The sequence below is a fragment of the Crinia signifera genome, chromosome 2 (assembly GCF_055691185.1).
Source record: "Crinia signifera chromosome 2, ASM5569118v1, whole genome shotgun sequence".
Lineage (NCBI taxonomy): Eukaryota > Metazoa > Chordata > Amphibia > Anura > Myobatrachidae > Crinia > Crinia signifera.
Window position 1 is genome coordinate 350,700,703 of NC_139218.1, and position 142,613 is coordinate 350,843,315.

At 45.1% G+C, this 142,613-nt stretch overlaps 4 protein-coding genes and 1 long non-coding RNA gene across 10 annotated transcripts in view; 3 read left to right on the top strand and 2 right to left on the bottom strand.

Moving 5' to 3' along the window:
• Positions 1 to 4,804: 4,804 nt before the first annotated feature.
• LOC146057917 (uncharacterized) lies at positions 4,805 to 31,373 on the bottom strand. The gene is made up of 5 exons (XR_014469799.1): positions 30,603 to 31,373; positions 28,869 to 28,941; positions 15,786 to 15,860; positions 6,476 to 6,515; positions 4,805 to 4,907 (listed from the first exon to the last, which is right to left on the bottom strand). It is a non-coding gene; the product is annotated as an uncharacterized LOC146057917 (long non-coding RNA).
• A 4,139-nt stretch (positions 31,374 to 35,512) lies between these two features.
• Positions 35,513 to 47,371, bottom strand: NHLRC3 (NHL repeat containing 3). 2 transcript variants are annotated; one of them, XM_083169753.1, is made up of 8 exons: positions 47,257 to 47,371; positions 46,524 to 46,787; positions 44,728 to 44,868; positions 43,427 to 43,580; positions 41,835 to 42,032; positions 40,845 to 40,936; positions 39,510 to 39,622; positions 35,513 to 35,999 (listed from the first exon to the last, which is right to left on the bottom strand). In XM_083169753.1, the coding sequence occupies exons 2-8, from the start codon at positions 46,719 to 46,721 to the stop codon at positions 35,774 to 35,776; spliced, it is 1,122 nt and encodes a 373-aa protein (XP_083025879.1). In that variant the 5' UTR covers positions 46,722 to 46,787; positions 47,257 to 47,371; the 3' UTR covers positions 35,513 to 35,773. The 2 variants fall into 2 exon arrangements, with proteins under 2 accessions (XP_083025879.1, XP_083025880.1); XM_083169754.1 differs by having other exon boundaries at positions 46,524 to 46,763; positions 47,257 to 47,334.
• A 209-nt stretch (positions 47,372 to 47,580) lies between these two features.
• PROSER1 (proline and serine rich 1) lies at positions 47,581 to 90,802 on the top strand. 4 transcript variants are annotated; one of them, XM_083169748.1, is made up of 15 exons: positions 47,581 to 47,913; positions 51,579 to 51,853; positions 52,559 to 52,624; positions 54,165 to 54,233; positions 55,648 to 55,742; positions 67,403 to 67,496; positions 69,469 to 69,579; positions 70,222 to 70,302; positions 72,755 to 72,833; positions 76,391 to 76,534; positions 79,618 to 79,716; positions 79,816 to 79,860; positions 81,842 to 83,468; positions 87,532 to 87,670; positions 88,307 to 90,802. In XM_083169748.1, the coding sequence occupies exons 2-15, from the start codon at positions 51,809 to 51,811 to the stop codon at positions 88,427 to 88,429; spliced, it is 2,817 nt and encodes a 938-aa protein (XP_083025874.1). In that variant the 5' UTR covers positions 47,581 to 47,913; positions 51,579 to 51,808; the 3' UTR covers positions 88,430 to 90,802. The 4 variants fall into 4 exon arrangements, with proteins under 4 accessions (XP_083025874.1, XP_083025875.1, XP_083025876.1 ...); XM_083169749.1 differs by lacking the exon at positions 79,618 to 79,716 and having other exon boundaries at positions 47,582 to 47,913; positions 88,307 to 90,801; XM_083169750.1 differs by lacking the exon at positions 76,391 to 76,534 and having other exon boundaries at positions 47,582 to 47,913; positions 88,307 to 90,800.
• Positions 90,803 to 101,913: 11,111 nt separating this feature from the next.
• Positions 101,914 to 121,180, top strand: LOC146057921 (stomatin-like). The gene is made up of 8 exons (XM_083169758.1): positions 101,914 to 102,063; positions 110,451 to 110,515; positions 111,476 to 111,579; positions 114,442 to 114,514; positions 115,013 to 115,095; positions 116,360 to 116,563; positions 119,157 to 119,291; positions 120,344 to 121,180. Exons 2-8 carry the CDS (start codon positions 110,458 to 110,460, stop codon positions 120,530 to 120,532), a joined length of 846 nt encoding a protein of 281 aa, XP_083025884.1. The 5' UTR covers positions 101,914 to 102,063; positions 110,451 to 110,457; the 3' UTR covers positions 120,533 to 121,180.
• Positions 121,181 to 131,403: 10,223 nt separating this feature from the next.
• Positions 131,404 to 142,613, top strand: part of LOC146057920 (stomatin-like) — a 45,529-nt gene continuing 34,319 nt past the window's right edge. For both annotated transcript variants that reach the window (XM_083169755.1, XM_083169756.1), the window contains exon 1: positions 131,404 to 131,703. The gene's annotated coding sequence lies outside the window, so the exon portion shown is untranslated. The remainder of the gene's footprint in view (positions 131,704 to 142,613) is intronic.

Sequence of the window (142,613 nt, forward strand, 5' to 3'; positions counted from 1 at the left end):
GAGAGTCAGTGGGTAGGTATCAAATATAGTGTTTTTAATGAATAAAAGGTGCGTTTAACAGAAATGGTAATAATAATAAATATAATGCACAATGTTATTGCTGTTATAGGAGTTATCCCGTATATAGTATAACTGCCGAGAGCCCCTTTGAGGGAACCAGGGTATCAACGGATCCCTTTTGACCATAAGCCCAACTGATCTTATGTCTCTCTGCAGGTTCTGTCCTGATCTTCCAGGGCTGCTGTGGATGCGTGAGGGGGATAAGCAGGGAGCGGCGTCCCGCTAGCCTGCTTCTTACCCTGTCAGCGTCGGGGAGCAGCGTCTCCGGGGTACCCCACAGGACTGCATAACTAAGGGAGGAGGCAAGAACGGGCTCCTCATCGGGAAGTCCTCACGCCCGCACCACAAGTCCCCCAAAGGACAGACCTCAAGTGCCTGTGCACAGAAGATCCGTCACACAGCTCCCCGACGCTGACAGGGTAAGAAACAGGCTAGCGGGACGCCGCTCCCTGCTTATCCCCCTCACGCATACACATTCCCACCTCCACAGCAGCCCCGGAAGATCAGGACAGAACCTGCAGAGAGACATAAGATCAGTTGGGCTTATGGTCAAAAGGGATCCGTTGATACCCTGGTTCCCTCAAGGGGGCTCTCGGCAGTTATACTATAAATGGGCTAACTCCTATAACAGCAATAACATTGTGCATGATATTTATTATTATTACCATTTCTGTTAAACGCACCTTTTATTCATTAAAAACACTATATTTGATACCTACCCACTGACTCTCCCACCTTTGTATAGAAGGGTCATTAGTATCTACATACATCAGGTGAGCGCATGACAACACCCCTTTTTTGTATCTAGTGCACTTGTATGAGCTTGGACCACTCAAGTCAAGCAGCTCCCGCCTACATAGTGGAATTAGCGCCACACCCCAAACCCTTCTTTTTTTCTAAAAACTACATGTGATGTGATCTATATTACGTGCAGCACATAATATCTTGAGATGCAAGATTCGATCCAACGAATTGGGTGACACATCAAGTGGCACATGCCATTGGCCATTTTGCCAATCCCTTCAAGGAACAAGAATAAGATCCAATAGCTTTGATGCCTCATGTATATAGTTGTGGCTATGGATGACACAATTTTCTTCACAATTTTATAAGCATTCATGAAATAACTAGGAGTACAAAGACAAGAGGTAGAGAAGGAGGAGGGGGGAGGAGGAGTATTACGGTAGGAACGACAGCTGTGTTTGTTGTTTCATTCAGATCAAAAGCTAAAATCAAAATGATTTCAAAAACATTGGATTCTTTCAGTTTTCCACCAATATACTATCAAAAGAAACTGCATTCTTATGGAACTGAATAAAGGGTGTAGAATTAACCATTAAAGTAATTAGTAAAGAGGATTTTTCGCAATCATCATTAAATCCCTTTCTCTATATCCATCTGGGGAACACAATGGGGTGCAGAGAGCCCTGATCCGAGAGCAAGATCATTCATTACACTGAATTGCTTATTGGCAGCCCATTCCACCATGCAATCTACCTCAGTGTAAAAGTAACAAGGTCGTAGTTTATGATGGGACGGATAACTCTTTATCCAGCACCTTCAATGCCTCTTTAATGAGATTGGAAAGATCTAAAGATGACTGGAAAGCAATGCCTTTCTTGCGTGCACATGTGTCAAATGGACACACAGCCTCCACTTGGCAATCCACATCGAATAATCCAGAGACTAAAGCTGGGTACACATCTATACAATCCCTATTTCTTGCAACCGTTCGGCCGACCGTACTCCCGTCGGACCGTCCACAAACAACAGCCGATCACGCGTGTACACACCTGTACAATTTTACTTGCGACGTCCGATGTACACCCGTCCAAACAATCGCAATAAAAAGATTGTACCACCGTACACACTGTCTCGATTTGGGCTATTGACACGTCACATGTGACCAAAATTATCATAATGGGCTGGGTTAGGGCATAATTATAGCAAACACTTTAGTCACCCTTTTACCTATTAAAAAACAAAACGGCGTGGGGTCCCCCCCCCACAGCTGTAACTAGCACCAGGCTGAAAGAGCCAGGCTTTTATTAAAAAAATCAGGAAACCCGACAAATAGGGCTTCGCTGATTTTTTTAAAACCAGCCCCAGGCTCCAGGTCCGGGGCTGGTTCCCAAAATACGGGGGACAAAATGACTAGGGGTCCCCCGTATTTTAAGAACCAGCCCCAGGTCAAACCAGCCAGAAGAACGGCCCGACAATTGTATATATGTGTACCCAGCTTTACAGCAGCAATGAGATCTTGCATGCCATCACTGGGGAAGGATACTCACCCTCTGGAAAGATGCCAGTCTCCATGAGTTTACCGTCTTCTTCTTCTGAATTTGAAACTTCCAACATAGGGTTTGTCTGTCATAACTAAAGATTCTCTAAAAAGTATTCCAAACTGACACCATACACTCCACAGCAAGGAGCCATGGAGGATCAGACACTGATAAGTGAGTGGCATGACCAGGAACAGGCGCATTGGAACTGCACATTGAGGAAACCAGCTCAGCAGCTGCCCTAGCCTGATCCTGTCACACAAGGCTAGGACCAACCGGCTGAGAGCCTGCACCCACCCAAGACCTTGTCTGAAAGTCTGTGCACAACCCTCCACACATCCGAAGTTATGCATTATAACTACAGTTATAGTAGGGCAGTACGGACGGTGTAATGGTTAGCATTACTGCCTCACAGCGCTGAGGTCATGGGTTCAATTCCCACCATGGCCCTAACTGTGCGGAGTTTGTATATTCTCCCCGTACTTGCGTGGGTTTACTCCGGGTACTCCGGTTTCCTCCCACAATCCAAAAATATACGGGTAGGCTAATTGGCTCCCAACAAAATTAACCCTAGAATGTCTGTGTGTGCGTGTACATGTGGTAGGGAATATAGATTGTAAGCTCCACTGGGGCAGGGACTGATGTGAATGTTCAAATATCCTCTGTAAAGCGCTGCGGAATCTGTGTGCGCTATATAAGAAACTGCTAATAATAATAATAATTATTACACTGGACACAAGTGAGAAAAAAAACGCCATAGTTCCATTTTCTGCTTTACCCGTCATATTCCCCACACATCTTCACTATGTATAGCAGATGCAAAAAACATAAATGGAAACACACACAGGTCACTGAGAACACAGCCTCCTCCCACAATGTAAAAGTACAGCAGATGGCAACAACAGATAATAAATTATTCAAATATTTGGTCTTCCCAGTAGGCTAAGATCTGTAGCAGAGAGGAACAGAGCTTCTTGCACCAGTAGGAAAGCACAGCCAGTATTTGATATTATGCGAGTACAGTAATTATATTTGTCAGGCACTTTTCAGTAGGGAGGCCAATCCCGGGCCATTTTTTCAATCCCGGGAATCGGGATTGAAAAACTGTCATTCCCGGGATTGGCCTCCTGATATGCCCAATGATTAATAAATTACCTCTAACCATAGAGGAAATGTGCGGTAGCATGCGGCAGATGAGGCGAAGTGACACGGCGGGTCGGGGAGGGTAACACTGTGTTTGGGCAGACACGGTGGCGTGGCAATCAGTGTGTGGCTGCGCAATGTAATGTGATCGTTAACATCACGCTGTGCAGCCACACAACCTTGTTGCCAGGTAGCGTGATGTTAGAGGTCACGCTGCACAACCACACAGTGTTCACACACCGCCGCTTCTACCCGGACTCTAAGTTACCCGCCTCCTCCCCGGGCCGCTCAGCGCTACACGGGAGAAGGGATCAAATGCCCATGCGCATTTCGATCCCGTAATCTCGGGATTGGAGCCTCCAATCCCAGGATTCAAATCCCAGCCAAAAATGCCCTAAATCCCGGGATCCCACCGATCTCGTGATTGGCATCCCTACTTTTCAGGTTGCCAGGTTATTAGTGCCCAAAATGGTATGCAAATTCCAATAGTGGTACATCACTGGATTATTTCCTAGAGCCTACTGTAACATTTAGCTGGTACATTGCTCCCAACAATATATTGAGATACCCAGAGGAGCTTATTGGACTCACTAAATACTCACCACCCAGTATAACAGTCCTTTGCATATACAGTATATATGATCTAAAGATCAATTTTAAATTTGAGTGTATGATTTAAATAGATCACTCTAGCCAAAGGTTGAACTTGATGGACGCACGTCTTTATTCAGCCTTAGGGGGGGTATTCAATGTCAGGGGCTTATGAAAAGTTTTTCTGTACTTCATGGTTTCTGTACTGTATTACATTAATTCTATCTGTTAAGTGCCTTGAGTCCTATCGGAGAAAGAGAGCAATAATATATATATATATATATATATATATATATATATATATATATATATATATATATATATATATATATATATATATATATATATATATATATATATAGCTGGTTGTTTATCACTCTCCATTTGATCTCTTTTTTAGCTTGATACATCTGGCCCTCATAAATCAAGATCAAAACCAGTTATCATATACATTCCATAAATTGTTAGGTAGATCTGATCGGTTGCTATTGGCAACTTCCCCACTTTTCCATTATTTTTACTGCTTGATATACCAATCTCCAGGCTTCTAAGCTTTATTTAAAATCGAGGGATCCCCTTAATGTTGGTAAAACCGATATTCCGAATACTAATTCCCTACAAACTAAAAACATTAATAAGAGATACAAAGCGGTGTGTGTCAGCGATGCCGCTAGTACCTAGTGACTTATTATTTCTGCTCCCAATTAAGTGACCAATATTGGCGGTAATTACAAGATTTAATACTTTTATTTAATTATTATTGTTATGATAGCACTGCATGAGAAAACTTTCATCTTTGTCCAAAGAATATCTGCCAGCCTTCATTCAAATCTAGAAGAAAAGAACTTGGATCAGTAACTTGCTGGTAAAACAAAGCCAGCATCATAGGAATGAACACACTGTGTATTTACAGATTACATTTACAATGACTTATCTACATGTTATAAAAGTACTGTACAGTGTATCACTTGGTTACATCCTGTATAAAACGCTTAGTGCAAATAATCTGTGTTTGAACGGTTTACCAGTTTCTGTGATTGTGATCGGCAGTGTAAATGAGATATTGACAATGGTTCTGGATATAAAAGGTGTGACAGATTAACTGTTTTTAATCATGAGACTGGAGTTCAGACTGATCACCGACGCTCACATTTGTTATATAAATTCAAATTTGTAAAAAAAATAAAAATAATTATATTTCCCATATAAGGTAAACATTACAGGTAATTATAATGAATACAAATGTTTGCTTAACAATTGTCACACCAATTTTGACAAATTCACTTGGAGCACACGGGGTTAAGATATAACTGTGATAGTGGAAAAAACTATTTCCTTACACCCTAGGAACTTCCCATCTAATCTTTATTAAAGCGATGTGGCGCCTCAAGTCTGATAACAGAGAATAATAGCAAATGTAAACACAATGAGAAATCCCTCATATATGTACTTTATGTGTGTGTGAATGAATGGATGAATGGAAAATTTCAGATTATTTATAAAAGAAAATTGTGTTTTGATATAGGGCATAGGTTCCCAAACGCGGTCCTCAAGGCACCCCAATGGTCCAGGTATTAAGTATATCCATGCTTGGCCACAGGTGACTTAATTAGTATCTCAGTCAGTCTGATTTAACCATCTGTGCTGAGCCATGGATATACCTAAAACCTGGACCGTTGGGGTGCCTTGAGGACCACGTTTGGGAACCATTGATATAGGGGTTTATTCTGATCCACTCGGAAAGGCACAATCACTGTAATGGACAAAACCATGTGCACTGCAGGGGGGCTGATGTAACATGTGCAGGGAGACAGATTTGGGTGGGGTTTTACTTCAATCTGATATCTATATTGCAGTGTCAAAATAAAGCAGCCAGTATTTACCCTGCACAGAAACAATAAAACACCCAAATCTAACTCTCTCTGCACATGTTACATCAGCCTCACCTGCAGTGCACATGGTCTTGTCCATTGAGTGATTGTGTCTTTCCGAGTGAATCAGAATAACACCCATAGTGCATACACTCCCTGAAAAGCTGGGAGGCTCCCTAAATGTGGGTGGCACTCCTGGTGACCCAGAAAAGTTGGCAAGTCTCCCTCACGGAAGAAAAGTGGGAGGGCTGGTGATGCAATTTGTGCTGTATGGCATCACCGTAATCCCGCCAACACTTGACAATGCCGGTAATGTGGGCATGGTAAAGTGGGGGCAGTGCCGTGACGAAGCAATTGCATCTCCATGCCCCTATGTTGTGCAGCCCGGCTGCTCCTACCTACAAACTAATAGCCATTAAGTCAGTCAAATATAGCAGCTCCTTTAAGCAAAAGCAATAAACCAATCAGGTGCCATTAGGATGAGCTCATCTGAATTTCGCCAGAATATTGTAATAAGACAGAACTAACCTTTCAGTTGATTATTGTTTTTTACAACAGATTCCAGTGTCTACAACAGAAATACAGAAACACTTTATTAGGATAAAGATTTGAAATGATCAAAGAACATACATAGCGATACTAGCGATGGGAACATGTGTCCCGCTCCCTGAGAAACAGGGACAAGCAAAAATACACGTGAGAAGTTCTGCAAATCCAAGATAGGCACTTGGTAATGCTAGCAGAGCTTATTACAGATGCCGGCTTCACAATGCACCATACAGAGACAGAATTCCCAGCCAGCATTACTGCAAACGCACAATCCATTCCATCTACTGAATATGCAGAAATATAGAGGGGCCTTGTGCAATTCAATCCCTGTAGCGAGGTGAGCTATGAAAAGCAACAGTGCCTGTAGCATTCAGTGTTTTACATGTACATATCTGCACAACAAACTGCAGATCTGTCCAAAGTACACAAGAAAGCAAAAGTTAAGTGTTTTCCACAAGACAAAAATCAACTACACTCATTTAGGGCCAGGTGCACTAAGCTTCAAAAGTGATAAAATGGAGAGTGATAACCAACCAATCCGCTCCTTTTTCAAACACAGTCTCTGACTATTGAGGGGTGGGCTAGGACCCAAAATGATCTCCGGCATCTGAGGGGGGCTGAGGGTGTCGCTGCAGTCGGTGCCACTGCCTTTTTTTTTAATAGGGTGCAGGGGGAGCAGCAGGCCCTACCGACAGCTCGGGCAACGTAGCAGCTGCACCCCCGGTAGTTACACCACTGAACCTAACCCTCCTCCCTGCAGCCTAAACCTAACCCCCTCCCTCCCTGCAGTCTAAACCTAACACCCCCCCTCCCTGCAGCCTATACCTAACCCCCTCCCTCCCTGCAGCCTAAACCTAACCCCTCCCACCCTGCAGCCTAAACCTAACCCCTGCACCTTAACCTAACCCCCCCTCCCTGCAGCCTAAACCTAACCCCCTCCCTCCAGCCTAAACCTAACCCCTGCACCTTAACCTAACCCCCCCTCCCTGCAGCCTAAACCTAACCCCCTCCCTCCCTGCAGCCTAAACCTAACCCCTGCACCTTAACCTAAGCCCCCCCCCTCCCTGCAGCCTAAACCTAACACCCTCCCTCCCTCCTTGCAGCCTAAACCTAACCCCTGCACCTTAACCTAACTCCCCCCCCTCCCTGCAGCCTAAACATAACCCTCCTCCCCAAAGCCTAACCTGAAGTCCCCCTAGTGCCTAAATCTAACACCCCCCAATCCACGACCTGGCATTATTATTATTATAATTTTATTTATAAGGTGCCACAAGTGTTTCGCAGCGCCGTACAAAGGAACAATACAGGGAGACAAAACTTGGCATAACATTGAATAAATAACAAAAATACATTACAAATAAAGAGCGCCACAGATCAATACACATTACAGCTTGGATATAAGTAGTGAGGACTCAATCAACATACAACTAGAGGCTTAAGGCCAATGATGGAGATGAGTATGCGGACAAAGATGGTCACTAAGTGTTGGAGTATAGGAGAGCTGTGAGTGAAATGTGAAGAGAAGTGGGCTTTGACAACAGTATGGAAGAGGGCCCTACTCGGAGGAGCTTACAATCTAGTAGGAAGGGGAGACAGACAGATTACAAGAGGTGCAAGCGAGTGGGTGGTGGTTAGATAGCAGGATGTAAGCAGGCAAGGGGTCGGAGAACCAGCTAGTTTATGCAGTGGAAGGGTATGCTTTGATGAATAGGTGAGTTTTCAGTGCACGTTTGAAGCTTTGCCAGGTCGGGGAGAGTCTAATGGAGCGAGGGAGTGCGTTCCACTGAAGGGGTGCAGCACGGGCAAAGTCCTGTACTCTAGCATGGGAAGCAGTGATCAGGGTGGAGGAGAGACGAAAGTCGTCAGCCGTCCGTAGAGGGCGGGAGGGTGTATGAATGAAGATGAGGTTAGAGATATATGGAGCAATGGAATTAGAGATGGCCCTGTATGTGAGTGTGAGGTGTTTGAAGAGGATTCTGTAGGGGAATGGGAGCCAGTGCAGATTTTGTTGAAGGGGAGTGGCAGAATTAGAGCGGCGGAAGAGGAAGATAAGCCTGGCTGCAGCATTGAGGACAGATTGGAGAGGAGTCAGTTGGGATCGAGCGAGGCCGGTGAGGAGAACATTGCAGTAGTCAAGCCGTGAGATGACCAATGAGTGGATGATCAGCTTAGTTGCACTCTGTGAGAGAAAGGGCCTGATGCGAGCAATGTTGCGTAACTGGAACCGGCAAGAATGGGCCAGGGCTTGGATGTGGGGTGCAAAGGAGAGGGAGGAGTCAAGAGTGACACCCAGGCAGCAGAGTTGGGGAACGGGGGAGATGATGGTGTTGTTAACAGTGATAGAGATATTAGTAGGGGGCATAGCTCTGGGTGGGGGAAAGATAATAAGCAGGGCTGTGGAGTTGGAGTCGAGGAGTCGGAGCAAAATTCGAGTACCTGGGGTCGGAGTCGGCAAACAATGCACCGACTCCAACTCTGAAAATTATAATTAATGACTTCTCTACTGTAAGAATAAAGACCAATGCATGCAGTGCCTCACGTAACCGCAAAACGAACACGTTAAGTGACCGTGAAAAAGCATGCTTTTCATGTGCTTCACTATATGGCACACAACGCACAATTCGGAGCACTAATACTTATAAATGTATTCTCCCTTGTAGTTTAAAACTTATATCAAACGTTCAATAAAGGTTTTCAATACCTCGAAAAATTAATTCAACCAAGCTCTCCCACCATACGCACAAAATCTTTTTACGCAGATGAAGATCTTGTTTCATGCACGGGGTCGTTTGTTTACCTTGGCTAAGCCATTCCTTACACTAGTTCATATTGATGTACAGGCACCATTTTCCGTCGCCAGTAACGATTCGGTAAAGAAATCGTTCCTTGTGTCCGTGAATTGAATGGTGACGGGCAAGCAAACCAGCGGACAAACATTGTGTTTGTCCTTTGCTTAAACTGTTCAATACAGTAGACTGTTGGCTTCCCAGCCTCTAGTTTCTGTAGTAATAATATGTATGTTGCCTTTCTTTCCTTCAAGGAATGTATCAAATACATTCGCATATTAATACAGAGGAGTCGGGGTCAGACGTACGAGGAGTCGGAGTCGGACCATTTATCTACCGACTCCACAGCCCTGAATAATAAGTTTGGTTTTGTCCATTTTCAGCTTCAGAAATCGCTCAGACATCCAGGTGGAAATGGCAGAGAGGCAGTTGGAAACTTGAGAGAAAACATTATCATGTGGCCTTACACTGGGCTATTAGGCCCAAAAATTTGTTATTGTGCATGGGATGGGTTTGGGAGTGTGATTCCCTCTTTGTTGGTATGGCTGGTCTGCTCCAGGTTGACACACCCTAACACTTTATTAACATTTATGTTTTTCCCTATCACATTGTATGAATTATTTTAACCACACCTTCATCTCCTTACATAGCACTTATGTGCTTCTTATTTAACACCTACTAATTTTCATTTGTGTGCTGCCCTGGAGTAGTCAGCCTGTGCCGGCATATTGGGGGCCCACACCCCAGACCCATACCCAGTGTTAGGGACCCCCAGTAACAGAGATGCCTTGACGTACGGCCTGGGGGCTTAGCCCTATATCTGCAGATATATGCAACCAAGATCTCTGTATTATCTGATTATTATATGTATATTTCTCATTCAGTGTGCAATTGGGATACAAACTGTTTTTTTTCCTAACCAGATTTACCCCTCCCTGTTGGCACCTGAATGACATTACCTCTGATTGAGCAGCTTGCCAATAAAAGTGTTGTGCAGAAAACAGTGGGGGACAGATCAGGAGAGGAGAGGTAGATTTGGGTGTCATCCGCATAGAGGTGATATTGGAAGCCAAAGGAGTTAATGAGTGCACCCAGAGAGGAGGTGTACAGGGAGAACAGAAGTGGGCCAAGGACAGAACCCTGAGGGACCCCGACAGGAAGGATGGAAGGTGGTGAGGTGGAGCCAGAGGCAGAGACTGAGAAGGAACAGTTGAAGAGGTAAGAGGAAAACCAGTTGAAGACCGTGCCAGAGAGGCATTAACACGTCTGCATACTTACTGATCTGGATGCAGCTGTCAGTATTTCGGCATCAGCATCGTGACTCCAGGCAGTCGGGATGCTGGCATTGGTATACTGAACACCGAGATGTTGGCTGTGTCCCTTTATTTCTCATTTTATAACACACTACAAAGTAATACTTTGTGTTTCTTGCTGTTGGCATTGAGACATCGAACAGTAATAGGCAGCATTCTACAGATTTTTCATAAAACTTAGAAAGTGATATAGAATCGATTTTTCTAGTTTTTGTAGCCTACTGTAGATAGAAATTTGTCTCATTCCTCCTAATCTTAGCACATATAAGTTACAGATGCATTGGGCACAGACAACAGATGACAACGCAGTGATGTCACAGAGTCCAGGACTGAGGCTTGGAACACAATGAGGATGACACGTCTGCCATTTAGCCTGTGTATGGACTGATGTTTTATTTTTCAAACACTGGGGCAGATGTATTAAGCCCGGTGAAGAGATAAAAGTTAAGATAGAGTAGAAGGTAATAACACACCAACCAATCAGCTATGTTTGAAAAATAAGTTAGGAGTTGATTGGCTGGCGCATCATCACCTTCCACTTTATCTCTTCACCACTCTTAATACATCTGCCCCATTGCCTGTAAAATAGCAGCCAAGAGCTGTCTGGTACTCTCCCTCTCTCCACGGCCTAGTAAATAAACCCACACTTGTGCCCTTCTCAACTGGGCAAAGGTTTGTTGGATGGACCATTTTAATTACCCTTTTTTCACACCCTTTGTGTGTTGAATTTAGAAAAGTCCCTGCTTAGTGAGTTGCTGCAAAGAACTGTCAACATTTTCAGACCACACAGCAGGGAGCGTTCACCAACATTTTCCAGAGCACAATGGTGATGCATTGTAAATGGCAGGTGGACATTTTGGCCACATAACTCCGAAACAAAGTCAGCAACATTTTGTTGCAAATCCATGGACCAAGACCTTTAATATAGTCGATGATGTGCCCTGCACAGACAATGGCATCATAGAAATGTGCCACTCATAAATGTCGTCCTTTTGCTATTAATATATAGATGGTCACAATGCTATTGTACAGCTAGCTTTGTTTACAGAGGTGTTAACAATAGGACTATTTACAGCTTGCTCAGCACAGATACAAGGAGGGAATTCAGTTAAACGCTGCCACTACGACAAAGCACAGAATAGGATATTGTGTTCATTCCCCTCCACACATCATACCACTGCCTCTATGACATTCAGTCTGCCCTCACTACTTTCTCATCCCCTGTATTATACCGTCCTGCTGTGATCATTCCAATCATGTCAGTGGCTTCAACTTGTCAGATACCACATGCTTGGAAACACATGGGGACCTAGTCAGAAACACATAATTACCACAGGTCACAAGTCTTAAAATGAAACTAGATGGTGGGCTTAGAAAACCAGGCCAGGAGCCCCCCTGAGCTACAATACCACTGTGATAACTGCTGACTGTGGAACGCTAATCCGCCAAGTATGAGGCGAAAGAGGGGATTGGACGCCGATAACATGCCAGGGAAGGTCTAGCAGTGTTAATAAATACAAAGGTGACCCCTTTTCATTGCACTGGGGTCACCATTTACACCCCAGTGACACACCATAAACAAGATAAAACCCCAAATTACAGTTTTCAGATTTTATATTTTATAAAAACAATGAATTATTCACAGGTGGCAAAAACTGAACCTCCCACAGAAGATAAAAAATGTCTTAAAGTCTTATTTTGTGCAAAATAAACAATTTTTCTACTTAGCGTAGATTGGAAATAAAAGCAACATGGAATATTTTACATTCTGATTGAGCGTATATGGCAGAGGTACTGTTTAGAGTAGGAATTTGGAGAACTTGCGCCCTCTTGTGGTCAATGAACATACGAACCACTTTAGAACCACTTTTTAAACAATGTATTTCAAGAACACATGGAAATGATTTTGGACAAATTGTGCCTCACTTACAGACAGGAGCTTGTTGAGGATAGCCCTAGAGCAGTGGTTCCCAACCCTGGTCCTCAAGTACCCCCAACAGTGCATGTTTTGCAGGTCTCCACACAGAATAACAAATGACATAATTAGCTACACCTGTGGATCTTTTCAAATGTGAGTGAATAATTAATGCACCTGCTGGGTGACCTGGAAAATGTGCACTGTTGGGGGTACTTGAGGACCAGGGTTGGGAACCACTGCCCTAGATGATGGACCCCGACTCCTGCATTAACCTAGAACAGTTGTCTTCAACTCCAGTCTTTTATTACCACCAACAGGTATGGATCATTAGAGACAGCAAGTAGGTCGACAAGCTTTAGGGCGACACCACTAGGTCGACATGACTGAAGGTCGACATGGTCATTAGGTCGACACAAGCATTAGGTCGACAGTCAAATGGTCGACATGGGGTATTTCACAGTGACACACAGTGGACACTGAAACGTAGCACATGCTTCGTCCATGGTGCTTCGATACGCTCGGCACACTATTTTCTTTCTCCCACCATGCCCTAGTGGATGGTAGGGCATGAAATACCGGCTGTTGGCTCAAAAAAAAAAAAAAAAAACCTGTTGACATTTTGACTTTCGACCTAATGCTTGTGTCGACCTAGTGACCGTATCCCACCACCAACAGGGCATGTTTTGTGGTTTCTAGAAACCTACATGCATGGGTAAATCTATTTTTCTGGGTCAGTAATTATTTCACAGAGGTTTGAGGTTGAGAACCACGGCTCTAGTATTCCAATATAATTAATGAGCAACCAGCGTCCAACCCCACGCCCCTCACTGAAACAGCAACCGGCGGCCAACTCCAAGCCCCTCACTGAAACAGCAACCGGCGGCCAACTCCACGCCCCTCACTGAAACAGCAACCGGCGGCCAACTCCAAGCCCCTCACTGAAACAGCAACCGGCGGCCAACTCCAAGCCCCTCACTGAAACAGCAACCGGCGGCCAACTCCACGCCCCTCACTGAAACAGCAACCGGCGGCCAACTCCAAGCCCCTCACTGAAACAGCAACCGGCGGCCAACTCCAAGCCCCTCACTGAAACAGCAACCGGTGACCAACTCCACGCCCCTTACTGAAACAGCAACAGGAAACGTTCAGGCTATGCACTGACCACATAGAAATGTAATAGGGATGTGAAAAGTGATACATCCATCTGGAGCTATGGGAGGGGGGTTTCTGAAGAAGCCAGTAGAAATCTACAACCTGCAAAGTTTATGTAAGATGGAAGCTTTAATGTAAGAAGAGGAGGCCATTATATCAAAGGTGAAAATTATTTCAAGTGTATTTTATATGATCCATTCTACCATGAATAAAATGCATACAGATGCAAGAAATGATAAAAGTTACAAATGTAATGTGGAATTTCTCGCTCACCTGGATGCACATTATATTAGGTTTCTTCATTATACCTTTTCCACTGCTGCAATAACCTGGGTTATTGCCTGGTCTACCCAGGTCACAGCTTGATGTAAAAGTGTCCTTGAGATATGGGTGCCGGACGGGGTCCCGACAGTCATTTACCCGACGTTGGGATCCCGACTGTTAAAACACCGAAAGACGGGTTCCCGACGGCCACCGGCTATTCTCCCTCGTGGGAGTCCATGACTCCCATAGAGGGAGAATAGAATAGGTGGTGAGCGTAGCGAGCCACCGTGCCCACAGCATTGCGAGCCCACAAGGGGCTTTGTTGTGCTCGCCATGCTGTCCGAGTCCGGCCAGTCGGGATCCCGATGTCGGGCTAATGACTGTCAGGATCCCAACTGTCGGAACCCTATACCACACCTTTGAAATATAACCCAGTTTGAGTGACCTGGGAATGTGGCCCTGGTAGCTACCAGGGTCTGATGCATGTAACGGGGCAGTGTGAACAGCTCAACATGGGTTATCAGAGCCAACATATGCTTGAAAGCTGCTGATCCTGGCCTGGGTTGGCACCGTTTCCAGAAACCAGAATCAAGTAGTAGTAGTAGTTCGTTTATTTATAAGGCGCCACAAAGTGTCCGCAGCGCCGTACATAGCAAACAAATAACGGTACTTCTTTACTTTCACGGCGCCAGCATGGCGCCGCGCGTACTTCCGGGTTACGCTCGCCACTAATTAAGTTAAATAAACGGGGTTAACGCCATGCCAACATGGATAGTTCATACCCCCACTATCCATGTTGGCATGGAGTTGACTTTAATTAGCGTGGCGAGCGTAGCGAGCCACCGAGCCCGCAGCGTGGGCGAGCGAAGCGAGCCCCGCAAGGGGACTCTGACGCGCGGCGCCATGCTGGCGCCGTGAAAGTAAAGAAGTACCCAAATAACAAATTACAAGGTAACGTATAGGGTGTGATGATAAAATACAGCATAAATAGGGGTATAGCTGGTAGAACTAAGATCAGCATCAGTTCTGAACTAGGTGTCGAAATTGTCGAGGATGAAGTAGAGGAAGGGAAGAACAGGGCAGGAGCACTGGTGAGGTAAAGAGGTAGGGTGAGTACGTGAGGAAGGAGGGCCCTACTCATAAGAGTTAACAGACTAAAATGAGGTGGGTGTACGAACGAAAAACAATAGGATAAGTAGGAACTGACGGAAACGGATGGAGGGGTAGGGTAGGCAGGTTAGGAGGAGGAGGGATAGGCTAGTCGGAAGAAGTGGGTTTTGAGGGTGCGCGTGAAGGAGGTAAGGGAATCAGAAAGCAAGATGGGTGGCGGGAGGTTGTTCCAGTGCAGGGGGGCAGCTAGATGATTCCAATAGTCGGAATCCCAAATTAAATACCCACCAAACACTTATAGACATTGTAAGTATTGCAATTTACCTCTGTATATGAGAACAATTCACTTAGACGTAATTACAAAGAAACAGAGCTGGCACTGTAAGAGACCACTGCATTCACTGCAACCCTGCCAGTCTCTCCCCTTGCTTTGATTTGGTTGGCGTACCTCAGCCATATACCACTTGACGACCACGTGATGGGCGGGACTAAAGAGCAGATACTATAGTAATGCATAACAAGAAACTCTTTCTAATAAATTAATATAATTAGATATTGTACTTTATATAATAAAACCACTGCACAGAAGTAAACAGACCGTCACTATATTGAGATGCCAATGACAACAGCCCACAGAGCTTAGTGACTATACAGCACCGTAAATGCAAGACACAAAAAAACTCAAAATAAAAAAACCTCAAAATTAAATAAAGCAGAGTTTTTTTATTGTTAAAAATAAAAGTTACCTTCTGTAATGTGACAGCCATGTGGTTTAAGGCTTTGATGGATGAATGAAACTGCTTCAGTGTCTGAAGCTCCTGCTGTTGATATGAAATGGATGATGATGATGATTAAGGGAGAAATGCAAAATAACTTACAATGCCACCATTAAATATATCAAATATGGTCCGTCACAGCCAAATCCACCAAGTCATACTGATACGCCGACCTCCACTCCACTCCTTCCATCCTTATCAGACCCTGAACAGATAGAGGTGTCTCTGATCTGCACATGCTGAAGAAATCATCCGATGGCCGCTGATTTCTCCCCCGCACCGAAGGCTGCGGATGGATGATTATGCAAATCATCCATTCGCAGCCTTGTGGGGATCGCGGGTGAGAGGGCGGCCAGCATTGTGGGCGACGTTACACGCAATGCTGTGAATTTTGCAGCGTTGCATGTGAACCAGAATATGGTCCTTTATGCGAACGTTGCTATCAAGCCCTTTGCTGGTGTATATCAAATCACCTGAATGAGCAAATACTTTTTCCGTACCTTCAGGCGCTAAAAGACCACTTGGTGCATTTTTTTTATAAATCATTGTACGCACCATTGAACCTTACACTAGCCCTATGACAGGTGCAGGTTATCTGCGGCTATTAGGGAACTTTGGTGTTTTGCACCATGTTGTGTATCTTGATAAAGGTCACATGCTAGCCCAAATGTCACCATCGTTCTGAATATGTAAGGAGCAAACCTGCTGTCTTTGATGTGCCCATTTATTTTATACTAGTTTAACGCCTGTCAAAATGACGTCTTCTGCAATGTACAGGTTGAGTATCCCGTATCCAAAATGCTCGGGACCAGGAGAATTTTGGATAACGGATTATTCCGTATTTCGGAATATTTTAATATTTCAATGATGTATTTTGAAGTATCTTGCATTTATGCTGTATAAACACATAATATACACACAAATATATTTTATTACCACATAAAATACACACAAACATATTTTGAAACAAGGTTTCAAAACGTGAAACAAAATGTGTGTACTATCTCAGCACTGAATTTAAAAGCCAAGCAATCATTGTCTTGCACATATATAGTGCCAGTTACATATCATGTCCCCAGTGATGCTGTTACATATGTCCCCAGTGAGTTTTTAGCAAAAAAAAAATTTTTTTTTCACTTTCTGGAATGTCCGTATTTCGGAATAATTCGGATAACGGATATTCGGATACGGGATACTCGACCTGTACTTTCACTTTGAGCTGTGACAGTTTTTAGCACACAAACTCTCCATCACCACCCCCAGTCACTATTCGCTCCTACCTCCAAATCTGTCTTCACAACTACTGCTCTCCATATACAGCAAGTTTGGAACATATCAGTGTCCCTGCAAAAATTGCTTTTACTTTCTGTTATGACGTCTTTGGTCTGTCTAGTGGCCCCTAGTGGTCACTAGCGGTACTTCAACTCATAGTGGTAAGGAGTAGTTGGATTATATATAGATACACACAGCGGGCCAAATGTAATAGGGTGAGAGTTTCCTGGTAGTGAGAGATTTTGGGAGAGTTTTCCCCCTTTTTTTTAAAGCAGCAATCATTTACACTGCAAAATCAGGTGGATTTTGCGATGTAAATGATTGCTGCTTTAAAAAACTTGGGAAAACTCTCCCAAAATCTCTCACTTTCTGAAACTCTCACCCTATTACATTTGGCCCAGCATGTGTATATATTCATCCATATATATCAATCACATATATGTGCAGCCCTTTCTTTGTGTGTATGTGTTAATGGATTTCCCTACATAAATTCGGTGCACAAAAGCCTGCAGTTATTGGACCTTTTCATTTTTAAAAAATACACTGACACTCACCACTCACCACACCTGTACTTCAGTGCTCTCCCTCTCATACACATTTAAGAAACACATGCAGGTTCCTATATTAATGGCTTCAATTATTTTGTAAGCCAACAAACGGATCAGTCTTGGTGTTTTTGCACATTGATCACTTCATTCCTTGGGAGAAATTTACTTAGATGGGAATTCTACTTCACATGGGATGTTATTATTGGCAACCAATCAGAATCTTTTTATTTATTTAGCACCATGTAGAAGATGACATGATCTGATTGGTTGCCATTAGCAACATCCCAGGTGAAGCAGAATTCCCATCTTTTTTTTTTTTTAATAAAGTGTTTTTATTTCACAGGTCATAAATACAGAACAGAACATCAAATCAAGCAATGTGCATATGTAGAAGTCAATCAAGTCAAACATTATATGTCAAGATGTACATTATGTTTACATACAATATCGTCAAAGTGCACATGTATTTGAAATAAAATTTTAAAAAAATCAATTAATAAAGAGAAATGATATCACCGTCCTATTCTGACTGAGTAGCAATATTTTGATTTTTTTGAATTATACATTGAGAAAGAAAAAGAAATGAAAGAGAGAAAGAGAACATTAGTCATGCATTAATGTGCACAATAGGGGTTCCATTCCATTTAGGGTGGTATATCTATGCAAAATCTAGGTTGAACAGTTCTTACATGTATGTGAGCGGTGTGGCTACCAGTGTCTGCAATTGAAGTCATTGCCCAGCTTAGCAGCATCAGGAGTGTGAGGAGTGCGGAGACTCCAACCACCTACCCCAGATCTTGTCAAATTTAGGCAGGGTGCCCCGAGACATATAGACGTATCTTTCATGCTGTACAGTGGTGTTAACTAGAGCTCTCCATTCCACCATCGTGGGTCCCGAGCTAGTCATCCAATGCCTAGCTATGACGACTTTAGCTAGGGAGCACAAGTTGATCACATATTGTCCCTCCGTATTATTCAATGATGTATTTCCCTTACTTCCCAATATACACAACTTGGGCGTCAAGGTTTGCCCAGAAATCCCAGTTGATGTAATGATTGATTTAACCGCCACCCAAAAAGAGTTAACCAGGGGACAGTCCCAGAGGAGATGCCATAGATTCCCCTGTGAGAAATCACACTTTGGGCAGGCCGGGGAGGCCCGTCCACCGAATTTAACCATAGTACACGGTGTTAGGTATGTTCTGTGTAAAATAAATAGCTGGACTTGTTGGAATCTTGCGGAAACCGTGGCATGTCGTGGTGATGCCAGTGCCTCCTCCCACTCCTCCTCCTCAAAAGCGCCCACATCAACCTCCCATTTGGTTTTTAAGGTGGGAAGCGTATCCTTGTGTAGGAAGGATAATAGAAATGAATAGGCTAGAGAGATGGTTTTAACCTGCCCCAGGTTAGTCAGAAATATTTTTGCTGGGGAGGATAGTAGCACAGGGGGACTGTTGTTAAACTGAGTGTTTAGGGCGTGGCGCAACTGCAGGTACCTGAAGAAATACACCTGAGATAACCCATATTCCTCCTTTAGCTGTTGAAAAGATTTTAGCACAGTTGCCTCATATAGTTGTCCAATCGTCACCACTCCCCCAGATGACCACAGTCCCCTGCCCGACAAACAAGCAAGTTCAGGTAGCTTGGTGGAATGCCAGAGGGGAGCTCCAGGATCTATAGCCGTGTATCCCATCAAGGATTGGGCCTCCTGCCATATCTTAATGGCCTGGACCACCAGTGGGGGGGCCCCCCCAGGTATCTTTCCACCCAGGAGTAGTTGCGAGGGTGAGATGTTGGGACATATTTGATGCAAGAATGTGGTCGGGAGCGAACTCTGGTCAGTGTCCTGCAGCCAATGCCTAAGGTGCGAGAACTGGCCAGCGTAGTAGTATAGTCTGAATTGTGGTAAAGCCAAACCCCCATCTGCCCGTGGTCTAGTAAGGGTGCTGACGCTGATCCTGGGACGCTTATTCGCCCATATCAGTGAAGATAGCAAGCTGTTTAGATGCCTGAAGGAGGCCGGCACATACACCGGGGACTGATTTAAAACATATGTTATCTTGGGCTGTAAGACCATTTTTACTAAATTAACCCTACCGATGACATTTAGGGGCAATTTGGTCCACACCGACAATTTGTCCTTGACAATGGACAGCAGTGGATGTAGGTTCCTAGGGATAAAATCCTGACTGATATTAGTAATATTAATCCCCAGATATTTAAAGTGGGATACCCAGCTAAGTGGGAGAGGGGCGCCCAGGGTCAGCGGTGGGGGACCGCGCAGGGGCATTATGGAGGATTTAGACCAGTTCACAGTGAGACCAGAGAAGCCGCCAAACTCCTCCATCAGCTGCAGAGCAATCGGTACTGACAGCCTATAGTCTTTTAAAAAGAGAAGTAAGTCATCAGCATAAAGTGCCACTGTGTCCGTCCTCTGTCCCAGTTGGAGCCCAACAATGTCTCGGTGTGTCCTAAGAATGCAGGCAAGCGGTTCAATAGCTATAGCAAAAAGACCAGGGGAAAGGGGACACCCCTGTCTAGTACCCCTTCCCAAAGCAAAAGGAGGTGAGACATGACTATTGACAGAGACCCTGGCCATCGGGTGGAGGTACAGCAGCTGCACCCATTTTAAGTATTGTGGGCCGAAGCCCATACGTCTCATTACCTGCCATAGATAAGGCCATTCGACTGAGTCGAAGGCCTTATTGGCGTCAAACAATACAATAGCAGAGTACGTTTCCTCCATATGGGTGGCCTGGATATGTGTAAACAGCCGTCTTAAATTTATACTGGTAGACATACCTGGCATGAAGCCAGTTTGGTCCGGGTGAATAATGGACAATATCACATTATTCAGCCGAATAGCCAGGACCTTCACCAAAATCTTGACGTCAGTGGTAATTAGGGAGATAGGTCTGTATGAGTCAGGGTGCTCAGGGTCTTTCCCGGGCTTGGGTATAACCACTATAATGGCCTCGGACATGGAATCCGGTAGGACATTAAGGTCAAAGAGGTCGTTAAATAGATTCAATAACTTAGGGGCGAACAAGTCCAGGTGTGTCCTGTACAACTCCACTGGAACCCCATCCATGCCCGGAGCCTTCCCTCCGGGGAAGGACCGGATCGCAGTCTCTATCTCAGTAATTGTGATAGGTGCCTCGAGGGAGGATCTAGCTTCCTCGGACATTACGGGTAAGTCAATGCGGTCTAGGTAGTCAGCAAGTTCCCCCTGTGAACATCTTAGGCGTGAGCGGTATAGCTCCTGGTAAAAGGTAAGAAACACATCCGCTATTTCCCTGGAGGATGTCCTCAATACCCCGTCAGTACCAAATATCTGGGCCACAGAATTAGTGGGGCGGTCCAAGTGTACCAGATGAGCCAGAAGGCTGCCTGTCTTGTCCGCATTCATGTATAGTTTATGGGATTTAAATAACAGACTGCGGGCGTTGCGCTCCTCCAGGTGAGAAACCCAGGCAGTTTGTGCTAGCTCCCACCTTACCCTGGACTCCTCCGAGCCATCCTCCAGGTGCGTGATCTCTGTGTGCCGACACTCATCCTCCAATTCCATACCCCTAGCTTTGTGTGTTCGTTTAATAGAGGCAATTTTAGATATGAGAGTACCCCTCAGATAGGCCTTGAATGCTTCCCACACTACCGGGGCAGGGGCTGTACCTATGTTAATATCGAAGTACCCATCCCACAGAGTCTGGAGGTCCGAGGAATCTCCAAGTTGTAATAACCAGGAGGGATGTAGTTTCCAGAAGGACTGTCCCCTCTGGCACTCCATCTCCACCGTCAGCAGCAGAGGAGAGTGGTCCGAGACACCCCTTGCTTTGTAACAGATGGTTTGGAGTCTAGGCAATATTGAGGGAGTGACCAGGGCTAGATCAATACGCGAGAAGGAGTGGTGAGTCTTAGAGAAGCAGGAGTATTGAGTTACAGCGGGGTGTTTCAGTCGCCAGGCATCCCTTAAACCAATCGACTCCACGTAATTTGCAAAACCTGTGGGGCGGTCGTCAGTAGGGACGGAACCAGGGGGCCACCATCTGTCCAGCCGTTGGTTCATTAGTTTATTAAAGTCCCCAAGGCATAGAACTGGTGTGTCAGGGGATTGGGCCACATAAGTAGCCGCTTGTTTTAAGACATCGTAGTTGAAGGGGGGGGGGGGGGATATAGAGCGCCAGTATAAAGAGGGGCTGGGAGTATAATTTGCAGTGGAGAAAGACGTATCTACCCAGTGGGTCTGTCTTAACATCTAGCAATACAAATTGTACCGATTTATTAATTAGAAACATAGAAACATAGAAACATAGAATTCGACGGCAGATAAGAACCATTTGGCCCATCTAGTCTGCCCCTTTTTTACCCTTCAGGTAAACTCAACCCTTTTTAATCCTTATTTCTTTGTAAGGATATTCATATGCCTATCCCAAGCATGTTTAAATTGTTCTACTGTCTTAGCCTCTACCACCTCTGATGGGAGGCTATTCCACTTATCCACTACCCTTTCTGTGAAGTAATTCTTTCTAACATTTCCCCTGAACCTACCTCCCTCCAGTTTCAGTGCATGTCCTCGTGTTTTATTACTTGTTTTCCTTTGAAGAGAATTTCCCACCTGTACTATGTTAAAACCCTTGATATATTTGAAGATTTCTATCATGTCCCCCCTTTCCCTTCTCTGCTCCAAACTATACATGTTAAGATCTTTTAGTCTATCCAGGTAAGTTTTGTGATGTAGGCCATGAACCATTTTAGTTGCCCTTCTTTGTACACTCTCCAATGTATTTATATCCTTCTGAAGATATGGCCTCCAGAACTGGACACAGTATTCCAGATGAGGTCGTACCAATGACCTATAAAGTGGCATTATTACGTCTTTTTTTCTGCTACTGATTCCTCTCCCTATGCAACCAAGCATCTGACTAGCCTTCCTCATTGCTTTGTTACATTGCCTCCCTGCCTTTAAGTCACTTGAAATAGTGACTCCTAGATCTCTTTCCTCCTCAGTAGTTTCCATTATAGTACCCTTGATACTATATTGAGCCTTTGGGTTTTTGAGTCCCAAGTGCATAATTTTGCATTTTTTAGCATTAAACTGTAGTTGCCATTCTCTTGACCAATTCTCAAGTTTACTTAGATCATCAGTCATTTGATTTACCCCTCCTGGTGTGTCTACTCTGTTGCATATCTTTGTATCATCTGCAAAAAGGCATACTTTCCCTTCAATACCATTTGCAATGTCACTGACAAAGATATTAAAGAGCACTGGTCCAAGTACAGATCCCTGGGGTACTCCACTGGTAACATGTCCCTCCATAGAATGCACTCCATTTACGACAACTGTCTGTTTCCTATCCTGCAACCAGGTTCTTATCCATTTAATTGTTTTATAATCCAATCCCACACTTTCAAGTTTATTTAGCAGCCTGCGATGTGGGACAGTGTCAAATGCCTTACTAAAGTCTAGATATGCCACATCTACAGCCCCCCCTTCATCTAGTATTTTGGTCACGGAGTCAAAAAAGTCAATGAGACTTGTTTGGCATGATCTCCCTGCAGTAAAACCATGCTGTTTTGGATCCTGTAAGTTGTTTAATTTAAGATATTCCACTATTTTTTCTTTTAATAGTGTTTCCATTATTTTCCCTACTACTGATGTAAGGCTCACTGGTCTGTAGTTACTTGCTTCTTCTTTGCTTCCGCTTTTGTGCAGTGGAACTACATTTGCTTTTCTCCAGTCCTCTGGAACTGCACCTGTATCTAGTGACTGGTTGAATAAATCTGTTAATGGCGCTACCAACACATCTTTTAGTTTTTTTAGTATCCTTGGATGCACTCCGTCTGGCCCCATTGATTTATCCACTTTCAGTCTTGAAAGTTCTGTTAGGACTTTCTCCCTAGTAAATGTACCTCCATCTACCTTATTTTTATAAATGTCCTTGCAACTTAACTGTGGTCCCTTCCCTTCTCCTTCTATAGTGAATACAGAGCAAAAGTAATTATTTAGCTGATCTGCAATTGCCTTGTCTCCCTCCACCAAATTCTCAGTGTCTGTCCGCAGTCTTATTATTCCTCCATTTGATTTTCTCCTTTCATTTATATACTTAAAAAAAGTTTTGTTTCCTTTATCTACCGACTGAGCCATTTTCTCCTCAGCTTGTGCCTTGGCACGCCTGATCACTTTCTTAGCCTCTTTGCGTCTGGCAAGATACACTTCTTTGTCATTATTATTTTGAGTCTGCTTGTATGTCCTAAAGGCCATCTTTTTTGCTTTTACACTAGTTGATACCTCTTTTGTAAACCACACTGGCTTCCTTTTCCTGGTACTTTTCTTAACCCTTTTGATACAAAGGTCCGTTGCCTTTAGTATTGCACTTTTTAATTTTCTCCACCTCTCCTGCACTCCTTTCAAGTTCGTCCAATCCGCTAATGAGTCGCTTAAACATCTCCCCATTTTTGCAAAGTCAGCCTTCCTAAAATCCAACACCTTAGTTTTTGTGTGACTGGAGTTGGACCCTGACTTGATACTAAACCATACTGCTTGATGATCACTGGATCCCAGGTTCTCACCCACATATATGTCTGATATCCTGTCACCATTTGTGAGTATTAAATCTAATATTGAGTCTTTGCGAGTAGGCTCCCTCACCAATTGCTTGAGAGAGGCTCCCTGTAGGGAATTTAGAAATTTGCCACTTGTAGATGATCTTGCAAAAGACTCCTCCCAATTCACATCAGGTAGATTAAAGTCTCCCATGATTATGACTTCTCCCTTTAAAGCCATTTTAGTGACATCAAGCAATAGGCTCCTGTCCAAATCCTGCCCCTGGCCTGGTGGCCTATAGATGACCCCAGTACGAATAATGTCCTTCTCCCCCATTTCTATGGTCACCCAAAGGGCCTCAGTTTTTTCTTCAATATTTTGTATTAAAGTAGCATTTATGTTTTTCTTTACATACATTGCTACCCCTCCTCCGATTCTTCCCATTCTGTCCTTCCTAAATAAATTGTATCCTGGTATAGCTACGTCCCAGCCATGGTTCTCATTCCACCATGTCTCTGTGATAGCCACAATGTCTAGGTCATCCCTTGTCATTATTGCTATTAGATCAGGAATTTTGTCTCCTAGGCTTCTAGCATTTGCACACATAGTTTTAAACATTTTGCCTGTGCATCTGTTATTCCTAGCCATGTTCATACAGTACAAAAATTGAAATCTAAAGTTGAAATTACCTGTTTGATGATGTTGTTCAATGTCTGTTTTTATTTTTTTACTGTTCAGAAAAGCTGCAGGTCACTAATTCTAAGAATATAGTGAGTCTGTTCAGGTCAGGCTACACCTGAACACTAATGGCCAAATGGTCAAAGGAGATAATTTGCACTGTGTTTGAGTAGACATCAGGCAGAATGCAACACTAAACTATGCTTCACTGAACAACTTCACCAAACAAGTAATAACAATTACAAACAATTCATTAAATCAGAACTTTTCAAATCATACAAGAGTTTGCATAACACAGAAATAAAGAGAGCATATTGGAGATGAATTACATACTCTTGAGGTATCAATGCAGTCCATGTGTGTTTTTGTTGATTTGTAGTAGTTTGCCTTCAGTTTTCCTTCGGTGTAACGCAGGTATAACGCTCGTAGTTATGACTCTGTTTTCCTACTTTAAAACGGTCCACTTCAATACAGGGCCACAGCTAAACTATGGCCACAGCCTATCCGGCCACAGCCGTATGCAATGAGAACTAATATACTCTAACAATGCCTTCTTCCCAATTTCCAATAATTGGAAGAATCTACACCCTCAGTCCCCACCCCCTGCTATACAGAGCAATAAAAGTGGCTTACAAAAACAGTTCTGGCATTCCAGGATACTATATCTCTTTTAGAATAAAAAATACATGCCTCACTACACACAGGCAAGGTACTGTTGTTATTTACACAGATCAGATATTTGGTTGAATTTACCTATAAGACAATCCCACACACAAGGGATGCAATGTTCTGCAGTGAAGACACTTGCTTGCAAATGTACCCAATAGAGTTCAAAAGCATGTGGATGTTACAGCAGAGAGAGATAGTCTGCACGTATGCCTGTGACAAAGTTGAATTTACCTATAAGACAATCCCACACACAAGGGATGCAATGTTCTGCAGTGAAGACACTTGCTTGCAAATGTACCCAATAGAGTTCAAAAGCATGTGGATGTTACAGCAGAGAGAGATAGTCTGCACGTATGCCTGTGACAAAGTTGAATTTACCTATAAATTAGTACAGAGACCCCTCTAGAATGAGTCGTGTGGGAGCTATGATATGCCCATCCCACCCAGGGTCTGCGTAAGGACATTAGTCTATTGCCCTCCAGGTGGGTCTCGACCAGGCAGGTGATGTCCGAGCCGTACTGCCTAACCATCTTAAGAACCAGGGAGCGTTTAACTCTATCGTTTATCCCCCGGACATTCCAGGTTAAGATATTAAGTTGCGTCATATTGAATTATAGGGAGTGGGTCATGTAAGACTGCCATATCTGTACTGCCACCTCGTAGACCTGAATATACCACAACCATTGCTTCGAATAACATCATACCCTTCCATTTTATGCATATTAAATCAATATACATTGCATGACTAATAGAGAGAAAAAAAAAAGAAAATAAAAAGACATAGAAAAAACAATCCCAACAGAATACACCCCCTCCCTGTATACCTCCCCCAACCTTGGCATACTTGTTACCCTAACCTAGTAACTATGGAGACCCAAAGGGTCAGCGAGTACCTAGCAAACTATGAGGGCAATCAGTTAATAACTACCAATGCAAACATCGGGGCCCCCTGGCCATGTATTGGGCCTTGACTTGTCTAAAGTGGCACTTATGTAAGGAAATACAGAACATATTAGTAACATTCCCCCCGCCACCCCCCCTCCCTCCCCCCCCGCATAAGGCATAATAAATCAGATCAATTGTACCACATCTATAGTGATAATCACGTTAGTCGAGCATCGTCGGTTCCACGCAGACATCCGGGGAAGTCCTGGAGAACGCACAAAAGAATAGAATGAAATGTCCAGATAGATATAAATCAAGTCCTTCTTCTGGCTGTAGTAGAGGGTCAGGCCGGAGCCAACTGGCGAGCACCAGGCGCAAATCTATCAAGCCAGGCTGCCACCTCACGAGGGCTGCTGAAGAATTTTGTCTCTCCCTCCGCCACCACCCGCAACCGGGCCGGGAAGAGCATGGAGTAGGGAAGGCCCAGGTCTCGCAACCTGCGCTTCACGGGGACGAAAGAGGCCCTCTCCTTCTGCACCTCTATGGCGAAATCAGGAAACGTGGAGATGGTGACGCCGTTCCTGACCATAGGGCCTTTGGTGCGATTCAGTCGCAGGACCGTGTCGCGGTCCTTATAATGTAGGAATTTGGCTATGAAAGTTCTGGGTGGAGCCCCCGGAGGGAGTGGGCGGGTGGGGATCCTATGGGCTCTCTCGACAGCAAATTGGGGGGTGAAGGATTCCCTACCATATGTCTCGATAAGCCAGGCCTCCAAGAATGCCTCCGGTGCCGTGCCCTCCTCCTTCTCCGGCAGGCCGACGAAACGGACATTATTTCTCCTCAAACGGCCCTCCATGTCCATTAGTTTATTCTGTATACTTGTGACCTGCTGTGTCAGAGTAGAAACTGTGGTTTTCATAGGATCAATTGCATCTTCAACCGTTGAGACCCGGGTCTCCACCTCCCCCACACGCTCCCTGATGCGCTGCACGTCTTGTCTAAGGAGGGACAGGTCGCACTGCACCTTCTCCATTTTATCGGACAAGCGTTTCTCAGTGCCAGCGATGGCGTCCAGGATTTGTTGAAAGGATGGGGGTGCAGGTGAAGTGTCATCGGGGGGGGGGGGGGGGGGGGGGGGGGCTTCAGGGCTAGTTGAGTCCCCAGAGTTTTGCCCAGAGTCCCCCGGCGGTGCTGGCGGGCCCTGCGCCTCCTGTCCCCTTGCAAATTTGGCCAGCTTTGCTGCAGATGTGCTGTGATTCTGCTTCACCATGGTTGAATGGTGCCAGGCTATTATACCCACTCCCCAGTTGAGGCTCTCTCCGCTAATGCGGAGTATAGTGCTGGATATGTAGTGGTGGGGTGTGAGTTGGTAGCAGATAACCTCACCAGGGCAGGCAGTGCAGGGCAATCACAAGTCTGTGGGTCAAATACTCTGGGCAGGTGTAACAGGCAGGAGACAGAGAGCCCCTCTGAGGGGATGAACGCAGGCTTGTGTGTGTGCTGCGTTATGTCCAAAATGGCCGCCCGCAGCACAGAACTCACCAGGCTCCAGGTGGAAGGCTTCAGGGTGTTCCCCCACAAGGGGCACCGCCGTCGGGCAGGGGGTAGCGGCGGATGAATCGCCCACATCGTTCACCCCTGCAGCGTGACCTCAGCAGCGGACGTCCGGGCGGATGTACGCGGTGCAGCGGGGGGAGGTAGGCCGCAGTTCTCTCCTCGGTCCGGCAAGCTGACGGGAACGCCAGAGCCGAGCGTGTCGGGCAGGGCTGCTACTTCAGGGTAAGCCTGAGTCCCTGGGCAGCAGCTGGCGGGGAAATCGGGTGTCACGAAGGCACAGGATGGGGGTAACGGATTGCTAGCCAGGGAGCTCCGTCTCCACGCGTCCTACCCGCCTGCCGCCGTAGCCACGCCCCCTAGAATTCCCATCTTACTCAATTTCACCCCTTGAGTCTGATTCAGAACCTCTCTCAAATGGGCAACACCAGGCTGCACAGCAGGTGTGTCAGTGAGAGGTAGATGTGGGGGAGGTATGTGTACAAACTAGAATCTAAAATGCAGTGTACAAATAAAGGGGATGCGGTCAAAATCCCAACGGTCGAAATGCCGACGCCGGAATCCTGACCACCGCAATGCCGGCACTTTGTCCCTCTATGGGTGTCCACAACACACATAGAGGGAGAATAAAATAGTGTGCCCCCCCTGTTGGCATTGCGGCGGTCGGGCTTCCGGCGTCGGTATTTCGACCGCCGAGATTTCATAATGATCCCCAAATAAAGCAGCCAGTATTTACCCTGCACAGAAACAATATAACCCACTTAAATCTAACACTCTCTGCACGTTACATCTGTCCCACCTGCAGAGTGCAAGGTTTTGCGACCAATGCTGAATCAGCCCCTTATACATAAATGTACACCGTAAGGCTGTAGCCATGTCTCTGAGTTCCCACCAAAGGATTACCTGCAGCACTGTACTCTCATCCGTAACTACTTCCTTTTCTGCGCTTCGTGGAGTTTGTGACGAAAGCTTGATCCTGCAAAACATTGGGAACAGAACCATTACATGCACAGGGTCTGTGGATCTGGGTTTTGTTTCTCAGAAATGCAGTCACTTAATTATTTAATTCTTTAAATAAATAAAGCAGAACATGAGGGAGGAAATAAATGCTGTACTGATAACAGAGACTTCGATAGCAAGCAAAGCACAACAAGCCCGGAAAAGTAGAGACACAGAAATCTGACACAAACACAAATATGTGGGCAATGGCATAAGCACAATGGTTAATGGTGCAGGTGGAATGTCATGGGCGCCTTGTCACAGGTGCATGGGGACTGGCATGAGCACTGTGTTACATGTGAGTAGCACAGTATTGTGGGTGCATAGGGATTGGTATTAGCACAGTGTCATTGGTCCAAGGGGAGTGGTATTACCATGTTATTGGTACATGGGGAATGGCACGGGTGCAGTGTCATTGCGAGAAGGGGAATAAAACAGGTGCAGCATCCTGGGTGCATGGGAAATCGCTTAGAGTACAAAGTGTTACAGGTGCACAGGGAGCGGCATGGATGCAGCTTTACGGATGCACAGGAAAAGGCATGGGTGCAGGGTTACAGGTCCACAGGGAATAGCACAAGCACAGGGAACGGCACAAGTGTAGTATCACTGGCGGAAAGGGAATGGTATGGGCACAGTGTCATTGGTGCAAGGGGAATGGTACAGGTGCAGTGTTACTGGTGCAAAGGAAATAACTTGGGCATAGTGTAACTGGTGAAAGAGGAATGGCATGGGCACATTATGAAGGGTACATGGGAACTGGCATATCCACAGTGTTACAGGTGTACAGTGAGAGTCATGGTTGCAATATCACTTGTGCATGAGGACTAGCATGGGTGCAATGTCACTAGGTCAAGGGAAATGGCACAGCACAATGTCATTGGTGCAACTGCAAGGCAAAAAATATCACTGCTGCAAGGAGAATGCTACGGGTGCACAAGGAAGGGTATGGGCACAGTGTTATGGATGCACAGGAAAATGCATGGGTGCAGGGTTACAGGCCCACAGGTGCAGTCCCACTGGTGCAAGTGTAATGGCACAGTGGAAGTGCTACAGGTGCACAAGTTCAGTGTTACAGTTACACAAGGAATGGTATGGATCTATGGTCAGTGAAAAATGTGCAAAGCTCTGAATAGTGATACAAATTAAGTATTGAATCTTAGTGTTCAGAGGTAGTCTATGGTATCCCTGGTGCTGATCGGAACTTTCTCTTTTTCCAATAATGACTGTATGGTCATTATAATATAGCTATCCTATAACTGTATATAATAAATCCTATCCAGTCCTCGCCAGTTAGTACTGTTCTATCGGTTTGAGATATTAACTTATTACACACTGATGTGGAACTTAAAAAACATATAAAATAATATAAAAAATGCATTATATCTTAAGTTCAATAAGCATCCTATGAATTTTAGGGCAATCTGTGCAAGTTGCACTGCAATGTGTCCTGTGTACAAGATACTGCAGTGATGACAGGATGGGAAATGCTGAAGGGATGTAAGTATGGGTGCACATGACTATTGGGGATTTACAAGCACACATGCAAACCCATAAGTTGGGGTGGGCAGAACAGTATAGATGTGCAGTGCGAGCAGCAGCTAGTGCAAGAGTGGCCGGGGACACAAACTCAGAACTTACCTACTGCTGTACGAGCTCATTCTGCAGCTTATTATCTCAGTCTGCACTGCAGCAGCAGCAGGAAATCCAAATCCCCCTCCAAACAAATGACACACGGAGAGGCGGAGACGAGCGGCATGCTGGGAGTTGAAGTGCTGTGCCTGTAACCAGCACTGTCTGCTTTCTAAAGCTGTCCCATCCAGTGAACTACAAGTCCCTTCAGCCCCCACGGCTTTTTTACTTCCAAGCTCAGGGACAATGAACGAAAGATAGTTTTTTTCTTAGTTCTTTTGGGAATCCATATCCTGCCCTAGGGTTATGTTACCAATTCATTTTTATTTAACTTTTTTAAAACCCTTTTATGTGACAGTTGGTGTAACTTTACCGCTTGCTTGGTCAGAAGGAAAAAAACACATATTTATAATCAGGATTTAGTTTTTCCTATTAATGACAAAATAAACATGAACACTAAGGTCAACATTATGGAAGAGACATTTTATAAAAGGTGAAACATATTAAACAGATTTATACAGAATTAGGGAAATAAAACATTAACAAGAATACATTGTTGCTGGTTTTTGACAGGTCATAAAGAAATGATTGCAACAACTATAGATGATTTTGCCCATAGCAACCAGATTTTGTCCATAGGCCCCCTTAGGACAATTCGGCCCTGATTTCCCCTGAGCTCCCCAGGCAGCTCCCCGGGGAGAGCCCACTAAGATTTGGCACTTGCCATTTTTTTACATGTGATAAATCGCATGCGATAAATCGGAGCTGCAAGGGGGGGGGGGGGGGGGGGATGGTGACAGAAAGATCCTACTCGAAAGTCTGGGTGGCCACTGATTGGCTGAGAGAACTCTGTCAATCAACGGCCTCCTATTCGGACGGCCGCTGATTGGCTCAGAGTTCACTAAGTCAATCAGCGTGCACCCAGTCTTTTGAATAGGATTTTTAAATTCTCCCTGCTGCCCGCCACACCTTGCACTGTATTGGTTGCGTTACATCACGGGTACTTATGGGACAGCGCATCAGTTCCGATCGGATGATATACACTTGCGATTTGGGCAGATTTCTAGGCCCGATAGGCCAGAATCGGGTGAAATTGGGCCAAAATCAAGTAGGGAGAAGTCAAAAAAGATTTCCCTTGAACCGCCCCAGGATTGCATGGGATATATAACATATATTGCATGCGGTCCCTTTTTGCATGGGATATATCACTTGTGATACCAGTCACTGCTGCCAGAGGCTGTCCGATCCTCCGTGCAACAGGACCGATCTCCGATCCGATGCGCAGGGGACCGCGTATTGGATCCGATGTCAAACACATTTCATCCGAATTCTCGGCCAAATCGCACTGGTATATGGTCAGCTTATCATTTCTCTTTTGCATACTAGAAAATTATGTACAAAATCTGATTGGTTGCTATAGGCAACATCACCTCTTAATTTTTAGATGCTTTTGTAAATGTACCCCTTATAATCAATGGAGAATGGGCGTTACCATTGCTCAAGCAGCGCTTCCTGTTTTTTCCCTGTAAACTGGAACTCAAGAATGATGGAAATTATTTATGGCATTTTACTTGCGGTGGTAAAATATTCAACCCAGATTAGAGTTTAATTGGGAGTTGATTTAGGAGAAGACAAAGGGGTTATTCTGGTTCACTCCTTCTGGCAAATTCCTTCTCAGATGGACAAAACCATGTGCACTGCAGGGGGGCAGATGTAACATGTGCAGAGAGAATTAGATTTGGGTGAGTTATTTTGTTTCTGACTGCTTTATTTTTACAGTGCAATATAGATCTCACTTTGAAGTAAAACCCCACCCAAATCTAATTCTCTCTGCACAAGTTATATCTGCCCCCCTGCAGTGCACATGGTTTTGTCCATTTGAGAATCAATTTGCCAGAAGGAGTGAACCAGAATAACCCCCAAAGTCAGGGAAAGTGCAGCCTTCTAACTATTAGCAGTGATGGATACTTTATATATCATACAGTCTGGGCTCAGACTACAGCAGTGGTCAGGGAACTCGGTCCTCATTACCCCACACAGTGCATGTTTTGCTGGTAACCCAGCAGGTGCACAGGTGTACTAATTACTCAGACACATTTTATAAGGTCCGCAGGTGGCGTTAATTATTTCACTTGTGATTCTGTGAGGAGACCTGCATAACATGCACTGCGTGGGGTAATGAGGACCGAGCTCCCTGACCACTGGACTACAGCATTGGACAGCAGGTACATACTGTACGATTGGAATGGAATCATTGGATAGACAGTAACTAGGTCGACATGCATGAAGGTCGACATCACTGAAGGTCAACATGCATGATTGTTGACCTGGGTCGACATGGGGAAGGTCGAAAGACAAAAGGTCGACATGGGGGTTTTCATTTTCTTTTGTCCCGAATTTCGACACAGGACACTGAAACATAGCACTAAGTCCCCTCGCATGGCTCCCTGCGCTCGGCACACTATTTAATATTCCCATCATGCCCTAGTGGCGTAAAATACCACCTGTCAGCCACCCAAAAAAATAAGTGAAAAACCCGATGTCGACCTTTTGACAGTTGACCTTACCCTAGTCGACATAAATGCTTGTGTCAACCTAATCAATGTCGACCTTCATGAATGTCAACCTTCAAGCATGTCAACCCATTAGTGTCGACCTAATGCTTGTCGACATAGTTATTGTAGATCTAGTGACCGTATCGCATATGATTCTAGTCTCTAAAGATTTCAGAAAGGTCACAACTCCTGCCAGAGCCCCGATTCATGCCGGACTGGTGCTGTACCCGTATCTGCGGACTGATGAAGGGATAACAGATGGGTGGTCACCTCCTCCTGTGGTGATCTCTACAGACTCCATGGTAGCAGCAGTGTTCAGTTTTATGTCCACTGTCTCTTCATTAGAACCATACATCGCACAGAAAGTGATGATGAAATAGATGTATTATACAATACTAAATGCTAGTAAAAATTATTTATGTATGGACAGGTATAGGGACACACTGTATATATACTGAAGAAAGGATGAGTTCGGCAGAGAACAATAACTATTGGCTGGCCAGTATGGCACTTGCCAATGGTCCAGTTTGAGATAAGGGGCACTGCCCAGCTCAGCCATCCACAGGTTTTAACCTCTTTGAGGTGAGCAGCAATGCCTTTTAGTGTGAGCTCCTGGTACTGTGCTGTCATGGAGTCTCTGTGACATTGCGGCTGAGAGAATCAGTGTGTGTGATGCCATAATGCAGCTCAGCAATTCCTTTATTTTGCCATGGGAGCTCAAACCCCTTGGTGTGATGACTGCCCGACAATCTGGATCCCGACAGTCAGTAAAGCGACATCAGAATCCCGACTGCCGGTGCTCCGACAGGGGGATCCCTACTGACAGTGGCTATTCTCCCTTGTGGGAGTCCACGACCCCCATAGAGGGAGAATAGAACCTGTGGTGAGTGAAGCAAGGGACTTCTTTGCGGTCGCCTTCCCTGTCGGAGCACCGGCAGTCGGGATTCCGATGTCAGTATACTGACTGTCGAGATCTCATTGTCGGGCAGTCATACCACACCCGATACGATGTAGATTCTGCATAGCAAAATGAATAATACAGGGCTATAGAGGATATTTGGTTTCCTTCTGCAAAAAAGTATGGCTTTACCCCCTCACCCATTTAATTCTGATTGTCGATACGTTACATTTATTATGCCCCGCCTCCTCTACACCTCACCATAGGCCTTATTCTGATTGACACGCTCCCCTGCGTGTACTTGCAGGGGAGTGATAATCAGTTATGCACATGTGCAGCCGCTGTGTGTGAACAGCCACGGCAAACAGATTATTAGCCGGGTGCTCACACACAACAGTGTGGACGGGGGGCGTGGGGCGTGGGCAGGGGATTCACCCATGGGAACACCCAGCTTTTCGTGGGCGTTCCAATGAAAACGCTGGGTGTTCTCATGGTAATTCCCCAATGATGCGGGTGCGGGCAGCTGACATCAATGGATGGCAGCTGGCGCCCAGGGCGCCCGCAGATCTGAGACACCACAGAGGTGTCTCAGATCTGCGAGTGCTGGAGAAATCTTTCAATGGTCCCCGACCATCAAATGATTTCTCCCCCGCACCCAAGGCTGCGAATCGATATTTATGCTAAACATCCATTCACAGCCGTGCGGGGGATTGTGGCAGGCGAAGGGGGGGGGGGGGGGGGGACGACTCGCGAGGGTGTGAAATTTGCAGCCTTGCGAGCCAACCAGAATAACCTCCTCAATGTGTTGTCACTCACATTCACTCTACCCCTAGTTGCCACTACATAACTTTTATGTTATATGGATCTGACAACATGGTCCTGATTCAGAACTGATCGCATGGCTGCAAATGTGCTGGCTAGCGAGTTATTGATGTATTGTGCAAGCATACGGGCCATAGTATACATGCGCGAGGCCTCCCTGCGATGAATTCCCGATACTTTTCTTTGGTGCCCGTTCACAAAGGTGATTGACAGGAAAGCGGAGTTTGGGAGCGGTGACCAGCCATTTCCATGGAGTGTCAGGGAAAACGCCGGCATGACCAGGCATTTTACAGGAAGGTGTTTGACCACAACTCCGGCCTCGATCCGCCTGATTCTATCGCAGCCGCCGAGCAAGTCCTGGGCTACGCACAAACTGCACACACTGGAAAAACCATTACATGGTCAGCGGTTTGCACTTGAGTTTGAATGGAATCGCTGATCCGGCTGCCATTTGCAAGCCCCGCTAAACAATTGGCAGGCTGCACGCGGGCGGTTAACCCTCTGGTGGGGCGGCGGCTATCTGAACTCAGGCCCCATATGCACAGTACTGCATCATAATTTGTGCCTTCTTTCTCCCCCGTTCCCCACAAGCCCATGAAGATGAAATAAATTACAATTTAAGAAAAGAAAATATAAAAGCTTAATCACATTGTCTCCAAAATGTAATACATGAGATATACAAGTTGAATATGGACACAGACATGAATATATACAGCCAGTACACAGAACAAGTAATACTATACAGAGATGTAAAAAATATATCCATGGAGAAGATTTGGGATATTCCCAGAAATTGAGGGACACTTGTCCCCCATGATAATTTGCACATTTCACTAAAAAGTTTTTATATATACATACACACACATTATATAAAATATATTACAGTGCAATTATGAATTTGCATTTCATATGGGTACATATCTCTGCACTTGTCCAGCACCAAGTTCTGCAACATATATTGAGCCAGTTTTTCTATTGACATCTACAAGATGAGGTCGGACCCCATCGGCCATCTGGATGGTGCTCACAACCTGGCATTCCCCAATGCTCCCTACTGCTGGAACAGATAAGAACATGAGTCTGCTTATATTTAGTTGGGCCACCACCACATACTTCCTGTCGGATGTAAATCTGAAAGAACAGAAAGAAAAGAAAGCATTGAAGATTGTTGGGCATATTATCTGCCATTGCAATGTCACATATGAGTTGGGAAACATTCTTACATAAAGACTATACATTTTTCTACCACCTGTCTGAGCTATGGTGGTCATTCTGGTTTGCTCGCTAAGCAGCGAAATTCCACTGATTAGCAAGCCTTCTAACGCCGCACACTCGGCGTTCAAATGCCCGCCCCCGTATGAATACCCCCGCCACTTTGCGAATGGATGTTTTGCACAAAAATCCATTCACAGGGAAGTGCGTGGGGCCGAAATCATTCGGTGGTCACTGACCATCAAATGATTTCTACCATGCTCGCAAATCTAAGTCAGTCTGGGTTGACAGCCTTGCAGTGTCCGGGTCTGAGAACTGGGCGCGTTTACCTGGGCGCACCCAGTTTTTTGAGGGTACGCCCAGGAAACGCAGGGCATTCGTATGCAAATGCCCGCCTCTGTCGCGCCCCCCTTTGGAGGCGCCACAGCGACTTTGCAAGTCGCCGAAGGCGGCCGCACCGAAGCCCTGCACATGTGTGCATAAACGAATATGCATATTCCCAGTGCTTTAACATCGGTCCCCAGTGCGAACACGCCGGGGACAGAAGTGATTAGTAGCAGGCCCTATATATAGAGTACAAGTGATCAGTACATGCTGCATTTCAATTACAATTTTCTAAATGTTTTTCTTACATATTTATGCATTGTACAGGGTGCATATAAGTGAGACTGCCACATTACAGCTTAATTACACTTTCTACGTCAAAGTGGAGATGCAGCTGAATTGTTGGTCATGCTCAGACATGTGCGCTATTTGGATACGATTTGCAAATAACAATTTCTGCCTTATTTGCACTTGCGCTGCAGTGCACATGTGCAAGGATGTGCAAGGATCTGGTCGCATTGTGAAGTTTATCGCAGTGTGATTGACACACCGGAGCCTTTTGGGTGCTTAGAGAGGAAGCGCTTTTGTAAATTAGGGAGTCAGGCCCATTTTTGAGGTGTGCCGGTGTTTGTGTTTGTGTGTTATAATACAGTAATTATATGTATATAGCGCTTTTCTCCAATAGGACTGAAAGTTTCTTTTAAAATCATAAAGAACATAGAAAATAATGCAAAGGGCAGTGTCTTACAGAAAGTAGAAAACATATAGAAATAAATTAGCACAATGAACATAGGCCCTTATTCTGATCGCCTCCCTCGGACCCGAATTCGGCCAGTGTTCCGATGTTGTGCATATACGCATGCGCAGAACCATTTCTGAGCATGTCTGTATGCAGGGAGTGAGCGGACTCGGTTAGAATCCCGGTCGTCGAGTGCTCGCTCCTGGCCTTCCGTGCAGGGGTTTGAGAGTGTCATTCCCATATGCGCATGTCCTGAGTTTTATGGACACTCCCATGAAGCCGCAGGGCATTCGTATGGAAATGCGGTCATGAGGTGCGTGTGGGGGGCGGACAGCTGACTTAACCGGATGTCAACTGCCCACCCATATCCCTGCTTTTTCTTCTCACATATGTACGAGTGGTCTAGACCATTCGAGCATGGGCGATCGCTTTCCACATCATTCGATGGTCGGCCCAGCCAGGTACCCACTGCAGTGATATTGGGCCAGTATATTGTTTCCGGAAAAATGAAAGCATCATATTGAGCATATCGCTCAGTGTGTATGCCCAGTATGCTGGTGCTCACGTTCAGTAGCAATGTTGCGTGGTTGGCAATGCTGCAAGGCCAACTGGGCAATAATGCTAGAATCCCAGTTCTATGTAAATGAAGTACAGAGCAATAAGTCACTCTGCCCTTGATACATCATTCTAGTGCAAGTACTGTGCAAGTACACATACGATGTATGTGTTACACAGAGATTATATTTGACTGGCACAGAAATGTGGAGGAAAAGAGATGGATGTTCCTGGAAGGTGGCTGGAAGAGAACACAAACAAGTCTGTGTCCTGGGCATGTTAGCTTGTTGTCGGAGTGCTGCGGGCATGTTAGCTTGTTGTCGGAGTGCTGCGGGCATGTTAGCGAGATCAGCTGCCTTCACAGACACAATGATGTAGCGTTGATGGTCCAACACCTTACCGGTGGTATTACAGAGATGCAGAAAGAGGGCATCCTAGTCCTATCGCCTTCAGAGTCGATGCTAGACTCTATAGATTACCAGGCTTATGGAAATTATGATAATTCTCCATTTGCAGCTAGTATTGTACCATGCTGCTTGTTACACTACATAAATCCTTCACCAAAGCTTTTAAATGTCTATTTCAACTGCTGATTGATTGTACAGGTTGAGTATCCCTTATCCAATTGATTCCCAAAACCATAGGTTTCCCAAATTTACTTTTTGCTGAAAACCTACTGAGGACATCATATGTAACTGGCATTTCTGGGGACATGATATGTAACTGGCACTACTGGAGACATGATATGTAACTGGCACTTCTGGGGACATCTGTAACTGGCACTACTGGGGACATGATATGTAACTGGCACTTCTGGGGACATGATATGTAACTGGCACTACTGGGGACATGATATGTAACTGGCACTTCTGGGGACATGATATGTAACTGGCACTACTGGGGACATGATATGTAACTGGTACTACTGGGGACATGATATGTAACTGGCACTACTGGGGACATGATATATAACTGGAACTGCTGGGGACATGATATGTAACTGGCACTGCTGGAGACATGATATGTAACTGGCACTACTGGGGACATGATATATAACTGGAACTGCTGGGGACATGATATGTAACTGGCACTGCTGGAGACATGATATGTAACTGGCACTGCTGGGGACATGATATGTAACTGGCACTACTGGGGACATGATATGTAACTGGCACTACTGGGGACATGATATGTAACTGGCACTGCTGGAGACATGATATGTAACTGGCACTACTGGGGACATGATATGTAACTGGCACTACTGGGGACATGATATGTAACTGGCACTTCTGGGGACATGATATATAACTGGAACTGCTGGGGACATGATATGTAACTGGAACTGCTGGGGACATGATATCTAACTGGCACTACTGGGGACATGATATGTAACTGGCGCTACTGGGGACATGTTATGTAACTGGCACTACTGGGGACATGATATGTAACTGGTACTACTGGGGACATGATATATAACTGGCACTACTGAGGACATGATATATAACTGGCACTACTGGGAACATGATATGTAACTGGCAATAAAGATGTGAAAGCAAATGATTGCTTGCCAAGTGCCTGAGATTGTACACAAACTTTGTTTCATGTTTTAAATCCTTGTTAAATACACAAATAAAATATATTTGTGTGCATTGCATGTGCTTATACAACATACATTCAAGATACCTCATTCAAATATTAAAATATTACAAACTATGGAATAACCTGTTATACAAAATGCTTTTGGTCACGAGCATTTTGGATAAGGGATACACAACCTGTATTTAGGTTTTATGACAAAGGTTTAATTATACCTGACCGAGTAGGGTCCGTCTTCAGAAAAACACGTGTCCCATGATCCAATCCATTCTCCTGTGACATTATCAAACACCTGTATTCTCTTATTCCCGCGATCTGCCACCCACACCTAGAGATACAGTACACAGAAGGACAGAGAAATGCTCAAAAGACAGACAAGGCCTGAAACAGGAGTGGCACAAAACACCAAAAGTAACCCATTGCTCTGGCAAAGCACTAAACATGGCACTTGCTATACTGCAGCTTAAATACTAGAAAAGGAACAAGGTGAACACCTACACAGAACTGCCCCATAGTCACCTCGGGTGTGGATCATATTGTCTACAACTAGGTCACAGTACTAGGTCAACATGGGTCTAGGTCGACAGGGTCATTAGGTCGACATGGGCAAGGCGGACAGTCAAAAGGTTGACATGGGGTTTTTCACAGTTTTTTTGACCCGAATGTCGACACTGTCAACATGGACACATTTTAACGTGCACCGCATCGCTTGTTGCGCTCACAATGCTTCTGGCACGGTGTTTCACTACACTTGACACACTATTTTATTCTCCCATCACGCCCTAGTGGATGGTAGGGCGAGAAATACCGCCTGTCGCCACATGTTGGCTCAAAGAAACATTGAAAAACTCCATGTCGACCTTTTGACTGCCGACCTTGCCCATGTCGACCTAATGCTTGTGACAACCTAATGACCTGTCGACCTAAACCCATGTCGACCTAGACCAATGTCGACCTTCCTGCATGTCAACCTAGTGGTGTCGACCCAATGCTTGTCGACCTAGTTGATGTAGACAATATGACCGTATCCCAGTCACCTCTGCTGGACATCATGTGCATGCGGTTACCAAGCAACCCCAAGATCCTGCAAAAGGATTTGAGTTTTATACTTCCAAAAAGACAGGTGTTGGCTGAAATTATTAAAGGACACTGGGTGAGTTTTAGATGGCAAAATCAATTCTATGCACATGTTGTCAAATATACAGTATAACATGATGCATGCAGTAAAGACTGTTCTAATGAAGGAGATAAGTAATGAGCATCATACTGTATGTCAACTGTATACTGAATGCTCATCCCATATTGTTTATTCTTTCACAATTAGTTACAATAGAAGATCAGTTCATCAGTTAACCAATACAATGGAAGACATTTCAGTCATTTTATCAAATCATTAAAAAAAAAAATCATTGATTTCTAGTTATTATTTGGTCAAATATTTCATACTGGATTTTTTAGATTTCTTCTTTAACGTTGTCAAATACAGGGGGTAAATACTGTCTAAAAAGGAAATAAATGAATGAAGAGTTATAAAACAAAAGCAGACTTACACGCCCCACGTCATCTACTGCCACATGGTGAGGGATGTAGAATTGCCCCGGGTGTGTTCCATTACCGCCCAAAGTCCACTGCAGACTGAAATCTAATACAAAATAAGAAACAAATCTATGGGGTTATTTACTAAGTTGGGATTTCAGATGGGATGTTGCTATGGGCAACCAATCAGATTCTATTATCCGCTACAAGGGGCTAAATGAGTACATCTGATTGGTTGCCTATAGCAACATTGCATCTGAAATACAATTCCCATCTTAGTTAATAAACCCCTATGATAAGAGATACAATAACACAGATTTTTATAAATCGAGAATATATGGGGGTTTTTCTGCCTCATCTATTGAAACTAAAAGGTGCCCACACACATATTTTTTTTTTTTAACAATGTGGCCGTTTCCCAATGATCGAAAAGACAAATTGTTTAAAAAAAACTTGTGTATCCTTGATGATGAGCAGATGCGGGTGCCCGCGTGTTGTTTGTTGAGCTTGCTGATCCCTTTAGCAGGCAGAAAGATGAACGACCCGTCATGCAGGATCATGGCAACATCGTTGGCATCTCCCCTGCGCCGTACCTCCACACCCCACAGTCACCCCCGCCGATGGCATACAGATTTCAAATGATTAGGGCCTCCACTGATTGGCTGAGAGAGCTCTCTCAGGCAACCAGCGGCTGCCCTATTCATTTGAAATTTCCTGACCGCCGCCGGGCTCTCTCCATGTCTTCCAGCGGCGAGGTGACTGTGGTGCAGTGGTAGGGTGCGGTAGTGCAGCAGCGGGGCAGAACCCGAACACCCTTAATCATGGCCACACTGAACGATTGAGTAAACCCTCTGATTATTTACTCAATTGTTCTGGTCATGATCAGAGGTGTTCTGGATTTCAAAGGATGGATCCGATATCTATCCATGTGTGGGCACCTTAAGTCAGCAAAAGCTAGAAATGCAGTACATACTTGATATAGACTTATTAAATGAAACTATTACCTCCAGAAAGCTTGAGAAGCCGGTTGTTGAGCCCTCCGTCTCCATCCACAATGTACACATTAGTTCCATCAACACAAATGGCTGCAGGTTGATCAAATTGAAGTGGACTCAGGCTTGATCCTGCTATACCTGGTATTCCAAGGACTTTAAGTAGATACCCAGATGGTGTGTATTGTTTTACAGTGTGTCCATAAGCTCCTGCAGAAACATTTCCGAAGCTCATTATCAGTGCTGTCTCTAGACTATTTGGCTTCCACTGAGACCAGGTACAAATGCGCCCACCACCTCCCCCACACGTAAAAAACAATTGCGAACGTGCGCTCTGGAAAGGACGTGTGGCTGCACAGGGATGGGCGTGGCCTTGCGGCAGGGGTGTGGCCTGGCTGAAAAAGCATACCTGGTATGGAACTCACTGTGACTGTCTGCTGTGCAGTACTCTCTGAAATGGTGGCAGCTCGCACCCCTGCGGCATCCCCTTATCAGCGCGGCTGCCTATTATCCAGAGTCAGACCCAGTACTCCGCTCAGTGGGCAGAGTTAAGCTGGCCACACATCTTCAGATATATTGTCCGATCTGGCTGGTTGGAACAAAATCTGGTAATGGATGAGAGCAAATGACAGTTGACCATTAGCTTTGGAAACTGATAAAAACGGTCATTCAGATACTACCAGGTTTTTGTTCCAACCAGCCAGATCTGACAATCAATATGTAGATATATAGCCAGGTTTACTCTAAAACAGTGGTTCTCAACCTCAGTCCTCAAGTACCCCCAACAGTTCACATTTTCCAGGTCTCCACACAGAATTGCAAGTAAAATAATTAGCTTTACCTGTGTCAGTGGGTAATGAGTGCACCTGTGCACCTGCTGAGTGACCTGGAAAACATGAACTGTTGGGGGTACTTGATGACTGAGGTTGAGAACCTAAATTATGTTGCTGCTGTGACATTTAAAGTAACTCCGCCCACCAATTGGAATAATAGGGGTCAGGTGGGAGGGACGACTTGAGGGAGCACCAGGAGCCTCTAACAACTTGAAGTCAGCAGCACCGGTGATTGGGGAGGATGGAACCAACAGGTGGGCAAGGAGCTGGTGGCATGGTGGCAATTGTAGTAAGCTGTCAGTGCACGAGCTGTGCGATCGTATGGTGGGAGAAGCGGCGCTGTGCTCATATAGGTCTATTATCTTTCAGTCTCCATGAGGAGGTAGCACCTCCCACAACTGTTACCATTAGTGATGGAACTTACACCCGCTGCATGCTGGGTGCAGAGGTCAGGTGTCCCATTTCCGTCCACATGCTCTGAACGAACAAGGAAGTTGTCCTACTGGCTCATATTACAGATCTATTCCATGCGTCCGCAGTATAACCACCCAGTTGATGCCCAGAAAAGCCTATTTCATGCAAAATGAAAGAGCCATCAAAAGATGGATCAGTCAGTCTGAAGTGTGCACATGCATGTTACAGCACATGTGCAGCCAGCGATAGCCTTCTGAGGCCAGATATCTGCCAGATAACTCCGCGTTTGGAATCAGGCCCATTATAAGCTAATTGCTATTATATTACAGCTTACAGTGAACAAGACATTGTGAATACCTTGCCCAACATCTGTTATCCATATTGACCGTTGGGACTCAGGACCAGTCACTGCAAATATACCATGAGGCATCTCCAGCGTGTCTGTATCCCAGGACTCTTTATAGTATCCTTCCTCTGTGAACACCAGGACTTTGGGTACATTGTCCCCTCTCTAGGACAACACAAACACAATAGATCAATGGAAAAATTATGTCTAACTTTGCTATCATTTATTCCCCCGCAGGCTGCGAATGGATGTTTATGTAAAACATCTATTCGCAGCCAGTGCGTGCGAACACACGCTGCGAATGGGTGGTGGCCAGGCCACCATTCGCAAGGTGGGGTTTGGTGGACCAGAATAACCCCCATAATACAAGCTGATGCAGAGTTGCAAGAAACCCGGATGAACTTTCACCCATATGGCGTGCATTGAGGAAAACGCAGGTAATTGCCTGTATGAAAGGATATGCACTTTTGCAACCGCACTGCCGCTTGGTTTCATAGCAGTCATAATTATAAGTGCGCATTTCAATCAGCCCTATCCCTGGCATACTGCATAGGCATGTGAGGAACATTTGACGGGCAGTTGTGGTATGAAAGTAAAAATATAGGGGGCAGGGGTGGAATATGAGGAAAAAATCTGGTGGGCAGGGGTGGCATGTGAGGAAAATCTGGTGGGCAGGGGTGGCATGTGAGGAAAATCTGGTGGGCAGGGGTGGCATGTGAGGAAAATCTGGTGGGCAGGGGTGGCATGTGAGGAAAATCTGGTGGACAGGAGTGGCACGCAAAGAAAAATCTGGTGGGCAGGGGTGGCAAGTGAGGAAAAATCTGTTGGTCACGAATGCATATGATATTTTTTCCTAGCCCAGAAAACACTGTAAGGCAGCATTTTGTATACAGATAGAGCTGCAGTCGAGCATACGGGCAGAATTACAGATATTTTCATCAGCAAAGTCTGTTTGTGCATCCAACTATAAGTGCACATTTACCTGCATGCCACCCCTGTCCCCTAGAAAAAATATGTTGGGCAGGAGTAGCATGTGAGGAAAAATCTGTTATGAAGGGTGGCATGTGAAAAAATGTCTAGTGCGCAGGAGTCGCACATACAGTACGGCTGCAGTCGCATAGAGAATATACTGTAGGCAGATGCCACATATTTAATTACTAAGGTCTGTCTGTGCATCCCATTTGAATGCCGATATGACTAAGATGCATTTTCGCTGCATGCATTAAGGATAGATGTAGGAGGACACATTTGTAGATCCATCATCCAGATATTGCACAAGATGTAATAAATAAAGATAAAATAAATGGACTACCTGAGCTACAAATATTAGTGAGTTCAGATGATCTACAGCAATATCGTAGGGCACACCCTTAAATTGGTCAGGATTCCTAGGCCAGCCAACATCCAGTTTGTAGAGTTGCTGCTGTGCCTTTTTCACTGGGAAAGTCCACACCTGCAATTATGATAAAAAGATGCTATAACATTCACTACAGTTCCACTGAAAATACCATAATAGTGTAGGTTTTATTTTAAGGCAAATCTGCCGATAACAAATTGTTAAAATCATCTAGTGTGTATCCACTGCATCGCTAGAGATGTGCGCTCCTGCGGCTTGCTACCGACATCCCTAGTCATCTGTATGTGACGCTCAATGCCAAATGCAACATCACCCACACCTGACAGCCCCCCCCCCCACTCATGCACTTCCTGTCGCTAACAAACTCACTGGGTGCACAAATTGTGTAGTGTGTGCGCAGCTTAAGGGGGTTCCTGGATGCCCAATTCTCAGCCACATTTGCACTTGCAGCGCAGTGGGTGTAAAGGTGCCCATACATGTTACAATTATTGTATACAATATTGTATACAATATCGCATCTCATCAAATCTAGGTTTTGCGATGAGATGAGATCTAGTACAAAAAGTATGTGCAGCACATACTTTTTGTACTAGATCGCATCTCATCGCAAAACCGAGATGCGACATTGTATACAATATTGTATACAATAATTGTAACGTGTATGGGCACCTTAGCGGTGCAGCAAGTGTTTACTATTTAGCATCTGTATCTTCTTCGCATGTTTAACCCTTTTTAGTGCCAAGTGAATTTGTCAAAATTGGTGTGAAATTTGTCAAGCAAACATTTTATTCATCATAATGACCTGTAATGTTTACTTTATATAGGAACAATAATTTGAATTTATATAATAAATGTGAGCAATGTTGTTTTTTTTTCTAGCAGATATTTTGCAGATCTCACACAGAGATGTTGACACTCAAAGGGTTAAGCACGTTTTGCTTTAAATAGTATTACTGTTTAACATTTGCTGCTTAAACGTACCGAAAGTTACAGTAGCAGTTTGCTTTATAAATATACCCATAAATCTGGTTCCACATTTTATACACCTTTTGCTCAAATTGTGGAAAATAGCCCTTTTTGGCACATTACAGACTTCAAAAGTGTATTTTATAATGTGAGCAATTATGAGTCATTTTGCATGTGGCTACAACACAATATCTACCTGCTGCCCAACGGGTGCCGGACGCGGTCCCAACAGTTGGGATCCCGACAGTCATTTACCCGACGTAGGGATCCCTACTGTCAAAACACTGACAGGCGTAGCGAGCCACCGTGCCCGCAGCGTGGCGAGCGCAGCAAGCCCACAAAGGGCTTTGTTGCGCTCACCATGTTGTCTGAGTCCAGGCAGTCTGGATCCCGACGTCAGGCTAATGACTGTCGGAACCCTATACCACACCCCGCCCAACACACTTTGGAAGAACCTGTCTGCCTCTGCTCGAAGAACCCCTAGAATTTTGGGGGCCTGAGTAGCTGCCCTGTGTGTTAAGATGGCCCTGTTTGTTGCCTGAAATGAAGTGCAGGAGATTAAGGGCCCGATTCATGCCTGCTCGCTAGGCTGCGTTTATTTGGAGCCTAGCGATCAGGTTAATGCCACAAACAGGTCTGAATCAGCCCCATCTCTATACTTTTAATATTATTATGTATGATGCACCCACAACCAGTTATTACAACTATTTAAATGTGAATCAAGAATGCTGAAAACCGTGTATCAGCAATAACTATCATAATGATAGGATGTGTTTATAACTCACCTCCTGCTTAGCCACAGAGCAAAGTAACACGAGAAGGGTGAGGAACAACACTGTGGCGGATAAGCAGAATCTGGGTCGGAGCTTCATGTTGCTGCCTGCTGAATAAGTCTTGTGACACCACAGACACACAGCGCTGGCACTTCCTCCCCAGAGTGACCGATCTAAAAGATCCCGCTTCATATGAACTGCTCCTCCCATGTAAGGGGTCCCAATACCAGTTATTCAATTTGCAATTGTCATCTACAAACCATAAGATGATTCGTCCTATAAATAATAATAATAATAATATAAAAAGGGACACAACTTGGTGTAAGACCTAAGTAAAACATTTCTTCAGTATATAAACATTCAGAGGCTGGCAATCTGTGGCTCTCTAGCTTTGTCGAACTACAAGTGCAATTACATTCTGGGACTTGTAGTTCTAAAATAGCTAAATAACCAAACAGTACCAATCTCTGGACCAGATTACTGCTGGCTATATAACATGTCTACAATATGCTGATTATAGGGCAGATGTACTAAGCTTGGGAGAGGACAAAAGTAAAGATAGATCAAGTAGCAGCCAGCCAGCTCCTAACTGACATTGTTCAAACACAGCCTGTGACGTGAAAGTTAGGAGCTGGTCGAATGGTACTTTATCCCTCTCCACTTTGTATGTCTCTCCAGTGCTTAGTACATACTACATATATTTGAGTACAATCTACAGATTATACAAGTAACTACTGTCACTCACTATATAACCAGCATTCCTGTGTAACTCACTGACTGTCACACATCCCTCTTGCACTGAGGGTTAATGGCCATTGCAGGCGCGTCATCATAATGCCCCGGGTTGTGCTTACTTCATCATAGTGCGACAGTATGGGTAGGGGTCCTTGGGGGTTTCTGGTACGTGAAACATTGGCATACATTATTATTTTATTTATATAACATGGGGGAGTTATTAGTTGAATAGCCGGGTAAGGTGTTGTGTGTCCTAATGCCACTTAGAAATACCTCATACGCCTGTGTGCTGTGTTTCAGTAAGCGACAGAACAATCGTATGTCACAGTACCCCCAGACAGGGCCCCCAGGCTTTGTGCGTGCTCCGGAAGTCTTCCAGTGCAGCCTCTGATACATTGTATCACTCACTGACTGTAATCATCAGCGCTGTGTAACCCTGTGTGGGCATCTCTGTGCCACTGCTGTGTTGTGACCCTGTGTGGGCATCTCTGTGCCGGGGCCCTGCATGCCAGCCTTTCCTGCGTTACTGTGGCACTGCTGGGACCTTGTGTGACTACCCTCATGTATTATTAGGAGACTAGATCACTGATCAGCCCTGTCCTGGGCTGCAGACACCCAGTATTAATAACCCCCTGGACATGTACAATGCTCATTCAGTATAAGAGAGGTAAGTAGTATTATTCCTTATCTGCATGAAATGTATTATAGCAATAAACCAATGTATTATATGCCCCCTGCAAAATCCTATCAGGGTTAATTTCCTACTGTTTTGGATGAAATTAACATATTATTTAATTTACTGCATATAAAATGAATACTGGGTGTAATATAAGGGGGAAATGGGGTAACTAAAACAGGGGTGAGTGTTGTCCCCTGAGGCAAATTCACAACATATTTACTTTGCTAATTACATTTGCTATTTTATTCCAAAGCTTATTTGGGCAAATCACTGTCATTCCTTGTTATTTTATGAATCCTAAATTTGATTAAAGCATTTATTTCAGTGAAAAATTGCTTTTTATCATCTTTTTAAATGATAAAAAATGAAATGTCATCAAATTGCCGCCAAATTTTTTTTTCCTTCAAAAGTGATATAGTGGAGTATGAAGTACCATCCAATCAGTTCCTGTCAAGGAGGAATCTCCAAATCTGCATGTAAACGTAGACTTATGCTTTTCTGTGGGCTTTTGCAGTTTAAATGTACTTATGTTTGTACTCGGCAAAAGCGGAAACTAGAAGGAGCCCATTTTGAATTGCCTACTATGCCAGTAGGTGCAGAGGAATGTTCGGTAACCACAAAACTATGCATTTTACCTCCATAGCTCAATCTGAAAATGTTTAATTTTGGAGCTTACTATAGACCCTTAACTAAGTGTGTAAGTATAAAAATGTTTTGCATATTAAAATTCTTTTTTTGGTACTTGTTTCCTAGCACGGCCACAACGATCATGATCGTGGTCATCGCGTGTAAAATCGCGGCCATCGCATGCACTAAAAAATTGGGTGCGATGGGCCAGACGCGATGGCCGCGATTTCCCCATAGAGACCAATGTTAAATGCCTCAATTTACCCGCGATGACCACGATTTCCCATAGGAAACAATGTGAAATGGCTCAATTTAACCAAAGTATCATAGGAACAATGGTAAATGGCCCAAAAACACCCCTGAACATTGAAATGTCCCCCCAAAAGTAGTTTACGCCACCCCGCGATCAACGTGAACCCGAAGCGTGGCGAGCGGCGGCGGTACGCGTCCTCCGACCTTTTCATACCCCCACTATCCACGTCGGCGTGGAGTTGAGAATAGAATAGTGTGTCGAGCGCAGCGAGCCACCGAGCCCGAAGCGTGGCGAGCGCACGCGGATACCTGTGAAGCCCGCGAAGGGACGCGTTTACCTGTGAAGGTATCCGCGTCCCCTCGCGGGGCTTGCTGCGCTCGCCACGCTTCGGGCTCGCTGCGCTCGCCACACTATTCTATTCTCAACTCCACGCCGACGTGGATAGTGGGGGTATGAAAAGGCCGGAGGACGCGTACCGCCGCCCCTCGCGGGCTCGCTGCGCTCGCCACGCTTGATCGCGGGGTGGCGTGAAATACTTTTGGGGGGACATGTCAATGTTCAGGGGTGTTTTTTGGGGTTTACCATTACCATTTACCATTGTTCCCTATGATGATTTGGGTAAATTGACCCATTTAACATTGTTTCCTATGGGAAATCGCGGTCATCGGGGGTAAAGTTAGGCATTTAACATTGTTCCCTATGGGGAAATCGCGGCCATCGCGTGTGGACCATTTAAGCATTTTTGGCCGCATACGACCGGACCGACGCGATTTTCACTGTTTTCAATGCATTTCAATGGAAAAATCGTGGGCATCGCGTCGGTCGCGTCGCAGGCCACTAAAAATTACACCCGATGGCCGCGATTGTGGCCGTGCTAGGAAACAAGTACCCTTTTTTGCTTGTACACAATAATATTTATTGCCTCCTTAACGATACTATCCAAATATTATGGTAACATTGGGCCTTATTCTAGTTCACTCTTTCTGACAAAATCCTTCTTAGATGGACAAAACCATGTGCACTGCAGGGGGCAGATGTAAAATGTGCAGAGAGAATTAGCTTTGGGTGAGTTATTTTGTTTCTGTGCAGGGTAAATACTAGCTGCTTTATTTTTACACTGCAATATAGATCTCACTTTGAAGTAAAACTCCACCCAAATCTAATTATCTCTGCACAAGTAACATCTGCCCCACCTGCAGTGCACATGGTTTTGTCCATCTAAGAAGGATTTTGTAAGAAAGAGTGAACTAGAATAAGGCCCATTGTTATTATCTCATTAACAAAGCATCAATGCATTCAACAGCAGTAGTTCATACAAACTAGCAGCAGCTTCCATTGTAGATGTAAAGAGTAAGGACCTTATTCTGGTCTACACTCAATGCTGCGAAATTTGCAGTGTTGCGTGTGGATGAAATGCCGCTCGGCGAGTTCCCCTGCACGGCCACTAATGGATGTTTAGCATAAACATTCATTTGCAGCCTTGGGTGCTGGGGCCACATCATTTGATTCGGCTAAATCAGATGATTTGGAAGGTGCACACAGATGTAAGACACCTCTCTGGTGTCATATTGGAGTGCTCCCTGTACAGGAAGTAGGCGGACGTCAGCTGCCCGCCCCCAGCACCCGCACCACAGACGCATTTACATGGGAACGCCCATGAAACACTGTGCATTCCCATGGGTGCAACCCGTTGCCCCCCGCCCGCACTTCTAGGTTCGAACGGGACAGCGAACAAGCAGTTTGCCGTGCCTGCTTGCATCCAGCGTATGCACCTGTGTATAAATTCACATGCACAGACGCTAAACATCACTCCCCCATGTGAACGCAAGGGGGAGCAATCCAATCAGAATAAGGCCCTAAATCTCTATCCAAACAGTATCTAGTCTGGTGGACAGGTGACTTCATGAAGGCATCTCTTCCCGGACCCAGGGCCGTCTTAACAGCAGTGTGGGCCCCTGGGCAAAAGCAATGCACTGGGGCCCTTACCCCTTCTCCCCTCCTAGGGGTGGGGGGTGCTATCAGCAGCAGCTTTGATGTCCCACGGGTGGCAGGGGGTGCTCTATCTTCCATTCAAGTAACTTCTGCTAATTACTCCTTTACTGCACAGGTGGTGGGAGGGAGAACACTAACATGTGGAAGGGGCACTGAGCTGAATGAAGGGTCCCTTGTACATGACTTCCAGGGAGGTTTTATACGCAGGGGAGGGTTGGATAATGGAGTGGGCTTAATATTTGTCATTTTCCGGTGGAAGGGCAGCTTGTTTGACTGCAGATATTGCCATTATCTGGAAGTAGATTTCTTAGTCTTCAATAGTATTAAAACCTAGAGTCCCAACTTTCAGGAGGTGCTGGGAACTTGGGGATCAGAGATCAGGAGCCAGAGCAATCCATTGACAAAAATATAAAACTGTACACCAGACGTTTGGAGCTGGAGCAGGGACCGGCTGCTGGAAGGCTGATATCTCTGGTTCTGGGCATGAAAGAGACAAGCCGCTAGTGTCAGAGAGAACCTGAGAAATATGACTGGGAATTGCAATTAACAGGTCAGATGTGGACTGCTGCTTTGAAGTTAGATATGTCCAGTTCCCCAGGGCCGATTTTCAAAATTCTGGTATCCCTGGAAAAAGGGGATCCTCAGCTATCAGCATAGTGTCCTTGTACACCTGGGGCCCCTGGGCAAGTGCCCATTAAGCCCATACAAAAAGATGGCCCTGCCCGGACCACTGCTGCAGCAAATCTGTATGTCCTCACCAGCTCTCTCTTCTATATTTCAGATTAAACCAGAGTTGGAAAAGCACTCAGCCTTGCATGTAACAGTCATGGGCTCTCCACCTTTGTGACGTGTTATGTGCGATCTGTAACAGCTGGTCCGGCATGTTATATCTGAGGTTTGGTGATATCAAACAGTAACTGAAGCTCACGCCACGCAGTAGCTGAAGAGGACACATAAAACAAATAATAGACTTTGTGCTGTACCCAGAGCAGAGTGGACACCAGCATCGTCATGGATAAGAAATCATTTGAGATGGTGCTAGATGAAGTCAGGAAGGTATGGGTGGATAAAAAGCATTTGTTTAACATATTTTGATCCTTGACTTTGTTGTAGTAGTAGCAATTGAGATTTCCAATATGCATGTGCACTATGATATGTCATTATCAAATTTGTAATTTTAATACTGTCTAGCGCTACAATTTTTTTGTATATTGCAGCAAGTGAGATTGTAGCTGGTCCAAAAGACACCATCTGAATGCTTGTGACATGCCTGCATTTGGACGACCACTCCCCCCCCCCCCCCCCCCCAAATGCTGTCTTCCAGTAACTAACTTTGTAAAAAATCCTGCGTTGCGGCCGTCCATTGCAATTTACTCGCTGCATGTGCATCCTGCGGCTCAGACGCACGTGCAGTAAGTTGATCAAGTTGCATAATAGCCGCTTTGCGACCGCATCTGAGTCGTGCTGTGTACTTGCAGTGCGATTTTAACTATACAGTCAAAATCCTATAGAAAATAGTGAAAATCCCACCATGTTTAGGCATAACCGATAGTGATTTTTTGTGTCCCTGCTGTCCAATAGAGGATGAGGAGTCTGGGCAGGATGCCTATCTCATAGCGCAGGCGGAAGGGAGAGTCTTCTTTCCTTTTCAAATATGGTATATAAAATGGCTGAGTACTGTTGTTGCGCTTGAGAGAGGTCTTGAGGCCTGAGTGTGAGTTCTAATGAAATAGATCGATCTGTTGACTTTTCTGGTTTCAGGCGGTGATGACCGAGTATAAAGTCAAGGCCTTGGATTATGCACAAGGATATTTTTCCTGTGAACAGGTAATATTAGAAAGCATACAGACTATAAAAACAATCTGAACACTTCCATAACAAATGGGAAATTATTCAATCAATTGAGAACTCACAGGGGCGGGGGGGATGGTGCCCCTCTGTGGGCAGATTTATCAATTAGGTTGCGCATACTAATAATTTAGCTACTAACTCATTTTACCGGCTGTGCTGCTATAATGGCAGAAGCTTATTGGATACTTTGAGCAACTTTTTCACTATCTCTCCCCAATTTGATAAATACCCAACTAAATGGGTGAGTTACCCTAAAGGGGGAACTGTCCAGTGCTGCTCTCCTGACTTCTACTCATTCTTTATGGAAATATACACTTCACAGGCAAGGGACATTACGCCAGATTTCACAGAGATTTACTGTATATAAAACCAATGGTTTACATGCAAATCCAAAAAACATCAGAGATGAACATGTGTAGGATCTGTACTGAGCTTGTGCAGGTGATGGTGACATTCCCCCTCAGCCGCAGAATGATTGACATGCTGTGGCCGTTTAGGGCCTAGAATGGTGACTGTTCTGCAAAACAGTTGGGGGTGTCAGCCCTCAGCTGCAGATGTCCTGCCCTCATTCTGAGTGATTACACCAGACACAGTGGTCGAAGTGGAAATTTTGAAGTGGGGGTATGGAAATTTTGAAGTGGGGGTATGGAAAAGTAAAGAGTGAATATAGTGCGCACCTTCGGACACCCCCCTGTCCATCAACGTCCCCTGCCAGACTGCCCCGTTGTACAGGGGTATTACAAAAGCACAATATGTGCTGCTGAGTGATCAGAGAGCATCCTGAGGGGGAAAAAAAACTTTTTTTTTTATCTTCAGATTAAAGTGGGGGTATGCCATACCCCCGTATACCGCCCCACTTCGACCACTGACCAGACATTCCTAGTAATCTGTTTCTGCACTTGGTCTGATTCTGCCTCTTGGGTTGCAGCAGCGGATCAGAGACACCTGTGACATTAGCCTATTTTTACAAAGCAGCTGCGTCTACCTCTGCATCAGGCACATTGTCCACACAGCAGTGTGTCTATATTTTCCTGACCTCATACCATATCCTAATCGAGTCCTAGTAAGAGCCGTAAAGAAACAAATCATCCTCAGTACCGCCTCTTACAGGGACAGATGCACCAAGCTTCAAAAAGTGATAAAGTGGACAGTGACAAACAACCAGGGGGTTATTAAGACCTGGTGATATTAGTTTCAGTATTGCGCTCTACCTTTGAGGTTGTTTTTAGGTGCAGCAAATCTGGGTCTTGTCCAAAGACCTAGTAACATATGTAGTACAGGGGGGTAGATTTGCGCGCTCTGTGAGATCTGGTTTGTGCGGTTACTCGCTTGTGGCAAGTCTTAGAGAATTGTATTTACACATTGCATAATGTGTGGTACATTAGCTATGCATAATAAAACAGAATGCTTTTCCCTCATGGCCCTACCTAAGTTGCCCCATCTGAACAGGATAGGTGTCCTGTCTTGGAGATTGTACTTCTCATTACTACCCAGACTAACAGTATCTCTCTTCTAGGTGATTGAATTATTAAGATATTTCTCTTGGGCAGAGCCTCAGCTGAAGGCAATAAAAGCCTTGCAGCATGTAAGTATTCTCCTGTTTTAATGTTTTTATATCAACTTTGTAGTGAACTTGACATTAATTATATGAAAGGGCAGTTGTGATATGAGAGAGGGCAATGACATCTTTGATTGCTTCAGCTGTCAATGCAGTAACTTATTAGCCCTGTATTGATGGCACAGGCATTAAGTCTCTGCCCACAGAGTAGGTCACATGATACAGCTCAAGAGTTTTTGGGGATGGCACTGGTCTTTGTCATTAAGAGACTTGAGTAGATAATAAATATTTCCAAGACAGGATGGTAATTTTTAACATATTATTAAAACTTTTAGTATTTTGTATTATTATTATTATTGCCAAAATAACGAAAAATAATAGAGTAATAATCCACAGTTAAAATGCTTTATTTAAATAAATGAAATATGTTTCTTTGAATGCTTCCTGTTATTTCCATTGTGAGCTGGTAATTGCACAATAGACATCACAATTAAAGAGGGGTATTCAATCTGGTATACCAACATTCGGGATCCCGGGCCATTTTCATCCAGTCTGACAGCACATCGACAGTCGGAATTCAATGTTCCGGCTGTCGAGTGCTGGAAAATCAGTGGATCGGTGAGAACAGAAGTGGATGGTTGAAAAACGACATGTGAATTCGACAATCCACGGCCGTTTCCAACAAAATAGATTTGACTTTTCAAAAAGTTGGATCTGACACCGTTCAATGCGGTCGTTAATGGCAGCATTGAATAGGTGAGTGCCGATATTTCCGCTGTTGGGAAATATCTGCACAGATTGAATACCTCCCAAAGTCCCTTTAAACAAGATGGCTCCATGGGGAATAATTACAAAGTGGAAGCTTCATCGTGTCAAAATTTAAAAGCTAAATAATATTAATTGCAAAACACAACTGGCTTTGCAAATAATACCATTCCTCCCACAGAACAACTGGCAATTGTCAGTAAAAATAAGGCTAAATTAAATGCAAACTCATGCACTAAAAGCTCTAAACGTTTGCTTGCAATGTGGGAATTTATTCCTGATGTCATTATTCCTAGTATTCAGGTTTTTCCATTTGTGCGTCATCTGAAATAATAAAATTTTCTTAAAAGGCTGATTCCCAATCTGTAGGGGGAATATGGTACAGCCCCTGTTGCCAAAACTCATAGGAGGCGGGCACTGTGAGCTTAACCGGCATTCCTGATCGTGAGAGCGCTGTCTCTCGCTCTTCACTGAGAACCACCTACATCAGTGAGGCAGGAGGCATTATGGGCGGCAGTCGCTGTATTTGTGCAGAACGACTGTCTTTTTATATGAATGCAATTGGCTTAGAACCAAACACATGTGATTGCTATATTACATGCTTCATAAACCATTACTGCATTTAAGAAATAACAACTACTGGTGTTTATAACATTGTGTGTTTTTCTTTTGTCAGAAAATGGTTGCTATACCTGCAGCCAAAGTTGTGAATATACTGAATTGCTTCACCTTTAGTAAGGACAGACTGAGTGCCCTGGAGCTGCTGGCAGTGTGAGTCCTTGGACCTTTTATATCTTATTCCTGAAATGGGGTTTTATTTACAGTGGGTCTAGAACTAAACTGAATATCCGTCTCTGTGTAAATCTACACCACTAATTAATCTGATTTATTTTACTTTGCTAGTCCATAGGGGGGAGTGTGCTGAGCGATGCTAGATCGCTCAGCACACAGCAATGTGTCAGTGCTGTGTGCTGAGCGATCTGTCAGGGCCAGTGTTCTCCACTGAGAACACTGGCCCTGACTGGCGTTTTAACTAGATTTATCCAGCATGCTGGATATAAATCGCCGGGCAACAGCGGCGTGTGCAGTCGCGCATCGCTATCGCTATGGCCCCTACACATGGAGCGATCAAGGGGCATTTTCTAAATGATCTAGTTACATCGCTTAGAAAATGCCCTGAAATCGCCGCATTACTTTGAACACTCCAATTTTTGTTGCTTTGGTTATAGGTTCATATTATTATTGTTGCTATGGGTATTATTGATGGTTATCTCCCCCATTATGCTACATGACTTCCAGGTAAGGCCTATTCAGCCCAATGCATATTGCCAGAAGTAAGGGATTAAAATACTAGTGTGTATTCATCATTAGTAAAAAAAAACACAAACGTCTTCACACACCACAATGATGCTCATGGATGTGAAGCAATCGTACATAAGATTTATTTATGCCCACAGTTATCCTGTGTATGTGATGTCACATTAAACATAGAAACATAGAATTTGACGGCAGATAAGAACCACTTGGCCCATCTAGTCTGCCCCTTTTTTTAAACATGTTACCTCAAACCATATTTGATCCTTATTTTTTTGTAAGGATATCAATATGCTTATCCCAAGCATGTTTAAATTGTACTACTGTATTTGCGTCTACCACCTCTGTTGGGAGGCTATTCCATTTATCTACTACTCTTTCTGTGAAAAAATTCTTCCTCGCATTTCCCCTGAATCTTCCTCCCTCTAGTTTCAGTGCATGTCCTCGTGTTCTGTTGCTCCCCTTCCTGTGAAGAATGTCTCCCACCTGTACCTTGTTAAAGCCCTTGATATATTTGAAAGTTTCTATCATGTCCCCCCTTTCCCTTCTCTGCTCTAAAGTATACATATTAAGATCTTTTAGTCTTTCCTGGTACGTTTTTTGATGTAGGCCATGCACCATTTTAGTTGCTCTTCTTTGTACAGTCTCTAATGTATTTATATCCTTCTGGAGATATTGCCTCCAGAACTGAGCACAATACTCTAGGCACTCGGCGGCTGGGGGAGCGGCGTCGTGGAGACACAGAATCTCTGACTATAACAGAGACCCTGTGCCCCTCCAAAAGTGGCCACCGCCATTGAGAAGATGCTAAAAGTACTCCTGCACCTCTAGTGGCTGTCTCCTCTGCTGCGGTGGCCATCTTTGGAAGGGCACTGGGTCTCTAATACTGTCAGAGACTCTGCGCCTCCGCAGCGCCGAATCCACCCCCAGTTAATCTTCCCCTGTGCAATGACCATTTATCTCCCCTCCCCCCATGGCAAATGAGCATTTAACCCCTATGGCAGCAAGCATGTATTCATCCCCCTATGGCAGCAAGCATGTGTCCCCCTCCATGGCAACGAGCATTTAACCTCTGTAGCAGCAAGCATGTATTGCCCCTGGCAACAAGCATTTAACCCCCATATGGCAGCAAGCATGTATTTTTCCACCCCCGGCAACGAGCATTTAACCCCTGTGGAAGCAAGCATGTATCCTCCCCCCCCCCTGTAAACGAGCATGGGACCGCTGGCAAAGAAATTGTAGGTAAGGGGCACTTATGTGCTAATTGGCCATAAATAATATGAATTGATCCTGGTCCACCAACCCAAGGCACCCCTGCGAGTGTCCTGAGGCACCCCATTTATTTCTATGGTTTACTATTTACATCAGTTTTTTTAGGGCCAGCAGAGAGACTATACGAATGACTATATTATCAAAGGGACAACGACAATAAACACAGGAGCAATTAAGAAGTTTGTTGTTTATAATCCTGACTGATATAATTGCATCACTGTCTATAGGGAATGGTTTGTTTGCTCCCTATGGTTTAAAACCTATTAGGCAATGATCACTACAGGTAGGAAGATAATTTTCTCTTTCAATGGTCCTGGTGACACAGCTCAACACTGGGATGTAGGAGGGTCCGAAGGAGCCAGGCACCTATCCTAAAGCTTTAGAGGGTAGGCTCCTCCCCTACTGCATCCCTGGACTCTTCAGTTCGTGTTAGGTGCCCACTGGAGTGGGTGCTATTCTAAAGGGCTGCAGGAGCAGCCGAAGAATTAGAGTAGTTAGGGTTTTTTTATTATTTTATTAACTATTACCCTAGCTAGGTAGGCACAGTGTGAGGATTTTCATAGTGAATCCTCACACTGCTAGCGCAGCAGGAGCTGACAGAAGCGCGTCCTGTCAGCTCTCTGTGCACAGGGTAGACTCTGTCTGGTCTCCCTGTGCTGCGCTTACAGCCTCTATTAAGAGGCTGCCTGGGCTCCGGAGTAGCCTGAAACCGGCTCCACATTTAGGTGGGGATCATGGGGGACAGGCGCTCCGTGATGGCGGCGGCCATTTTATGCGGAGCTTACACGCTGAGCTCCTGACTGAGAGGACAGCAGCGCTGTGACAGGCATGTTCCAAGTGGTCCCCATTTGAGGGGGAGATACTGGAACAAGGAAATCCTACCTAAGGAGCGGCTAGCTGGGGGTGGTTGGCGCCAAAAGGTCACGGACCCCGCAGCAGCAGGGACTTTGGTCTCTTCCTTCACTCTGACTTTGGCGCCTTTCAGAACGCTTGCAGCGGAGCTGAGCTGGCTTATTGATCCTGGCAGAGTGACTTGGATTTCCTGGGCATCGCTTCCCCGCAGTTGAAACCTACAGACAGCTAAGTGATTGGGTGCATTGACTTTGTATAAACGCTTGTACAATTGTTTGCACTGTGTATATTGAGATATATATATATACGCTTCACTTGCATCATGTCTGAGCATCAGGCTGTGGTTTTGGGGGAGGGAGTCCTTAGTGCACTGAGCGCGTGCAATGTTTGCACACAAAAGTTTGTCCCTGAGCAGATGGCCAAGGGGGGCTTATGTATTACTTGCGCTGATGTGAGACCCATGGGCAGTGAACACCATAGGGGAGAGCAGAGTGAACCTGCGTGGGCCAGTGCCCTAGGCAGGTCGGTAAACGCTTTGGTGCAGCTTCTGGACAGGCAGAGTGATGTGCTGGTAGAATCACAGAGACCTATGCCATCATCTCAGCAGTCGTCTGGCTCCTTACCTCTTACCCAGGCAGATCCTGCACTTATTCAGGTGATGCAGGATACTGCTAAGGGGATCAACAGATTCAGTGAAATACTGGACAAAATGGATGAGGTTACAGGGACCCCTAAAAGGTCTTATGCTATGCCTAATGTGTTAGAGGAAGAGGAAGGAGAGTATACTGACACACCCTGGGACCAGGGTGATGATTTTGAAGAGACCTCTGCTGCTGGTATAGAGGATCTTATTGTGGCTGTAAAACAGGCGTTAAAACTGTCTGTTGAGGATAAGACCCCTGTTAAGGGTGTTTTTAAGCGACAGCGAAAGGAGGCTGTTACTTTTCCCTCAGATGAGGGGTTACAGGAACTATTGGAAGGGGCTTGGAAAACCCCAGATAAGAGGCTACAGATGCCTAAAAGATTCCTTAGTCTGTACCCCATGCCGGAGTCTCATTCTGAACTCTGGGAAAAGGTGCCTGTTGTGGATGCTTCTGTGGCACGCTTATCAAAAGCTACGGTATTACCTGTACAGGGTGGTGCAGCTTTTAAAGATGCTGTGGATAAAAAGCTAGAGGGAAACCTCAAGGCTATTTTTGAAGGGGTGGGGTTTACCCTGCGTCCCCTTATTGCTTCAGCCTGGGTCTCTAAGGCCATTATAGAGTGGGCTGGTGAGCTATGCACCATGCTGCAGGCTGACCACGGTGCTTTGCTGGTAGCAGAAAAGATTAAGGCCGCTGCAGAATATGCGGTGGAAGCAGAGGAGGAAGCTCTTAAAATGGCTACCAGAGTATCCACAGTCTCCATAAATGCCAGGAGGGTACTCTGGCTTAAGGCCTGGGAAGCGGACAATGAGTCCAAAAAGGCCTTAGAAATGTTAGCTTTCAAGGGAAAGTTACTTTTTGGTTCTGAGCTTGAGGAGATTATAAAACAAGCCACAGGCGGCAAGAGTACGTTTCTGCCGGCCTCCTCAACAAAGCAGTCATCCAGATTTGCTGCTTTTAGGCCGTCCTTTCGGCCCTCCCCTAGAGGTGGTGCGTCCTTTCGGGGACAATCGTTCAGGGGAAAGTTCCAGAACTCCAGGGGCAAATCCCAAAGGTCCAAGTTTGGCTCTTTCAATAAGAAGCCTGCCTCTAAAGGAGAGGAAAAACCCTCCGCATGACTGCCAGGGGATCAGCCCGGCAGGGATAAAGGTGGGGGGGCGTCTTACACACTTCAGAGACGCTTGGGCTTCTCTAGACCAGGATACCTGGGTCTTAGAGATTATTACCCAGGGTTACAAAATCCCTTTCAGAGGGCGGACTCCAAAGAGGTTCATCCCCACACCCATACCAAAGCAGGCGCTCCTGCGCACAGCTCTTATGAGAGCGGCTCATTCCCTTTTGGAAAAAGGGGTGGTAGTCCCGGTTCCCAGGGCAGAGTGGAAGAAAGGATTTTACTCCACGCTGTTCCTGGTGCCCAAACCAGACGGGTCTTTCAGACCAATACTAAATTTGAAGTCCTTAAATGTTCACCTTTGGGTAGACCGTTTCAAAATGGAGTCTTTGAGAACTGTACTCCTGAGTCTGGACCAGGGAGAATTTCTGGCGTCCATGGATGTCCAGGACGCATATCTGCACGTTCCCATTCACCCGGAACATCAGATGCTGTTGAGATTTGCCATAGGAGACCTGCATTTACAGTTCCGGGCGTTACCCTTTGGCCTAGCAACCGCGCCAAGGGTATTTACAAAAATAATGTCTGTGATGGCGGCAGTGCTGAGGCTCAGGGGAATCACAGTAATACCCTATTTGGACGATCTCCTGTTCAAAGCAGAATCAGCAACACTGCTTCAAAGTCATTTAAAAGAGGCCATCAGTTTTTTGCAGGCTCACGGCTGGATTTTAAACTTACAAAAATCTCAGTTGGTACCATCACAGAGGATCCAGTTCTTGGGAGTCATACTGGATACCCATCTCCATCGGGTATTCCTCCCGGAGATAAAGGCCAGGGACCTGGTCAATCTAGTTCAGGAGATCCTCAGTGCTCCGAGCTTGTCAGTATGGAGGTGCCTCAAACTCCTGGGGAAAATGGTGGCGTCATTCGAAACGCTTCAATTTGCCAGGTTCCACTCTCGAGTATTCCAATGGAACATTTTGTCAGCCTGGTCAGGAAACACTTTGACCATGAAGACGGAGTTGATAGTGCTGTCCGCAGACACTCGGGACTCCTTGAAATGGTGGACAGAGGTAGATTCCCTTCAGTGGGGTCGGTCATTACAGACCTGGGACTGGTTGATAGTAACTACCGATGCCAGTCTCAGGGGCTGGGGGGCAGTAGCCCTGGATCTCAGGCTGCAGGGCCTGTGGACGGCAGAGGAATCAGCGTTGCCAATCAACATCTTGGAGCTGAGAGCTGTCTGGAAAGTGATTTCCTTGGCGGGAGACAGGTTAAGGAACTCCCTCTTGAGGATTCAGACCGACAATGCCACAGCTGTGGCGTATCTGAATCACCAGGGAGGTACACGCAGCAGATTGGCCATGTGGGAGGTGTCCAGAATCTTTCTATGGGCGGAACAGAATGTTCCTGCAGTATCGGCTATATTCATTCCAGGAGTGGAGAATATAGAAGCAGACTTCCTGAGCAGGGAGGAGCTCAAGGAAGGAGAATGGAGCCTACACCCTCAGGTGTTTCACCAGATCACTGCAATGTGGGGAACTCCGGATTTGGACCTAATGGCATCCAGGTTCAACCATCAGGTGCCCAGGTTCTATGCCAGAACGAGAGATCCGCTAGCAGAGGCAGTGGATGCCATGACTACCCATTGGCAGGGAAATCTTCTTTATGCATTCCCTCCTATTCCGATGTTAGCAAGACTGTTAAAGAGGGTACAGGACCAGAAGGTCCCGGTGATCCTTGTGGCCCCAGATTGGCCAAGGAGGTCTTGGTATTCGAGGCTTCAGAGGTTATCAGTGGATTCATGGCGTCTACCTCTGAGACCAGACCTGTTAAGACAAGGCCCATTCAATCATCTGGATTCCGATCGATTGATTTTGACGGCTTGGTTATTGAAACCGCCATTTTGAAAAAGAAAGGATTTTCTGACGCAGTAGTGCAGACTATGATAAAAGCCAGAAAGGCTGTTTCTTCTGCAAATTATTATAGAGTCTGGAAGACTTATATTAGATGGTGTGAGAGGCAAAAAGCTCACACATCTCACTTCAAATTATCAAAAATGTTGGATTTTTTACAAGATGGATTTTCTTCGGGCCTAAGCCTTCAGTCGTTGAAGGTGCAGATTTCGGCCTTGTCCATCTATTTTCAAAAAAGAATTGCCATTTTACCGGAGATTCAAACTTTTTTACAAGGGGTATCCAAACTGAATCCCCCTTACAAGCAACCAGTAGCACCTTGGGACCTGTCACTGGTTTTGGATTGCCTTCAGAAGGCACCTTTTGAGCCTTTGAGGTCGGCTGACTTTAAGTTTCTCACGTGGAAGTTAGTGTTTTTGTTAGCAGTAGCATCTGCTAAGAGGGTGTCTGAGTTGGGAGCCTTGTCATGCAAATCTCCCTTCTTAATCTTTCACGATGACAGGGCTGTTCTGAGAACAGTGCCGCAATTTTTACCGAAGGTAGTCTCTGCCTTCCATTTAAATCAGGAGATAGTTCTACCTGTGTTTCAACCCCCAGAGGGTTCCAAGAAAAGGGACAAGTTGAAGACTTTGGATGTTGTGCGTGCCTTACGCATATATGTGGACAGAGTGAAGAGTGTTAGAAAGACTGACACTTTATTGGTATTGTATGACGTACATAAAATTGGTTGGCCTGCATCTAAGCAGACCATTGCTAGGTGGTTGCGATCTGTGATAGCTTTTGCATACACCAAAGTGGGTAGGCCTGTACCGGCCAGAATTAATGCGCATACCACCAGGTCAGTTGCTACCTCTTGGGCGGTCCGACATGGGGCCACAGCGGAGCAGGTTTGCAGAGCTGCCACTTGGTCATCTGTTCACACATTTGCCAAATTCTATAGGTTCCATGAGTTCGCGTCGGAGGACGCATCATTCGGGCGAGCAGTGCTGAGAGCTGCAGACCTGAGCGTACCCTCCCAAAGGACCGGCTCTGGAACGTCCCAGTGTTGAGCTGTGTCACCAGGACCATTGAAAGAGAAAAAGGGATTTTTGTAAGAACTTACCGTTCGAATCCCTTTCTCTGATATGGTCCTGGTGACACAGCGATCCCTCCCTTACGCTCAGTAAGTATGCCAGAATTTCATGATGTTCATGTTAAAATGGTTAAAAGTTAACAGTTTCTGTTATAAAATGTGCATATAATATGTGCAGGCGTTTGTACTGAGTTAATGTATTCCAGTGGCTTTGAAAGTTGAACTGAAGAGTCCAGGGATGCAGTAGGGGAGGAGCCTACCCTCTAAAGCTTTAGGATAGGTGCCTGGCTCCTTCGGACCCTCCTACATCCCAGTGTTGAGCTGTGTCACCAGGACCATATCAGAGAAAGGGATTCGAACGGTAAGTTCTTACAAAAATCCCTTTATTTCCGCTCATTCCTTTCTTAAGGATCTGGAGAGGATTATGTGCATCCTTTAGCTGTCCTGCATTCCACACACTATGCCGCTGTACACAGTACCCAATCCATCAGCTGTACACTATGCATGCTTAATACTAGGGTATGAGAGGGAGTTATCAGTAGCAACAAATGATACTAAGTGCAGAGTAATGTATTTATATTTGCTACCCCCCTACCTCCTCATACCTGCTCACTGCGGTGTTTATGGACTAGTTGGCTGCACCCTGTTTCATCATGTCCCATTTTCAATAATGTTACTCTTCTACCTTGAGGTTAGGGTTACCCACTAGGGTGAGCAAAGGGGAGGTTAGGCACTAGGGCAAGGGATAGGAGGTCATGCACTAGGGTGAGGGTTAGGCTGCGAGAGGGGAGGTTAGGCACTAGGGTGAGCAAGGGGAGATTAGGGTTAGGCACTAGGGCAAGGGACAGGAGGTTAGGTACTAGGGTGAGAGTTAGGATGCGGGTGTGCAGGTTATGGTTAGGCTGTGGGAGGGGAGGTTAGGGTTAGACAGCAGGACGGTATTTTAGGGCTAAGGATATACTCACTACCAGAAGCGCAGCATAAGCTGGAAGTCATCAGAATGTCATTTCCAGACCTGGAAGACACCCCTGGAGCCACCAGATCTGCCATACCAGACACCAGATCATCAGGAAAGTATAGAAGTCATTAGACTTCTATATTCACATTTTATCAGTGTCAATATGACTGTTGATCAACTACACCACAAGTCCCAGGGGTGTCACATAACGTGTGTGAGCATACAAATTAGGCAGCTTGTTCTGTACTATTTCCTCCTACTCCCTGCCATGTAGTCCGGCATATACAGTATTGCTTCCACTTTGCTGCCTACCTTTCTGCAGTACATCATTCTTGCAGTCTCAGTTTTTGCATTTTCTATTGCTTTGTTTATGGTGAACGCTGTCTGTTATACCACAGGGACAGTTAATTGTTAGTTCTGCTGCTTTGCATAGCAGTGAGAAAGTTGGTAATAACCACCAGAGAATTGTTCTGTCAGGAGAGCTGCATGTTTACCCTAATTATCATACCTCTGCTGTTGTGATCAGTGCCGCTATTTCATCCCTGATCGGTGACATGTAAAGCTAGGTACACATTAGATGCTGATGTAACCTGGCATACAGATGGAGCGCCCTTCATTCTTGCAGGGGCTGGTGGTGGATTCGCCAGCCGCCGGATTACTACAGAGCTCCCTGCTGGTCCCTGCCGCCCGATCCCACCTCCCTGCCCGGCTCCCTGAAGCAGAGACGGGCAGGGTTCACGTCCCCACTGCTAGGAAACTGGCTTGCGCGTCCCAGTCAGATGGAGCGCCAGCTGGCCAGTGGGGGGCGTTGTGGCGAGCCCCAGCGCTGGCTGAGAGGCGCTCCATCTGTACACGCGTGCTGATGCGGGGAGACACATGACACGCTGCATTCTGCAGTATGTCATCGCTAGCGTCATCCCGAATGTAAGGGGACACGGTACACTAATTGGGGACTCATGTGTCCACATTGACACAGAAAAAGGTGGAAAACTCAGGTCAGCCTTTTCACGTTCCAATCTTATAAAATTCATGAAAATTGAACATAATGAGAAATATAAAAAAATGTTATTACAACTTAAGGTATACACTATGTGACTCCTCCCCTCGGAAAAGTCGCATACAGTGCCCCTAAAGCCACTCGGGTACTCCCAGGTGTCAGGATCACATGTGGCGTTTGATTGCATGCAAGCTTCCTGCCACCAGGAGGGGTTCCAACATGGCGATCATATGTTTAGCACGTAAGATCTCTAGGTCCGATCCGAAGCGCACGGGACCGCTCATTGGATCGAATGTCAAATACATCCCATTTAGGCCCGATCCGTCGGAATCGGGTGAAATTGGGCCCACATCGGACAAGTGTATATGGGCCTTTATTATTTTATTTTGTGAGGGAGGAGAAGGCAATGATCAGTAAATTTTGAGGGTGCGGTTGGTGCTTCTTGCAGCCGAGAGTCCCGAACAAGAACAGAGCAATTACTTGATAGGGGACTGATAATGTTGCTTCTGTCCTCTATATGCACTTTAGAACAAATTACGTAAAGTAGCATAATTCAAGGTAGTTGGTGTAGTTCAACATTAGTTAAAACCACAATCCCACAATTAAGAGTTTTTTGGGGGGTCTTTAATACCCCTTTTACACCGCCGCAAAAACCCGTGACATCGGAGGGTCAGACCCGTGTCAGCGGTGGTGTAAATGGGTCACGCCATGTGCCTTTACACGGGACTTCTACCCAGGTCCTGACCTGGGTAGAGGGCAGTGTAAACGGGTACGCTGGGTCATCCAGCTCCCGTTTACATCACTGGGGGACGTACAACCTGCGGACCGCATCGTCCGCTGCACCTGGGTGCGGCATCCATTCACCTCCTGGACAAGGGCTGGGGGGTGCATGGGGGCAGGGGGCAGCCCAGCAGATTACCTTAGTGCTGGAATTGCCCCCAGCGCAGCGATCGGTGCTTGGAGATGATGTCATCTCCAAGTGGCGGCTCAGGAACCGCCTGCGCCGGGTTTGGGGTTGCGGCAGTGTAAAAGGTAACAAGCTGGGTCCAAAAACCCGGGTGTGACCCAGTGTTTTGGTATAAAAGGGGTATTAGTAGCAAATGATGTGCCATTTAAGGGGCAGCACAGAAGGTGCAATGGATAGCATTACTGCCTCACAGCACTGAGTTCATTGGTTCGATTCCCACCATTGCTTTAACTGTGCGGAGTATATATATTCTCCCCGTGCTTGCGTGGGTTTCCTCCGGGTACTCCGATTTCCTCCTACAATCCAAAAATATACTGGTAGGTTAATTGGCTCCCAACAAAATTAACCCTAGAGTGAATGTCTGTGTGTGCGTGTACATGTGGTAGGGAATATAGATAGTAAGCTCCACTGGGGCAGGGACTGATGTGAATGTTCAACTATACTCTTCAAAACGCTGCGGAATATGTGTGCGCTATATAAGAAACTGTTAATAAATAAATAAATTCAACCATACAGTATTCTTAGCATATACATCATTATCTCCTTTTCAAAATTTATCTAGAGGAATCAAAGTGTGGCTGCCTTCCTGCTCACTACATAATGCCACAGTATGCAGTCTGAAGAAACAAGTAAAGCCAAATTAGTAAATAGCTAAATTCTTATAACTTGAAACAGAGGAGTTGGTTCTTTAAAGCGTCCGCAGGCCTGAATGAGGAGGCAATTATTGCTCAATAAGTTACTGCCACTTAAATGCTTATATGACACTGGGTAACATATTTTAATCAAACTGGACAGAAGCCATTTTGTAAGCCATATCTGAGTCTCTACATAGATGCATTAAAAATATCTAGTTTGTACAGTGCATTCGGTAAGTATTCACAGCGCTTCACTTTTTCCACATTTTGTTATGTTACAGCCTTTCATCCAAAATGGAATAAATAAATTTTTTTCCCCTCAAAAATCTACACACAATACCCCATAAGGACAATGTAAAAAAAAAAAATTCCCACGTTGACATTGTGGGGCATTGTGTGTAGAATTTTGAGGGGAAAAAATTATTTATTTCATTTTGGAATAAGGCTGTAACATAACAAAATGTGGAAAAGTGAAGCGCTGTGAATACTTTCCAGATGCAGTATATGTGGGCCAATAAGCCATAACTAGATAAATGTTCGTTCCAGTGCTTTATTACTAAGAAATATTTGAGCATATAATTTATGTATTATTCTCTAGACTTTTTGGAAGGGTTAGCTGGCCCTGAATTAGTTTTGATCTTTAAAAAAAAAAAAAAAAAGAATTCATTAAATGTTTTTAAATAATATTTTCAGAAATATACTTGATGCTTCAAACTATCGACCAGTTGAAGAGATGTTCAAAATCAACCTTACAGAGAAAAAACGCTGCAGAAGAATTCTAGAACAGGTACTATCATTATTTCCAGCACTTGATAAAGAATGTTGAGCTTGGTCACTGTTTCGTTTGTATAAATCAGATAAAGGGGGTATTCAATCCCCGGCGAGCATCTCCCGTGGGAACGTCCGGGAAGTGACGAGCTGCCGGCTGCAGCTTGCCTCTTCCCGGCCGCAACTCGTGGCCACGCCCTTTTCTCCGTCACCAGCAGGCGGGACATTGAATCCTGCCTGCATGCTCTCAGTCGAGCTGACCGAGAACGGGACTGGGTCACGGCGGTCGAGCAAACTCGACTGCTGTGACCCTCAGATTGAATACCCCCCTAAGCATAACTTTCAACATTGGTGGTATCAGTATCTTAAGGATGAGTAGGGGGACGGCATGGTCACTGCACTCTGCCAATGGCCACACCTCTAATATTTATTTATTTTTAATAAAAATGCTTCTCTTTATGCTGCACAGTGTAGAGATACCAGTGCACAACAAAGCAGCGGGTGGGGAGGCGGGCAAGGGTGAATCCCACAAAGGTCTAGTTATGCCCCTGCCTAAATACCGAAAAACTGGATAATAGATGCCATACATGTATCTGTATTGTTGCAATATTCATAAATTAGAGCCCATGACATTGGTCAACTATTTCCATGTCAACCGTTTGCCTGTATTGATTTTTGACAATGTTTACATATTGCCTGTCGACCAGTAGTGGCCAACCTATTGATTATCGACCTAGACACTGTTGACCTAATAACAGAGTGTGGTCTGTATTCCAGCAGTGATATACAGACCAGACCTGTGGTAGAAGCACCACAGCAGAAAGCGACACCCCAGGCAGGGAAGAGGAACTGCAAGGGATTTTAAAGATGCAGGGTGCTAGAATGAACACTAATATATGTATTCTTGTTTTCGTATGTGAATGTATAACAATGAGTATTCATGCGCCTAGCCCAGCCATGTCAAATATTCTCAGTGCTGCACAGTGCTCTGAGGTCTATGATACTTGGCATCTGGCCTTCTATTAGGGAACAACCATTGTCTTATTTGTTCTGCAGAACAAGCCCTTCCTCTTTGTCCTGCTTGTTCCCATCAACAGCAAGGGATCGGTGCTGGTCTGTTGGCAGATCAGCAGTCCAGCACCTCCATAATGTAATTGGGCTGGTATATGCACTTCACCACCAGAGATCTCTACATGTGCTGCGCTCCTCCGAACATTGCTCCTCCATACAGTGCTCCATGGAGAAAAGAGAGTAGAGGAGGAGGAACAGATGATAGAGATGCAGCAAAAGGAGGGCAATGGACTAGACTAGAAAAAGGAGTAGGATAAATAAGGATGAAATAGGGAATGATGCAGTAAGATTGACAGAGGGAGGGTAACTTGATCCTCTGGCTCTCGATATGCATTTTATGACTGGACTTCATTGAGCGCTACCTGTGGCACGAATAAAGGAGTCTGTGGTCTAATCCATTGTATTGGAGGAAAGAAGGAAGAGCTGACACATGGTTGATACAAAGAGAAAAGGCATCTGTAATGTACCACGGCAGGTAAGTAGTTGTGTTGATATGTAACTAAAATTCTGTCTGAACGGTATGGTGGTCACATGGATGCTCACTTTATTGCACGGTGTTCTGAATTCTGCTCTCTGTATTGTATTGGGGTCACTAAGGAAACTCTCTGTATTGTGTGATGGTCAGTCGGATGCTCTCTGAATTGTATGTCGGTCACTAGGGTGCTCTCTCCCAGTGTGACACCATAAGGGGGGGAAACAAATTGAGTTTGACATGGCTGGCCTAGCCTACTATCTGCAATGCTCTGATTCACTCAGTTCAACCTATCAAAGTCTGGAAAATGTTCTTCACCTCCTCCCCACAGATGCATTTGAGCAAAACATGGCCATTGGGTGTCACAGTTCACACTCCTGTCACTTCTGTTGTGTTAATTGTGTGCACTTTGATGTAAAGCATATTTCTCTGTGTCTTTTTCCTTCAGGCTGCAAAGTGTGGCTGCAAAGCCCCAAATGCTATGATTTCTTCCTGTGGGATGATCCCTGGAAATCCATACCCGAAGGGGAAACCCAGTCGCCTCCATGGCATATTCCCTGTAAGAATACTGTAATTATACTATGAATAACAACTTCAACCTTTTCTGTTGTTTTCTGTAAAGCCCCCCCACTCATGACACCCCCCACTCCTGACACGACGATGAACTTCTAACCACAATGTTACTGGCTGTGTTTGAAAAAGAAAGTTAGGTGATGGGTTGGTAGTTTCTTTCTTCACTTTATTGCTCTCAACTTTATCTCTCTCCAAGGGGTTTATTTAATAATACCCCTTTCACATCGGACAATCGCCGTCTCCAAGCACTGCCTTGTTTTTTGTGTTGTGTTAAGTATAATACTGTTAAAAGAAAAATAATATGTTTGACAATATGGTACTTGTGTAGTTTCACAACGGCACTTCCCTTCAGATCGCATCATATGCAAATTGTATGCAAATATTGAATGGACATGGATTACTTGACATGTATTCCATGTCTCCTCGAGGGACTCGCTGCGCTCACCATGCTTTGGCCTTGTTTTACACAACCCCTCGCTGGGCTCGCTGCGCTCACCACGCTTCGGGCTCGGTGGATTACTGTGCTCGCCATACTTTAGAAAATCAGCTCCATGCCGACGTGGATAGTGGGGGTATAAACAGGTCTCGGTAAACATGCATATACATATCTAGCATGTCCTTTTCTTAGGGAACTCCAATGAAAAAAGATGGAGAAGATACGAATGAAGGGAAAGGAATTGCAGCTAGAATCCTTGGACCATGTAAACCGGTATGTATAAATAAAATGATCTCCTTTCCAGTTTACGTTAACTTTTTGTTACCCAGAAGAATTTCCTACTACCAGCACCAAGCTGTTTGATCAGAACCACTTGGCCCATCAAGTCTGCCTATTTGGTATAAAAATGGGGAGATGATAAACCATAAGGCCGGAGCACTTTACACATCGTAGTCTGTATCCACTGCAGGAAGATCCTACTACATGACCTCTTCCACCATGTACACTGTCCAGGACTTCCATCATATCAGATCATATGTGCAGCACATATCATTTCTGGATCTGATCCGATGATCACTGTGCCACGCATTGGATCGGATGGCAGTTTTCACCTAATGTGTCAGCCCAATCCATCAGATCGGATTAAACCAGACTGATTTTTAAAAGGGAAGCCCCCAGCCCCCCTTGGCTCAGCGAGTTCCCTGCATGTCTGGGTATGGGGTAGCTGCATCACTGCCGTATTTCCATGGGAACGCCTATGAAACGCTGGGTGTTCCCTTGGGCGCAGCCGCAGCTCGTCACCCACCACCCACACTGGAAGGTGTGAACGGGATGGCGAACTAGCAGAAAGTCCAGGATCAAATAATTTTTTACCTGATGGAAGGGGTCATGTGTGAAGGTATGTGCAAGTTCTCATACACTATGGTTCTGGGCAGTGTCAGGGCAGGATTCTTTAAAGCAGAAATGCGGTAAAATCCTCGTTATCGGGGGTTTATACCGCATTTCTGTATTCTCTGTTGCCCCTCCGCAGTGTCAGCTGGTGATTCCCTGCAGAAGCCTATGGGCTTCTTTCCACAGCGCTGTGTGAGGGATCCGTCATGGATCCCTCCCAGCATGTCCTGCGGTCGGACCCGGCGCTCTGCAGATGCGCAGACTGATTCTCTGGTCTCAGACCCGGAAGTCCAGCGTCGGAGCCGCATCGCAAGGGACAGCTCTTATCGCAAGAGCTGTCCCTTGTGCTAGAGCATATGCGATTATTAAGAATGCGGTAACTGGCAAGGGGGGCGATACAGGGCAGCGGATTTTAGAACATCCCGCCCTCAGTCTGGGGCATGAAGGGCAGTGGCAGGAACCCATGCGTAAAGGTTGTGCTCAACCATTTTGGAGAGCCTGCAGACAACACCGTTCTGGTCATGCATGTTCCTGCTCTACCAAGTAAATTACTGTAACAGAGTAACCAGTTATACAGTAATTTGCCTGAAACCTGACATTGGAAGAGGAGGTGGGGCCTGCCAGGGATTTCCCATGTGCCCCAGTGGGCCAGTCAAAGTCTGTTTCTGGGACTCTTTATAATCCACAGGAATTAAATTACAAACAGGGGTGCATCTGTTATATGTGCAGTAATTGTTCATTATACCCTTTCCAGACAGAATTGTCTGTAATGCTGCTTTCACACCGCAAAACCTGCTTATACCTGGTGTTTAAAACGTTTCTTAAAACGGGTCAGAGCAAGTTAAAACCCCTTTCACACCGCATGTAAATACTGGGTCTCATGCAGGTTTGCGGTGTGCAAGCAGCTGGAGAACAGGACACCAGTAGCTATGAGACAGGCTGCTGGTGTCCCCACGGTCAGGCTGAGAGGAGCGCGATAGAATACAGCAGACAGGAAGCAGCATCCCTGGCATGGCTACAGGCAGGTGGCAATACCTGCACGCTGCCCTGCTCACTACAGATCCCTGATGCACTTATCCCACTCCATTCATATGTAATGAGCGGGTCCCGCTCAGTACATATGCGCATATGTAATAAGCAGGTCCCGCTCTTTAAATATTCACTGTGCTGGATCCCCACTCATTAAATATGCACGGAGAGGGTCCAATAGTGCTCACTGCTGCCTGGGTACCGTTTCAGACCAGTTCAGACTGCAAAAAAAATGGGTCCGAAACAGGTAGGACCCTGCTTTTTTACCGTTTTAAATGTCAGCAGTCAATGAGCGAATGCAATCTTCTGTGGTGCATAATTGTCCTTCCACTCACATTCCCCTTCCCCCTCCCCTCCCCTCAAGTTTTCATCCAAGGTGTGCGAGAACGGGGAGGAGTTCTAGGAAAATCATATGCATAGACCTCGGAGGCTCCGATTAAGGGCAGAGTACATAGATCTACTGGGAAGAGTTTGTGCAGATTTAAGAAAACAGTGACAAGAGAGGATACAATTCACAATAGGATGAACCACAAGTAGAAACAAACTCCTGCCCCAACTCCAATATTACACCAAGGGCCTGACTGTGAGATTGTTACAGTTTCTTTTCTACGGGACATGCAGCTTGCTCTCACATGAAACCAAAGTTGAGTTCAGGCATTCAGTCCTCAACAAATGAGTATACAGCCAGACACTAAACCGGTATAACCCGAATATTGTCATCTAAGCATTGTGTATATGCAGTGTTAGCGGTGTTTTTCCCATCTCCAGCAAACACAGAATAACCTGTTTCTTCCTCTCTATACAGCCTCCTTCTACGTATAATCCTCACAAGCCCGTGCCGTACCCAATACCTCCATGCCGGCCTCACCCAACCATTGCTCCAAGTAAGAAGGACCTTGTCCATTGTGTCATGTGAAAGCTGTAGGAGGAGAATACGGTTTCTCACTAACAACATTTTAAATTATTTTCTGTTAATACCTTTTGAAGTCTCTTTATTTCTATTTTATCTATCTTAATCATTATTAATCTCTTTAAACCTGTTGCTTAGGCCTACGATTCATTGCCTTCCTCTTCTCCTTGTCACATCTCCCAGCTATCTCTATGTCCGTGTACTTTCCCATATTCATGTTACTCAACCCATGCCGCATGCACATTACTGCATTATTCCTCAGTGCAGCTTGTGATGTTTCTGTTTCCTCAGAAGACTCCTTTATTAAGATGATGCTGACAATGCGTATACCACAGCAAACAAGCATACCTCCCAATTGTCCTGCTTTCAGCAGGACACTCCCATTTTGTGGGACGGTCCTGCTGTCCCTCCCCTGAGGTGCAGTATCCTGCCAAGTTGGTAGGGGGGGTGAGCAGGAGATCTATGGTGGTAGCCAGAGTGCTGGGCATGCATTCACAGTGATGATACTGGGGTGCTTTGCCCCCTTTTTCGACCACACGCGCCAGAGGTGCATAAGGCGTCCCCATTCCACTGTCACCAAATTTTGGAGGTATAAGCAAATAACATGGTTTTGGTAATGTACAAGGAAGTGTAGTGTGGTTAATTTTGCAGCACTTTTGGGGAGATGTATCAATTTTTTAAAAGAGATAAAGGGGGTATTCAATCCCAGGTCCCCACTGTCGGTACGTCCTGAAAGTTGGGACCCTGGTCCACTCGCCTGTTTATCTGCAGGCGTGATTCAATGTCCAATGGCACGCCCCCTTCCTGCGAAAAGCGGGCGTGTCCACAAGAATAACTGTGTGATCTCAACAATCCATGACTGTTTTTAAAGCCCCGGGTTACACGGGCTGAAATAATGAATTGGTTGGGACCAAATACCAACACCTGCCCTTTCTACAGTTTATACAGCTGGCTGGTATTGTTCACCCTTTCTGAAAAACAAATTCCACCCTTTCATGCTTTTATCTTTGAAGCAAAATTTACCCACCCGAGTCGCCCCATAGTATCCATGTGAGCATTTAATTCCAGAAAGAATACTTTCCTGTTAATGACATAGCCCTAATGTTACTTCCATTATTATTTTCTATGGAGCATTTAAATATTGCCACAACACTTTGTGATCACACTTCATTTTCTGTACTTTTCATCTGCATGTACTTTTTTTTTTTTAAGTGGATGTGAGTAGAACAACTTGTAGCCAATCAGATTATCCGTGTCACACTGTGAGTGTGCTGATCCTGTGGGGGGTGGTATCGGTCTATTTACTAATGTTGGGGAACACAAGCCTACATGCATCTGGAAGCAGTGTCACCATGTTGCCAGGAAATTAGTAAGACTAATATGTAAACCATAGACTGAGTAAAGTAACCTAAACAGGGAGTTGATCTACTAGGCTTTTATGTTGCAGTTACGTTCGCATCAAGATTTAGTATTTTAATAATTACCAATACTAGCTCACAAATTCTGGTCATATTGGGGGATATTTTCTGTACCAGTGTTATCGTTCCAATGCGGCACATCCTGGGCATCACCCACAATTAAAATTACCCGTAACTGTATATGCCCCTGATCTTCTGGATGTTTATTTTTCTCTCAATTTGGGTTCTGATAGAGGCTATACAAGTCCTGATTCTGATAGGTATGTATCATATACTGTCAGGAGTGGCAGGATATGCCCTTGGAGATCTGACATGATATTCAGTCATCATTTGGCCATGCCAGTAGTTTGATGCAGATGTTTCGATAAGGTGCCCAAAGCCTGGGTCTGTTGTAAATGTGATACAATGCAGTCACATGTTTGGGGTGTTATATGCAATCTAGCTGCAAGTCCTGACCAATCGGGTGCTGAGCCACTTAAGTCTTGTCCATCAGATCTGAATGATACAAGTTCAGGTCTCTGACAATGCGATCTGTCAATAGGCAGTTTGGTTGCTCTTTGTATTGTATCTGTGATGATGGGTATAGCAGGATCTTTACCATTACCCGTCTGAGTTTGTGGGTAGTTACTTTGGGATAAAGAAAACCTAGTGATCCTCCTTGTGCACATAATGTAATAGGAATGTAGCGGTAAGGTGGGGTTAGGTGGCTGTGTTATATTCTCTTACACAGAGGCTTCTCTTGTTCTACTAGTACTTTTATGTGGTGTCCTTCTCCAGTTGTGAAGCTGTAGTCATGCATATCATGGTTATAATGGGATACGGTCATTGGGTCTGTTCTGACCCCTGCTGCTCTGCCCATTGGTCAGTCCCAAAGACTCTGGCCAGTATTCAATGATATTTTTCACTATGTGCACCTGTTTAGGATTCGCTGCACATTCGCCGGGTTCCGGAGGGCTTTAGCATTTGCTACCAGCCCTCCCACTCCCCCTATTCAACTCATCAGGGGTTTGCTGCCCCTGACGGTGAATTTGAACCCCCCGGCAAATGCCGCAGGGAGCCCGGGGGATGGCGGAAGGCAGGGAGATGCCTCCCTGCCTGCACCGGATGCTGCACACAGCAGCAGGGGGGGGTAAGGACAGCTGGCGGGGACACAGGCAGCACAGGATCAGGTCGGATAGCGCTGGCGGGCAGGGGGTCCCTGTGGTGTATGTGAGATTAGCGGCGGGGTCCCTGCGGCGGATGGGAACTAGTAGTGATTGGTTTAAACTAGTTTTGTTGGTCTCAGGTGTTTTATGTATGTGAATAAAGGTGCGTAGACACTGGACAATATATCGGCCGTTCGATTGAATGCCCGATATATTGATGCACCATCGGCCAGTGTGTACGAGCAATATATTTGTGAACTGCATCGTTCACCGATATATCGCGTCGGCTCTGCAACACAGCCGATGACTGATCTATCTAAAGATATTTCAGCGCATTGTGCTGTGTGTACGGGTGATATGTCGACCGCCCATACTGCTGCTCCAGGAGCCAGTGGAGGGGCCCCTGCTCAGGAGATACTACAATCTAGACAAGGGATAGCCAAACTATGGCCCTCCAGGTGTTGTGAAACTACACATCCCAGCATGCCTTGACATAGTTTTGCTATTAGGGAATGCTAAAACTATGGCAAGGCATGCTGGGATTTGTAGTTTCACAACAGCCAGAGGACAGCAGTTTGGCTGTACCCGATCTAGACACGATAGTGTCCAGCACATTATAAAGAGAGTCAGATCGAGTCACACTTATTTAAGGTTTTGTCATCATTATTTTGCCGCTCTGTGATGCATCCCTTGCATGACCCGGACATCATATTGAGCTCGTTCTGCATGCTGCTTGTGTGTCACATGACCGAACAACGAGGAAGGGGGAAGGCAAGGCTCCCATCATTCCATAGCCAAGTAGGAAATTCACACAAAACTTTACCAAAACCCCCAACTTTCTTTTTCGTTGAAAAGCTTGTTCTTCTGTTGAAGTCCAGGATCGCTTTTACTGTACAGAATGCAGAGCGTTCAGCCAAATACAATGTGTCCGGGCTCTGTTTTGTGTTTCTTGCTCTTCTATCTTTTAGATTGCTATGGGAAGGCAATGGCGCTAAAGAAGGAACAGTCAAACTTAAGTACCTCTGGAGAAGGTCAAAGTTTATCTGAAGGGGAAGGGGCAGCAACCCATAGTACGAATTGTCGGGATTGGGCTAAGAAAAGCGAGAATTACAGTAACTACATTTTTCTATTTTCTGCAAATGGTTATTTTTGCACAACACCAGATGCTGTGAGAGTAGAAAGTAGTTCAGTGTGCTGCTGACGCAGTGCGGAGGGATAATTGTAATAACTGAGTGCCAAAGTGACCCAGGTATGCAGCCTGGATAACTTATTACAGTGTACACACGGGGTGATTCTGGCAGTGTACGATTTTGGCTATACAAGTTTGACTATTTACACATGCAACATTGATTAACTTGCTATGAGGTTTTGACTATATAGTCAAAATGGAAAGCCGAAATCGCACCATGTGTACACACCATTAAGGACCCCATACCACTAGTCCAACTTGTCTGAGGCACAATTCCAACCTGATTTCCCTTGAACTTCCCCGGCAGCTCCATGGAAGTTCTTTCATCCGATATGTCACCTGATGTGCTATTTTTACTTGCGATTTATCGCATGTAAAAGGTCTCCCGGGGAGATATTGGGGGAGGTCAAGGGAAACTGGATGCTATACATCACAGGTGCTAAAAACCACTTGCGATATTCACTGACTGCTCCACATCCGATATATCTTATGTTTAACAGGTTCAATCTCCGGATCCGATCCGATGCACACGGGGCCGTGTATCGGATTGGATGAGATGTCAACCACTTGCGATTTGGCTTGTTTTCACCAGAATTCTCATCCAGATCCATCGGAATCAGTTTCTTTACTGTGCTTCAGTTTCCTTTTTTGTTGCCTTATACAGTATGTTCCTTATTTCATTTAAAACGATACATTTTTTGTACTCTTGCAGTACAGTTTTTGTACGCTGTTTTTGTACACCGTTCTTTTCTAGGCATTAATGTTGGTTTTTGTATTTAGTCCTTTGTGGCTTATTTCATTATATTATGATGTGCAGTAACCGGATCACATAATGTAAAAAACAAAAGCAAAAACCTCACGTCAGTGCCCTTTGCTCAGTGCTATTAACGTTTTCTGTTGTGTGTTTTTATTAACATTTTAGTTAGCAAGATTACAGGTAGATGGGAAGAAATATTTAATAGCTTACTAGGATAAAGAAAAGAAGTGAGTTTTCTTTTATGCACACGCAGTGACCAAATAATATTTATGAGACTTGCACCATGCTGATGGAGATGTGCTGTAGTCTTTGGGTTATTTCTTCAAGGAAACTTTATTTAAAAGTATACATTTTATTAATTATGGGCAGCTGTCTTTGGAAGATCTATACATTATACTGGAACTAGTTTAGTTGCTGTTACAGGAGTCCCAATCTTGTTTACCATTTGGAGCCCATTACCATAGTGGGATCAAGGAGCGCCTCGCCCACTTTGGGCTTGATTAACTTTTGAGAGATGGGAAGCACACTGTTTGTTTGCACACATACCACTTCCACAGAGTTTTATACTTTGCACTGTCCAGTCTGAGGTTGGTTTTATCTTTTGTGGGATAACCCACATTCCCGAATTACCTTTGTGTTGTGCTTTGGGTGTATTGTATACTAGGGCATTGTTTGTATATGCTGTTCACAGGTTGTGGTGAGAAGTATCAGAGTTTATTGTTCATACAGAACTGATGCGTATATTACATGATACATTCCCATTCACTGGGGACAGAGGCTGGCCGGTTCTGCTGACTGGAGAGTATATCATTTTACAACTATCTATTGATTTATTAACCATTACTTATTTTGCACCAGCAGATATCATTGCACTTTACAGTTGGGAACAACAAGAAATTTATTATCATCATCATCATCATCATTATAACTTTTTTTTTTTTATTTATATGGCACCACAGTACCCAGTTACAGAGTTCACAAACACGAAAACAGTGACTTACAGTTTAAGACAAGTACAGGGTATATAGACCTATCTGCATCAGCAGACAATACTGAAATAAGTAGCAGGGTGGTGGAAAACTGAGGGATTAGATGCCATCAAAGAAAGTATGGAGTTGGTTTGGGTAAAAGAAGGAAGGGAACATGAGGGAGGATGACCCTGTTCATATGAGCTTTACGTCCTAAAGGGGAGGGGCAGACAGGTGGCACAGAAGGGATAGAAGTGAGCAGATAACATTGGGTTAGGATGAGATTGGTTGGGTTTGGAGAAGACGTGGGTCTTGAGAGAACCTTTAAAGTTTTGTAGAGAGGTGGCGAGGCAGAGAGTTCCAGAGATACTGTAGGGAACGCTCTACCTGAAGACAGAATAATAGCAAGCAGACCTAGATGTAAGAAGGCCCTGACTGCAAGCTATTCTATAGGGGAATTGGTGTCACTATAAACAGAAAAGTGCTGCATATTGCTACAACAGGAGAATATTGGCCTAGGGTCCGCATGATGGGAAATAGAAGAGAGAGAGAATATGTATCTTATGCATAGACTGTAGAGGAGATGTATTGGGTAGGATAACTTATGGAAGTTATGTGGGCTGCTCTGGAATTTAATAAGATTGCCTGGAGAGGTGAACACTTGAAGGTTCGGAGACGAAAGAAACTTCTTGCTGTGTTTGGGGAGGGCATTCTATAGAGTGGTGCAGTTCAAAAAAAAAGTCCTTTAACCATGAATTGGAACAGGTCGTCAGTGTGATAAAAAGGCACTGATCTTGTGCAGAGCAGAGGTAAAGCTGGGAGATATTTTGAGATGTTGTAGTACAGGATTTAGATATTTTATCCTGCTGAGCGCACCCGTTTCCTTCTTGCCCCGGCACTCACATGTTTCCTTGTTGCTCTGGTGCTAGGGGCAGATTGATAAAAGACAGGAGTCCTTAAATGCGACTTGAAATATTTTAGGCAAAGTGATACAACTTACACAACAAATTCCTTATATAGAAATCTTCAGACCCAAACATTTCTGGATAATTAACCCATATTAAGTATGAAAATAATTATGTAAGGGCTATAGTAGCATAAAATAAAACTGTACATGGTATAAACACACACTACAGTAGTGGTAAAATCATGGCGGTGTCACCTTTCGGAGGATCATTAGATTAAATTGAGAGTAGAAAGAGGCTATTAACCATAGAGCAAGTTAACCTTCTACTCCTAATCCACAATTCTTCATTTTACATATTTTTTTTTATTCAATAGGTGCATATATCAATGGTAGTCCCATTTCTGTTGCAAATGTAGCTCCCGGAACTCTGCCTCCACCCCCTTATTCTCCTAGTCCTGCCTCCCTGGCCACCGGTAAGAAGGATAGCATCATGGTATAGGTACCGTATACAGAAGATCTTTCTATTCTTTCTCAGACTGATTTTTTTGTTTTTTGTGTGCGCACATTTCTAGGAATTGAGGATCCTGCTGCTCAAGCGAAAGCTACAGCCAATCAAGGTAAAGGATACATTCCTAATGCAAATTGTGGAAAAGAAGTATGCAATAATAGATTTAGAAGAACTTTCAATGTATGGTCTGTGTCTTCTGCTTCAATGGAACATTCATTGCCATTCCATGCAAAAAAAAAGTCCACTCTTATACTCACTACTAATCGATGTTACCGTTCCTTCATAACTCTGCCACGACCTTTGCCCGCCCCAGATGATTGTTGCTGGTAAGAAGTAAGGGAGGGTGCTACCAAACGCTCTATTTCTACTAGTGTTAAGGAGGCCTCCTGTAAGTTATTTTACAGATGATACTATACCCCCGATAGACTTTCTAAGATGTTCCCCTCCTCTACCCCGGTCTGTTGGCGGCACTGTGGTCAAAGCGGCACCCTCTTATATATTTGGTGGACCTGCCTCCTGATAATCCCTTCCTGGGAAAAAGTTATTGACTTACTGAAATCCCTTTCAGGCATTCAGCTCTCCCTGGACCCATGGGTTTTCCTGTTACCACGTCCCTTTGGGGATTTGGATTCCTCTCTAAACAAATGATTCTCCCATATCTTGACCACTGCAAAATCAGTAGAAAATCACTAGAAACTGGAAATTCCCATCCACCCCACCTATCTCTGCCTTACACAATTACACCTGGTTTTAGCAAATATGTAAAAGATTACATATCACCTACATGACTTCCCTCGCAAATTTAACCTTATATGGGACCCTTGTCTGCGTACTATGGCTACCTACCTTACTCGGACGCTATCCCCAATGACTTTGACCACTTAGCAGCTTCCCTCCTTTCTCACTGCCGACATTAAGCTCCATCCCCCATCTCCAACCAACTGCCTTAATAACTGATCTTGTCCTTGGACCTTGTCTCTTCTTCTTCTCTCTTACCCTCCTTTTCCAATCTCCTTTTTCCATCCCCCTCCACTTTTCTCTTAAACGTTTGTTTCTCTTAATTATTGAAATTGTAAATGAGTGAATTCTTAAATGTTTCTTAATTTGTTAATGTATTATTATGCTCCCTCTTTTTGACAAAATAAAGAGTTAAAAAAAGTCCACTGTACCATGAAAGTTCATATTATTGTTGTATGTCTTTTGATGACCAATAAGAAATATCAGATATCATTATAAATGTATACAAGGACTTGGTTATATGAGGCAATCTCAACCCCAGATCATAAAAATTTATTGGCAAGCCCAAACCAACCAATATCATAATGTAGCACAATGCGTGTTAAGAAACGGTCAGGCCTGACATGGACACACAGATGCACAATGAGGCAAAATATCATGTTAATGGGGTTGCAGTTTCCTTTTAAATAAGCGAATATGGCAATGCACGGCAGAATAGGGTGATGACATGCAACCAATAGATAGATTGACCCCTCCCACATGCAGTTATTTGATTCTGGGGCAGATGTATTAAGCCTTAACAAGAGATAAATGCAAGGGTGATAAGGAGAGATAAACGTCCAGCCAATCAGCTCCTTACTGATTTTTTTCAAACACAGGCTGTAACATGGCAGTTAGCAGGTGATTGGCTGGGCGTGTATCTGTCTTTATCACCCTTGCATTTATCTTTTGTTAAGGCTTAATAGATGTATTGTTTGTAATGTAATACATCACAGAGCTATAGGGGTTGGGTTGCTTGGTATCCGGTTGGAAGCGTAAGACAATAAAAAGGTAGACCTTTGACCCTGTCCCCTTTTGACCCTGTTGACTTAAGTTTATGATCACCATTTAACTATAAAATTCTGAACCTTTTGACCTACTGACCATTATGGACCTATTGACTGTCTATAATCTGTTGGTGTTTTACTTCACTCCCAGGTTGCTTGATTTGCTGTCCCAGTTGTCTTCCAAACTTTTTAATCAACAATTACAGTTTTTTACAATTCTCTAGCATTATACCTGTTGATTTAAGAACAATTTTATGTCAATTTACTAAACTGTATTTTAATTGTCATTTCACTTTTTTATTGCAGCTACTGCTTTGGGAAATGCACATAATTCTCCACATGGAACCAACTCATCTGCTCCCCCAACACCTTCTGCCACACCATCGCCAGCTCCTACTGCTTCTCCTAAAACCATAAACCCTCCTTCCACTCCTACTACGCCTGGAATGAACATGCCTACTTCTGTGGCTACATTTCCTGGGCAAATCACGCCCTCCATGGCTTCTCCTAAGTCATCTACACCAACGGTTATAAAAAGTGCTCAGAACTCCAGTACTCACACAGCTGGCAGTGCACGTTCAACACCAAGCCCTGCGGTATTTGCTGGTCTTCCACCCACTACTATTTCCACACCGCATAGTTCTTCTTCACTCTATGCTAATCCTGGGTCCAGTGATACTTTGTCTCCCTTGACATTTCAGGGCCTCCCGTTTTCTGCCACAACGTCTACAGCCTCTGTAAGCACTGCCAACATGATGCCATCAATATTTGCTGGTCTCCCTTTGGCCTTAAATCCCGCATTCCAGGGCATGGGTAGTCCATCACTATCTGACATTGCCGGAGCTGCTGGGCAAATGAATATAGGCAATCCATTGCTCTCTGTTTTAAAAGGATTTTTAGCTTCAAATGATCCATCATTAATGAATTCACCATCAATGCCTTCTGTGCCTGGACTTCTGCCATTGCCAAGTCTTCAAAATGCAGATTCTGTCTCGGCTTTAAACAAATGTTTTACTCCTCCATGTTCAACACCTACATCTCAAAGGACTACTACTCCAGAAATGTCTATGTTCTCAGGGTCATCTTCACCATCATTATCAAATCCAATTTCTACATCCAATTCCATACCCGGACAACCTCTGATGCCCACTCCATCACCCCTTAGTTGCAATCCCATAGTTTCACAGGGTCAAAATCCATCTGTTTCCATGTCTGAACAAAGTCTTTCTTCCATGACTGCATCCAATATCTTAACTAAAGCTGAACCAGCTAGTCCATCACCTTCTGCTTTCAAAGGCCCTTCACGCTCAGCAACACCATTGCATGGATCTCTAGGGTTACCTGCCATGCTGGGACATATGTTTCCACCTAGTCATGGGAGCCTGTCTAATTCAATGAACCCAGGATTGTCAGGCCTTTCCTCTCTCAATGGAAACATAGGCAGCCCAACCCTGTCTTCAATAGCATTGGGCTCCTCTACAGCAATTCCTCCAGTTTTTTCACCTTTCACTTCATTGTCTAATGGATCTCCATTTGTCGGTAGTCCAACCCTAACGCCTAATCCATCTGCTACTACATCTGCTTCTGTAACCCCGCCACTGACATCATCAGTGTTTCCTGGCCTTTCTGCACCAGCAGCAGCTGTTTCTCCTTTTCCGCTGAACTTGTCTACTGCAGTCCCTTCACTGTTCTCTGTACCACAAGGACCATTAGTTTCATCAAATCCATCTTTTCCTGGTTTTCCAGTTTCTAACTCGCCATCAGTCAATCCAGGGCTACCTGGTCTTCCATCTTTTCCTGTACTTCAGCCTCCCTCTACAGCAGTTCCAACAGTACCATCAGGTGTGTCCGCCCAATCTGCTGCTTCCGTTCTACCTGGATTTGCTTCTGCTTTCAGTTCCAACTTCAACTCTGCTCTTGTTGCACAAGCTGGGTCAGTAATATGTTATTAATATGTTTTCTTTGAAAGTTGTCATTGATATTCTCGATATTATTGGACATTATACTTTAACCCTTTGAATAGGGGTGAATTTGTCAAAATCTGTGTGAAAATTGGCAAGCAAACATTTTTATTCATCATAATGACCTGTAATGTTTACCTTATATAGGAAATATAATCTTTTTAACAGAACATTTTTTATTTGAATTTATATAACAAATGTGAGCAATGCAAGCATTTTTAGCAGATATTTTGGACATCCCTCGCAGAGATGTTGGCATTCAAAGGGTTAATGGGGCTTATTCTGAGTATGATCAAATGCAGATATAGTGCAAATGTAGGCATTTTTTTCATATCTTCATCGTATTCTGGGTAGGGATGGCCATCGACCATCGATGATTCAAAATCATCGATGGTTCATGGCCGATGTCGAATACTTTTGCCATTGATGGGGGAGTACCAGATGGTTTCCCTCCATCGATGTAATAGCAAAACGATGTTTTGCTTTTCTTTTTTTAAAGTGCTGGAACACGGAGCATAGCTCCGCCCCCGACATCCGCGAAGCCCCACCCCCGTGTTTTGATTGGCCCACCGGCCAATCAATCAAACACAATGGATGACCATCGATATGTAAAAATATCGATGGTCATCCATTGCATAGTTAAGCACTATCGATTGGCAGTTGCTGAATTGCCATCGATGGCAATGGCAACGATGGCCATCCCTAATTCTGGGCCGGGAGGCTCTTCATGGTGACCATGCAATCATATGGAACTGCCTAACTTGTGGGAATGGCAAGGGCATGTAGCTACAGTTCTGTGCTACTTTGAGTCTCATGTGTAAGGACAAGGAATTCTGGTTTTAGAAGGACTTCTTGCAGCTAGCATGGGACTTGTGCAGGTACAGATATTAATGATGACTTGCGTCTATTGACCTTAAACAGCGGGCATCCCACATGAAGCCCCATAAATCCTCACATTAGCATACAGTAGTAAATCAGGATTTCTGAAAATAAAGACACCTTGCGTCTGTCTTCGCAACATCATCTCCTATGTTGGCAGTAGCCTTGTTAAAATGTAACTTCGAAAAAGAAAATCTACACAACCACACTACATACTAACCACTTCTAATCAGAATAATTATAATAAACTCTGCAATATATCATAGAGTAAATTTAAAGTGCTTAGTAAAATCATGGCCAAAATTATTGGCTGACCAACCACAACCAGGTGACTTTGTGGTCAGTCCCTAACACTAAGGTACAAGCCAACATGCAAAGGCATCACACTAGTGAGAGGTTTAAAGCTGGCCATATACATATTGTGACTTTTTATCCAATTTCGAAGGATCGGGACAAGAAATCTCGGGTGAAAATTGGCCAAATCACATGTGTTTGACATCCTATCAAATCCGATGTGCGGTTCTGTGTGCATCAGATCAGAACGGCGGTACATCTGACCACTGACTCGGACAGCCTCCCGGCAGTGGGGAATGGGTGTGCATATGATATATCATATGCAAAAGGATAGCATATGATATATTGGATGTGATCGTGCCGTCTGGGAAACTACCGGGCGAGTCAAGGGGCATCGCATGCGAGTTCTTCTCTCGGAGAAGTCGCCTAATGTATGGGGGCCTCAAGTGTTACAAAGTGCTACATTATACTACTTTCAGACCGCAAATGCCGTGTCACACACGGGATTAGGAAACGGGTCCCATCCCCAAAGCAACATGGCATATGCGGTCTGAAAGTACCGACACGGCATATTGCCGAGTCGGTTACGTCACATGGGGCAGAGCTGGGCGGCGGCGCGTCATCGGGGGCTTGGGAGGAGGCAGTACTTGGAGCTGACAGTGCTGCCTCCTCCATACTGTGAACGGGACACGGGTCGCTCGACCCAGGCACCCGTTTACACTGCACTTGACACGGGTCATAGCCGTGTTCAACCCTGGTCAATACCAGGGTTGAACACCCGTGTTGCTCGACCCTTGGTGGCCTTTTCAGACCGCACCTTGACCCGTGTTGGGGCCGCAAGAACACGGCAATAACCCAGGTCTGAAAGCGGTATAAGAAGCAGCTGCTATGAGTGTTAGATAGGTGAAAAGTAATTTGGGGTAAAAAGTGTTATTTTGGTTAAAAGAAAAACCAATTAGTTGCTAAAAGTTGATTCTTACTTACTGTATGTAACACTTAAACCTTTCACTGGTATGATGCCTTGGGGCAGTTGGCTTGTGCTGGCCTGGGGGTCCCGTGTCCTGGACTTGAACCTTATTGTTTGGGACCTAACACATTAAGTCACCTGGTCACGGTTGGCGGGCGCATATTTTGAGCCAAGATTATGCTAAGTATCTCAAATTTACAATATTTTTATATTGCAGACTTCATAATTATTCTGATTAGCACTGTTTAGCACTAAGGGCAGTATTCAATGTCCCTAATCGCGATGTGCAGCGAATGAATCCTGTTTAGGATTCGCTGCACATTCGCCTTGTTCCAGAGGGCTGGAGCCCTCGCTGACACAGTATTCAATGAGGCAGGGGCTCGCTGCCCCTGACCGCGAATGTGAACCCCTGCAGCGGACACCGCAGGGAGCCTGAGGACGGCGGCAGGCAGGGAGATGGAAGTCTCCCTGCCTGCCCTAGAATGTATGTGGGGGGGAGGTGGGCTCCCCGGGAGCCAGGCAGCACAGGCTGCCCCCCGGGAGAGCCAGCAGGGGACCGGGTATTCACTGCACCCAATCATGTATATGTAATGATCGGGAGCAGTGAATATCTAATGAGCGGCTCCCGGCCCCCTGCTGGCGGCTATGTTTTTTAAATTAAATATATATTCATGTGCTATAAGCACATGAATAAAATTAGCATGCCCCTTCACAGAATAAATTTTTTTTGACACCAAATGTAAAACAACAACAACTTTATTTTAAAAGTTCACTTTCCACTTGTCCATGAAAAGATGGCGATTTGCTACACGGCGACACACGGCGGTGATTCACTTTCTGACCCCAAAAAATCACCTTCCAACGCGAAAATAGCACAAATTCGCCGTGAAACAGGGCAAATTATCCTCATTGAATACTGCCCTTAGAGTGTGCACATGTATTTTCTGTTTATTTATTTTTATTTTTCTGTCTGTAACTACAAGTCACCGCATGGTAGTACCTTTTATTATGTTTAGGGTTTGCAGGCTAAGCCCTCCCCCTTCCCCATATGAAATGTGATTTAAACTGATGATAACAAAATGTGTAATTTTTTCAATAAGAAACATTCACTGGCACTTTGGTAATTTAATAATCAGAGGAGTTTCACATTGATATTTCATTCTCTAATTTTTTGGAGGATCAGTATTATAAGGGGCACAGTGGTTAGCATTGCTGACTCACAGTGCTGTGGTTGTGGTTATTTTTACTCTTGAGCAGGGCCCTATCTGAGATTGTATGCCATCACCGCGTTTTCTACGGTTTCCTCCCACACATCAAAAACCTACTGGGTGGTTAATTGACTCCTACAAATTTTCAGGCAAAGCTGCCCCATATCGGAGCAATAGTGAATTGGATGAATTAGATATACTGTATGCTGCCACAACTCGCAATCAGTTAGACACTTAATAATCGGGGGTCTTCTGCCTCCAGTTGATGAAAAGGCTCCTCAGTGTATTTATGCTCTTAAATGATCCTCTTACTAATTGACTTGGGCCATGATAAGAATAGGGGTGTAGGGCCTAATGCAGACCTGATTGCAGGGCACATTATGTTAGCAAATAGACAAAACCATGCTGCGCTGCAGGTGGGGCAGATGTAACATGTTTAAAGAGAGTTAGATTTGGGTGGGCTGTGTTCAAACTGAAATCTATATTGCAGTGTCAGAATAAAGCAGCCAGTATTTACCTTGCACAGAAACAACATGAATCACCCAATCTGCATTGCACATGGTTTTGCCCATTTGCTAACAAAATGTGCCCTGCAATCAGGTCTGAATTAGGCCCATAATCTTAATAAATACATCCGGTATTAGTATTTATTTATTTATAATGATTTTCTTTCATGTCTTCCCCTAGGCCATCAGCATTTCCCCTTCTCTCTCTTTCTGGTCTTCCTGGATTTCCACAAAGTCCCTCCCAGTCTCTGCAAGGATACCAACAGAGTGCCGCCGCGGCCGCAGCAGCGGCTGCTGCAGCACAAACAGCATTACTACAGGTAAAACACTGAGCATGGTGCATGGCTCCTGCATCAGGCGTTGCCATTATAGGTGCTCATCACTTTTTTTTATACCATCTTAGCGGCGTATTTATTAACATTTTGCTGTTTGCTGATCTCTGGTATACTATATGAATTCCATTCTATTTGACATGCTTCGTTTTTGTTTGTACTCACTAACATTACTCCACCCACTTTTGTGTAAGGGATAAATGTGGCGGGATGCTGGGGACTTGCCTACTTTTCCCGGTTCCCAGATTTTTGTTAGCCTCCAGGCCATTCTGGGAGAGTAGGCAAATATGCTTTTATTGTTTATGCAGATGAGTATCAGCATGATTTAGGCCATGGGTCCTCAAACTGCGGCCCTCCAGATGTTGTGAAACTACAATTCCCAGCATGCCTTGCCACAGTTTTAACACTCCCTTATAGGAAAACTGTGGCAAGGCATGCTGGGATTTGTAGTTTCACCACATCTGGAGGGCCGCAGTTTGAGGACCCATGATTTAGGATTTTCCTAGCAGCTAATGGACAGTGAAAGCTGCACAGCCCAGTATACTGATATAACTACTTCTACAAGTGTTCATTCATTTAGGTACAGAAGACCTATTTTTACCTAATGAGTATCTCTTGCTGCAGGCACACTCGGCTTCTGCCTTGGAAGGATTTTCTACACAGGCGGACGCCTTTGCTGGCTTCCCGACAGGACCCGGAACACCATTTCCACTTCAGCCTGGATTGCCGCAGCGTGGCTGGCAATAATGTGAAACTGTTCAAACCAAGAGAAGTTCTTCCATAGTAACACTTATGAGACATTGACTGTCCTAGTGGTCTCTTTAGGTTTTCTTTACTGACCCTTCCTGCTGAAGGTTTTAGGTGGTAACGCAGACACATTTTGATAATATTAACCTTTACAGATCAGGTATAATTTATTTTTACTAGATTCTTAATAACCTTTATGTTTTTACTATTTTAGTCTATATAAAGTAGCATACCTCACACATTTTAATGAGTTTTATAAGATCACATTTAACTATTTAAAAAGGTTTTAACATGATCACGGTTACTTTTACTTTAGCTGTATAGGAGTACCACATATATAGGTTTTACTGTAAATATTAGACATACATAGGAAGAATCTGTGTATTCCCTCCCATTTATATCATGGCATACAAGCTTGATTGTCTCTGCAAGGGTTTATCTACTTTTTGGGATTTATTATGAATGGTGTTTCCTGATATGATTTGTCTGTCCGTACGTACTCAAGAAATAGGCCAAACCCATTGGCTGAATTTCTTCCGTTTGTCTTGACTTGTACTAGAAAACCAAAAAAGAAATCACCTAGGTGTAGATTTGCAGTACTAAAGGTTCCAAAATAGACAAGTGGGGGTGTTTCCCATAGTAACCACTTTATAGGCATTCGGTCTGTCATTTTCAAGAATGCAATCGGGGAATGATGGCTAGAATCTAATTGTTTACAAGGAAACTTAAACTGGAAGGGCAATATCCTATTAGCCCTGTAGATTTCGTGGCTGGAAAAAAAATATGCAAATATCGAGCTTTTAGCTTGATGGGATTATCTTATTGAAGCCCTCTTTTTTTAAAATTTTTTGGACTAGAACAACTCATACGGGATAAGTTCCTGGACCCATGTGCTATCACGGCTCTGGAGGGCTACTTATCGTGTGCCTAAGAAACAATACAGTATAATCCTTGATAAATGCTGGCATCCTGGGATCAGTATGCCAGACTAGCAGCTAAAAGGCGTGTCCCCGGTAAATCTATTAGTAACGGTAAATATGGAATTTGGTCCTTTAGTATTAAAAAAAAAAAAACATTACATGTATAAGCTGTCAATAAGACAAGCATAATTTTGTATAGAGGTTTATTAAACGGACTAACAACACATACAGCATTTATGCAAGATGCAAAGAACAATAGTTTCATTTGGTACGGTATCTTCCATCCTTTTGTAATTACTTTCTGCAATGTGACACAGTTTGGATCAATCTATTATGGCCCTGAAACCTAGTTGCACTGCATTGATGTCCGTACACGTCATCTATATTTAGTCTTTGTTTTCCTTTCTTTAAAAAAAAAAAAATAATTAAGAAGATATCATTTGTTGATATAATGAGAAGAAAAGTTACTTGCAGGAAAGGTGTATATTAAAAAATGATAATAATAAGCTGTAACGGGACCTCCAACTATGAGATTGATGAAGTGGAGAGAAACAACCAACCAATTGTGAATTATAAAAATAAAAAAAATTATTTTACCTCAGATTTTTTAGTATATACTTTATAAATATGAACTGTTTGCATTGAACCCGTTTTGTAATGACTATACAGTGTTAATAACTGTACACTGCGTAGTATATGGTAGGAATTGCAAAGCAGGGGGGGGGATGCAGTACTAGATAATAAGATTGGGAGACCCAAAGTCATATGATGGTATTCTGTAAAATGTACACAGCTATACAGTAAATGTAGCTGAATAATAGACTCATCAAAACACTCACTGATGTCTTTATGACATTAAAATGAAAATGATTTCTTTAAAACAGTCTATGGTAAGAATTGCAGGAGGGTAGATATAAGAAAAAAGGAGTAAGTTATCATTGACTTTGATCAGTGATTATCACTGTTACGAATGAGGACCGATGCAAAACTTCATTGTCAGACAACAGTGTTACAATTATCAGCCATTGGTTTGTATGTGTAATAAAATGCATGATTTGTCAAGTAAAATACGACTCGGAGCGTATTTATATAACCTTGGAGAAATATAAAATTGAGACAGTTGAAGTTCTAACCAATCCGCTTCTAATTTACATGTTATGTTTGAAAATGGCAGTTAGGAGCTTATTGGTTGGTACATTAACTCACAATTTATCTATTTGTCAAGGTTTGATAAATACCACCCTTAATGTGAAACATGGATCTCTAATATAATATTTTAAAATGTTTTATTGACATTTTAAGTACTTTTATTGGATATAAGCTCTAAACAAACTGTTTTACTATGGTACATAAATAATTGAAGTTTTTTTCTACGTAATGTGCTATTATCTTTTAGAAAGTGCTACATTGTATATGAATTTTTTTAAATCATGAAATTAATGAATTGTTTTTAAAGCCTTGTATAGAATAATGTTGACATTCTACTAACAATGCATCTGGATTAATAAACGTAAAACATTTGTAAACATGTTGTTTGTGTCCCATGTCTGATGCTCTCTATATTTTGTGCAGTTTAAGTAATACGTAGATAAAAGCAATGAAAACTGGTAAAGATGAACTAGCATTACATTTTTAAGATATGTCATTAAACTGATAATACGGTAGATGCTCAAGCAATGAGTAAAGCACCTAGCCAATCAAAATAGTTATCTAGTGCAGTGGTTCCCAACCTTTTTTCTCTCCCGTACCCCTTGATTAGGCTTTTCATTGATGAGTACCCCCTCCTCTCAATTTAAAATATAGACAGTGCATATGAGTGGAGTGGAAGTGAGCGGTATGCCTATCCTTATGCATGTCCTTATATTAAGGAGTAGCGGACAGGAATAGTGCCCTTTCGTGTCTGGCCGCTGGCTGTGTATTGTCTCCAGGGTTCCCACGTACACCTGTAGGAATAATGCTGCTGCTTCTTCCACCCGTGTCAGTGCAGGGCAGATGATCTCTGATGTCTGAGGGCAGCATGGGTAGCTCCCATTGGATTGCTGGTCAGGCAAAAGCACAATGAGACGCTGATGATGCTGAAGACAGAACCATAAGTGACACAACGTAGTTCTTCTCCATAGCAATGGGTCTTCTTCTTCTGCCATCAAAAGACTTTTTCATCTTCTGCCATTACCAATATTATTTTCAAGTACCCCCAACTGGTCTGCAGAGTACCCCCAGGCGTTGGGAACCACGGATCTAGTGTAATAAACTTATCATCATCTGTAATGTGAACCTTCTTCTAGCCATCTGCACATAACATGGATCTCGGGAACTGTGCACATGTGTCCCGAAATTATACAAAAATGCCTTTTTTGTACTTTGCCTATGATAGAACTCCCATTCCATCTCCCCATCACACCTTATCAGGTGAATGGGCCTGTAATTGCCAAGATCACTTAAGTCTGCATAGGCGCATGTCACCCATCATGGACTTAGCCCCAGTTATCTGGTCCAGCGGTGTTCCATGCCAGCCCTGGTCACATCTGGCATCTCTGAGCCCTGCCTCTGCTCTATGGTTGTCTGGCATATGCTCTCTTGCAAATTCGCAAGGCAGCTGTGCATATGGATGGCCATTTTGGCTTTTTTTCACATGATTCCATCTGCCAACCAGGTTCCAGCAGCCACACTCACAAAACCTGTTACGCCAATTAGCGCCGGGAGAACCCAATTTAAACCATCTCTTGAGTCTAGCCCAGTGGTTCAGGAACTCGGTCCTCATTATCCCACGCAGTACATGTTTTGCAGGTCTCCTCACAGAATCACAAGTGAAATAATTAACTCCACCTGCGGACCTTATAAAATGTGTCTGTGAGTAATTAGTACACCTGTGCACCTGCTGGGTTACCAGCAAAACATGCACTGTGTGGGGTAATGAGTTCCGAGTTCCCTGACCACTGGTCTAGCCCATTAGCAGACAACTGTCTCTTGGCTTCTGGCTACAGTGGCTTCTAGCTCTGTTTCAGATCCTGCATCTGACTCTGCCTTCAGAGTCTCCATTCACAAACTGCCCCTGCATCTGATTTTGCCTCCAGCCAGAAGGGGGTGCAGGCCATACCCAGATGTCACTCTGACAAGGGGGGCACTAAAATGCAGACTTCTCCACAGTAACAGGAGTTGGGTGCTGCAGTGTGACATTATCTCGCAGCACTCGGCTCCCGTCACGGAGAAGGAGGCAGCAGTGCTGGAAGAGTAGCTCAAACGCCCCCGTGAGGTGATCTGAGGCTTCTCACAAGCTGCACTGATCTTTCATGTCATGGTACCATATTAAGAATACATTTCATTGTCTTATTCACTCTAAGAATACAACATAGAGTCACCATTAATACAGAACCATTAAACTCTCTATGCATGTATCATTCAAGAAGACATAATAATGAAATGTAGTTTCTGGTCGCTTAAAATGCTTATAAAAAATAAAACCATGGTTCCCTAATTTCTGTTGAAAGTCTTATGGTTAGAGATGTGTCACTGAAGATGGTCCTTATTTTTCACAATAATCTGCACTCCTTCTATTGATCTACATAAAATATTCAGTTTTTGCTATCTGTTCTTATTCTTGAAGCTTGATAATTAATATGGATATGTGTTGGGTTAGGTATGACTTTTTTGGAATTTATAATGTTGGCCGGCACTCTTTACCTAGGTCCAGGAGCCTGGGTCCTTCTGCCCCACTCACTCTTCCCTATTGCAAAGAGCTGCCATTCAGACTGGGTGGGATATGTTAAGAAGGTGTGTGTGGGGGGGGGGGGGGGGTAACACCAGTTGTAGCTTGCATTACCCATTAACAGCCTCCCTCTGCAACCCTGCTGTGTGAGGAATCCAAAACATCCCTCCCAACATGCTCTGTGGCTGCTTGTCTCTCAAGAGACCCAGAAGTCCAGGCAGCAGAGAAGATATCTAAGGGAAGCTCTTATTGGCAGAGCTGCCCTTTGTGTAGGATGCAGTTTAAATCCCGGCGTTCAGAATGCCGACCGCCGAAATCCCGACAGTTTCTCTCTCCGTGGGTGTCCACGACACCCCTGGAGGGAGAATAAATTAGCGTGCCAAGCGTATCGAGGCACTGGGCCCACTGCGTGGTGAGCGCAGCGTGCCCGCAAGGGGGGGGGGGGCGATCCACGTCCCCCCCCCTTGTCGGGATTTCGGCGGGCGGGATTCCGGCGTCTGGATTTTGAACGCCGGGATCCCGACCGCCGGGATTTCATACTGAATCCCTTTGTGTTGCTCATCGCATATGTTAGTACATATGTGATGAGTATCGACGCAATCGGCGGCGGGATGTACTATCAGTGATTGGTACATCCACCCAGGGAGACTGAGGACTGACTGCTTCTGCTGCAGGAGCCTCTCTCTCCAGCCCAGCACATGACACTCGCTCTTGTATGCTGGATGAGGGAGAGAGGCAGCTGCAGCAGCAATTCTTCTCTCTCCCTGGGCCAGATGTACTAAACTTGAAAAGTGATAAAAAAGTGATAAATCACCAACGAATCAGCTCCTAATTGTCATCTTTCGAGCCCAGGCTGTGACATGACAGGTAGAAGCTGATTGGCTCTCCATTTTATCACTTCAAGCTTATTACATCGGACCCTCTGTGTGAAAAGTGATCTCATCTGCACCCCCACCTCCCATGATCTGCAACAACTGTGCTTAAGTTATAATATTTAATATTTTATTAAGAAGGGTCTGGCCACACTTCCCCTACATTGGCCATGCCCCCTCCCTGTACTGGGGCCTGGCAGAGTTGTTGAACCCCCTTCCCCCATAGATAAGCAATTTATCAATATTGTGGTGTCAACAAAACTGTTATTGTTGACATAGTGACTGTATTCCTTGCTGTAGAATATTTAAAATGTAAAATAATCTGCTTCAAGGCAAGTCATGAGTTATAAAAGAACACATCGTTCTCCCCTTCCTCATTCTCAATGTGTTATGTATGTATTTAAAACCCCATGTAATGACACTAGCTCACAATAAACCAGCATAGCCGCCTTCAGTATATGTTTCTATTTTTCTCCATTTCTTTACAACCTACAAATATAGGATAACATTTCTTGATGAATACTCCTTAGGCTGGATATCAGAATCCCCTGGTAACACACGTAGCATGGATCTACAAATTCAGGCAACTCCCTAACTGCTTACTATCTATGCCACCACTAAATTCCTACAATCGGCTTCTCTCAGGAAGTTCACATTCAGGTCATAAATATGGTTTCTATTTTTCATACGAAAAAAAATCCGCTGTGTGTTTGTGTTTTTATTTGATTATTTCCTTTGCAGGGGGATATAGGTACCAGCGGGCTTTTAATGGAGAGGGAAGACCCCTTTACTTGGGGAGGTTCCCACTTCCCAAATCCTCCCGGCCTGGGCTGAGTAGTTAGGGTGGGTAATGCTTTGGCCACAGGACCCCATCAAGCGTATCCCCTGGCTATGGCATTACACCCCCTGCTAGTGGAGCCTGGTGCTGGTACCCAAAAATACGGGGGACCCCCACTCACATTGTCCTCTGTATTTTTGGAACCAGGACCACTCCAAGAGCCCGGGGCTGGTCATTTTTACATTAGGTAATTATTTTGCTATTATAGACAAAATAGAGGACACTCCCCCAGGCTTTATCCCCACCCATTATTTCAATTTGAAGACTTTTTTTTATTTCCCTGAAGTCGCCGAAACACTTTCAGAGAGAGATTTGAAATCTCTCATGCTGGATCTCCCATTATGAATCTCTGGCACAAATATCTCCGTGTGTATGGCCCTTAATAGTAGCATTGACCTTATTTAAGCAAATCCAACTGCCCATCTACTTCTATAGAATAGTTAGGTACCATTGTTAACATAGACAAAGTTGTATTTCTGCTCAGTGTCTATTCATGAAATGTGGAGTAACAGGAGAATTTACATTCACTAAACCTGTATTTCAACTCTGGATGCAAACATTTTCTGTAAACTTTGTAAGAAAAAAAAACAATATTTATTTAATAATAATTGTGTGCGAGAAATGTCATGTTAGTGACTAATATATCAATATACTGAATAATGTAGCAGTTGTACAGTATATAATAATGCACTTTGATACTGTGTGCAGGTGCTGCTAAGCTGTGAGGTCACTACGTAACACTATGGTGACTGTTGTCTCTATAGAAATGAATTCCCTGCTCTCAGCGGTGCTTCAAGACAAATCAGAGAACACCCGCACTGGTAGCACAATAGACTGTACAGGGGGAGTGACCGGGGCATGGAAAAAGAGTTACGATAAGGAAATACAAACATACATGTAAAGGTCTCCAACTTCAGCAAGAGGTATCTGCAGGTGAGGAGTTGTACCGAGAGTCATTTGACTATATTTTGTTCCTAGTCTAGTGAGTATAAACTTTTTTTATATATATAATTCAATGTAAAAATAATGTATGTTTTTTAACTGTCTAAAGGTGCCCACACACTAGAAAGATCTGCGATCTTAAGTTCTGCGCATAGATTTCTCTTAAGATCCCATGTGCGTTCCTGCGAATCTTTTGCTAAATATTCTGATCTTTCATGCAGCATGTAAGATCAGAAGATTTAGCAAAAGATCTGCGGGAGCGTGCATCTGATCGATATTGGCCGATTTTCGGATGGTTAGCTGTAAAAATCGGCCGATTTTTTGGCCAATCGGCAAAAAAAATCATTCTAGTGTGTGGGCACCTTAAGAGTGTTAGCATTTGACTACCTGAGGTGAGGGAGACTCAGCAATATAGATGTAGATCCTCTGTTTACACAGAATTAGGGATTGAGTAAAAAACAGAAATGGTTTAGACTCTTCGACTTCTCGCCATTAAAGGGCCCCATTTTTGCACGATTTCAACTTTTTCAGCCAATATAGCTTTTGTAAAGTGGCTACTGCTGCACTATTGATTTATCGGAAACGGATGGAAAATGGAGTGTTTTTGGTGCATTCGATATATCGCAGGAAATTTGCAGCCCCAGAAGCCCCCTAATCCAGCCCATCAGATATATCTATGGTACAATTGTATACTATAAGATATAACATGTGATTTATCGTGTCTTGAACAATCACATGCGATATATCTTATGCAAATATAGCACAAATGTAAAAGACAGGAAGGTCCAAGGGGAGATCAAGGATCGCATCCGACTTCAGGGTCAGACAAATTGTTGTAGTGTATGGGGCCCTTTAGGCTTGTAATGCATGCTCCCGTCCTGGGGCTGGCCCGGTCGGTGGGGTGTCTGGGACAACTATTACCAGGGAGATGAATAGGAATAGATTACGGACTCCCCCTATGAAGCCCAAACTGTCCGGAACATACAGCGAGGATGTAATCTCTCAATCCCCATCTCCCCGGTGACAGCTGTCACAGACACTGCCTCAATTCGAACACTCGCTGTATAGGTACCGATGAGGAAGCACACGACAAGCTCCAGAGTGGCAGAGTATGCTGTAAGAAGGACAAGCACTCCGGGGTCCAGACTGTTGCGGTTTTTACCCAATCTAACAGAATTGCTATGAAGTACATGTTCTTCAGCACTTGCTATGGGGGAAGTGACTCAATGCTTATCATGTCATGTGCAATGCAGGCTAGGCAGTAGTGGTGCATTACAGCCATTATCATGGATTTCTTACTGAACAGGACAAGAAAATATCAACTTTGTTACCTTGGCCCTTATTCTGATCGGTGAGGCCGGATCCGAATATGCGGCCAGGACCGTGCGTGCGAAACCCCGCCTTCCATACGGATCGGCAACTCCGTCCGTACGCGGTAAGAAGCTGGCCGAACGGACCGCACGTGTATTTCTCACGGAATACGCCTCCTCCATCTCAGGGAACCTCCCCCATCATTCAGAAAGAAAGAACCAATGTAGAATAGGCGCTGGTTTCTTGTTTGCATCAATAGTGGCTCATGAAAAAAATGAAGAAATATGAACATACATTAGGGGCATAGGTGTATGGTTCAAGGTCCTATTAGAAATGGCCAAAATGGCAAAAAATGATGTTGTGGCTCAAAGGGATATCGTACCCTCACTCACATGGAGTAACGGGTGTACAAGCACATCAAGGTATCTTTTAAGCTTCAAAAAACACACCATAATAGGTAGTCGAGTACGTAGAACAAGTGCGTACCGTACTCACATGTACGATCACTTCTGCAATCGCATAGGGGTATCTTTTTAGGATTCCACAGGTATTTCTTGATATTTAATAGCGAGTATCCTCCAATGGTCCCCCAGCATAAAAAACGAAAGAAAACGTTCTTTCTTACTTAAAAGATTTTATTGGGGGTGCAACCTGTACCCACAGATGTTGATAAGGACAAAAGGAAATCGTACCTGAAATGGCAGAGTATGGCCATCCACTGCCAATCAGGTGCTTCCAGGGTTACAGGTGTATAGACTGCACAGCTCCTCTCCACCAACGCGTTTCGACAGGTGAACTGTCTTTCTCAAGGCTGGAGAGCAGTTGTGCCTAGTACTGGTATTTATAGTAATGGCTTTAATCATGGTGGACTCTCCCACTAAAGGGGAGGAGACCCAACCGGAAGTGGCAGTATGATGCTTAAAAACGATGATATGAGGCTGGGTGACATGTGACAGTGATCTCTTTAGGGACCATCTGAAATGTATATTGCCCCCTTCTGTGTATAATAATTACAACGCTGGTAACTTATTTCCAGACTGTACTATAAATAAGTTACCAGCGTTGTAATTATTATACACAGAAGGGGGTAATATACATTTCAGATGGTCCCTAAAGAGATCACTGTCACATGTCACCCAGCCTCATATCATCGTTTTTAAGCATCATACTGCCACTTCCGGTTGGGTCTCCTCCCCTTTAGTGGGAGAGTCCACCATGATTAAAGCCATTACTATAAATACCAGTACTAGGCACAACTGCTCTCCAGCCTTGAGAAAGACAGTTCACCTGTCGAAACGCGTTGGTGGAGAGGAGCTGTGCAGTCTATACACCTGTAACCCTGGAAGCACCTGATTGGCAGTGGATGGCCATACTCTGCCATTTCAGGTACGATTTCCTTTTGTCCTTATCAACATCTGTGGGTACAGGTTGCACCCCCAATAAAATCTTTTAAGTAAGAAAGAACGTTTTCTTTCTTTTTTTATGCTGGGGGACCATTGGAGGATACTCGCTATTAAATATCAAGAAATACCTGTGGAATCCTAAAAAGATACCCCTATGCGATTGCAGAAGTGATCGTACATGTGAGTACGGTACGCACTTGTTCTACGTACTCGACTACCTATTATGGTGTGTTTTTTGAAGCTTAAAAGATACCTTGATGTGCTTGTACACCCGTTACTCCATGTGAGTGAGGGTACGATATCCCTTTGAGCCACAACATCATTTTTTGCCATTTTGGCCATTTCTAATAGGACCTTGAACCATACACCTATGCCCCTAATGTATGTTCATATTTCTTCATTTTTTTCATGAGCCACTATTGATGCAAACAAGAAACCAGCGCCTATTCTACATTGGTTCTTTCTTTCTGCAACTCCGTCGTCAAGAGGTTTTTGGGTGAACCCCTTCTTCCAGTGTGCGGCTGCAGGATTCTGGCTTTGCGCCTTGGGACGATTTCACTTTTTCTTGTATAAACTCCCCCATCATTCGATGGTCGCAGACCATCGAATGCAGGACCGAGTGCTCCACCAGCTCCCGCAACCTCAGACCACACGGACATTTCTCCGTGCAAAAGCAGGGATCTGGGCAGGCAGCTGACATCCGGCGATGTCATATGTCCGCCCCCTACACGTGCGTCACGGCCACATTACCATGCGTACGCCCAGCGTTTGCATGGGAACGCCCATGAAACGCGGGGCGTATGCATATGGTAATGAGCCCAAATAGCCCTTCACGCCCCTCTCCACCCCCTGTTCGTAGTGTTCACATTTCATGCAGGATTTGGCCGTACACCCCGCTCGCACATGCGCAGAGACGCCTCTGCACATGCGCAGACACAAAACATCGGCGGCACGAACGCACGCGGATATTACCGCACCAACCAGAATAAGGGCCCTTGTTATGTAACACAGAGAATTCATATAGATTAGATTCATATGTTGTATAAATCCCTTGACAGCTATGACGCTGCAGCCTGTCCTCAGGAATACTTTGTAATACTCAACTACTGTCTGGTATCAGAAGAGTTAAAGCAATTAGTTTTTCTTACTATTATTATTATTATAATTATTATTATTATTATTACTGTTATCATTATTAATATTATTGTTAATAATAATATTATAATAATAATTATTATTATTATAATTAATTATTATTCACACTAGTATGGTGCAATGTTTAACATTATTAAAATAATTTTCTCAAATGTATTAATTTCTCCTTTTTACAGTATAATCATTGACAAGGTCAATAAGCAATAAAACATCATAACAACACTAAGGAACTGCATACAACATGCATCATGTCATTAGATTTTGGCAGGGAATATGTTCTCATATTAAAGTGGTCGGTGGATCATATGGCAAATGATTACCTATTAGAACTGGCTTTTTTTTATTGAATCGATCATTTTGTTATAAGGCTGCTAGGTTGCTAAATCTATGTGTACTTTATCCCTGGCACAATGTCAAGAGTAAATACACTGTCAAAGACCCCTCTTATTGTATATGCACCACCTGCAGGTGGTATACAACCACTGGCGTGCTTATAATGGGTGCACCCGTTTTTTGAATATTTACCCTTCAGGAGTCCCACCCCAAACCTTCCAGGACATGATGACACTTGGCGAACCATCTGTACTACACCTGTAAAAAAAAATGATATGAAAAAAGACAGGAATATTTTAATATTTTATTAAATAAACACAATGTACCACGTACTTCATTTATCCATTTATTACTTACAAACTGAAGGGGTCATGTCCTTTTCCCAACCCTGTAGCATCCTGAATTCTGGTAGAATAAGAGAACACTGTTACTTCTCCTCTGGGAGAAGTAACAACACAAATGAAAGGTTGTGTAGGGACAATCTCCATAGGAATAAATGGAGATGTACAGTGTCATTTTGTTGCCAAAAGCTTTGACTAAACGTATTCGTCGACTACATTTAATTTCTGGACTAAAATTAGACTATCTAGACTAGTATGGCCGCAGGGCATGCTGGGAGGCAGGGCATAAAGTAGTCATGCAGAGGTGGGGGAACTGATTTCTCTATGCCACCTAATTACCCCCTCCCCCCTTTAAGCAGAGACAGGACCAGTGGTAGGGTTTTTGGCATCCCCTTGCAAACTAGAATGCTTTTCTGTGAGAATTACTGTGTTAGGGTCAATATGGAGGTTACCATTACAGGTGGCAGAAGTCAGTTCCACCTAGGGTTGCCACCTCTCCAGGATTTCCTGGATTCTCCCTGAATTGGTGTGCACACTCACTTGGGAGGCTGTGGAGGCTTTCAAAGTCACCAGGATTCCGGGAGAATCCCAGAATCCGGGAGACTGCAAAAACGTCCTGGAGGGTGACTTTGAAAGCCTCCACAGCCTCCCAACTGAGTGTGCACACTGTCAGGGGCATAGGGAGGGTGGTTCCAGTGGAGCGTGAGCTCTGGGTGCCAGAAAGGCCACAGGGCATGCACAGTGTGTCTCCAGCACTTGCGAGTTGCTGCCAACCCCACAGCTCCCTCTACCTCCAGAAATATTTAAACTGGGCCATGGGAGAGTAGAGGACAGAGAAGCACTGTGCAGCTAACAGCTTAGGATAATGCAGCAGCGCTTCCTCCCAAAATGAGCCTCAGAGCAGAGATAAGCCTGCTGCTACTATGTATCAGTCCCAGGGGACCTCTGCCGTCTGTGCTGTCAGCTGAGGAAATGGTGAGGCCAGTGTGGAGGGGGGATTTGTGTGTGTGGACGGTCAGTGTTTGGGGCAGATATGCATGTTAGAGAAGTGAGGGGGTGGGGGAGGTTGCTGTGAAGTTGTTGTCACTGGTGTCAGGGTGAGGGGAGGATGTATGAGGTATCTCTGTGTAGGAGTTGTCAGTAGGGGAAATGTGTTATTAAATGTAACAATAGGGATTTCAATACATGTCTGCATTAGAGGCCATGCCCACTTTTCTGAAGAGGTCATGCCCGTTTTACAAAGCCACACCCACTTTTCCAGGAGCGTACGCGCACATGAAGGTGTGTGTGGGGGAATCTCCAGGAATCGAAGATGCCTGAGGTGGCAACCCTAGTTCCACCCTGTTCCTCCTCACTTTAACCCCTGCTGGGAGGGATCTGTGATGGATCCCATAACAGTGCTGCAGAGTGAAGCCATAGGCTTCTATAGGGTAACACCAGCTTTTGCTGGTGATATTATCCACAGCGGAACCCAGACATACAGGGTTAATGCATCAGGAAATGCAGTAATCTTATTTAATGATATAATTTTGTTATGTTCTGGCAGGAGTCCTGTAACCATTACTCCCATGAGATTAGTTCTATGCTGGGAAAAGGACTAATGCCTCCTTACCCTGCATTTTACACACATCTTCATTCTTCCGAAAGATATTTTCTCTGTTTTATAAATAGCCTGGGAAAGTGCTGTGAGGCTAAACTGTATTTCTAGAGCCTCACCATTATGTGCTTCATTGACTTGAGATATATAAATCAGTCTGATGGTATAAAGGTCCCTTTCTCTGGGCAGGGAAGGCTCATCTGAAAGAATGTAATGGTAATTATAATATCTATTGCCTAATTGCTGTCTATTCCTATTTTTGTAGTATAGAGTCTAACCCCTGTCTTACTGCATCTATTATTGCCCCTTATTTTCCCTGTCTCTCCCCCTCAGTACTCTCTCATCATTATCCCTATATACTACTAATGCAGTAGGCTTCCTGGCAGTGCTGTAATATCCTGGAACTCGGTTTGAATATTCTTATACCTTCCGTTCTCTCTTACAGGTAAGTATCTTTTCTTTTCCAGGTTCGATTGAAGATGACACGGGAATTTCCAATGAGTTATAAGATTTCAACAATTTATTGCAGAGATAACAAATATATATATATATATATTCACAAACAAATATCACATTAATAAATCACAGAACCGCAGACACCAATGGTTTATTGAACAGAAACGGTAGCTGGTGACTGCAATACGATTATGTCGTCCCACACCAAGGATCCTAAAACTGAAACGTTAGACAACCCTACCTTCTGTTTCTAAAACCAATAAAGTAACTGTTACCTTTCACAAAACAAGTACATATTGCATACAATGGTCAATTACTGTAATACCTGTAAACGATTATTGCGCAATAATGTATTATATAACAAGTGTACACTAGTCTCTGTCTAAAAAAAATAAGCGCTTTTAATTTATACTAGTTTCCTCTCCTGGAGTAGTATAGTTCCTCCCTGGGAATAGATCCGCACTGTGTATTTGTAATCCGATAGGATGGGCTAGTTGAAAGATAAATATCCTTTAAGTGGTCTCGCAGCTGATGTCTGCGTAGTGCTAACACAATAATGAGTTAATTCTCGCTGACACCTGAAATAGTACTGTATCCAGTCACAGTCTCCAAATTAACTTCAACTTTCAAATTACTAAAGGAAGTGTTTTCCTAGCTCAGTGGAGATGTTGGGCAGTTTTACTCCAATTTATTTATTTTCTTTGTTGCACAAAGGACAAAGGCCCTTATTCAGATCTGTGCGGCCGGAGCCGCACACGGTGCTCCGGCCGCACAAACCAATCCCCGCCCACGATACGGATCGCCACGGCCGTCCGTACACGGACGGCTGGCGATCCGCAAGAAAATGGTGGGGCGTACGCCTCCACCATGGTGGGAGCTGCCCCCTGCATTCGATGGTCGGCGACCATCGAAGGCAGGGCCGCACGCCCCACCAGGTCCCGCAAGCTGAGACCACACGGACAATCGTCCGTGTGATAGCTTGTATGGGGGCTGAGAGCTGACATCCGGCGACGTCAGCTTCCCGCCCCCATCACTGGCGTCATACCCTCATTAGCATGCATACGCCCCGCGTTTGCATGGGAACGCCCATGAAACGCGGGGCGTATGCATAGGGAAATGAGGGTATGAAGCCCCTCACGCCCCTATACGCCCCCTTTGCGGCGGACGAACTACGTCTGCGGCGAATTGGGCTGCACATGCGCAGATTGACCTCTGCGCATGTGCAGACTGAAAACATCGGCGGTACGGCCGCACGCGGGCCGTACCGCACGATTCAGAATAAGGGCCAATGTGATCTTTGCGGGAAGGAGTTAACTTGGCCGACAGAGGGGCAATAAATTAATATGTCTCTGCTTTCCCCTTTCTCTGTAAAATAAATAACTGACTAAATAAAGTGAAGTAAAGCTCAGTTGTTCTTTCTCTCTCACTCTCTCTCTTTTCTCTTTCTTTCACTTTTCTGTCAGGAAGCTACAAGTAATCAGCTGCACTGCGTGTAATGCTGAAGGATGATAACTTTAGCAGCTGTGAATTGTGCTGTCACTTAGGTTTTACTGAGGGGAGGCTGGATCACAGTGCACACAGAGTATAATACCATCACTTCCTCAATATAAATGCGGTGGATTGGAGTTCGGACAGTCACTGACAATTGCACTTGAACTGTGGCTGACAGCTGTGCACATAATGTAATCCTCTCCTTAATGTCACTAGTGCAACTGACAGCAGGACGCTTATCTACAATGAAGCTGTAGTCCCTCTGCGAGCGGCTATACTATTCTCTTCTATATAGGTTAAAGCTGCACTGATGCACACTGTATCTATATTTCTGGCAGTGTATGTCTCTAGCAAGCTGCTGACACTTGCTGGGGGATCCACCAGGCTATTGAGTATAAGCTGTTATTTAGACTCAGTTAAGCTTCTATGGACATGATATTGCGGGCTGCACTGGGAAGGTAGCTAAACTGACTGAGGGCGTTATGCTGGCTGCCTCTGTCTCTGACTCACAGGGTTCAATAAGTTACAGTACTTTTTGTTGAATAAACTGGGCTATGTGTTGGCCTGGCTGACTAGAGCTGCACCGGAGGTATTTGCTCCACTGTCTGTATTACAGTGGGGAACAGGCTGTCACCATATTTGACCTGTATGTAGTGGGGCTGTTCGGGACTCACCACTCCCCCTTGACTTCAATGGGCTGCACCTTTCTGCATGACACAGCCTTCTCCGGCTGTCGATCCACCTCAGCTCCCGCCCAGGACCGTCCCTCAGGTCCTGCGTCACTGTTCAGCCTCTGCCTGCACACGTCTGAGCTGGTAAGCTACAGTCAGTGATCCAGAATGGCTCTGTCACCTCCGACTTCTCTCAGGACTTCCCCAGCATCGCTATCCGCCCTGCCTGCTGCACAGCTCTGCAGTCTTAACCCTTTCTTCTCCTGAGGTAACAGACTTTTTTCTGTCACCAGCTGTGTTCTATTTATATACCCGCAGCACGCGATCCCTCAGCCTCCCGCTCTCAGCGCGTGCTGTAAAACTTTATTGCACAGAGATTTATTGCTATCTTTGATCCCCTCCGAACAGGGCATTTTAACTTGTCCTCGTGTTAATGTTTCTCTAGGTGCTCAGTTCCATCCCCTCCGGGGGGACTTAAGTGCATAAATTAAATAATAAACACACTGCTTTCTTTGAGAGTCTCTATTGCCTTCTGTGAAGGCATCTTTATACAGTATATATATATGGGTCCATCAAACATGTAACGTCCCCTATGGGGATGGCATAGATTTACAACCATTCATAATAACTTATAATAAGATTAACTGGTATGGCATCATATGCCCACAGTGTGTTAACATTATACCAAACACAATATCATTAATGCAGGATATTACATTCTTCCCGGCTGGAATATTGCATGTCCTCATGCAACAATTTGGGCTGACTATTAACTCCGATGGACTTAATGTGTAGTCTTTTCCACCTCCCAATAGAGTATAAGTATCCAAATGAAGTGTTCTTTGTTTGTTTATTTTTTCTTTAGGACCTCGACCGCTCCGGGACCACCCAGCCTCAGGGGGTCACACCTTTTGGTGGACCAGCGCAATGCCACGCACCGGTCACCGGCATTCTGCGGGAAGTCTACGTACGGTAGCGTATGGGTACTATGCCCCTGGTGTTTCGGACTGGTCGCTCTCTCGGCAGAATCTGACTTTCCTCTTCCTCTTGATCCACTTCCACTTCACTTGATCCAAGTTGGTTTCCAATTCTGAAGTGTGGACCACACAGGAGCATACATATTTCTACAGGATCGGGCGTGAATTCACATTCTGAGAGACGGTTGTCTGTGATCTCTAGTGTCTCTTCGACCCACCATGGATCTGATGTGGCCGTACACAGTTTCAACTGTTCTCGGGGAACGTGAATGATTGGGCTATTCTGATCCCGTTGGATTTGGTAGGCGTGGAAGTGGTCGGTTGGAATTCCCTTAACAGTGTAAGGTTGTGTTTCCCACCTAGGGTCTAGTTTACTTTTCCGGCGATTCTGTTTCCGCCATACTTTATTGCCGATTTGTAGTGTTTTCTCAATACGGCCAATGTCATAATTCCTCTGCTGCCGGTTGTGTACTGCCTTCATTCGGTCATCTACTATCTCTCTGACGATTTTCATTTGTTGTTGATGTTTTCCAGTCCAATGACTGACCCCTTTGTCAGTTTCTTCAAGGTTGGGATAAAGTTCTGAGTCTTTTGGTAGGCTCCCCTCTCGCCCAAACATGAGGTAGAAAGGCGTGTAACCAGTGGAGCAGTGGTTGACGTTATTGTAGAGGTACGTAAGATGAGGTAATAGGCTTGGCCACTGAGTCCGTTGTTCTCTTGAAAGCTTCGTAAGCATCCCGACGATGGTTTGATTAGCCTTCTCACACAGTCTGTTCGTCTGTGGATGATAGGCCGTTGTCCGAATTTTCTTACATCCGTACATTGCACACAATTCCTGAAATAGCTGAGCTTCAAAGGCGGGCCCACGGTCTGTAAGGACTTGTTCTGGGGTTCCATATGGCTGAATGAAATGCTTAAGGAGCATCCTTGCCGTGGTTCTTGCTGTTAGATCTTTTACCGGGACCGCAACCAGGAGTTTGGTAAAGTGGTCAGTGATAGTCAGTGCATACTCAATCCCACTGGCGCTAGCCTCTAATTTCACGTGATCTAGAGCCACCAACTCCAAAGGTCGTTGGGTTGTGATGGGACACAACGGATCTCGCTGTTTCGGATCTGGCTGTCTCTTCAAAGAGCATGCCACGCAGTCTTGGCACCATTTCGCGATGTCCTCTTTCATGCCTACCCAGAAGAACCTATCTCTCAAGATGGCTTCTGTCTTGCTGACTCCGAAATGTCCTGAGTGATCATGGTAGGCTTGAAGGACGGTCCGATTCTGGTGTCTGGGTATGACAATTTGAGTCACTTTAACATGTGTGCTAGGGTCACACCGCAACCGGACAAGTAATCCTTCCTTCACCTGCAACCGATCTTGCTGTCGGAGAAGTTTGATCAACTCGGAGGGTGCTTGTAACCGCTGCTGTTTGGACAGCTTTTGTCCTGAATGGATGATCCGGAGCAATTCCTTTATAATGGGATCCTCCTGCTGTACTCTCTGCCAATCTACCGTAGGCCCTTTGTCTGGCGTCTCTTCCCTTGTCACGGTAAGAGGATTCGAATGTCCCACTTTCCTGCGACTTCTTTGGGGTTTTGGGACAAAAGCCGGTATCTCGATCCTCTCATTTTCGTCTTCCTGCTCTGGGAGTGTCACGTTCGGCAGGCGTGATAACGCGTCAGCATTGGTATTAGACTTCCCACTGCGGTATTTGATGGTGTATCGGAAGTTCGCCAACCTTGACATCCAGCGTTGTTCCAAAGCGCCTAGATGTGCATTGTCCAGATGAGCCAAGGGATTATTATCAGTTATGATGAAGGAGGCAGCCGTAAGGTAACTCCTGAATTTTTCGGTGACGGCCCAAATGACTGCCAATAGTTCAAGCTTGAACGCACTATAGTTCTCTGGGTTTCGTTCAGTTTTTCGCAGGCCCCGGCTGGCATATGCGATGACCCTCTCTTGGCTGTTTTGCACCTGTGCTAAGACCGCCCCTAAACCGGTGTTGCTGGCATCAGTGTATACGCAGAAAGGTTGTTCATAGTCGGGATATGCGAGCAGAGGGGCATTCACTAGGGAAGTTTTCAGCTGTTCGAAGGCCACCTGTTGTTGTTCGGTCCACTCGACTGAGGTATTCCCCCTTCTCTCTGATCCAGATCGGCCTCTAAGTAAGGCATGCAGAGGGGCAGCTATCTTGGCAAAATGATGGACAAACCTCCGGTAATAGCTCGCGAAGCCTAAAAAACTTCTGACATCTTTAACTGTTTTTGGAACTGGCCACTCGGTTACAGCCTGGATCTTTTCCGGATCGGGGTGGATTCCTTTGGCACTCACTATGTGTCCTAGGTATTGTACCTCCGGTTTCAGCAGATGGCACTTGGCTGGGTTTAGCTTGAGACCAGTCGTAATCAGTTGGGTGAACACCTCTCTCAAATGTTCTAGATGATCTTCATATGTTCTCGAAAAGATAATTACATCATCCAGGTATAGGAGAATTATTTCGAAATTTTGATGGCCCAAACAGTGTTCCATTAGTCTTTGGAAGGTTGCAGGGGCATTACATAGGCCGAAGGGCATCCGTTCGAACTCAAACAACCCCATAGGCGTAGTAAAGGCCGTCTTTTCCCGATGTTCTGGGGCGACTGGGATTTGCCAATACCCGCTTGTTAGGTCCAACGTTGAGAAGTACTGAGCGGTCTTTAATGCTGTCAATGATTCCTCTATCCTGGGCAGCGGATAGGCATCCTTGTGGGTCACATTGTTTAGTTTCCTATAGTCCACGCAAAATCTCAAGGTGCCATTTTTCTTACGAACCAATACAATGGGGGCCGCCCAGGGACTGTGACTCTCTCTTATTACGCCAGCCTGCTTCATTTCTGTTAGCATTTCTCGCACTGGCTGGTATAATGCAGGTGCCAAAGGACGATGTCGCTCCTTGATGGGGGAATGATCTCCGGTTGGAATGTAATGAACTACATTTTTAGCTGTCCCGAAATCCGAGGGATATTGACTAAATGCTTGTGAGTGCTCCTTCACCACTCGCAACACCCCTTCTTTCTGTTCCGGTGTGGTCCAGGAATCTCCCACCTGTAGGTTATCCCACCACCGATTCTCTTCTGTTTCTTTGGCGGAGGATACCTTCTCGGCTTGTTGGGGAGCCACGAAGGCTTTTCCTTCAAAGACGTCTTCGAAACTCACGTCCGTCAACCGGGCCACCGGCCCTCAGCCCCTATTATCCCACCTAGAACTATAGCTATGAAATGGGCTCCTGTGAACACTCCCTCACCCTAGTGCAGGTTGGATGTGGCCAGAAGGTCATACAGGTTGTCACCCAATGCTGTGACATATCCCTGGAAGAGCTGAACAACCTTGCCAGGAAAGTGGATACATGCATGGTTGGTATGTCTTGTGGCTTAGATAGCTGCTGATGAGCATTCATGCTAGTGCCTAACCATATCCATAGCCAATTATGGTTCCGACACGATAATGATACAATTGTTTTTTGTTTGTTTTTTATTATTCTATTGGTATTTTTTATTTTTCAGTGTTGTGCTGCTTAATGTACTTTACCTGATGGAAAAATGATGGCAGCACAAGTCACGCGACACACACAAACACACACACACACACACACAACGGCTTGCTTGATATTTCCTAGAAGCCTGTGCTCTCATTGTCCTGCCTAGGTGTGGCTTACAGTATTTGCACATTGTCACATTGCAAGTAATCTGTAGATCTCCTTATATAGCCACAGTATCAGTGAGGCATTGTAATGCCTAACATACCTATCATGTATTAGCGAGCTGAAAGAAATCCAGAATATTTCAGAGATAGCTGGACAATTTTTTTTAACAATGACGTAACTTGCTATGGGGGAAGCAATGCCGCCTGATGTATCAATATCCAGCAGCATCGCCTCCAGTCCCGGGGCTACAACCGTTCTGAGCTGGCAGCAGGGCTTAAATTGCTTCTGGAGAGGTGGTGGAACTCTTTTCCCCTAACACAGCCCCCAACACGTACTTTTAAACATACTGTACAAACAGAATATTTTGGGCATACTTGCCTACCCTCCCAGAAGCTGTGGAAGGCTCCTGATTTTTGGAGTAGTCCCCCGCAACCCCGATAGAGAAGGCTGCTCTCCCGAATCCTGCTCGCTTCCTAGTGAAGCAAGTAGGACCTGCAGGATGAGGCGGGGCTAAATGTCTAGATTACACCATTTAGCTCTGCCCCCTCAATGCGGACTCGCAAATCGTAGACATTTACCTAAGTTAAGGCAGGGCCTAATAATGGGCCCCGCCTCCCGAAGTTTCCTGCAGTGTCTCCTTTCCAGGCTTCTCTCTGAGAGGATACTTACAGTACAAGTAGGTATGTATGATTTTGGAACCCTTTTGTGAGAAAAAAAAGGGGGGGCCATGTTTTTCACTGAAATTAGGAACCTGAAAGTGGTTATCTATTATTGTTTCATTAATTTTTAATAGAAACCACACTTTGCATTTAATTAAATAGAAAATTGTAATAAAACAAATTAAAATGACATACGCACAAATGGTATCCGGTTGATAGCTCTAGTCTACACTGTCTAGGCAGACAGCCAATTGGTGACACCACATGAATGACATACATTAGGTTGACAGGTACAAAATGTCAACAGGTACAAAAGCTTGACAGATTAAAGGTCGACAGTGCAACGGCCAACACATGCTTTTAGATAAACACTATAACCTCTTGATAAAACATGTAAAGGCAAATCTGTGCATTGTAGTGTTTGAAATTGTATAGCAAGAGTTTATAGCAATAACAGAGAACATAAAATACTGAGCGGCAGATTTATTAAGCTCGGTGAAGTGATAAAGTGCCTGGTACTTTATCACCGGCCAATCAGCTCCTAACTGTGAAGCTACAGGCTTGGTTTGAAAAATGACAGGTAAGAACTGATTGGCCGGTGATAAAAAAGAGACACTTTATCACTTCACCGAGCTTAATAAATCTGCTCCTGGATAACAATATTATCTCCTACAGGGAAAACATGGAGCCAGCATTTCAAACTCATTCACACAAGAGGGAAGCAAACATGGAGTTAGTCGGTGAGTATTCTGAGCTGCTGACATAATAAGGAGAATATTTTCATTGTAGTTTGAGCAGGTATCATAAAAAAAAATGTTTTTTTCATTTTGCCGTCCGATTTTAGGAAAGAAAACTCTGGGTGATCAGGATTTATCAGGGTAACACTGGATTTCAAATGTAATCCGTATTGAACAGAAGGGGGCATATTGAACTGGCCAATTAATTTGGCCACAAATAATTGCCCGGGTATCATAACCAATTATGAATTACATTGTCTTATGCAAATTGTCTGCAGTCTGCTGATATTCGCTGTTGTGTGAACATCGGCTATTGCGTACAAACTTGGCTTAGGGCCGGCCCAATGTTTCACTGTCTTTGAAGAAATGTTTTCAAAACTATGAGTAACATACGGTATACTGCCATCTAGTGTTATACTGCCATCTAGTGGTCCAAGTATATTCATGCTTGGTCACAGTTGACTTAGTACCTCATTCAATTTGATTTACCCATCTGTGATAAGCCATGGATATCTTTAACACCTGCACTGTTAAGCTGGGTACACACCCATAGATGAATGTGCACATCATTTGATCTGCAGATGGATCAGGCAGTGAGCCTTATTCAGACCTGATCACTTTTTATTTTATTTTACTAACCTGCTGTCCCACTTGTGGACAGCAGTGCCTCACAGGTGGGTAGGTGGGTGACGGGGGCAGCAGGGAGTTCTCCTGTCACTTTCTGCACTGCTTAGCAGAGCAGCAGTAAATAGACATGTGGATCCAAGACCTGCTCTCCCTCTGTCTCAGCCCCAGCACTTTATTTCTCATTCCCCAAAATGTCTTCTTACCTGTCACTAACTGTCAGTGCTAGATCCCGCTCTCCTGCTGACCTTTGTCTGCCGTGTCACCTGACCACACTCCTGCTGTGAACAGGGTGCTGCATGATGAATAATACAATATCTTACTTTATGATGCTTTCAGATACTGGAAAAGGAGGTATTGGCGTCTGTGGCTGGGTCCTGCTGATCATATCTGCTCTGTTTGCTGCCATCACCTTCCCACTTTCCATCTGGTTCTGTGTAAAGGTAATTTCACAGCAGAACTACTATAAGCAAGAAACATTTACCAAAGGTATGAGATTCAGGCGGTATAATGAGTTGATTTTCTAAAAGCGGCTGCTAGGGGAAGGGGATAGCCAAGCCCTTCAAGATATAGAGTGCAACAAAAGAAAGCATAAACATAAATAGCAGCACTTTTGAAATAATTGGTGGGACTGTCTGAAATACTTTTTAAAAATGATATATTAAAATAAATTTTTAACATAGAAAATGTAAATGTAGTATACATAAAATGTATCAACACAGAATATTTAGAGTAGTATGGCTTTATGAGAAGTATTAGGAATGCATCCATTTGAATGTGGCCAGTCCCTCAATGCACAAACACATTGAATGGTCCTTTTTGCACAAAGTTCCACCTGTAGAATTATGTAGTAGATGTATCTCATCACTGGAGGAATAATGGGGTTTTTGGAATCCGCTTGACCAATGTCCTCAGAATAAAGGCATAATTGGCAGAAGACCACTGGAGTAGAGTGGTAGAGTGGATGTTATAACCACTTTTTGTCCTCTATATAATATGGTAGAAAGGCAGGTTCTGGAGTCGAATAAGGTGGAATGTGTCATGGACCAATGTCATGAGCCAGCAGTGGCTCATTCCTGTTTCATCATTGTGTCTGTTTGCATACCATGTTTTCTGGTGTATGGTTTTTGCACTGTGGAGCTGCAGCCTGACTCCTGTGTCATCCAGGTGCAGTGCAGCTGTTGTTTCATTAAACCTTTAGCTATGGGCCTTGTGTGTCAGGCTGTTTACCTGTAGTAAGTCTCCTCATTAAGGGAGTTTGTCAGACTTGGCTATTCTGGTTGGGAGTGTTTTCTTTATCTCCCATGATGCCTTTCTCCAAGGTGCCGGTGATTCTTAGTGCAGCCTGTCCTAGTCTGTTTGCCTGTCATCTGCCGTGTATTCAGCTTCCCAAATCCATCCTGTGTCCGGTGCCCTTGGAGTTCTCTGCTTGTTCCCAGATCCTGCAAGGACAGAGATAAGTGCTCATTCTACCTCCTGCAGTTTTTCTGCTGTCCATTGCTATCATATATCTGTGTGGAGTTATGAGGTCTCTCTTACTTATGTTTGTGTCATCCAGCTCCACGTGGGTTGTTTGGTATATCATTAACACCTTCATTTATTGTTGCATTTATGAGGTCAGCCAGGGCATAGAATGTATAACACCTTCCTGTATTTCTGCACTTACTGGGAAGTTTAGCTAGGAAGTGGTATTTCTATGTATCACTTCTTCATGCATTGTTGCATTCGCGGTAGTTCAGTGGAAGATTGTACACCTACTGTATTTTCCACCTCACTACCTTTTGGTAATTGATCTAAGCAGGGGTCTCTTGAGGTTTAATTGTATGTTGGTCTGCTGGAAAATCCCTTCCCGTGGAGGACAGCCATGCCACATTTTGCTTTGTTTCCCATTTCTGCGGGTTTTAGTTAGTTTCCCTCTTGTCCGCTCTGGAGGTGTTGGGCACCTTGTTTCCTTATAAAGTTCTGATGGCACCGGGGTTGGGGTTAACCTAATTTACCCCTTCAAACGTGGCTATTATAGGTGAAGTCTTAGCTCTGCAGGGGTCTATAACCTCTGGAGGGGTTAACAGAGTTAGGGTTGGGATCGTGGCCTGTCCTTCCCGGTAACCTCTTGTCTGGAAACCCCTCAGAATCCAAACAACCAAGAATGCAGGCTGGCAGGTATCTCTCCTAGGCACCGATGCGTTTCACTGTCTCACAACTTTTTCAAGGTGATAAGGTTGTCAAAGCCAGGGGGGTATTTTTACCCCTCGTTAATTAGAGATCTATTGCACATGATGAACAGACAATACCACAATTCATAAGGTTATAACAAATATAAAAAATTATATTTAAAAGAAACAGAAGACAGACCTGAACTCAGTAATGAAGTATACTGCGTGTGAGGTGCGCTATTATCAGCAGATGGCTGTGGGGTTGTCAGTCCCCTAATTTATCAAAGAAAGAAAGTACAATGAGCCAGCGCTGGCTGAGTAATTGATTCAGACGGTAATAAAATAAAAAATGTATTAACTCTAATTATACAAATGTTTAAATTAATAAAATAACTTAGAGTAATGCATAAATCAATACATAAAAATAAAGGATGGGGGACGTGTCACATAGGTGACATCAAATTGCAGATTGCAGGATTTAAAAGTCAAATGTCAAAAGATTTTGCCCAAAGCAAGTATTGTATTGCATATTACCAATTGGGATTCCACTCCACTGATGTATGCTGGTTGATGGGGTAGTTGGAAATCCCCTCCAGTTGCAAATGAAAGAACAGCTATGATGAAATTCGTATGCTCTATTTCATTGAGAGCAATACCACTCGTTTTATGGTGAGTCTCTTTAGGGAACTGGCATGGTATCACAAACAGTGTAGAAACTTGATCCAGGTTCAGGTGGTGCACTATGATATTCAGGAATATCGATGAGTCATCAGTGGGTGTGGGGCTCTCAAATAAAGGTACTCAACGCGTTTCCCTGGATAAGTGTACCGGCTTCCTCAGGTGAAATTTGTTTGTTTTTTGAGGGACTGGCCACATACATAAGTGGTTGCAGTCCTAATACATCTAATAAAGCCATACTAATCTAAATATTCTGTGCTTCAAGTATTGATACATTTTATGTATATTACATTTACATTTTTTATATTAATAAATTGATTTAATATATAATTTTTAAAAAGTATTTCAGACAATCCCACCAATTATTTCAAAAGCGCTGCTATTTGTGTTTACACTTTCTATTATAGAACTACTATATGGCCGGGTCTCCTTGACATATAAACTAATCCTATTTGTTGTTTGCAAACATTCTAGATAATAAAAGAATATGAACGCGCAGTTGTGTTTCGGTTGGGCCGTATCATCTCAGGAAAAGCTAAAGGGCCGGGTAAGTTCTGTTTTCATATTAACTGAAAAAGAAAGAAAAAAGTGGGTGGGGGTTTATATTGCAAATAATTTGGGTTTACTGTAGGTGTATTTTTTTATATTAAGGGGAAGGTGCCCACAAATACTATGCCCCCATAGACTCCATGCTGTTGTTTCTTTACCGTTTGTCTGATTCCTTCAGAACAACCCTTCTCTACGGGCAGAACCCATGTTGGTGAATTAAGATTAAAACTAATATATTGCTTTTATTTTTAGTTACCTGGGTATAAATAATTAAACATGGCATTTTTCAATTTCAATGACAACTTATTGTATATGAACATAGGCATAGAATAATAATTTCATTATATTGTCATATCTTGTGACAACAATGTGAAGAAATTGCTGATATTACTTTGTGATGGGTGGCAGAATCAGCCCATATACATCTGTCTTTATAAACAACATCCAGAATCTACAAACCAGTATGTCGTACACTGATGATCTTCTTTATATACAGGGTTGATGTTCATACTCCCTTGCACAGATACCTTTATTAAGGTGGATCTCAGAACGATATCCTTTGCAATTCCTCCACAAGAGGTAGGTACACGGTTGTAGAGTGTGGTTCAGGGCCAGGTAGTTCAGGGGGTGTGGCCTAATCAGTGGGTATGACCGCACCCTCTACAAAAATATACTGTATATCAATTAGGGCGGGCAGTAGGTGGTGCGCATATGCATCTTACCTTTCTCTGGGAAGTAGGTCCCTCAATGGCACCATCTTCCCAGTGATGTGCAATGGAGAGCATATAATCTGGCACAGTACCACAGTCTTAGTTTTCAATGTGCGGCGGAGGAAGGACCCACTTGCCATCATATGATATGTATACTTGGGTTGGGGCGACGTTGGACAAGCACTCGCCTGGTAGTTAGTAGACATGTCCCCCTCATGGCCTCAGTGCGTAGGTATGGGGCTGGTAACTGTCATTTGTCTCTTCTGGTAGAACCTATACCAGATGTCTGCATTATTTTCTCTTCCACCTACAAAGCCCTATTTTATTACTGTGTTCTGCTATGGCAGTGTTTTCAACCTATGGTTGTTGTGTCGGACTTAACATTCTTGGGAGCAGTAAAATAAAGAGAATTTATTTATTTATTTAATTATTTATTTAATGACACAATCTATGGGGGTCTATTTACTAAGCCTTGGATAAATAAAAAGTGGACTGAGTTAAAGAACCAACCAGCTTCTAACTGTCAACTTTTTCATATACAGTCTATGACATGGCAGTTGGGAGCTGGTTGGCAGGTACTTTATTTCCATTCAAGTCTTAGTAAATAGACCCCATATTCCCAACCACTAACACACACTAGGGCCAATTTATTAAGCCTAGTGAAGTGATAAAGTTATCAGTGAAAATGCACCAGCCAATGAGGTTCTGTGGTTACAGGCTGGGTTTGAAAAATGACAGGCGCTGACTGTCTCCTGCATTATCACCTTTCACTTTATCACTTCACCAGGCATAATAAACCAGAAAGAGTCAGAGATCAGTTAACCTATCAGCTTTCATTTGGCGGAACCTGTACCACCTTCATGATATGTATCAAGATTTTTTTTTTTTTATTGTGGAACATATATAAAATGAATGCAATTGTTGCAAAAGTTTTTTAATGTAATTATTCATTTTTACCTAGCCATGAATTACATTTTCTACCAATTTTCCCATTTATATGGAACTTGCTAAATGAATGACACGTAATTTATTTAGAAAAATCCATACTTTATTCTTGCTTCTTTGAACAGAATTTCAATAGTTTCTATATCATTATTGGAAAGAACTCAGTTTCTTGTATTATTGTATCGTAGATCCTTACGAAAGATTCTGTAACCACCACAGTAGACGGAGTTGTGTATTACAAGATTGACAGTGCAATTAAAGCTGTGGCAAATGTATTAAATGTTCATTTAGCCACTGCCCAGCTATCCCAGACAACGCTGAGGAACATTTTAGGAACACAAACTCTTTCAAGCATCTTGTCAAACCGTGAGGAGATTGCCCACAATATCCAGGTAAGTACTGAAATGGGCCAATAAAGCTTCAGCGGGGACAACAAATCCCACAGTCCACCTTTTTGCTTTTTTGATTTCTTGTAATCAACTATAAACAAAGATCTGTCACCGAAGAGTGGACAATCAAATTATTGGGGGGGCCAGATGTATCAAGCGTCAAAATGTGATAAAGTGGAGAGTGATAAACAACCAGCCATACAGCTCATAACTGCCATGTTACAGTCTGGGTTTGAAAATGACAGTTAGGAGCTGATAGGCCGGTTGTTTATCACTCTCCACTTTAAAACTTTTTGAAGCTTGATACATCTGGCCCTGTATTCCAGATTTTGAAGATCATGTTTAATTTTGGACAAGGTTAACTCTGGTCTGTGCCCCCTGTATTAATTGGCTTCCCTGGTTACACAAGGCTGGCGCAGGCACAGTGAAGCCCCTTTCTTCGCTTGCAGTTCCGCACTTAGAGGCTGTAAAGGTCCTCACTGCATATCAGTCTGCCCCTTCACTAAGGACTGCTACAGAAGAACAGATGGATCCACTTCATTAAGGTGACACCAAAATAGCTGAGCTACTCTGATAATTTGGTGTCACCTCATTGGCCGGTGTCAGGGCTGCCACTAAGAATTTTGGGGCCCGGGACTGATTTCCAGTCCGGGCCTCTCTGCCCATCCCCCACACTTACCGCCCGACTCCTGCTGCAGGTCCAGGTCCCGAAGCACAGGCTTCTTCAATGCAGGACACCGGCGGCCAATTAAATAGCAGCACTGGATGGTGAGCCAATCAGAGCTTGTGTACCGGCAGCCGCTCTGATTGACTTACGGTACACAAGCTCTGATTGGCTCAAAGGCTGCTGCAGCATTTTAATTGGCTGCATTGAAGAAGTAGGCAGCACAGCGGAGGTAGTGGGGGGGAGGGTTGCGGTTGCCCTGGCTGGTGTCATCAAGCACTGGTAATGAGGCCATACTCTGTCTTGCAAGAAGTTGCCACACTGAGAGCCTGATTCTGTAAGGCTCACTAAGCAGGATTCGTTCGCTGCTTAGCGAGCCCTGAAAAGCCTCCCAACGCCGAATAACATGCAAGATGATGTACGTGGACACATCCCCTCTCAGACTGAAAGTGGAGAGAAATCATTCGATGGTCAATCGAATGATTTCTCTCCCCTTCGGAAATAAGTCAGTGTAGACTGACTTTTATTTCCTTCAGTATTTGCCGAAGGGGGGGAAGAGATACCCATAAAATGCTGGGCATTCCCCAGGGGAATGCAAGATTTTTTCATTTTATTTTTTTAATGTAATTTTTCCTATGGTCATTGTACCCCACTATATCGCATGGCATCGCATGTCCCGCAAAATCGCATGCGATGTTATAGGGTGTGCGATGCCATGACATTAGGTATACAATAATATGATCGTATGTCCCAAAAATAGGTTTAACGCATCCCTCCACTATCCACCCCACCCCGAAGCGTGGCGGTACACGTCCTACGACCTTTTCATACCCCCACTATCCACGTCAGAGTGGAGTTGATTTTATATACAGTAGTGTGGTGAGCGCACCGAGCCTGAAGCGTGGCGAGCGTAGCATGCCCCGCGAGGGGACGCGCATTACTTTACATGTATTCCACGGGGCTCGCTGCGCTTGCCACGCTTTGGGCTTGGTGCGCTCGCCACACTACATAAAATCAACTCCACGCCAACGTGGATAGTGGGGTAATGAAAAAGTCGGAGGATGCTTTCTGCCGCCGTTCGCTACGCTTCGGGGTGGCGTGGATAGTGGGGGGGTGCGTTAAACCTATTTTTGGGACATACAATCGTATTATTGTATACCTAATGTCATGGCATGGCACCCCAGAAAATCGCATGCGATTTTGCAGGAGGTGTGATGCCCTGCGATGAGATGGGCCTGAGGACATAAAAGCAGTGAATAAATTAACTAAAGGAAACGCATCGTATGGCATGCCACGCGATTTTTGTACGCAGAATAGCCCTCTACGCAATTAACGTAGTGGGCGCCGTGCTAGGAAACAAGTACCCTTTTGTGTCACACTTTCCCACCTAGTTACAGGCTGCACCCTCCACATCCTCCTTATGAATATAAATGAAGACTATGGGCCTGATTCAGAGACTCACAAAAACTACACAAAATGCTGTTCCAGTAGTTGAGCGATTATTTGCTACTACGTATGAGCAAAATATTCTCAAGACCCCTGAGGTGCAGCGTGCATAATGCAGAGTATGTGTGAAGAGGCACTATTGTGTATGGCAGAGGGTATGCGGTCGTTAGGTCGACATGCAATGGGTCAACCACTGAAGGTCGATATGCATCAAATTCGACACACCTGAAGGTTGACATGGGGTTAGGCCAGTAGGGTCATTGGGTCGACACATGCATTAGGTCAACATGGGCTATGTCAGGTCAAAAAGCAGCGTTGGCAATATTAAAAATAAATATTCCTACTGATTATCTCTCTGCAGAGAATAGAGGATTTACACCTATAAGTATTTATTGCTTTGTTCAATTATTGTGTTTGTTATCATGATATTCAACTTCAACACAGGTTGAGTGGAGTAATACAAAGTGCCGTCTTTATGTGTTCTAGTCCATACTGGATAACGCTACGCACCAATGGGGAGTGAAGGTGGAACGCGTGGAGATGAGAGACGTGCGGCTTCCTGTACAGATGCAGAGAGCTATGGCTGCTGAGGCAGAAGCTGTACGAGAGGCCAGAGCTAAGGTACATAACCATGGTCTTTCTACTACACCAGGGGTCCTCCAACTATTTTGCTCTGGACCCCATCAGACAAAAAAAATAATTACAGCACCCCAAATAAGTTACTGCAGAAGGTCATCACATCACATGTGTAGTCAGCACACAGCACATACATGGCGGCATTGTGGAGCCACAAAATGATGGGAGCAGTCTAAAATAACCGACAATTTAACAGATTTTTAAGACTCCTTGAATCATTGATTGAGATTAGAAAAGTCATCAGCCTGATGGTCAGCAACATGGAGTCGTGACCCCATGCTGAGAAGGTCATGACCCACTTTGGGGTCAGGACCCGCAGTTTGAGAACTGCTGCACTACATGTTGTAAATGATATGTCTGTACAGCCCATAGTATGGTTTTATGGCCTAAACAAATAAAACATCCCATAACTTGGTGCAAGGTTTCTTGGCAAAGCTGCAGTAAACAATAGCACCCTTGCTCTTCCAACACCTTCCGCTGCACAGTGACAGCACTTGACCAATCAGTGTTGCCTATGTGGTGACAACCCATGAGACAGTGGTGGTTATGGCTGATAAGTAACACAGCCATTGCCAGCACCATGTAGTTGTAGATGAAGGAGACATCCTTCATTCTTGTGGTAGGTGACCTCAGTGCCCCCCAGTGGCCGGAGGCCATAGGCAGTTGCTTATTGGTAGTGCCAGACATAGGGTCATATGTATCAAGCTTCAAAAAGTGATAAAATGGAGAATGATAAACAACCAGCCAATCAGCTCCTACCTGCCATGTTACAGGTTGGGTTTTAAAAATGACAGATAGGAACTGATTGGCTCGTTATTTATCACTCTCAACCCTATTAATTTTTGAAGCTTGATACATCTGGCCCATTAGCATCTAAACATTTCCAACTGCTCAGTGCACAGAGTAATGGCGTGATGCCACCAAGCTTCAGATTCTGAAGACATTTTTGGTTGTATTTTTCGGAACGTTTTTCTGACAATCTCCAGTAATTTATATGGTATGAAGTAATAATAATGCTTGTGTGATTATCATTACAGATCGTATCGGCAGAAGGCGAAATGAATGCTTCCCGAGCTCTGAAAGAAGCGTCAATGGTTATATGCGAATCGCCCGCGGCTCTACAGCTGCGCTATCTGCAGACACTGAGTACAATTGCAGCAGAGAACAATTCTACAATTATATTCCCCATCCCCATCGACTTCCTGCAAGGCTTCGCTAAAAAATGATCAGTTCTGGGTTTCAGGAACTTTTGAGAGTTGGATATTATTACATACGTTGTATATAGAAGAAATATTTGATAAATAACTTCCTGCAATTTCTAATGTCATAAAATACAGAATTATGATTTAAAACAGGTAATTTTGTTCAGGAAACTCCTTTATATTATCATCATTTGTTTAGGGTTCCGCAGAGCCTGACAATACATAGATGAGCGAAAAAAAAGAGAATAACAAATTACAGTACAATGCAATTTAGGACAAGTACATGGTAAATCAAGACAGTACCATCAGGGGACAGGACACTGATGCAGTTACTAGGGTAACAAAGATGTGTATATACTAAGAAAAGCCCATGAAGAGAGAGGGCCTTGCTCGTTAGAGCTTACATTGCTTGTATGCAGGGCTGTCTTAACAATATAGTGGGCCCCTGGGAAAAATAATTTGAGCCCCCCTCCCCTCACAACCCCCCTCCACCCACCTATGAGCAGCAGCGGGGGGCTGGGATCTTGATGTAGCGATCCGGGCGGCGGGGTCCGTCCAGGCAGCGGCGACTCAGACCTTGATGTAGTGCTATTTGGCGCCGGGCAGGAAGCGCTGCAGATTTTGTAAAGACTGGCTGGACACTTATTGTCTGGGTGTCCGGCCAATCAACACCCGGCCAGTCTTTTCAAAAACAGCATCGCTTCCCGCTCAGCAAATAGCGCTACATCAAGGTCTGAGTCGCCTCTGTCTGGACGGACACCGCTGACAGCCGCTGCCCAGATCCCTGGGCAACTGCCTATTAAGCCTAATGTGAAAGCCGGCCCAGCCTGTATGTCTGCTAAGGCATCTGTGCATATTCTGAAAGCACCATTGAATTATTAGTAGGAACGGTGTGGATCATTGTCTCGACCAAAATTAGATCGGCAATCAACAGGCCGACCCCATATATTTCACATTCAAGAGGTCATCATGTAAAAGGTAAATCATGAAAAGGTTCACAGGTACAAAAGGTCGGCACGGTCAAAAGGTTGAAATGGAAACGGTCATTACCGAAAAGGTCGACACAAGGGTTTTTTCGGTGTCACTTACCATTTTAAATCACATGTGACCCCAATTAGTGTGCCATATCTCCTCGCATGTTTCGCTTCTCTTGCCATGCTTCGGGCAAAGTTACTATTCCCAGTCGTAGTCCACATGGATGGTAGATGATGAAAAAGGTGAAAAAATAAAACCATTAAAAAACCTTGTGTCGACCATATATATGTTGTCATGTTGACCATTTTTATCTGTTGACCTTTTGTACCTGTCAATCATAAGCACTGTCTACCTTTTACATGTCCACCTTTTGTATCTGTCAACTTATTCATATCAACCATATGTTGTTGAGCTATTGACTGTCTAACTATTTACTGACAACCTATCATCCGGACCCCAAGAAGGAGTGGGTGTTTGATAGTACTAAAGGGGTATTAACCTTCTAGGTGCCTACACACATTGCGATTCTCACATGCAATTTTAACTCTTTGTTTGAATCGCATCGGGTCTAGTTTGCATCGCACTGTGTTTATTTTGCCTTGCGATGCGATGCGCGCTTCAGTGTAGTCCATGTCACAAGGCAAATATGTGGTATGTGCAGGTATTTGTGTACTACATTGCATTGTGTCTAGTTCAAATCGCAGCCTGTGTAGGGAATCGCATGTGATATGTACAGATGGAGCTGTTCTGATTGGATTATATCGACAATGGCCTTCCCCTGCCAGCCGCCAGAGTCCGACAGAATGCGGCGCGCGCAGGAGATGCTAGCGTGCCCCATTCTCCCAGAAGCCCTGCTAGCTCAGCTAGTGTGAAACTCACCAAAGCTATTCGCTACCGGGGTTTGCATAAGCACATAGTCGCGCATGCGCAAACCGCAAACATCAGGGTCGGGGTCGAATTCAGACCCTAACTAAATCGGCCTCTTAGTCTTAATCACACAAGTACAACCGCATTCAATGCCGTTTTGATGTCGATGCACGGCCCGGCGGCATAGGATTCAAAAGCAGAAATAGACTGTGCAGACAAGTCTATTTTTGATTGATTGAAAGGAGGGCCATGAGCCTCACTGCAACATGGTCCCCGCTCCCCCACCAGCACTCCCTTCCTGCCAGCCAGTACCAACACCCCGCCGATATTGAATTGATGGCCGCCAGGTCAGCCTGTGTGCGCACATCTTTATTCCCAGCCAGCAATGATTGGCAGTGTTTGGAGTGGCAGTTGCTTTGGCTCCCAAATTTGAATTTAGGACTGTGCTGCAGCCCAACCTCTGGAGCCTCTACTGGTAATTTGTACAATTGAAGGTGTGGAAGGATTATACATTTATATAATGTAGATTTGTCAAATTCAGTTGCAGAATGGTATATAGGGGTTACTGCATATTCATACTTTTACAACTTTTTAATGACAGTACCTATCAAAAAACACTTTTAATACTACTCTTTAGAAATAAGTTGCACAGGTGAACAGACTATTTTGTATTATACTGTTATAAAGGAGTTCTATTTTTAGTGCTACACTCTTACTGTTTCTATAACATATATATTAGTTAATATATTATATATATATATATATATATATATATATATATATATATATATATATATATATATATATGAGTTGTGGTGGCGGATCGGCACTCCAACTTTCAGATGTAGGTACCTGGGTGCCCTCCGGATCAGGATAATAGGGAAGTAGCAGGCAAGCGGCGGCACTCCAAGGAATTTTTATTGTGCAAAAAAATATCTCCAACGTTTCGGGGACTAGCCCCTTTGTCAAGGTGAAAACAAAACCTTTTGTTTTGTTTTGTTTTCACCTTGACAAAGGGGCTAGTCCCCGAAACGTTGGAGATATTTTTTTGCACAATAAAAATTCCTTGGAGTGCCGCCGCTTGCCTGCTACTTCCCTATATATATATATATATATATATATATATATATATATATATATATATATATATATATATATATATATCTCCTATATATTTGGCTACATCTGTCACTCAAAGTGGGTGTCTGTGTCTATAACGCTCTGTTCCTGGACTTTCCTCTTAATGTGTGATTGCCTTCATCTGTGCTGAACACCTTTCTGAGAAATTAACCTGTTTAAAACAGGTGATGGCAATCATACATTAAGGGGAAGTCTAGAAACAGAGCATTGTGTCCCTCCTGGAGAGGGTCATGTTGGGAGGTATGTGACAGAGAACCAGCCCAGTGAGCCCACAGACAGTGCCAGACACCCACTGCCTTCCCATGTTGCCCAGCACTGCTACTCCACAGCCACCAGGTGAGCGCCCCCCTCCCGCGATTTGCGGCAAAACCTCCCCCCCGCGCGCCCCCCCCTCCCGCGATTCGCGGCAAAAACACCCGCTCCCCCGCGACCCCCCCTACCGCGATTCGCAGCAAAAACACCCCCGCGACCCCCCCTCCCGCGATTCGCTGCAAAAAGAACCCCCCCACGACCCCTCCCGCAATTCGCGGCATAACCACCACCCCGCGACCCCCCCTCCCGCGAATCGCGGCAAACCCTCCCCCGTGACCCCCCCCCGATTCGCGGCGGCACCCCCCCTGCAAACCCCTCCCGCGATTCGCGGCAACCCCCCCCCCCCCGCAATTCGCAGCAGCCCCAGGATTAAATGGCACATGCAAAACACTGACATGGCTATGGTCGACAATGAAAAAGGTTGACATGAGTTTTTGAAGATTTATTTTTAATTTTTTTAATTTTTTCATATTCATTGTCATGTGTCGACATGGACACCAATGAAATGGCACACTTATGTCAACATTTACATGTGTTGACCTTTCTGTGTTGATTTTTTCTTGTGGCGATTCGCGTCACACCCCCCAGCAACCCCCCCTCCCACGATTCGCGGCACCCCCCGTGACCCCCCACCTCCCGCAATTCACGGCAACCCCCCACCGGAACCCCTGTGAACCCCGCCCTCCCGCGATTCGCGGCACCCACCCCCGCGACCCCCCCCTCCCGCAATTCGCGGCACCCCCCCGTGATTCGCGGCAGCTCCAGAATTAAATTGCACATGGAAAACACTGACATGGCTATGGTCGACAATGAAAAAGGTTGACATGAGTTTTTAAAGTTTTTTTTTTTCATTTTTTGAATATTTTCATATTCATTCTCATGTGTCGACATGGACACCAATGAAGTGCCACACTTATGTCAACATTTACATGTGTTGACCTTTCTGTGTTGATTTTTTCTTGTGGCGATTTGCGTCACACCCCCCCCACCCCCCACTCCCGCGATTCACGACACACACACACACACCTCCCCCGCGATTCTCGGCACCCCACCCCGTGACCCCCCCTCCAGTGATTCACGGCACACCCCCGCGACCCCCCCTCCCATGATTCGCTGCAACCCCCGCCCCGTAACCCCCCCTCCCGCGATTCGCGGCACCCACCCCCGCGACCCCCCCTCCCGCAATTCGCGGCACCCCCCCGCGATTCGCGGCAGCTCCAGAATTAAATTGCACATGGAAAACACTGACATGGCTATGGTCGGCAATGAAAAAGGTTGACATGAGTTTTTGAAGTTTTTTTTTTCATTTTTTGAATGTTTTCATATTCATTCTCATGTGTCGACATGGACACCAATGAAGTGCCACACTTATGTCAACATTTACATGTGTTGACCTTTCTGTGTTGATTTTTTCTTGTGGCGATTCGCGTCACCCCCCCCCACCCCCCCCCCCCCCGCAACCCCCACTCCTGCGATTCACGGCACACACACACACACCCCCCGCGATTCTTGGCACCCCACCCCGTCACCCCCCCTCCCGTGATTCACGGCACACCCCCCGCGACCCCCCCTACCATGATTCGCCGCAACCCCCGCCCCCGTAACCCCCCTCCCGCGATTTGCGGCAACCCACCCCGCGACCCCCCTCCCGCGATTCTCTGCAATCCCTCCCCTCCCGCGATTCGCAGCATCCACCCCCCCACAACCCCCCCTCCTGCAATTCGCGGCACCCCCCGCGACCCCCCCTCCTGCAATTCGCGGCACCCTCCGCGACCCCCCCTCCCGCGATTCGCGGACACCTAAGTTGCAATACAGGGCATCTTTCATACAATTCTAACCATATTTCTCATATACAAACGTTCACAAATTAAGGGGGCGCAGCCCCTTACGACGGTGTGAAGAGCGCCCGTAGGGCGCGATGAATCACCTAGTATATATATATATATATATATATATATATATATAACATATAATAATGATTTTAAATAAAATTGATTGTTGATAAAAATGATGTCATCACATTGGCAAGTGATGACAGAAAATGCTGTGCTATCACATATGCAAAGCGGCTCAATAAATGTTTGAGTTCTAGAGTAAAAAATTTGTACTGATTATTTATTCAACTATACTGATGAGGAGGCTGAGCGGGTTCTCTTCAAAGATCAATTATCTGGTTTGGAAGGTCAGAGATCCCCCGATGACATCTTCAAAAACCTGGTGAGACTAAAGCGGAGAGAGGTAGACTTTCAATTGCATGGCATCTGTTTATCGGACTATTATAGAGAAAAACTGATCCCCAGAGGCTTTCGGTGAGTAATGTCCCTACAATAGGGCACTACAACCCAGAGTTCTGTAGGCGTTGGACCAGTATTCTGAATAAATGCAGCCTGGACCTGCTACTATTAGTAGTAGAGGAGTCAAGCAAAGAACTCCAGAAAGCACAAGAAAATACGGCTGTATTTGAAAGAGAACATTTACAGACACTGGTATCCGACACGTCCCAGGACTAGCTGACCTAATTGCGGTCCCAGTGTGATGCATACCGTACAGACCTCATCCGCTTCAAACGCAACAAATTACAAACTGTCAAAGACGATTATGAACACAACCGGGTGTATAAATGGCTCACAGGGGGTGGAGACGCCAGCGAGAAGCCAGACCAAGCTATACGGCATCCTCCAACAGTGACACAGATAACACACAGATGGACTCTGATGGTGCGGCACTAGCCTCCCAGACCCAGCAAGGAGCAATCAGTAAGAGTTAAAAAAAACTACAGGCGAAAAGACCTGCCACCCGTCGGTGAGGCCAGAATGAGAGGTTATCTCAAAAGAAACCCGCAGCCACCTCACTAATTTACAACCTATCCCAAAGGCACTTAATGGACACGGAAAAACAAGTTTTAAACAAAGGATTGATGTTTGTTCCCACCACAGGGTTTAATGAATTTGATTGGAAGGTGGACCTCTTTAAGTTTTCCAGAAAACTACGATTAAGGGAACATTTTCAAAATAAGGAAAGTAATACTGACATGCTGGAACACCAATCATTCATTAACAGCAAGAAGCACTCCACCTTCGATCCTATTTCAACCAATCCGTCCATTAAGTCGTTTACAAGGTTGCTAGATGAGTCAGTGATGAAATACTCAAAAACACACAGAAACATTATAATTTATCCAAAGCAGAGTGGAGAGCTCTACAAGATCTCAGTGGGTACCGGGATATCATCATCCGCCCCGCCGACAAGGGGGGCGGATTGGTGGTCCTCAATATCGACTACTACCGATCAGAAATATTGACACAACTGGACGATAATACCACCTATGAAAAACTACCGGGAGATCCTACAAATAAGTACAAGGCAGAATTGGATAAACTATTGTAAGAGGCGGTGAAGGAGGGCCTGATCAGTAAACCATTACAGACAGCACTGACCCAGCAACATACGGTGGTACCTATATTATATACTGTACCCAAAGTACACAAAAGCACCAGTGCTCCCCCGGGAAGGCCCATAATTTCCACCAATGGATCGATATTCCTACCCGTATCACAATTCCTGGATGAAATATTGCAGCCCATGGTGATGCGCCAGAACACGTTAATCAAGGATACCACCGATTTCCTTACCAGATTAAACAATATAAAGTCGGTACCCTCGGGGACCATCATTTGGACATTAGACGTTAACAGCCTATACACCAGCATCCCCCACGACCTAGGGATGCTGGCCATGAAAGAGTTCCTTGTAAAAGAGAACCTTAAATCCTTGGACATAGAACTGTTTTTACAACTGCTCTTTAACTTTAAAAAGGAATTATTTTTTTATTCGACAACAGCTTCTACCTCCATCTTAAGGGCTGCTCCATGGGTAGCAATGTATCGCCATCCTTCGCGAACATTTTTATGTTCGCGGAGGAATGGGATATGTTCTTCAGGAACCCAGACATATCCAAAAACATCCTGATGTATACCCGCTTCATAGACGATCTATTTGTGCTATGGATGGGAGGGCCACAAAAATTGGAAGAGGTGCTATACCAAATTAACGGTAGAGAATCCCCTATCAGGGTGACCTCACAGTACTCCACGACTCAGTTGAATTATCTGGATGTACTGGTGACCATTAGAAATGGAGTTATCAACACCAACTTATATTTCAAACCTACGGATAAAAACAACCTCCTTAGAAGCAACAGTCACCATCCGAAGGCCCTCAAAAAAGGACTCCCAAGGTCCCAAATGATACGGGCAGCACGTATCACCAGTGACCCTCTCCACTTGCCCAAGGAACTGGATGGTATGATCAAACGCTTTATGGAAAGAGGATACCAATACCGGGACTTGGTCAAAACAAAAGAGGAGATCCTGAACATCCCCCGAACAGATCTACTTACGCCCAGAAACAGAGACACTAGGGCAGTAATACCGTGGACGTCCCGCTATAATACATCTAGCCCAGTGTTGGCACGGGCCTCTAGGGCACTGTGGCCCATAGTGTCCACCAATCAACAACTTCCAGGCATGAAAAAGGTAAAACCCATACCCTGCTACAAAAGGGGCAGAAATATAAAAAGTTTCATCGTACACACGGATATATCCGAGTTCTCCAACATCAGGCCAACGAACTTCCTAACACGTCAGCCCGGTTGTTATCGGTGCCCCAAGTGCACAACGTGTTCCCATATGATTGTTGGGGACACATTCCAAGACTCGGAAAGCTCCAGAACATTTAAGATCAAATATGCCTTGGGATGTCAATCCACGTTTGTCGTATACATCATTACCTGTCCATGCCATCTCATGTACGTGGGGAAAACCACACGGACAGTGTGAGAAAGAATGGCCCTCCACCGTTCGGCCATCAAACAGGCCCTTACGGGGAAGCCCTCAGACCAGCCGGTAGCTGAAGAAAAACACAACATGGCAGATTTAAAACATCTTATCATGATTGACCATATCCCGGCGAGAAGACAAGGCGGTGACAGAGCTAGTGAGCTCCTACTGTACGTCTTGAATCCAAATGGATTTATACACTCAAGTCCAGTAAACCATTGGGACTTAATGAACGATTAAATTATAGTGTATTCTTGTAATTACTCCTGACAGCATTAACAACATGGGTATCATCAGTATATTTATATACATTAAGTTGCAGCTTCGCACCACTGCCATTTCACCAGAACGCTATGCTATTCCAATCCCCGTATATTACACCCACCAGCATATAGTATATAGATTGGATGGGGGATATGGGTAATAATTCACAGGATCTTGCAGCGCTTCTCTATTTAGCAAATTATGTATTGCATATGTGGTAATATCATGATAGCGCTGTTCTCTTCCAGCATACCGTTACTGTTTCACAATTGTTTTATTACATGTAACGGTACTTGTGTAATATCTGGGCACCCGATTTGTTAGATTGTATGCCTTAACTTAAGGCATACAATCAGATGCGATGGACCCGATTTTTGGGGAAAAATCGAGTCGATCGCATCACATGCAACCAAATCGCATGCGATGTGATTCGATGAACGCAATTTTTACATTGGATTCAATGTTAAATGGTCCTATTCATATCCCCACTATCCAAGTGGGCATGGAGTTGATCTTATATAGCGTGGCGAGCGCAGCGAGCCCGAAGTGTGGCGAGCGTGGCGAGCCCCGTGAGGGGACGCGGATTACATAAAAGGTACTCTTTACTTAGTTGGGCGCCCATCGTGGGGATCGCGGGCATCGCGGCCAGTACATTAACGGCCGCGACGCGATGCCCGCGATCCCCGCGATTTCCCATAGGGTTCAATGTTAAATTTAGTGCTGCCCGCGATTTTACATTCAATGCTTCAATGGCCGCGATTTGGCCATAGGAATCAATGTTAAATGCCCAAATAGTTAAATTGTGCCCAAATAGGCACAATTAACACTTAAATGTCCCCCCAAATTTGTAACGCCACCCCACGATCCACGCCAACCCGAAGCGTGGCGAGCGCAGTGAGCCCGCGAGGGGCGGCGGTACGCGTCCTCCGACCTTTTCATACCCCCACTATCCACGTCGGCGTGGAGTTGAGAATAGAATAGTGTGGCGAGCGCAGCGAGCCACCGAGCCCGAAGCGTGGCGAGCGCAGCGGATACCTGTGAAGCCCGCGTAGGGCCACGTTTACCTGTGAAGGTATCCGCGTCCCCTCGCGGGGCTCGCTGCGCTCACCACGCTTCGGGCTCGGTGGCTCGCTGCGCTCGCCACACTATTCTATTCTCAACTCCACGCCGACGTGGATAGTGGGGGTATGAAAAGGTCGGAGGACGCGTACCGCTGCGCTCGCCACGCTTCGGGTTGGCGTGGATCGTGGGGTGGCGTTACAAATTTTGGGGGACATTTAAGTGTTAATTGTGCCTATTTGGGCGTGGATCGTGGGGTGGCGTTACAAATTTTGGGGGACATTTAAGTGTTAATTGTGCCTATTTGGGCTCTGTGGCCCATTTAACATTGATTCCTATGGCCAAATCGCGGCCATTGAAGCATTGAATGTGAAATCGCGGGCAGCACTAAATTTAACATTGAACCCTATGGGAAATCGCGGGGATCGCGGGCATCGCGTCGCGGCCGTTAATGTACTGACCGCGATCCCCGCGATTTCTTTACCCGCGACGCCCGCGATGGAGATCATGGGCGCCGTGCTAGGTAAAGAGTACCACATAAAATGTATTCCGCGTCCACTCGCCACGCTGATTTGTAAAGTATATCACATCTATATCACATCTACAGTATGCTGATAACACTGAAATCTACCGCTCTATTCCTGACCGCTCTCCCTCTATCCTCACTCATATCTCCAACTGTCTCTCTGCTGTCTACTCCTGGATGACCCAGCTCTTTTTTAGACTTAAAATATCAAGGACTAAGCTGACCTCTTCCCACCCTCCTGCATAAAACCCGACCATCTCTCATCCTAACCTGTTTATGCTCACCTCTTTCCCTTCTGTGTCACCCCTGTCTGTCTAACCCTCCCTTTTTAGAATGTAAGCTCTCACGAGCAGGGCCCTCTCTCCTCATGTGCCTTTCTTAGAATATATAAACCTCTGCCACCCTGATGCTTGCTTCAGTGTCCTGTCCCCTGGCGCAACTATCCATATTAACCATGTACTTGTCCTAAACTGTCTTGTACTGTAATTTGTTATGTGTTTTTGCTAATAACTATGCTCTGTAAAGCGCTGCAGAATCTGTATGCGCTATATAAGAAACTGTTAATAAATAAATAAATATATATATATATATATAAATATAGCATCTCATAATGCAAGATTAAGGTGAAGGATATTGATAAGGGGTCTCAGTATTATGTGTCTGTCATTGTGACAATTAGTAGGCAAACAGTCTGAGCAGGTTATAGCACTTTGGACCTAATGGTCCATTCGCTCCCCTGCATGGATTAGTACCTCCAGCCTGCTGGGGACTAGAAGATGTGCGCATGCGCGCAGCGTCTGTTCGGATTCGGAAAGGCAGAGGGGCTGGGAGCATGGCCCCCCGTAGTGACGAAAATGAGGCGTGGCCTCTCACGGATATCGCACCCGCAAGCCACGCCTCTTTTCTGAGGGAATGTTTTGCGGCATGCAATATACCTCCTCCTGTTTGCCTACTGATTGTCACACTGACTGACAGCTCCTCTTTCATTGCTGCGGCTGCCGCGGATAGAGCCGCCGCTCGCTGAGTAGCGCAGCCACCTGCCCGGCGCCTGCGCTGCATCCCGCCCATTACAAACTGCAAGCACGCTGCTTCGTTCTGTGTCCCGCTGCCGGATATGTTAAAATAATTCAGCGCTCCCGACTGTGCCCCCGTCACTGCCTGCCCCACCTCGTCAGGAGACAACAAGTCTTGACAGCAGCACTGCACAGACAGAGGTACTCTTCGTGGAGGAGGGAGAGGGCTTTGCATTCCACTGATCTTTGTATGCTGTATAAGCATGTGTGTACAGTGGGGGGTCCCTGGTCTGGACTGGTCCCCCCACACTGGGACTGTGTGTGTGTGTGTGTGTGTGTGTGTGTAAAAAGCGCCTTGAGTCGACAGTGCGCAATATAAATTTAACTTACCACACCTCCGAAACGCCAGCAGCAGCATGTATCTTTGAATACACTTTTTTCTTTGATCAAGACCTCTGAGTGCCGTTGTCTCATTTCCGTTGTGTGTGTATGTATATATATATATATATATATATATATATATATATATATATATATATATATATATATATATATATATATATATATATATATATATATAATTTGTGTGTGTGCCCATGGTCTCTATGCAGCAGGCGGTATTCAATGTTGCCAGCGAGGATGGAGGTAAAAAAGCTGCCACCCTTGATGTTTAATCCCCGCCCGCTCCGATTGCTCACCCTAACGTTCCAGGGGAATCCTCACTGTCAGAGTGGCGAGGATTTCCTCAAACTGCGAGGTTCGGGGCTAATGCAGGGAGCCCACCGACCATCGAGTGATTTGGGGGTCCCCCTCTAAGCTGCGAATGGATGTTTATGCAAAACTTACATTCGCAGCCGTGCGGGCGAATTTGCCCTGCGAATAGGGGCGGGTGGCGAATGCGAGCGGTGGGCTTAAAAAGACACGCAGCGCTGCGAACTTCGCAGCTCTACATGTCAACCAGAATAACCCCATGGTCCCTATACAATGTGTTTGGGTTTTAGTGTGCCCCTGGTCCCTATAGAATGTGTGGGTGTCAGTGTGCCCATAGTCCCTATACACTATGTATGTGTGTGTCAGTGTGCCCATGTTCTCTATACAATGTGTGTCTCAATGTGCCCCTGGTTCCTATACAATATGGAGGTTATTCTGGTTCACACAGCGCTGCGTGTGATTTAAACGCCGCCTGCCACTTGCAGTGGCGCCCCCCTCACACGCCAAATTCGCCCGCATAAACATCCATTCGCAGCCTAGGGGGTGAGGACCACATCAGTCGATGGTCGCCGACCATCGACTGATGTGGAGCGTACACGCAAAACGAAGACACTCTCAGGTGTCTTACTTTTGCATGTCCCTGTACGAGAACAGGGCGGGTAGCTGGTGATGTCAGCTGCCCGCCCCCAGCAGTCACGCCACTGTCTGATTTCCAAGGCAATGCCCAGCATTTTAATGGGAACACCCATGAAAAGCTTGGCGTTTCCATGGGCGTGTCAATCCGCCACCACTCCACGCCCTCCGTACGCACCGTTGGTTGCAAATGGGATGGCAAACTTGCAGTTCGCCGCACCCGGAATCTGCACATGCGCAGATGCCAAACAAGCGAACGGTCAAAATTAAGGTCCTATATGTGTGTAGGTGTCAGTGTGCTCCTGGTCCCTATACAATGTGTGTGTGAGTCATTGTGCCTGGGATACGATCGAATGGTTGACAGTGATTGGGTCGACATAAGCATTTGGCTTGACAGTGACTAGGTCGACAGTCAAAAGGTCAACATGGGGTTTTTTGAGCCGACATATGCCGACAGGTGGTATTTCATTCCCTACCATCCACTACGGCGTGGTGGGAGAATAAAATAGTGTGCCGAGCGCAGCAAGCCATGCGATGGGATGCGGTGCACTTAAAACGGTGTCCATGTCGACTGTGTCGACATTCGGGTGAAAACCCCTATGTCGACATTTTGACTGTCGACCAAGATCATGTTGACCGAATGCTTGTGTCGACCTAACCACCTGTCGACCTTGTGCCATGTCGACCTAGACACCTGTCCTTCCAGTATGTTGACCTAGTGGTGTCGACCCAATAATCCCATTCCTTGTGCCCCTGGTTCCTACACAATGTGTGTGTGTGTGTCATTGTGCCCCTGGTCCTTATACAATGTGTGTGGGTGTAATTGTGCCCCTGGTCTCTATACAATGGGTATGTGTGTGCCAATGGTCCATGTACAATGTTTGTGTGTCAGTGTGCCCCTGGGTATCCCTAGTCCCTGTGCAATATATCGTGTTTGTTTGTCGGTGTGTTGTAGTGTGGGAGAAGCATAGGCGAATCTAGGGGGTGGTCCGGGGGTGCACTTTCCAACGAGCCCAGCCCCGTGTCTCTAGCCCTCTGGGAACCGGAGATACGGCCAGGCAAAGCTGGAACGTTTTCCCTATAGGATAAAATGGGACCCCCACCCAGTTCAACGGCTGCCAGTTCCCCCTTCGGCATCACTGAAGCTCAAGGTTGATCTCAGTCGAACCCAAATCGCTGGGCCTTCAATCTGATACGAGGCTGGATCTATATGGGTTAATTGGTTCCAGGGATAATGGAGCAGATGTACTAACCCCCCCACTTTGCGCTTCTGACATAACGTCCCGCTTCTCCTGCATAACGAGGAGAAGCGGGCACACGTTATGGGGAGATGTACTAACATCCCCCAAGCCGATAAGGAGAGCCGTTATGCCCAGCGTTAACGGCTCTCCTTATCGGCTCCCTCGCCGCCCCGCACATGCGCAGTCGCCGTCGCCCCCCCTGCCCGGCTTACTGGGCATGCGCGAGATCTCGCAAAAAACGCGAGATCTCCAGCGCAGCCCAAGCCAGACGCAGGGCTAGCGTTGTCCCCATAGTGGGGGATAGGACAACGCTAGCCCTGAGCTGGCGAAGCGGCCGGGGCGAATTAACGCCTTCAAGGCTGTTAATACATCGCCCCGGCCGTTAATCCCTGGGGGGGATTGCGGGGACAGCCCCGCCGAGCGTAACTCGGCGGGCTGTCACTAGCGCACGTTAGGTGCGCTAGTGATACATTAGGGTCAGACGTAATCCCCCCCAGTTAACCAGCGTTAAGTGCATTTTTGCACTTAACGCTGGTTAATACATCTGCCCTATTGAGGTTAATCCGTTTTTTTTTTTTTTCATTTCTTAAATGTAATTTCATGACTGTTTATGTTCTTTGAGGGCAGATTTCTCTGGAACCAAACAGCCCAGTTTCACGGGTCCAAAATCATTCGAAGCCAACTCAAAAGTTCTTCAATATGATACTGGTCTCATGTAAATGGGTCAGTTGGTTCCAAAGATATAGCTGGTTTGTTAAAGGGGGGTAGGGAGAGGAGAGTGGTTGTCTCTCCCCCTCACACCAGAAAATGCAGGGACTAGGCTGGTGTATAAAGGGTCAACCTGGGAATGTCCCTGCATGATCCTGGGACCATATTCCCGGGTAAATCCCTGCATTTTCTGTTGTGAAAGGGGTATTATTTCAAAGGGGCATTACGGTGTGCAGCATCATGTGTAAGCGGCATTATGTGTGCAGCATGATGTGTAAGGGGCATTATGTGTGCAGCATCATGTGTAAGGGACATTATGTGTGCAGCATCATGTGTAATGGGTACTATGGTGCATGGCATCATGTGTAATGGGTACTATGGTGTGCGGCATCATGTGTAATGGGTACTATGGTGTGCGGCATCATGTGTAATGGGTACTATGGTGCCATCAAGCAAGAACCCCCTAGCAATGAGCACGTAGGTAAGCAGCACTTATGTGGCAAATATGTAATGGGCATTACGGTTTGTTATATAGTATGTAATGGGCATCATGATATGTGGCACAATGTGTAATGGGCATTATGGTGTGTGGCCTTATGTGTAATTGGCATTACGGCGTGTGGCTTTATGTGTAATGGGTATTACGGAGTTTGCTAAAATGTGTAATGGGCATTACTGTGTATGGTCTAAAGTGTGATGCCACGCCTCCTTCCCATGAGGCCACGCCCCCTTTTTGCCGCGCGGCTACGCCGCGCAAAGGTCCCCCTACTATTATGTCTAGTTCTGGGACCACCCATTACCATAATTCTAGATTCGCCTATGGGGAGAAGGTACTGTATCAGCCACCCCACACTGCAGCAAAGTATGCCCGACAGAGGCAGAACTCTGGGAGGCAATGGAGTCATCTGCTGCCGGGCTCCTGCTCCCAAGGGGGCACCTCTCCTCCCCTGAGAGTTTAAATCAGTTAATTGAAAGCCGTTGATTTTGCTAATGTGTCTGACTCCCCCTTCTAACAGCATTTTTGCAAGTGTCACACCGTGCATTAGATCCCATGACCTTACTGGAGACAGACACCTTACTGATTGAGCTATTTGGGGGGTACCAGTACTTACCTTGCCTCCGGGCAACTGGGATGAACTTACGCCACTGATGCCCCAGCCTATTTATCTGAGGCTGTTTCTCCTCCTTTCCCTCTTTTTTTCTTCTTGCTCTGTCTCTACCTTTTTTTCTCTCCATGACACTATCTCTCTCCCTGACTCCCTCTCTCTTAGGGCGAGATTCTATATAGCAGAGATGCGGTAAAAACCCCGTTTTCGGGGTTTCTACCGCATCTCTATATGCTATATTGTGCCTCCGCAGTGTCAGCGCTGCGGAGGGAATCGCCAGCAAAAGCTGGCGAATCCCTGCAGAAGCCTATGGGCTTCTTACCGCAGTGCTGTTTGAGGGATCCGTCACGGATCCCTCCCAGCGTGCCCTGCGGCCGGCGCCGGGGTCTGCGCATGCGCAGATGGACTCCCGGGTCACAGACCCGGAAGTCCAGCACCGGCACCGCATCGCAAGGGACAGCTCTTACCGCAAGAGCTGTCCCTTGCGTTAATAACGGCATATGTTACAGCATATGCCGTTATTAAAAATGCGATGTCCGGCGAAGGGGGGCCGCGGATGTTATAACATCCCGCCCATAGTCTACCCAACACTCTCACTCTTGTTTCCCTCCCATTTTTCTCTCTTGCCCCCCTCATCCCTTTCTCTCTGAAACCCTTTACTGAAATTACTAACACATGTTAAAAGATCCACAGGTGGAGCTACTTCACTTGTGATTCTGTGAGGAAACCTGGAAAACGTTAACTGCTCGTACCTCTCGAGGACTGGAGTTGGCTACATCTGGGTTAGGTGATCGTGTCAAACATCCATTCACAGCCAGTAATTTCGAACACACCCTGCGAATGGGTGGCGGCCAGGCCATCATTCGCAAGGCGAGGTTTGGTGGACTCACAAAACTGTGATTTTGCAGCCTTGAGAATCAACCAGAATAACCCCCTATGTGTAAGGGGCGCTACTCCCGTGGGCATTGCTATATGTGTAAGGGGCCCTACTAGCATGGGCATTAATCTGATCTATATGTGTAATGGTATATATGTGTAACTAGGTGATTCATCGCGCCCTACGGGCGCTCTTCACACCGTCGTAAGGGGCTGCGCCCCCTTAATTTGTGAACGTTTGTATATGAGAAATATGGTTAGAATTGTATGAAAGATGCCCTGTATTGCAACTTAGGTGTCCGCGAATCGCGGGAGGGGGGGTCGCGGAGGGTGCCGCGAATTGCAGGAGGGGGGGTCGCGGGGGGTGCCGCGAATTGCAGGAGGGGGGGTTGTGGGGGGGGTGGATGCTGCGAATCGCGGGAGGGGAGGGATTGCAGAGAATCGCGGGAGGGGGGTCGCGGGGTGGGTTGCCGCAAATCGCGGGAGGGGGGTTACGGGGGTGGGGGTTGCGGCGAATCATGGTAGGGGGGGTCGCGGGGGGTGTGTCGTGAATCACGGGAGGAGGGGTCACGGGGTGGGGTGTGTGTGCCGTGAATCGCGGGAGTGGGGGGTGGGGGGGGTGTGACGCGAATCGCCACAAGAAAAAATCAACACAGAAAGGTCAACACATGTAAATGTTGACATAAGTTTGGCACTTCATTGGTGTCCATGTCGACACATGACAATGAAAAAATTAAAAAAAAATCTTCAAAAACTCATGTCAACCTTTTTCATTGTCGACCACAGCCATGTCAGTGTTTTGCATGTGCCATTCAATCCTGGGGCTGCTGCGAATTGCGGGGGGGGGGGGGGGGTGCCGCGAATCGCGGGAGGGGGGTCGCAGGGGGGGTGCCGCCAATCGTGCAAGGGGGGGTCGCGGGGGGTTCTTTTTGCCGCGAATCGCGGGAGGGAGGTCGCGGGGGGGGGGTGTTTTTTCCGCGAATCGGGGGGGGGGGGGACACGGGGGAGGGTTTGCCGCGATTCGCGGGAGGGGGGTCGCGGGGTGGTGGTTATGCCGCGAATTGTGGGAGGGGTCGTGGGGGGTTCTTTTTGCAGCGAATCGCGGGAGGGGGGGTCGCGGGGGTGTTTTTGCTGCGAATCGCGGTAGGGGGGTCGCGGGGGAGCGGGTGTTTTTGCCGCGAATCGCGGGAGGGGGGGGGGCGCGGGGGGGGGGGGGGGGGGTTGCCGCAAATCGCGGGAGGGGGGCGCTCACCTGGTGGCTGTGGAGTAGCAGTGCTGGGCAACATGGGAAGGCAGTGGGTGTCTGGCACTGTCTGTGGGCTCACTGGGCTGGTTCTCTGTCACATACCTCCCAACATGACCCTCTCCAGGAGGAACACAATGCTCTGTTTCTAGACTTCCCCTTAATGTATGATTGCCATCACCTGTTTTAAACAGGTTAATTTCTCAGAAAGGTGTTCAGCACAGATGAAGGCAATCACACATTAAGCGTTATAGACACAGACACCCACTTTGAGTGACAGATGTAGCCAAATATATAGGAGATGGGCAGGCCTGGGGACAAGGTCACTCGAACCAGGCCCCCTGACCTTGACCTTGTTTTGTGTTCAGAATGCCCACAAAGCCTGCCCACTAAACAATAAAAATAAAAAAAATGTAACTGATCACACCAGCATCCAATTGCACCCCCCCCCCCCCCAACCTTCCCCATTTTACCTGTCACTTGGTTCATTCCCGGTGCAGTGTATCATCATGCCAATGATGCAGCCCTTCCTTGCCTCTTGCTCCTCTGCTACCACCAAGGAGCAGTCCTGAACCCAACAACTGTGCTGCCCAACCTCCTGCTGCACAGAAGCATCTTGTTAACGCTTCAGTTTTTTTATAAAAAGTTTCAGTTTTTACCATAAATGTAAAACTTTAACGTGAATACAGGTGCCTGGCACCTTTATTACTTTATCGGATAGGACCCAACAAGTGTGTGTTGTTTTCTTCCTATGGAGAGCAATGTGTGTTTTTTTTTTTTCCTGTGGGGGCCTACAGTATGTGTATTTTTCTGTCATGGCTCCTTTGTGTATTTTCTCTGTGGGAGCCATTGTGGTGCTAGTACACCATGGGCTGGGGATAATGCTGTGAGGTAGACAGTGAAGGTGGAAAGTAAGGGAACTGGAAGGGGGTTAGTGTTATATATGCATGGTGGACTTAAGACTGCTATACAGGGCGCTATCAGAGAGATATGGAGGGAGGGCTTGATAAGATGGTCATGAAAGGACAATCAGAGCTATGCAGGTGAAAATGGAATGCGCAATTGGAAAGTTATGAGACGCAATGGAGGCTGTAATCAGATTTTGCATAATTTTTTTTTTTTGCCTCATTCATTTTGCCCTTGTGCTGGGCCACTTGGCTGCATTTGCTCCACAGGCTAATAGTTACCAGCGAGCCCCTGCTGACAGGCATATAATACTGAGACCACATATCAATATCCCATAATGACACCTTAATCTTGCATTATGAGACGCTGAGTGATTTACTTTTCTATATATTATATCCACCACTTTTGTAACACAATACTGCTGCATATTTAGCAATTATTCATTACTTCCTGCAGCTGTTGCATATAGAAAAATCCACTTGGGTATACATAAATATATAGATAGCACTCCCAATGAAGTTGCAGCTACAGCCAGTACGGTCACAGGATAAATAACATATAGACCAAGGGTGCGGCACTCACAGTTTGAAGATGGGAATAAATGACAGACACAGCGGTCTAGATCAACGTATCAATTCCATTTTCAAAATGGTCATCAGGATACAAGTAACATAAAAATAAATACCTTTATAACAGAAGATCACCACGTGAATGAACCAGCTCTCGCAGACGGACTCCGTATCCACCCCTCAGCTGCTACTTATGATGACATCATAGAGGTGAGCCGCTCACACCAACCCTACACCATGCACGCCATTACCATGGAAACAAATTACAAATCAAGTAATTGGAAAAAATGTAAAAATGTACTACTAATCACAATAATAAGTATAGTAAGCAGGTAGAGGATAAATCCTATCAAGAAATATTACAGACAAATTATCTAAAGATATTTTATATGAAATGTGTTCGTTCAGCCCTTTAGGTGATATAACGTCTAGGTGATAAATCTACCTAGCCTCACACTGCAGCAGTCTAAAAATCAGACTTTTAAAACCTTCTTATGAATTTCTCCTTAACCAGCGGTAGACTGTGTGTCTTTTATAATCATTTTCCACTTTGACTAATTTCTCCTTCTTAAAACATATGAGGGGTTAAACCTACCTATAGTAGGACATTTGCGTACATGGAATCCACTAGGGATCTTTTTTATCTTATAGTAGTCACTCAATGACAGAGCGTGCAAGTGAAAGTCAACCTCTTTTTTTTTTTTTGATCACAATATATAATATAAGATAAGATGGGTTCCGCTTCATCATCGATCCCTTTATCTAAAAGTATAATGTCAATTTCCAGATCTGAAAATGTATGTGTATAACTGATCGGGAAGTTGAACAAATCAATATCTGTATCTTTTCCTCCTTCTGCCATAGTGTATACTTAAACTTATACAGGTACACCACCGATTTTCCGGCATTATCGGTTCCAGTGCCATGCCGGATTATCGAAGGTTTCTAGTTTTTACAAATTTTGCACCTTCAATACATTTCTAAAGCAATAAACAGTCAAATATATGCCACAGCATAATATTAATGAATGAATAAACACAGTAGTGTATGCAAAACTGTTTATTAGTGTAGTACGTGCTGTATAAGCAAAAAAGGTATCGGGTACATTTTGAACAAACATTAACAGTAAGTGCAGTATGAATGAAAGTCTTGCTGGGACCTTGGATGCCATATCAGCCCCACTGCTGCCTGCTGTGTCAACTGCAGTGTCCTTGGACGCTGTACCCAGTGGCACTTGTTTATGCTGTGTCTTCCGCCCATGTGCGGTACTTGCTGGGACGTTGGACGCCATATCAGCCCCACTGCTGCCTGCTGTGTCACCTGCGGGATCCTTGGAAGCTGTACCCAGTGGCACTTGCTCATGCTGTGTGTTCCGCCGATGTGCAGTACTTGCTTTGACCTCAGACGCCATGAAGCTTCCTGTGTCACCTGCAGTGTCCGTGGAAGCTGTACTCACTGACACTTGCACTTGTTCCGGATTAAAAGAGGTCCCTAAACTTCTTTAATCCGGACAAATCAAAATTGTCCGGATTAAAAGAAGTTCCAGACCAAAGGTTGCCGGAAAATTGGTGGTGTACCTGTACTTAAAGCAGCAGTTACACAGAATGTGTCCAGCAGCGTTAGCAGCAATCCAGTGCTCAATGAAACACCTTAGATGGCAAATAGTATGAGACCACTAGATAGATAGATGTTCCTTATTACAAGCTAAGATTACCTTTTACGCAGCAACGTATTATGCGATGTTACTCAAGGGGACGCAATTTGCGAGATCTCCCTGTGAAGTCAGAAGTTAATTTTAAAACCGTAACAACGAGAACAACATTTTTAGGTGGCGTTAAACTTTTTGTTTGTTTTAGATGCACCTGCGCCGCCTGTCAATTTCTTCCGACAGGTAATACATTCTATCATCCTCACATTGGTAAACCCTATAAGATCCGGCATCATTTTGATTGTTCTTCTTTTGTTATTTATCAGATTATTTGCCCATGCAGCCTTGTTTACATAGGCAAAACCGGAACACAAGTTTAAGGAGCAGGTGACGCTTCATCGAAGTGCCATTCGTTTAGCACTTAGTAAGGGACAAAGCGACCAACCTGTTGCACAATATATGTTTTACAACGCAAACATCCCCTTATTAGCTTGCGTTCAGGGCCGGTGCCAGACACTGGAGCGCCCCAGGCGGGTGGGGGTGCTCCGGCGCTCACCTGCCCCCCGGGGCCCTGTTATTGCGGCAGACCAGCCGCTCCACACGGGGGTGCCGGCTCCCTCACCTGCTCCCCTGGGGTTTGTGGTGGGGTTCCGGGCATCGCAGCGGCAGACCAGCCGCTTCACACGGGGGGCGGGGTTGCCGGCACCGGTTCCCGGTTGGTTGCTCCACACAGGGGGGTCCAGGTATTGCGGCATGCAGGCCAGCCGCTCCACACAGGGGGGGGTGCCGGGATGCCGCTGCGTCCTTAAACGGGGGGGGGGGTTGTCAGGGGTGGGGGGTGACGGGGGATGCAGAATGCCAGGGGTGGGGGGACCTGCTTCAAATTGCGCCCTCCTGTGGCCGGCGCCCTAGGCAAATGCCTAAGGCTGCCCTAGTGGTGGCGCCGGCCCTGCTTGCGTTACCGAATGATAGATTGTGTCCCCACCACTCGTGGCGGTAATCGTCCACTTAGACTGCTGCAGTGTGAGGCTAGGTTGATTTATCGCCTAGACGTTATATCACTAAAGGCTGAACGATCAAATTTCATATATCTTTTGATAATTTGTTTGTAATAGGATTTATCCTCTATCTGCTTAGTATACTTATTATTGTATACTTAGCAGTAGAATTTTTCTATTTTTTCCAGTTGCTTTATTTGTCATTTTTGTTACCATGGTGATGGCGTGCACTGTGTAGGGTTGGTGTGAGCCGCTCACCTCTATGACATCATCATAAGTAGGAGCTGAGGGGCGGATACGGAGTCCGCCTGCGAGAGCTGGTTCATTCATGTGGTGATCTTATGTTATAAAGGTATCATACCCTCCGACATGACCCATTCCATTAGGTACAAAATGCTCTGTTCCTGGACTTCCCTGCCAGTGGCAGTTACAGATGAGAGGCTGCAGCACAGTACAATATTCAAAAAGGGGA

What these genes read in the sequence shown, in the direction of transcription:
- NHLRC3 (XM_083169753.1), bottom strand. Translation starts at nt 46,721, where the DNA reads ATGGGAGGAGCAGTTCATATGAAGCGGGATCTTTTAGATCGGTCACTC. An exon ending in CACTAATATTTGTAGCTCAG is followed by an intron (nt 43,581 to 44,727) that starts GTAGTCCATTTA and finishes GTGTTGTCCTAG; the next exon opens with AGAGGGGACAATGTACCCAA. An exon ending in GATAACAGATGTTGGGCAAG is followed by an intron (nt 42,033 to 43,426) that starts GTATTCACAATG and finishes ATGTTTCTGCAG; the next exon opens with GAGCTTATGGACACACTGTA.
- PROSER1 (XM_083169748.1), top strand. Translation starts at nt 51,809, where the DNA reads ATGGATAAGAAATCATTTGAGATGGTGCTAGATGAAGTCAGGAAG. An exon ending in TAAGAAAAGCGAGAATTACA is followed by an intron (nt 76,535 to 79,617) that starts GTAACTACATTT and finishes TTTATTCAATAG; the next exon opens with GTGCATATATCAATGGTAGT. An exon ending in GAAAGCTACAGCCAATCAAG is followed by an intron (nt 79,861 to 81,841) that starts GTAAAGGATACA and finishes TTTTTATTGCAG; the next exon opens with CTACTGCTTTGGGAAATGCA.
- LOC146057921 (XM_083169758.1), top strand. Translation starts at nt 110,458, where the DNA reads ATGGAGCCAGCATTTCAAACTCATTCACACAAGAGGGAAGCAAACATG. An exon ending in AGATTGCCCACAATATCCAG is followed by an intron (nt 116,564 to 119,156) that starts GTAAGTACTGAA and finishes TATGTGTTCTAG; the next exon opens with TCCATACTGGATAACGCTAC. An exon ending in TACGAGAGGCCAGAGCTAAG is followed by an intron (nt 119,292 to 120,343) that starts GTACATAACCAT and finishes TTATCATTACAG; the next exon opens with ATCGTATCGGCAGAAGGCGA.